The sequence below is a fragment of the Chelonoidis abingdonii genome, chromosome 17 (assembly GCF_003597395.2).
Source record: "Chelonoidis abingdonii isolate Lonesome George chromosome 17, CheloAbing_2.0, whole genome shotgun sequence".
Taxonomy (NCBI): Eukaryota; Metazoa; Chordata; order Testudines; family Testudinidae; genus Chelonoidis; species Chelonoidis abingdonii.
The window spans coordinates 7,665,130-7,801,660 of NC_133785.1; the positions used below are offsets into that span (position 1 = coordinate 7,665,130).

Below are 136,531 nucleotides of genomic sequence, written 5' to 3' on the forward strand. Positions count from 1 at the left end.
ATCCCTCGGCTCCAGGGACCAGCAGAGCACCAGCTGGGAGAGCAACCCCCCGTGGGACACCCCGGGAGGCAGGTAAGTCAACAGTGTGTGCAAGGGCCCTGGGCTGGGCAGCAGGACTCCTGGGTTCTGTCTGGGAGGGGCACAGGGTCTATTGGTTAGAACAGGGGCGGGTTGGGAGTCAGGATGCCTCGGTTCTAGCCCAGCCCTGGGAAGGGAGTGAAGTCTAGTGAACTGAGGAGAGGGGGAGTCTAAGAGCTTCCCACCAACTCCCTCAGGGCAGGGATATGGGGAAGTTCTGTCTAGTTGTCACCCACTTCCATTGCCCCCCGTCTCTGACTCCTGGGATCCTCTCTCCTCTTCTGCAGGCTCTGCCAAGGAGGAAACCGTCCGAGTGGCCGACACCCCAGATGCCCCCCTGAGGGACACCCCCCACCCAGCCCTGGAGCTGGTCCTACAGGGAGCACCACCCTCCCCTCCTCCAGAGTTGATGGGCCCCCCCCCAGTAAGTGGTGCAGGCCAGGCCGGGAGGGCTGGGCAGAACATGGCAGCCAGTGGGAACCCAATGGGAGCTGCAGGGGCTGTGGAACCAGGCGCTAAGGGGGAGATGGGGGCCCAAGTCCCGGATCAGGCCCACAAGCCAGGCACAGACCCTTCCCAGGAGACGGGACGACATGATGGCAACCCCAGGGGTGAAGAGGAGGAGAAAGCAGCAGCCTTGATGAAGCAGCCGGCATCAGGGAGTGACACCAAGGGCAGGTGAGTCTAGAGCCCTGGCTTCTATCCTGGCTGTGGGAAGGATGTGGAGATCTAGTGGTTAGAGCAGGGGGCTGGGAGCCAGGATGCCTGCGTTCTGTCCCGGCTCTGGGAGGAAGCGGTGTCCGGTGACTGGAAGTAGCAGGCATGGGCGGTGTGGGTGATGGCGTTGTGGTGGGAAAAGGTTAGTGCCCAGCTGCTTATGGATAAACCCAGCCACCCAGTGCTGGTTTTGCTTCTGCCTTCAGGAGGTTTGCCAGTCCCCTCCCCTCCCCTGCTCAGGGAAGAGAGCATGTTCCCACCCAAGGAGGAAGCCGCATTTCCCCTGCCCAGGAAGGGAGCTGCAGGCTGGGCTGCCAGCTCTGCCCCTTCTACAGGGGTGGGGGAAGGGACGCAGCTGGCACTGCAGGAAACTGCTGTCCCTACTGAGCCGAGCAGATTAACAAAGGAGGAAGTTTGGGTGGTGAGGCAAGGAATGGAACATGGGGCCTGTCCCTCTAGGGGGCGCTGGCTGTGATCCAGCACCAGGATGGGGGACTGGCAGGCTCAGAGGGGTGTGAGATAAGGCATGTCCCGTCTAGGGGCGCTGGCTGTGATCTGCCCCATGGTGGGGTAGCCTGGCTCGGAATATCCCAAAGCTGCTCATCTGTGCTGAGGAACTCCTGTGTTTAGCGGACATTTTCAATATTCCAAGTGGAGTGTAGAGAGAGTGGGGTCTAGTTGGTTGGGGGTGGGGGCGCTGGACGCCAGGACTCCTGGGTTCCATCCCTGGATCTGGGGTGGGGGGTGGTTAGAGCAGAAGGGTTCAGGGAGCCAGGATGCCTGGTGTCTGTTCCTGGGCCTTTCAGTCCCCATGCTGAGAAGTTTGGGCTCATTGTCAAGTTTGGAGGATGAGAAATCCCCCCAGGAGGCAGCTCTGCCCTCACGATGAGACCAACTCCCCTTCTGTCCCCTTTGTCCCTCCCTCCAGGCCCAGTGACATCTGGATGCCCCGGGCGGAGAGCCCTGTCCCTGCCCCACGGCGTAAGAAACCCCTCCTGCCAGAACCCACTGCGCCCACAGCTTCACCCCCCGAGGTACCCTCTATCCAGAGACGCCGATGGGAAGGTGCCAAACTGCCTCCCTCCCAGCTCAAATTGGGAGCAGCGAAGTCAGAGCAGGGCCCTCGACCTGCAGCCTCTCTGCCTGTGCCAGTGGTGCCTGCCAGGGTCCGTCTAGCCCGGCCTAGGTCAGCAGAACTGCCAGTCCGGCCAAAGCCGCTGCCCCGGCCCCGGAGGGACAGGCGGGCCCGTTCAGCGTCTCCAAGCGTCTCTGTAGTGATGTACCTCCATGAGGATGCACCAGAACCTGCTGTTGTTGCTGGGGAGGGCATCGGCCTGGCCAGGAGTGGCTTTGGGGCGGGTGTGCCCTCGGCTGCTGCGCTGCTGGCCGTGTCGTCTGTGGTGGGGCTGCCCCCGGTGCCGTGGGGCAGGCAGGGAGAGAAAGCAGCAGCAGATGCTAATGGTTGGCCAAGCATCGGGGGTGCTGTTGCTCCCGTGGTGGTGCCCCTCAAAGAGGAACGAGGCAGGGCGACAGAAGAGGGTCTCAGGGGGGCGTCCCATCTGGAGAGGCTGACAGCAGATGCGGCAGCTGGGAAGGATGCTGGGGGAGCTGCTGGGTGTGTGGGGGGAGGAGATGCAGCCTCTCTGGTGGGCCCCCCCAAGCCATGGAGGTATCGGTCAGAAAATGTGGTTGGAGAGGGTGCCAGGGGGGCATCCAGAGTGGTGATGAAGGCGATCCCAGGCCAGTTGGAGAAGGGCAGGCCGGAGGAGCCAGTGGAACAGGAGAACTGCAGGGCAAACAGGAAGGCGTGTGGGGGCACTGCTCAGAGCGTAGCAGAAGTTGTGCCGTCGCTGGAGGGGCACAGAACAGAGCTGGTGGCACAGGAGGATTCTGGGCGAGGATTCTGGCCAAGCCCAGCACCAGACCTGGCTCCTGCAGCGACGCCTCCCAAGCTGGAGCAGCGCAGGGCAGCAGGAGAGAGACCTAGAGCAGCATCCCAGCCAGAGAGGCCAGGAGCAGAAAGGGCAGCTTGGAAGGACGCTGCGGGGGCTGCTGTGCAGGGGGGGGCAGGTGATGCACCGTCTCTGATGGCACCTCCCAAGCCATGGAGGTGTCGGTCGGAGGACGTGGTGGGACAGGGGACTGGGGAGGTGGCCAGTAGTGTGATGAAGGCAGGAGCAGGAGACGGACTGTGGAGGGTAATCCTGGCCGAGCCAGGGTGGGACAGGCTGGAAGGGGCAGGGGGAGAGGCGGCTGGCAAGCCAGGTGGCGGTGCGGTACACTCAGTAACAGACACCCTGCCTGTGGAGGCCCCAGCGCAGCTGGAGAGGGGCAGGCTGGAGGAGGCAGGGGGAGAGGCAGCTGGCAGGCCGTGCAGAGGTGAGGTGCAGTCAGTAGTAGTGGACGCCCCATCTCTGGAGGCTTCTGCCCAGCTGGAGGGCACCATGGAGAGCCCGGGAGCCGACAGTACAGTGCCCGGGGGTGCCACCCCCAGCACATGTGAGCCCCTGCTGGAGAGGGCTGGGCCGAAGGAGGCAGCAGGTTCCAGAGAGTGTGGTGGGGCTGTGGGCTCCCTGCCCAGCAAGGAGGATGCCAGTGGGGCAGGGCGCCCTCTGGAGAAGCAGTCAGGGCTCTGCACAGACCGGCTGACCACCTACATCGGCCCAGGAAGGACCAGCAGACAGGCTGCAGCCCTTGCACTGATGCCTCCCCAGGATGCGCCCATCCTGGGCCCCCCGTCCCCCTTCGCTGAGCCTTACATCTCACAGTGCCTCTTCACTTTGAGCCTCCCGCCCACCCACCCTTCCCGGGAGAGGAGTGCCAGCCCATCATCCAACGAGGGGACCCAGGCGTCCGGGCGGGAGCCATCTCCCCCGCCCTGCGGCGCTGCCCAGGATAGCATAGGGCAGGAGGCGGCCCAGGTAGGGACAGCGAATGCTTGTGCCCCCCAGCCCTGCCAGCTGCCATGGCTGCCTGCCCGCCCTTGCTTCCAACTAATCCTAGGGGCTGTGTGTTTGGAGGGGGGGGGCTGTGGAAGGACAGACAGACCCACAGCATTGCTACAAGTATAAAGCTTTTAATTGGGATGTGTGAAGGAGATAAAACTCATTGTGGGCTAACTGCCTCCTCCCCTTTAATTGGGGCTGAGGATAACACCTGGAGATGGATCTTCAGGGCCCACAGACCCCTGACTAACCCCCTCCACCTCACTCTGTGACCCACAGACCCCTGCCTGCATCCAGCTTGCTCACTGTGCTGCATGGGGGTGGCTGGATCCCAGCTGCCAGTGAGCCCTGAGCCAAGCCCCGCCAAGAGAACACCCTTGCCTAGCAGGGGGAAGGGGAGGGTGCAGCAGCCGGGACTTGCCTGGGTCTTTGTCCCATATAGCCCCAGCCCTTCACTCCTGGCTGCCATGGGGTAAGGGGGTGGCTTGGTGCCTGTCGGTGTGGGGGATCCCTAATCATGTGGGAGGTCCTGGTGACAGGTGGTGGTGTTGGGGTTATGCAGGCAGGAGAATGGGGGAGCCAGGAGGGCAGTATGGCTGGCCAGTGCTGGTGTGGGCGTGCTTTGCCTGGCATGGGGTGATCCAGTGCATCCCTGACCCATATCCCACCCCATCCCCTATTTATCTCCTAGGAGGAGCCTCCAGCAACCAGCCCAGGTCTGGTCAGCTGCAGCCAGTCACTGCTGGAATGGTGCCAGAACGTCACGGCCGGCTACCGGGGTGTCCGGGTCACTAACTTCACCACCTCCTGGCGCAATGGGCTGGCGTTCTGCGCCATCCTGCACCACTTCCACCCAGAGAAAATGTGAGTCCTGCAGCTGAGGGGCAGTGCTGGGAGCCGGGGCTGGGATAGCAGGGGGTTGCAGGTCAGGATTGAGGGGCACCAGGAGACGTGTGTGTTGTGGGGGAGGCCATGTCTTGGTATGGAGGGGGGGGCGTGTCTCTGAGAGGCAAGTGGGAGTGGGGTGGGGACTCAAGAGACCCCATTCACTAAACAGGATCTATCTTTGTCATGTCTGTCTGCCCCCTCTCCAGCAATTATGAGACCCTGGACCCTCTCGCTATCAAAGAGAATAACAAGCTGGTAAGTTGGGGACCCTGGCAGATGCTGGGGAAGGAAACTGTAAGAACATGATACTGACTCAGCCTCATGGTCCATCTAGCCCCGTAGCCTGTCTTCCGACAGTGACTGGTGCCAGATGCTTCAGAGGGAATGAACAGAACAGGGCAATTTACCAAGTAGTCCCTCCTGTGTTCAGTCCCAGCTTCTGGCTGTCAGAGGCTTAGGAACACCCGGAGCATGGGGTAGCCTCCCTGACCATCTTGGCTAATAGCTATTGAGGGACCTATCCTCCATCAGCTTATCAAATTCTTTTTGAGTCCAGTTATACTTTTGGCTTTCACAGCACCCCCTGGCAATGTGTTTCACAGGATGACTGTGTGTTGCATGAAGAAGTTCTTTCTTGTGTTTCTTTTAAACGTGCAGTCTATTGATTGAATTGGGCGACCCAACCCCCTCCCAGCCGTTATGCGAAGGGGTAAATAACACTTCCTTTTTCACTTTGTCCACACCAGTCATGATTTTGTAGTCCTCTATCACATCCCGCAGAGCCATCTCTTTTCAAAGCTGAACAGTCCCAATCTTTTTAATCTCTGCTCATACGGAAGCACCCCCATCATTTTTGTTGCCTTTCTTTTTACCTCTTCCATTTCTATTTTTTTTGTTTTGAGATGGGGTGAAGAGAACTGCATGCAGTATTCAAGGTGTGGGCATACTATGGAATTATACAGAGGCATCGTGCTATTTTCTCTCATTATTTATCCTTTTCGTAATGATTCCCAACATTCGTTAGCTTTTTTGACTGCTGCAGATATCAGAGATGTTTTCAGAGAACTCTCCACAATGACTCCAAGATCTCTCTCTTAAATGGTAACAGCTTACCATCATTTTGTATGCAGAGTGGGGATTATGTTTTCCAGTGTGTGTTATTTTGTGTTTATCAACATTGAATTTCATCTGCCATTTTGTTGCCCAGACACCCAGTTTTGTGAGATCCCTTAGTAGCTCTTCGCAGTCTGCTTTAGGCTTAACTATCTTGAGTAATTTTGTATTGTCTACAAACTTTGCCACTCTCACTGCTTAGCCCCTTTTCCAGATTATTTATGACTATGTTGAATAGATCCTTGGGGGACCCTACTGTGATGGGATCCCAGGGGTGCAGGCTGGGACTGTGGGACTGCTGTGCCCCCTGAACTCTCTCCAACCTGGGCTGTCTCTCACAATGCCTTGCTAGTGACCAGCAGAAAACCCCTCCAAGCACTGTTATCACTCAGCACAATCGCATGTGGAGCCCCACACCCAGCTAGATTGCATGAATGCTCCCAGAGCCACTCATGAATCACACAGAGAAAGGCACCAGCCAAATCCCCCCAGCTTAGGATGACCAGATGTCCTGATTTAATACGGATAGTCCCGATATTTGGGGCTTTTTCTTATATAGGCTCCTATTACCCCCACCCCTGTCCTGATTTTTCACTCTTGCTGTCTGGTCACCCTACCCCAGCTCCCAGCATTGTACCCCAGGAATATACCATCTTGCACTGCTCAAGATGAGCAATGCAGATTTATGAACTGGTTCACCACTTCATCAATGGAAAGCGGATACACACCACCTTTGCAAACCTGAGCAGATTTACCAAACTCTTCATACAAAGTCACTGCTAAAGAGAAACAGTAAAACAAATTTATTGATTACAAAAGATAGATTTTAAGTGATATTAAGTAATAGGCAAAAAGTCAGAGTTAGTTACCAAAAGAAATAAAATATAAGCATGCAGTCTAAACTCTCAACCCTATTAGACTGAGCAACATCTAGATTAAGCAGTTTTTTTCACCCCACTGGATATTGGAGTTCATAGTACACAGATTTCACACTTGAAATCTGGGCCAGTCCCCTCAGTTGGAGTCTTCAGTGTCCTTATTGATTGCAGTGTAGGTGGGTGAAGGAGAAAGGCCCAGCATGGGCCTCCTGTGTTCGGTTTTATACCCTCAGTCCATGTGCTTGGAAAACACAAGTCCAGGCATGTCTGGGGTCATTGCAGAGTCTCCAGGCAAGGCTGAGCAATTCCCTGGTGTGGCCTCATGCAGGAGAGTCATTAAATTGTAGCTCCCTTGCTGGACAATGGTTGTTGATGGGTTGTTTGTCATGCCACCCTGGTGTTGGTTACTTTCCTTGCTGTTGCCTCTTGGGAGCTAATATCTGAATGAGTCCCCAACTTACAGCATGTTTTAGTGACAACCATACAACACAATTTTCATGACTTCATATACATTAATTATACACATATATGGATAGAGAAATGACTTTCAGCAGATCATAACCTTTCCCCTGAGACCCTACAAGGCATGCTTTATATGTAAGATCATGATTATGTAAAACTGAGAAATATGGGGATTCCAGGATGCTCCCCCAAGGTATAAAATGTCACACCCACTGTTTACCTCTCTCCACTGTGAAAACTGACCATCTATTCATACCTTTTGTTTTTAACCAGTTACCAAGCCATGAGAGGACCTTCCCTCTTATCCCGTGGCAGTTTATTTTGTTTAAGAGCCTTTGGTGAGGGACCTTGCCAAAAGCTTTTTGAAAGTCCAAGTACACTATATCCACTGGATCACCCTTGACAACATTTGCTGACCCGCCTCAAAGAATTCTAGTAGATTGGTGAGGCATGATTTCCCTTTACAAAAGTCGTGTTGACTCTTCTGCATCATATGTTCGTCTATGTGTCTGATAATTCTTTTCTTTACTATAGTTTCAAACAATTTGCCTGGTACTGATGTTAGGCTTACTGGCCTGTAATTGCTGGGATTACCTCTGAAACCTTTTTTAAAAATCAGTGTTACATTAGCTATCCTCCAGTCATCTGGTACAGAGGTTGATTTAAGTGATGGGTTACATACCACAGTTAGTAGTTCTGCAATTTCATATTAGAATTCCTTCAGACTTATTACTGTTTAATTTATCAGTTTGTTCCATAAACCTCCTCTATTGACACTTCAATCTGGGACAGTTCCTCAGATTTGTCACCTAAAAAGAATGGCTCAGCTGTGATGATCTTCCTCACCATGGGCAGCATGTATGTTCCTCCCCAAACAGCCCAGTGTGACCCTGCCCATGCTCCACCCGGAAGGCCCCCTCCTGTTTGCCTGTTTCCCTTGGCCCCAGCCCAGGCAGGCTGCTCATCTTCAGGGAAGCATGCTGGGTTTGGAACTAGGGTGGCTGCAGCCAGCCTGTGGCCAGGACTTGGGGTGGCTGGGGCTGCGCTGGAGGAGAGGGGTGCATGCCAGCACTGGGGTTGCGCGCCTTGTGCTCAGGGTGGCTGCAGGTGCTGGGGCCTGTGCGCCCCCCACTCAGTGCTCGGGGGCTGGGGGACCATTCATCAGCCACTCGGCGTTTGGGGGCTGGGGAGGGCCGTGTGCTGCCCGTGGCTGGGGAGGGGGGATGTTCCACTGGCCTCCCCACCTAGAGCTTGAGAGCTGAGGGGGGGTTGCACACTTCCCAGCATTCGGGGGTGGGGGGATGCCACCCGCTGCACGCTCAGAGGGGTGAGGGGGACTGTGTGCCGCCTGCCTAGAATGCTGGGGGTGTAGGGGGCTAGCCCATGTTCCTCACATCCTCTGCTGTGAAGACTGATAGAAAGCATTCATTTAGCTTCTCTGCATTGGCCTTGTCTGCCTCGCATGCCCCTTTAGCACTCAATTGTCCAATGGCCCCACTGATTGTTTGCCAGGCTTCCTGCTTCTGATGTACTTAAAAAAAAGTTATTGGTTCCTTTCTATTTTCCTCAGTAGGATTTGACTTCCATTTTTTAAAAGACGTATTTTGTCTCTAACCACCTCTTTTACTCTGTTGTTTAGCTATGGTGGCATTTTTTGGTCCTCTTGTTGTTGTTTTTTGTTTTGTTTTTTTTTAATTTGGGATATACATTTTGTTTGAGCCCCTATTATGGTGTTTTGAAAAAATCTCCATGCAGCTTGGAGGCATTTCACTCTTGTGACTGTTCCTTTTCATTTCCATTTAACTAGCCAAATTTTTGTATCAGTCCCCTTTTGAAATTAAATGCTACTTTTGGTGGGTTTCTTTTGTATTCCACCTCCCCTCCAAGGATGTTAAATTTAAATATATTATAGTCACTATTACCAAGTGGTCCAGCTATATTCACCTCTTGGACTAGATCGTGTGCACCACTTAGGACTAAATCAAGGAATTGCCTCTCCCCATGTGGGTTCCAGGACTAGCTGCTCCAAGAAGCAGTCATTAATGGTCTCTAGAAATTTTATCTCTGCATCCTGTCCTGAGGTGACATGTTCCCAGTCAATATGGGGATAGTTGAAATCCCCCATTATTATTGGGGTTTCTGTTTTTGTAGCCTCTCTAATCTCCCTGAGCATTTCACAGTCACCATCACCTTCCTGGGGAGGTGGTCAGTATATTCCGAGTGCTATCCTCTTATTATTCAAGCATGGAATTTGCCACAGAATCTCTATGGATAGACTGTTTGGTGCATTTAAGATTTTCCCTATATTTGATTCTATGCTTTCTTTCACATATAGTGCTACTCCCACACCAGCACGACCTACTCTGTCGTTCCTATATATTTTGTACTCTGGTATTACCGTGTCCCATTGATTATCGTCATTCCACCAAGTTTCTGTGATTCCTGTTGTATCAGTATCCTCATTTAGTTCCAGGCACTCCAGTTCACTCATCTTAATGTTTAGACTTCTAGCATTGGTGTACAAGCACTTACACAATTTGTCAATATTCAGTTGTCTGCCTTCATGTGATGTAACCGAATGGGACCCTCTTTCCTTTGACTGACTCTCTTCAGTTCCTGCCTTTATCAACTTCTAGTCTCTCCTCCTTACTAGGACATAGAGAATCTCCATTAATAGATCCTGCCCTAAGGGATGTGTCTGTCCGAACCCTGTGATCCTCCACACTGGTCGGCTTTCCCCCAGCCCTTAGTTTAAAAACTCCTCTTCCACCTTTTTAATTTTACATGCCTGCAGCCTGGTTCCATTTTGGTGTAGGTGGAGCCCATCCTTCCTGTATAGGCTCCTCCTTTCCCAAAAGGTTCCCCAGTTCCATATAAACCTAAACCCCTCCTCCCTACACCATTGTTTCATCCATGCATTGAGACCCTGCAGTTCTGCCTGTCTAACTGGCCTGTGTGTGGTACTGGAAGCATTTCAGAGAATGCTACCTTGGAGGTCCTGGACTTTAATCTCTTATCTAGACGCCTAAATTAGGCCTTCCAGACTTCTCTCCTATCCTTCCCTATGTCATTGGTACCTACATGTACCACGACCACCGGCTCCTCCCCAGCACTGCATGAGTCTGTCTGGATGTCTCAGGAGGTCCGCAACCTTCACACCTAGCAGCCAATTCACCAGAGAATATTAGGGAACTGCCAGGGTCATCTAGTCTAACCCCTTGCCAAGATGCAGGACTCGTGTCTAAACCATCCACAACAGACGGCTATCCAGCCTCCTTTTGAAAACCTCCAGTGAAGGAGTTTCCACACGCTACTGAGGCATCTGTTCCATTGTCCTACTGTTCTTACAGTTAGGAAATTTTTCCTGAGGTTTAATTGAAATCTGCTATGCTGTAGTTTGAACCCTTTGCCTCTTGTCCTGCCCTCTATAGGAAGAGAGAACAACTTGTCTCCATCTTTTTATGGCAGCCTTTCAAGTATTTGAAGACTGCCATCATATCCTACTTCAGTCTCCTCTTTTCTAAACGAAACATATCCAGTTCCTTCAGCCTTCACTTGCATGGCTTGCATTCCATCCCTTTGATTATCTTTGTTGCTCACCTCTGGATCCTTTCTCCACATCCTTTCTATACATTGGTGACCAAAACGGGACACAGTACTCCAGCTGAGGCCTAACCAGTGCTGAGTAGAGAGGTACTATCACCTCTTATGACTTGCATGCTATGCCTCTGTTAATGCAACCTAAAATTGCATTTGCTTTTTTTGCAGCAGCATCGCATTGCTGACTTGCATTGAGGTTGTGATCCACCACAACTTCCAGATCCTTCTCAGCAGTGCTTTTCCAAGCCAGTTATCTCCCATTCTGTATTTGTGCATTTGGTTTTTCTTCCCTAAATGAAGCATCTTTCATTTGTCTTTATTGAATTTCATTTTGTTCTCTATACCCCGGTTGTCCAATTTATTGAGATCCCTCTGAACCTTAACTCTATCCTCCAAAGTATTGGCAATCCCCCCACCCCCTTTTGTCATCTGGAACTCTGATCTGTATGCTCTCTATTCCTACATCCCTGGTCATTAATAAAGATGGTCAAACTATACCGGGCCCAGAAGAGCAACTGTGGAACCCCACTTGAGACCACTCTCTAGTCCGACATCATTCCATTCATAGTTACTCTTTGTTAGCAGTTGTTTACCCAATTATGTATCCACTTAATGGTAGTTCTGCCGAGACCACATTTCACCAGCTTATCTATCAGAATGTCCTGTGGGACTGTGTCAAAAGCCTTGTTGAAGTCCAGGTATATTATGTCTACCGCATCCCCCATGTCCACCAAATCAGTTACCCTGTCAAAGAAGGAAATGAAGCTGGTTTGGCATGATTGGTAAATCCTTGCTGGTTGCTAGTGATCACCCCTTCATCGTCCAGGTACTCGCAAATTGAATGTTTTATACATTGCTCTAGTAGCTCTCAGGTATCAATGAATGGTCTGTAGTTCCCCAGCTCCTTCATTTTCCCTTTTCTACGTTTGCCCTTCTCCTGCCTTCCAGGATCTCTTCTGTCATCCATGAGCTCTGCAAATATTATTGCCAGTGGCGCCGAGATTTCTTCAGCTAATTTCTTCTGTACCCTGGGGTGAACAGCATCCGGCCCCGCTGATTTGAATTCAGCCAAATGTGGTTCTCCTGGTCATCACAGAGCGAGCCATCTATATTTCTAATAATCAAATCTGGCTCTTCCTATGAACAGGAGTCCACTCCCCTGAAGAGGACGGAGGAGCTGTTCTGGGTTGGGGAGACTCCCTCCCCCGGGGTTAGGAACTCCCCGCCATGGGATGGAATGCAAGCCATACGAGTGAAGGCTGAAGGAGTTGTGTATGTTTACTTTAGAAAAGAGGCACTTGAGGGGGGACATGATGGGAGTATAGGCTGTGGTATATGTGGCCTGGTGATCAGAGCACATAGGGGCTGGAGGGATGACCATGGGGCGTCAGGACTCCTGGGTCCTATCCCTAACTCAGTGAGGGGGCTGGATATTGGGGTTAGTCACATACCCCGGTTTGTCCCCTCCCCCCAGGCCTATGACGGCTTTGCCTCCCTGGGCATCTCGCGGGTGCTGGAGCTGGCCGACATGGTGTTCCTGACGGTGCCCGACAAACTCATCGTCATGACCTACCTGTGCCAGATCCGGGCCTTCTTCACGGGCCAGGAGCTGAACGTGGTGCAGATCGCCAACAACAGCAGCCAGAGCACCTACAAGGTTGGCAAGTTCGACTCGGACCCCGCCTTCTCCATTGACCCTGCCCGCTTCTATGCTGAGCGTTTCCAAAGTGCCGCCAGGGGGCCCGAGGAGCCTGGGAGCACTGCCCATGCTGCAAAGGACGATGGGAAGGCAGCAGCCAATAAAACTGTGACAGGAGGAACTGAATTGGCCAAGAAACTGGAAGCAGAACTCACTGCCCCAAAAGATGCTGGGACTGATGCCAAGACAGGTGATGTAAAGGATGCTGGGAAAGTGACTGTAAATGGCACCATATCCCAAACAGCTGTGCAATCAGAGGTGGAGCCCTCAGTCACAAAGGATGCTGGGAAGGTGCCAATCAATGATGTGACAACCAAGCCAACTATAAGTCCAGAGGCAGAGCCACCCACCCCAAAGGATGGAGGGAGCAAAGCCGCAAAGGATGCTGGGAAAGCATTGGTCAATGGTGCAATGTCCCAATCAGCCAAGAAACCAGAGGCAGAGGCTCTTCCCCCAGAGGATGCTGGGAAGGTGCCGGCCAATGGTGATGAGAAGCTGGTGCCCCCTCCACGGCTGAAGCGTCAGTCTGTACGGAACGGGGAGGCGCCAGACCAGGCCGAGCGATCCCTGCAGCGCTCGCTGTCCACGGGCAGCCAGGGCCCTGTGGCCCCACCACGCTCCCATGGCAGCAAGTCGGGCTTCTCCCACGTGCGTGATGCAGACCTGCTCAAGAAGCGGCGCTCGCGGCTCAAGAGCGAGTCACTGTCGATGGATGAGGGGGAGGCGGGCGGCCCCCCAGGGGAGACATCACGGAGGAGGTCTGATTGGCTAGGAACGGTGAGTGGGGAACGGGAAGGGATTCGGTTATTGCAGAGTTTCTCCAGGGCACTCCTTTGTTGTTGTAGGGTCTGCATGCACTCGTTTGTTATGGTAGAGTCTCCCAGGAGCACTGGTTTGTTATTATAGAGTAGCTCATAAACAGCATACATCAGGGGTAGGCAGTCTATGGCATGCGTGCCAAAGGCGGCACGCAAGCTGATTTTCAGTGCACTCACACTGCCCGGGTCCTTGCCACCGTTCTGGGGGGGGCTCTGTATTTTAAATTAATTTTAAATGAAGCTTCTTAAACATTTTTAAAACCTTATTTACTTTACATACAATAGTTTAGTTATATATTATAGACTTATAGAAAGACCTTCTAAAAACGTTAAAATGTATTACTGGCACGCGAAATCTTAACTCTGAGTGAATAAATGAAGACTCGGCAGAGCACTTCTGAAAGGTTGCTGACCCTTGGCATACATAGTCCTAGTATTTATGAAAGACCCTCCCTCCTGGGATACTCTAATAGCAACCTGGCACATGCAGCCCCATGAGTCCTTACAGTAACCAATTAGCACGTACAACCCTAGCAATTTATGATTATAGGGTCTCTTGGGGCTGCATGCACAAGTTTGTTATTATAGGTTCTCCTGGGAGCATTGGTTTGTTTTTGTAGGGTGTCTCGTAAATACTAGGCTGTGCATACTAGTTTGTTATTGTAGGGTCTCTTGGGGACACTGGGGTTGTGCTGTGCAATTTGTTATTGTAGAATCTCTTGCGGCTGCACAGACTCGTTTGTTATGGTAGGGTCTCATGGGAGCTGGTTTATTATTGTAATGTCCCCTATCCCTTTTCTCCACCAGGATGACCGTGAAGGCATGATGACCCCCAAGGCGGGACCCCCTGCTTCCGCCAGGACTCAGCAGCCCCCAGGTGAGCCTGGGTTTTCTGTAGAGTCTGCCTTATTTAGCAGCAACAGGTTTTGGGTGGGCGGGGAGATGGATCCTTAAGGGGGAGCAGCATGGTTGTGTTAATTTTGACACACTGCAGGCCCAGAGTGTCCAAGGTGTTAGCAGATCCCTGTCACTGCACAACACTAAAGTGCTAACCCAGGCTCAGGGTGTGGAATTCGGAGACCTCAGCCTGCTTATTTCCAGGGCAAATACTCCATTAAAAATCCCTTTAACCTTGTATTGAAAAGACAGAAAAGGAAGGGATAGGAGTTACCGGGGCAGGGTCCCACAAAATGGGGTGAGTTGGTGACAAAATGGCAGATGAAATTCAGCATTGATAAGTGCAAGGTAATGCACAAGCAAAAATAACCCCAAGTACGCATGTCTAACGGTGGGGGTCTAAATCAGCCGTTACCCACAAGAAAGAGATCTTGCAGTCACTGTCAAGAGTTCCCTGAAAACTTTAGCTCAGTACACAGCAACGGCCGAAAAGGCTAACGGGCTGTTTGGAATCATTAGGAAAGGGATAGAAAATATCATAATGCCACTATACAAATCCATGGTACATCCACACCTTGAATAGTGTGTCGGGTTCTGGTGTCAAAAACGATTGAGTGCCACTGGAGGGCTGGAAAGATGATCAAAGGGACAGAACAGCTTCCATATGAGGAGAGGCTACAAAGATAAGGGCAGTTCAGCTAGGAGAAGAGACAACTAAGGGAGGATAGGATAGAGGTCTAGACAATCATGCATGGTGAGGGAAAAGTGACTTGAGAAGTTTTATTTACTCTTCCTTAAATACAGAAATGGGGTCACCTGATGAAATTGATAGGCAACAGGTTTAATCCAGCCAAGAGGAAATACTTTTTTACATAATTAGCCTGTGGAACTCATTGCCGTGGGATATTGTGATGGTCAAAAATAGATCCATATTAAAAACCGAACAAGGTAGTTCATGGAGAACGAGTCCATCAATGGCTACTAGCCAGGGTGGTCGGGACTCGACCCCCTGTTTGAGGCAACCCTAAACCTCTGCTGGTAGCAGCTGGGATTCAGCTGGAGCCGGCAGAGATGGTGACATCAGCTGAGTCCTTCTCTCTGGCCCCAGGCACCCCTCAGGAGTAGGATGAAGGAGGCACCATGGTGTTGTGCTGCCTCCTCCAGTCCCAGGAGTCCACGGGGGTGGCAACCATGGTGGGGAAACTTGCTTCTCCTTCCTGGCCACTGTCATCCAACCAGCTGGCCTCCAGTCCCCTCTGTTTTGGCCACTGCTTAGGCCTGATTTCCAGCACCCCAATGTTGGCCCATTGCTTTCCGGGCTCACACTCATTTGCCAGACACAATTACCATACAGTAGCTGCCCTCTGCTTGGAGTAATTGTGTCTGTTTCCCTGCTGCACCTTTGCCCCTCAGCAGCTATTGTTCACACCCCAATAATTACAACAGGGCCTCCACCACCAGGGGGGGAGTTGGGGAATGGGGTTTAACTGCCTCTTGTGACCCCAATCTAATTGCCTCTCTCTGTCTTCTCCCCATAGAGACAGCCCCCTCCTCCAGTTCTACCCCCCAGGAGCCGTCCCGGGATCCCAGCAAGGAAACGAGCACCACAGAGGAGGAGGTTCCGGTAAGGATGGGTAACTGGGGGAGATGGTGGAAGGGACTGGGACACAGGGCCTTTCTCCTTGAGGGGGCGCTGGGTCTGACCTCCTGCCTCCCTGGCAGCGGTTCCAAGACACCAGCCAGTATGTGGTGGCCGAGCTGCAGGCGCTGGAGAATGAGCAGAAGCAGATTGATGCCAGGGCAGCTGTGGTGGAGAAGGAGCTGCGCTTCCTCATGGAGTCAGGTGCTGTGCCAGGACACCCAACAGCCCTGCGGCTGCTGGGACTAGTGATCATCAGGCGCTGTCCTGTGCCATCACCCCCTCCAGCATTGTGGCCTCTTAGTACCACCTGCTGGCAGCTTCTGGAACTGCTCAGGACCCCTGGGTGATGAGCCCCTTATGGGGTGGGAGGAGGGGAACGTGCTCTATATGGATGTCCTATTATCTGTGTCGCTGCCCTGCCACCCCCAGCTGGGCTTGAAGGGAGCAGGCAATTAACAGGGGCGGAGAGAAGTTGGGGAATGCACCAAAGGATGACCCCATCCCATTACTGGGCCATGCTCACCCTCCCACCATCAACACTCACTGCTGCACTGCCGCACAGGTGGAAATGGCACTTGCTGGTTCCTGCCATGTACTCACACCTCACTCCGTCCCCACCCGCCATTGCAGGCACAAACCAGGCCCAGGAGGAGGAGCTGATCCAGGAGTGGTTCACACTGGTCAATAAGAAGAATGCACTGATCCGGCGCCAGGACCAGCTGCAGCTGCTGTGAGTGACCCTGGGGGGGAGGGTGGTGGCTGGGCTTTTGATGATCATCCAAACCATGCGGGGGAGAGGAGAGAATATGTAACCTTGGTAATGACACCCCCCCCCCATCTTCTCCTCCTCCTCCCCCCAGGATGGAAGAGCAGGACCTGGAAAGACGATTTGAGCTACTGAGCCGGGAGTTGAGAGCCATGTTAGCTACTGAAGGTGAGGGCTGGGCCCCTGAGAGCAAAGGGGCTGGGAGTCTGTGGAAGGGGCAGGGGGCTCTTGCTCTGGGCTCTCACCTGAGATGTCTCTCTAACCCCTGCAGACTGTCTCAAGACAGAAGCCCAGCAGAGGCGGGAGCAGCTCCTATTGGAGGAACTGGTGTCGCTGGTGAACCAGCGGGATGAGCTGGTGCGAGACCTGGACATCAAGGAGAGAATGTGAGTCTGGGCATGACTTTCAGGTCAGGCGTTTGAGGTCAGGCATGGTACCCTAAGTTTTAACTTGCATTCCCCCTTCCACCCTTCTCCTCACAGAGCCTTGGAGGAAGATGCCAGGCTGCAGCGGGGCCTGGAACTGCGACGGCGCAAATACAGCCGCAAAGATAAGTGCCGCATCAGCTAAGAGGCAAATGGCCACTCCACAGTCCTTGTCAGTGTCCTGTGGCTGGGATACTTCCCAGGATGCCTGCCTGCCTCCCTCTTAAAGGGCTCAAAGGTTTGCCTGCTGCTGCAGTTACCTCAGTGCCTCACTGTGTTGCCCCTTGTACATCTTGCTGGTTTCCCTTCCAGTCTGGCCCCCCTCTAGGACAGATGCAGTTTCCCAGCCTTCTCCAATGAATGCCAAGGGTAGCACAGGGAGCCTGGCTGTCCCCAATGGCAGAGGGAAACAGTTTACTGGGGGCAGGGTGGGACTATTTATTTTTGTGTGTGTGAGAGACTTTGTTCAGCTGGGTGTCCCTTCCCCATCCTGTCAGCTGCCATTTCACAGCCAAGTTGTTGGGGTTTTATCATGGTACAAAAAGTTGATGTGGGTTTAGGGAGGGCAGAAAACAGAAGTGCCTTGACAGTGCCATCCAGCCATGTATTGTAATGGCAAGTTTCAATTCCTTGTTCCCTGGGTATTTGCACTAATTTGTAACTGTTTGAAATATGAAATAAAGAGATATGAAAGAAAGCCAACTCATACACTGGTGCAACTGAGTTGTGTATAACAACTGCACTCAAAAGGAGTCAAAATTTCCAGAGACCTGCTACACAGATATCGATGTAGCAAATCCTCTGATCTATACACAGTATTGTCCAGTGGCTCTTAAACTTTTTTACTGGTGACGCCTTCCACACAGCAAGTCTGAGTGCGACCCACCCTTATGAATTAAAAACACTTTTTATATATTTAACACCATTATAAATGCTGAAGGCAAAGCAGGGTTTGGGGTGGAGGTTGACAGCTCACGACCCCCCATATAATAACCTCGCAACCCCCTGAGGGATCCAGACCCCCACTCTGAGAACTCCTGGTATAGTCACGCTTCTTACTACATTCTGTTGGCCACCAAGTCAACTTTGCTGTGATGCCTCTATGGATTTTTTGGAGGGCAGGGGCAGGAGGGGGACTAAGACCAGCCCAATTGCCTCAAGGAGGTGGGTGTGTGTATAAAAATTTTTTGGTGGCTTTAAAGAGGAGTTGGTAGCTCTGACAATTTAACTTCTGGAATAGCAAGAAAATATGCCCATGCACAAATCATTGTAATTTATTTATGTAGTTTTATACCTATGAAAAGTGATGTTAACATACAGGTGAACCTAGGGACAAATTTATAGTCGCCCCCCTCCCCAACCTTTTTCTTTTCCAGGCAGCAAGAACATGCTATAAGGGCAATTGCCTGCCCCCTCTCCCCTCATGCCACAAGGTCTCTGTTCAGGCTTTGCCTTCAGCAATGTAGCTTCTGCTTCATCCCCATGCAGTGGGGCTTTGGCTTTCACCCTGGGCCCCAGTACGTCTAATGCTGGCCCTGCTTGGAGGCCCTGCACTAAGTCATCTAACAAGACTGTGTTCTTGACACCTTTTCTCCCCAGGAGCAGCAACTGACCACTGGGAACCTCATGTGCGTGCCCACTGCTTGATGCCCGATACCCCCACTGTGGGTGCAGAAACGCCCCGGCTAACAACCACCTCCCCCTTGGGGACTCGTTGAGCCCCAGAAACCTTCTCAGTGAGTCTCACGCGGGAAAGGCCAGAGTAACCCCCGCCCCCACGACGGACGTGGGCGGGGGCTGCCCTGCTGCTGCTCCAGCGTCCGGTCCCAGAATCCAGTCTGCGCTGCATCGCCGCCCCCGCTCACAAGCGCTGTTCCGCTCCCCGCGCGGGGCGCTGGTGGTGCGCGCTACTCACGCCTGGTCTTTGGCTCCAGATGCAGCACCAACCTCTGCTCGCTCGCGCCTAGGCCGCTTCCGGGCTTATACCCCGCCCCCCCCCGATTGGCCGCCGCCCCGCCCAATACGAGCTGAGTCCCCGTCTGGCTCTACGGATGGGCGGGGGTCTGTTTCTCAGAGCGCACGCGCTGGGCCTCGGATGTTTCAGGGCGCATGCGCCGTTTCGCCAGTCTGGTGTCCGCCATAGGGGAGTGAACGCTCGGGGGTGGAGCCTGGTGCCCATAAGCGCGTGGCGCCAGCAGGGCTGGCATGATCCACTCCCCCAGGAGAGGGCGGGCACTGGGGCGGCGAGGACCCCTCCCCATTTTGGTCCAGCCTCTTCCCCCTTCGGCCCGGGGCTCAGAGCTGCCTGGCTTCGTTCCCCCCTTGTGCCCAGAGGAGCTGTGCCCCCCGCGGCGCAAGGTTAATGGAGCCAGTCCGCAGGGCAGAGCCCAGCCTCGAGGGGTCACCCTGGGGAAGAGATTTCCGACGCACATGGGCTCAGGCATCTCATGCAGCGGGGGGGGGGGGGCGCATAGAGGGAGGGAAACACCCTGGGGTGGGGGGCAGAATGGCTGCAGCGATCCTCCCGCCTCTGCGCACGGGGTGCGCTGGGGCTCAGAATGGGCACCCCAGCCCTCCAGTCCCTGCTTGCATTAGAGACAAACAGCTCCGCCGTCTGACCTTGGAAATAGACGAGCAGGAGCCTTGAGCCTAAACAATTTTACACACTTACGCTGGAATATCAAATTGAGTTTACCAGCATTCATTGAGCAGTACACCTTCCCCTCCCCCACCTGCAGTAATGAAACAAACATATTGTCCCCATTTTACAGGTAGGGAAACTGAGGCACAGAGGTGGTTTATTCAAAGGCACACAGGGATGAGGGACAGGACCCATGAGTCCTGACTCCCAGTCCTCTCTTCATATTGAGAGACAGAGGTGAAAGCTCCCTACCCCCACCGTAGATTGGGATGGGAAGGAATACACCCTCACTCTCCCCAGAAGACACCTGCAGCCTCTACAATAAAAAATACTAAATCCATCAAAAAACTTATTTAGCAAAAACAATCTGAGAGACCCACCAGCCCACAACAGCCTTACCACATCAGCCCCAGAGAGCGTCACTGGCAGATGGCTTCCTATTGCTGTCACAAAAGGCTTTTAGACAGAGATCATGCTCAGAGGCACAGCTAAGCCCGCCTCAAACACTCCTGAAGGGCAGGGACCCAAGCAAATTGCAGCAGCCCAGGCATTTCTCCCTTTGTGTCAGAACCCAGTAAGGGTGGGGCTAGAAAGGCTGGGCTAAGGGAAAGGCTGAGATGGAAGATTTTCTGACCCTACCCCACCCCCATAAGCTGAAGAATGCCTTTTACAGGGGGGAAGGCATGCAAAGCAGGGAAACTAGGAGTAGAAGCAACGTCAGCTGATGGTATCAGCAAAAAACAAAACTGAGGAAGGAAATAAACCAAAAACGTTCTTATGACAAGATCCCTAGCCTGGCCAAAGCAATATGATTAGGTGACATTAACCCAGTAAAAGTAGCTGAAGAAAGCACAGGAGATATAGTAGGAGCCAGGTTACAAGATGGGGATCTTTTAGCGGAATGTAAAACCAAAGAGCAGGCTGGTTAAAAAACACTTGGGACAGTTACAGTAAGTTGCCAGGTACCAGGGTGTTTGACTGAGGGCTAGTCTACACTGGCAATGCTTTAACGTGCCTTATGTGGTCATGCTCTCCCAGCGCTCTAAAAAACCCACCTCAATGTGTGAGGCATAGCTCCCCAGCGCTGGGGCATGGTTTACCCTGGTCCTTTACAGCGCTGCAACTTGCTGCGCTCGGGGGGGGGGGGGCAGTGTTTTTTACACCCCTGAGCGAGAAAGTTGCAGCACTGTTAATTGCCAGTGTAAACAAGCCCTGAGACAAATGATGTGCCATTAGGACTGACCAATGAGGCAATACAAGTAAATTAGCAGAAGAGACAGCAAGGTTTTAATAGTAGTGGTGATTATATTTAAGGACAGGCGTCTACCTGAGAAAATAACATTAGGGTTTCAGATCTCCAGAACCAAGCCATATATTCTCCCCGCCCCTAAGATGTTACATATGCCAATAGGGTGAGCATGTGGCAAATGTTTGGCAAGGGAAAATGCGGGATGGTCAGCGTAGGGGCCAGCATGACTGTGACAATTGCACAGAAATGGCAGAGGCTGCGTGTACTGCTGTGGTAATCCCAGTCTGGCAGCTAGAAGGTGTAGTGCAGCAAAACAAGCTAAGGAGACACAAAAGCCAAAAGTTAACATGTGGAAGCTGTAAGGTGGCTCTGAAAACATCAGGTGGAGCAGGGAGAGAGAATCAGCAAGGCCATGGGTACTGCGACATAGCCGCCCTCTATGCCAATAGTGCAAACACTGCACAAGGAACAGGTGATGATCTACTAGTAGTGAAAAAAGGGGTTGCTGCATTTACAATCAAAGTGAGAAACTGCACATCATAAAGGGGGGGGGGGTTAGAAAAAAATCAGATTACAGCAAGGACCATGGAAACCTACTGGTGTGTTAGCAATTTGTCAATGGACCATATTCCTGCAATTTTGAATGAGGTTCATGGTGAAATAGGACTCATCTGGGGATTACAATCTTCGGCTGGAGTGCGCACAGTTTGATAGCACGGGGTCAAGAATTAAAAGAAAATAGCCAGGAAATGAAACCAACCTCGATGTCCAGTGTATCCAGGTGGTTGGTTAAATAGCTTGGTTTTAAAATCCCAAGGTATATTGCCTTTAGACGAGACCAAAAACTAGGGAAAGGAAGAGGTGTTTGTACTTTCATAAGGGAAAGATTTCACTGCATAGCAGCAGAGAAAGAAGTAAGTCTTAAATACAATGAAGTTGAGATCCCAGTGCAGAAGAGAAATTTTTCTTTTAAGGATTTATAATATCTTTAACCCATGTAGGAAATCAGAACGCTTGGAATGACAAGGAATAGTGAAGAATACTAAAAGACCATGTATTATATGCAGTGACCTAAATAGTCATAACTTGTGGGGAAGACAGACAGCTGATACCAGGGGCACATGCTTGGAAAAGTTTATTGTTGAAAATGATCTAGTGGTTTTGACCAATGGTGGCCCAGCTAGGTTTAAGGCAACAGATGACAGTTTTTCCTGCTTAGCCCTGGGAATTATAACAGCAGATATTGCAGGTAGATGCAACTGGAAAAGGTGTAAGGAAGAAGGAATGGGAGTGATCATTTGCCTACACTTACCATTTTTCAGGGACAAGATGAGTGGAAGGTAATGAAAAATGATCCACCTGGTATTTTCAGAAAGCTACCTGGGAACTATTTACAAGCAAGTTACTGATTTTGTGAACGTTCATTGTGTGAGTGATGATGACAGAGAATTTCAATGACAATGTAATAAAGGAATTATGGCTATTGTAGCTGTTGCTATTAAATAAGATATTGAAGTAAGTATCCCAGAACTAAACCCTCCCCCTCCCTTCCAGAATGAGGTGTGCAAAATGATGGTTAAAGAATGGAACAAAGCTTATAAAAAAGCAAAAAAGGCAATTCATAGTAGAGATCTACCAAAGTATAAAAGTAATAAGGAAATTCCACAAAGCATTATTAAAAACGAACAACTAAAGAACAAAGAAAAAGTTGGAATCCGTGCTGTGGGCAGATAAACATACCAAGACATCAGAAACATTCAAGCAATTTAGAAGAATGACTGGAATTCAGACTAAGCCCTGGGCAGTCTACACTATAAACTTCGCTACAACTACATTGCTCAGGAGCATGAGAAACCCACACCCTGGAGTGACACATTTATACTGCCCTAACGCCCAGTGTGGACAGTGCAATGTCAGCAGAAGAGCTTCTCCCATCCACATAGCTACTGCCTCTCGGGGAGGTGGATTAACTTCACTGATGAGAGACTTTCTCCTGTCAGTGTAGTAGCTGAAGCACTGCATTCACTGAAGCACTGCAGCATTTTCAGTGTAGACCTGCCTAAAAGTAGCCACGTTCCAGGTCTAATTGGGACAGACAGAATAGAAGTTCTGATCATGAGAAAGCAGCTAAAATCGTGGTATGAAATGGACGGCTTGCCATAGAAATGCCCTTGGGTGAACAGGAATTCAAAAGTCTAGTACAGAAGAATGTAAAAGAGGAATGGCAAAAAAATTGGGAATAATGAGCGAAGAGGAAGAAGATTCTTTGATTTGTGCCCTACAGTTGAGGATAAGGACTTTCTTCAGGGCCTGACCTAGGACAATTAAGTGATTTGTTTAGCATGTTAACTGGCCACTGTGGCTTAAACAAAAATCTTTTTTGAATAAATAGACACAAGGAGGGACTATGTACGCACTATAGGGCAGAAGAAACTAATCACCACCTGTGATGAGTATGGAAGAGCTTTGATAACCGCATTCTAATGTCTTAAGGTAACAAAAGTTACATTGTTATTTAGTAAAAATAGTGGGGAAATGGGGTAGTGTCAGCAAGGCCTCCTTACATTATCTGAAGGGCACAGGACAAAGCAAGAGAGTATAAACTGCTGAGTACTGAGGCATCATAATTGCTGATGGTGATGGACTATTCAGTCAAGTCTGCTTCACCATTAAAAACAAAGAAAGAAAGAAACCCAGTGACATCTAATAGAGCAAGGAGAGATGGGCTGGGAGCCAGGATTCCTGGGCTCTATCCCAGCTCTGTGGGGGAAGTGGGGCTTGAAAGGGCGGAAGGGACTCTGGCCTCTGACAAATGGGATGATGAGTTGACATTAAATCCCCCCATCACCTCCCTGAGGGCAATGAACAGGCCCAGATACCATGGAGCTGGATGAAGGGCTGATGCTCACCTGAGACAGAACAGAGGCCATGGCTCATAGGCTAAGGCCAGAAGGGACCAGCATGATTACCTAGTCTGATCTGCACATTGCAGGGCACAGAATCCCCCCCTTCCCCCCCCAATCATTTGCCCCTAACCTCTGGCTAAGTTACTGACTTCAAGTTACAGAGGATCCACCATTTACTCTAGTTCAAACCAGCAAGTGACCCATACTGCAGAGGAAGGCAATAAATAAACAAAAAACAAACCCAGGGACTCTGACCATGGGAAAATTCCTTCCTGACCCAAATCTGGAGATCAGTTAGATCCTGAGCATGCAGGCGAGACTCGCCAGACACCTGGGAAAGAATTCTCTGCAGTAACTCAGAGCCCTCCCCAACTAGTGGCCCGTCACCGTCCCTTGGAGAGATTTGCTAGTATTAGTCATGGACAGTCACATACCATTGTAGGCAGCCCCATCATACCATCCCCTCCATAAACTTAGCAAGCTCACTCTGGAAGCCAGTTAGGTTTTTTGTCTCCAATGCTCCCCTTGGAACTTAAGGTGTGACAATGCTGCCCTTGGGGGCCAGCTGAGGTCACTCAATTAGGGTGAACTGTAAGCAAAATGGGTCAGACAAACCCCAAAGGCTGGTGGATATTCCAATACTTAGATTTACCACACCAGCGCAAAACAACTTCTGTAGTACTTCACTAGTCACTCAGAAGTCCAAATAATGCAGTTCCTTTAAAGTTCCCAGCCTCAGGCCTCCATCCAGGCACACACGTAGATATGATAATGATTCCTGAACATCTTATCTCATCATATAAAAGAAAAGGTTCTTCCAATCCCAAAGGATCAGCCACACACCCAAGTCCAATTATAACTTAGATCTTACCCAAAATACACACTTATAGTAAAATCTCATTAACTAAGCTAAAATTTATTACAAAAGAAAAGAGAGGGGGTGTTGGTTAAAAGATCAATATAATCCAGATTTTAATTCAATTCTTGAGGTTCAGATACATAGCAGAGATGAACTTGTAGTTGCCTAAAGTCCTTTTAGAAATAGTCCATAGGTTATAGTCCAATGTCCATATTCAGGGTGACTCCAGTCAGTGACTTGGGATCTCAATCCTTGCGGCTCAGGGTTTTCCCTTGTTGAAACCCAAAGCAGATCTGAGATGAAGGAGGATCGTGTCTCAGGGCTTTTATACATTTCCAACATCCTTTTGTCATGAGAAAACAATAAGCTTAACTTTCCTTCTCCCAAACATCATGGCAATTAGCACAGGGTAATTTATCCATTAAACAGTTCAGATACAAGTTACCGCAACCTTCAAAGAGACATATAGACAATAATACTATTTAACTCAAGTGTCTTCCTAAATACTGATATTCGTTTTTTGATCTTTGAATCAAAGCTATATCAATAGACAAGACTTGTTTGCTTACATCACAAGACCTGAGCAAACATCTACCCTTCTATCTCTAACAATGCAGGCTTGCATTTCAAAGCTCTGTAAGTTTACATATCTTCCTAACAAGTCTTTAAAGTTCAGCCATGGGTCATGTCAGTCTGTGAGTTAAACAACTCTTTCTGGCCCTGTGTCACCTTTCAATGAGATATATTACACTCATAACATCACAGAAGGCTGTTCCAGAACTTCAGTCCTCTGGTGGTTAGAAACCTTCAACTAATTAGTAATCAAACTTGTTGATGGCCAGTTTATAGCCATTTGTTCTTGGGTCCACATTGGCACTTAACTTAAATTATTCCTCTCCCTCCTCTGATGTGTTTATAGTGAGCAATCAGATCCCCCCTTAGCCTTCACCTGGTTAGACCAGGGGTCTCAAACACATGTCCCAGGGGGTTATTTCCTGCAGTCCACCAAGCTCTCTGCACACCCCCGCCCCCCCCATCAGAGTTATTTCCTGTGTCCACCAAGCTTCCCGAAGTGCCCCACCCCCAGAGTTATTTCCTGCGACCACCAAGCTCCCCTCACCCACTGTGCCGCATCCCCACTCCTCTGTCTACTTCCAGGGGCTTCCCACCACCAAACAGCTGTTTGGCAGCTCTTAGCGCTTTCCAGGAGGTTGGGGGAGGAGTGAGGAGCCATGTGCTCAAGGGAGGAGGCGGGAAAGAGGCTGTGCCAGGGATTTGGGGAAGGGGTTGCAATAGGGGCAGGACAGGGTGGAGCTGAGGTGGGGACTTTGGGGAAGGGGTTGGAATGGGGGAAGAGGTGGGGCAGGGCAGGGCATTATGGAAGGGGTGGAGTGGGGGCAGGGCTGAGGGGGTTGTATGTTTATATGAAAAGGTGTCAGTGATGCACCCCTGGGGCCAATGTACCCTCGTGGTGATTTGAGTTTGAGATCCCTAGGTTAGACTAAACAAGCCAAGCTCCTTGAGTCTCTTTTCTATTCCTCAGACCATCCTAGTAGCCCTTCCCTGCACATCTTCCCATTTGAATTCACCTCTTACACATGGGAGACCAGAACTGCACACAATATTCCAGATGTGGTCTCACCAGGGCCTTGTACAATGGTCCTAACACTTCCCTGTCTCTACTCTAAATACTTTGCCTCAGGCATCCTAGGACTGCACTAGCATTTTCCATGGCCCCATCACCCTGGCAGCTCATAGTCAGGTCTTTCTCTTCCTCTCTTGCTTCCAACTGAGAGGTCCCCAGCTTATAGGAAAAGCTCTTGTTGCTAGTACCTATGTGGACGGCCTTGCACTTTGCAGTATCACATTTCACCTCATTTCTATTATTCCAGTTTTCAAGGCTAGTCAGTGACACCCCACAACCAGAGCCCTGGGCGTAACCCAGTGCCCTGGACCGACAGGACGATGCCTACAGAGAACCTGATTCCTGGGTTCTCTCTCAATGGGAATGGGCAGTGGTTAGTGGTGGGGTGTCTCACTCAGATGCCAGCAATAGGCTCCTCCAGGCTGATCCAGGACAGAAGGAAGGTGGCAGCAGGGTTGGTGCCCAGCAGGGTAGTGGGCTTGCTGGGTCTCAGCTGGGGCAATGCCTGCAGATGCAGGTACCCAGAGCACACAGCAGTCAGCTCCCCTGCCTGCACCAGCACCTGGAGGGACAGGGCTCCAGGGAGTCCACAAGACTGCTGGGGGTAGACCAGCTGGAATGCCACAGCTTCCTGCACCCTCATCCACTAGTGCTTCCCCTCCTGTGTCCCCCCATTCTGAACTCCTCACTGCTTTCTACCCTCAGCCCTCACCTACCACAGCCTCTTGCCTCCCCACCCCCCACCTACTCACTCTCCTCCCATCTGCCTCCCTCCACCTCACCTGATGCCCTCTCCTCCTCCCCATCCCCTGCACTGACTGTCCCTCCCCCTGGACCCTCAGCTTCTCCCTCTCATTCCCACCCCCCATGTCCCTTCCAAGGGATTGTCAGGGATTTGGTTAAGTTAACTCTCCCCCCCCACCCCCATTAGTGTGTTAGTGAAATTACAGTGAGCATTTAGACCAGTTTAATTCCCCCCACCCCCCATACACACCCCTCCCAGAGCTAGAGACAGAACCCAGTCACCCTGGTCTAACCCACTAGACTCCACTCCCCTTCCAGAGCTGGGAAGAACCCAGGAGTCCTGGCTGCCAGCCCTCCCTCCCGACTCTCTAGTCTCGGCTGGTGGGGGAGCACAACTGTGCGCAGCAGGATAGAGAAGGAAGAAGCAGTTCCAGAGGGTATTGATCCGTGTGTTGAAGAGGTGAGTCTGTCCAAGGCAGACAGGGCAAGCCGGGCACGGTGGTTTTCCCATACCCAGGACAAGGGGATGCCAGCCACCATCAGGGCACCACTCTGCACCCTCCCTGTGGCCCAGGCCCAGCAGTACTGTCTGGCGAGGGGATCCGCATGTGGGGGTGCTTACCTGAGAAAAGAAAAGGTGAATGCAGCACTGCAATCTTCCCCCACAGCAATGCCCCCAGCCAGGGACTTGGGCGCTCTGAGCTTCCCCCACAGCAGTGCCCTCAGCCGGGGACTCGGGCGCTGTGAGCTTCCCCCACAGCAGTGCAACAGTTATTAAAACAACAAACCACCACAACATTGTAACTGGCATTAGGAACTTTTTACTTATTTGGATTGTTCAGACCCTGGATTAGAACCCAGGAGTCCTGGCTTCCAGCACCCCCTGCTCTAACCCACGAGATCCCCTCCCTTCCAGAGCTGTACCCCTCTGGGAAGGGGATTCTCACCTTGCAGTGGCCAGGTGGTAGGAGTGACCATAGGGCCCAGATGCCTGGTGGCCTTTGCTGCTCCCCTCTGCTGTGAGGCTGGCATTGGCCTGGCTCAGGGACAGGCACAGGGTCCAAGACTTACCCCCTCCTGGGTAATTCCTGGGGGTGGAGGGGGGAATAGGACGCAGGAGGGTGGCTTGTTTACTCTGAGGCTACCAAGTGTCTTCCCATCCCCACCCAGCTCAGTCTCTCCCCTGCCAACTCAGGGTCACACCGTGGGCTCTTCCATGCCAGTGTTTTCCCTCTCTGCTGTCCCAGATCCAACCCATGGGATCAGCAACCCCCTGCCCCAGTGAGACCAATGGAAATGGGCTCATCCAGCCCATATTCTCCCTGTCCCAGGACAAAACAATGGTATTGGTACCAGCTTGGCACCCCCACTCCACATCCCCACGAGCAGTGTTTATTCTGTACAGCTTCATTTATTGATGCATGAAAGGAGGTGGGGGGGCACACACATTGTCCATGGAGGGTTACCCAGAGGGGCCATCATGGGGTGCCGCTCTCCCATCTGCCTCACTGTCTGCTTGGCTCCCAGAGGGGGTGGCCCCGCAGACAGTGGCCAGGCCCAGCTGGTCATGGCTCAGGATCTCCAGCTGGTCATCATCCTCATTGGAGGGGGAGGCAGGGGCCTTTGGGGGGGCAAAGAATCGGACAAGGCTGTGGACCTCACGCAGCTCATAGATGGTCTCCAGGGCCAGCAACATGGCCAGGAGCCCCAGGAGAAGGTAACCTGTGGGGGAGAGATGAAGATCAAGGGACTGAGATGGAATTTCTCCCCTTTCCTCTGCAGCACAGCATCCCCATAGAGCCACCACCCTGCTCCCTGCAGCACAGCGCCCCCTACAGAGGCCACCCACCTCCATCCCTGCAACACAGGCCCTCTGCTGAGCCAGTCCCCTGACTCCCAGCAGCACAAGTGTCCCCTAATGACTGCCTGGAGAATGGCTCACAGGTGATGCTGATTTTGTAGAGATGGCGCAGCGAGGGGGGGCTGCCGCGACCTGGCACGTAGTCCCCAAGCCCAATGGTGCTGAGCGAGATGAAGCAGAAGTAGACGGACTCCAGGAAGGTCCAGCCGTTCTCCAGGGCCCAGAAGCAGAGGGCTGGCAGTAGGATAAAAAGCCCCAGTACACTCAGTCCCATGGCAGCTGCATGTCCCAGCGCTGCATGGCCCGGAGAGATGCCCCAGTGGGTGTGAAGATACCGAACAGGCCGGTGGCTCAACAGCCCCATGAGTTGCTGCAGGAGACAGGTGGCCAGGAGCAGGGTGACTGGGAGCCCCAGTAGGGTGTAGAAGATGCAGAAAACCTTCCCCCCATCCGACAGGGGCACCGTATGGCCATAGCCTGGGGGGAGAGAGTCAGTCGGGATGGGGGGCAGAGGCGGTGCCCCTCACTCCCAATCCATAGCTCACTGCTATCCCAGCTCTGCCCCCCATACCCCACCCTAACTCTGCTAGTGCCACTCACTCCTGACCTGCAGCCTCCTTCCCCGCCCTCCCAGCCCTGGGCTTCCTTCACCCCCCACCTCTGCTAGTGCTGCTCACTCCCAGCCCGCAGCCCCCTGCTCCCCCGGGCTCCCAGCGCCCCCCGCCCCTACCCGTGGTGGTGAGGACGCTGGCGGCGAAGAACAGCGCCGAGCTGAAGTCCCAGTTCTCGTCGTCCGAGACGTTGCCCAGCGCGGAGACCCCGTAGCTGTCGGCGTCCAGCACCCGCTGCAGCAGCTGCTCCAGGCCGGGCTCCGCCAGGCAGCCCTGGTGCTCGCGCACGAAGCCGGCCCTGGCGCCCCGCAGCGCCTCGCGGAGCCCGGCCTCCTGCGGCGCCTCGACCCCCACGAAGACGGCGGCGCCCAGCAGCAGGAAGAGCCCGTAGGCGCCCAGCAGCAGCCAGTAGCGCCAGGGCTGGGGCACCGCGGGCAGCTCCATGGGGCCAGCCGGGCTGCAGCTCCTTCCTGGCTGGGCCACACCTGCCGCGGGCGGAGCCGGCTGGGCCCCGGGCCAGGCAGGTGCAGCCGGTTCCTGGTGCTGCTGAGCTGGGCGTGTTAACCCTTCCGGCGCCGGCCTGGCCCGGGAGTCCAGCTCGGCTCCCCCAGGGGCGGGTCCGTAGGCCTCTGCGGAAGCCCCCAGAATGGAGCCTGCCGCAGAATCGACTCCCTCCGCCGTGGGCAGGAAGAGCCCTGAACCCGGAGAAACACCCCGGGGGGGAGGTTGCGGGGCTGGGAGCCAGGACTGGGTTCTACCCCCGGGGGGGTCTAGTGGTTAGAGCAGGCGGTTGAGAGCCAGAATCCCTGAGGTCTACTCCTAGCTCTGCTGCTGACCTTGGACAAGTCTCTTCCAGTGCCTCAGTTTCTCCTCCCATCCTGTGTCTAGTCAGACTGGGAGCTGTACAGGGCAGAGCCTGTTTCTCCCTGTGGGTCTCCGCAGCAGTGGGGGCCCCAATCTCTGCCAGCTGCTCCACAGACCCACAGGGAGAGGCAGACCCTGACCTGAACAGCTCCAGTCCCAGTCAGATTAGATAAAGACAGGATCATTCCCTATTGTACTGATGGGTAAGGTTGCCAGCCCTACCGGAATTGGCATCACTGTCCCGGTAACTATTGAAAGCAATCGGGAAATTTTAATAGTTATGGTACAATTAATGACATCATGGAGGTGAGGCGGGGAAAGTCTCCCGGAATAGCTTCAGTCAGAGTTGGCAACCCTGCAGATGGAGGAAACTGTGGTGCAGGGGAGAGGCAGGGACACATCCATGATCCTGCCTGGCACCTGCAGCAGAGATGGGATGTGAACTCAGGTGTGCTGATGCAGCACCCCAACCACAAAACCCTTCTCCCCTCCCCCATTACGGGCAAGGTTCTTCTGCACAAAATATGCAGCAAATCTCAGAGACCCCAGCATACAAAGGGTTAACCCCTGAGCGCTCCAAAGGGAGTGGGAAGGACTGACTGAGGGGAGGAGGGGAAGGGTCTGCTCCCAGCAGCTGCACGAGGCGGGGGTGACAGGAGGTCAGGGAAGGCATGTGTCTGGCTAGGCTATTGAAAGTGGCTGGCACTGGGGAGCGGGGTCAGTGGGGCATGAAGCTGTCCTCACCCCCAGGGACTGGAAGTGTGTGTGTGTTGTGAACTGAAATCAACAGTGACCCCCTACACACACACACACACCAGCTGGGATCTTTTGCAATAATCATTGGCAAAGCAGCTGGTCTCTGGGCAGCCGTTCAACACGGGAAGACCAGCACTGCAGGGGTAAAATGAATGGGTGCAGGGATCTCATTGTGTCTCCTAGAGCAGCGATGCCCCTCCCCTGCCCCCAGGGCCTTTGCCCAACACCGGGGACCTCTGGTCACATGCAGAGGTCACTGGTGCAGACAGAAAGAGTGTGGCCTAGCTGGTGGCATTCACACATGCTTCACACCAGGCCTGGGGTGTATCAGACCAATGGGCCCATCTAGCCTGGTATTGTGGCTGCTGGATTCAGAAACCTGGCAGCTCTGGGATAATTTAGCCCCAGGTAAAGGTTCCACTAGACTCCAGGAAACTGAGGCATGGCTCAATGTTGTTGAAGCTTAGACCCCAACTAAAACTGTGGAAACTGAGGTATAGTTCACTATTGCTGTAGCTAACATCTCAGCCAAACCCCAGGACTGGAGGAACCTTTTCCTAGGGACAAATTATCCCATAGCTGAGGGGGGTTTAAGCCTGCCACAGGACCAGGCTAGATGGAACCACTGATTATATTTTACCTCATCTAACTCTGAATATGGTGGCTATATTCACTCCCCTCTGGGTTTTGTTTTGTTTTGTTTTTGGTAATAAGGCTGAATGGAAATCTAGTTGCAATGAGTCCCCCAGGCAAAAGGTGTATGGGATAGCTCATTGGTTTGAACGTGGGCCTGCTAAACCCAGGGTTGTGAGCTCAATTGTTGAGGGAGGAATTTGGGGATTGGTCCTGCTTTGAGCAGCGGGTTGGACTAGATGCCTTCCTGAAGTCCCTTCCAACCCTGATATTCTATGTTTTTTTGAGGGACGGGGAAGGATTTCTCACAGGGCAGTGCAGAAACAAGAGGTGAAGATTAATAGGATAATTGAGAACCAATAATGAACTAAGAATGAGGAAATGATCCCGCCCTGGAATGTTGTGCTGGAGAATCCAGATATGAAGTAACAAGGAACTGAAAGTATCAGGGGGGTAGCCGGGTTAGTCTGGATCTGTAAAAGCAGCAAAGAATCCTGTGGCACCTGACGAAGTGGGTATTCAGCCACGAAAGCTCATGCTCCAAAACGTCTGTTAGTCTATAAGGTGCCACAGGATTCTTTGCTGCTTTTAAGGAACTGAAATAATATTGTAATGAAGTAAATAAAATAACCACACAATATTGTTAATGAATAGAATTAAATAATTAATCAAGATGTTAATAAAATAATGATTAAATTATTAACCCATGGCAAATCATACATAAAAATATTTAAACATAGATATAATTAAACAAAGAATGACTATAACAGTAAAATAATACATAAAACACTATTAACAAAATAAAATAAACAATTATAGCCTCAATTACTAGTTATAAAATTAATGAAATACATTAATACTATTTTGCAATCAAGTTAAGCATAAAATAAAGCTATTTTATTAATTATAATGAATAATTACATTATATTCACAAAATTATATTAAAATCTAATAAACACAAATAAAATAGAACAGTAAAACATAATAAAATACAACATTAAATGACAAGCCAACAATAAAACTATTTTGATAATAATTATAAAATGTATAACATAAAAGTATAATTATTGCTATAAAATGAATACAATAAAATAATTATATCAATTAAATAGATCAATAAATATAATCAATGAAAGAAAAACACTGCTAATAAAATATAATTAATTAATTATAAAACCATATAATCATAAATCAGATAAATGATAAAGTTTAATGAAATATAATGCACAATATAATCAATAAAAATAACAAAAATAATCTAATGATCACGCTAGTTAATAAAATGTGATCTATACAAGAATAAAATCAATAAGATAGATTTTAAAATCAGTTAATGAAATAAATAAGAAACATTAACTACAACAGGGAAAGCAGTAGAAAATATGTGAAAAAATAAACATGAAATTAACCCAACAAAAAGGAAGTGCATAATAAGAAGAGACAAACTACAGGAGGACACACGTATTAAAGTGGAGAAAGAATGCATTTTAAAAAAGTCAGTAAAGACAAATTTCATGTTAAGAAACTATAAACGATTCTGAAGTCTAACAAAGAGCTCATACAGTGTACGTTTAAAAATAAATTATGAATGTAAAACATGATGACAAATAGTACTAATATGACTGACTGTATGGATGAATAAATTACAACATATAGATACTAGACTGCAGGGGAGAAGCCTACACCCCATTTGGGGTTGTGTGGGGGAGACTGTAGGGGGATGATTCTGCACTCAGAGTGCGCAGAGGAAATAAATCTTAAGGGGCGATCCTGCCCTGCAGGCTGTGGGGGCTAGGTGGAATCTGGGTTTGATACAACCCTGATATATATCCCCCCACACACCTGCCTGCCTGCCTGATCCCCTTTAGAAACGGAACCAGAGCTCCTTCCTTCCCCTGTGCATCTCAGGGGTGCAATGAAGGGTTAATTCCTCCCTTCCACACCCCCGCCCTACTCCTGCCCCACAGGCCAGCTCCACTGTGAATTCTCTCTCTGGGGGGATTATTCATTGGACCCCCCTCCAGCACGTGCTGTGCCTATAATAGGGGATCCTTTTGTGTCTGGCACAGGCAGGAATCACGTGTGGGGGCACCTGCTGTCTGCCACTGCCCCCCACTCCCTGGGGACCCTCTAATCTTGCTGCCAGCCCCATGGCCATTGGCTTCCCCAGCCCGACCATCTGGAGCTGTGGGGCTGCACAATAGGGGCAGGGGCTTTATATACAGGGCTGGGACATATGGGGCACAGAGGACACACAGACTGAAGGGAGTGGGGACAGTGCTGAGGTCCAGTCAGTCCGAGGGAGACCCCAGAACTGGCACAAAGGCTGGACAGGCCAAAGGAGCCCCACAACCAGCACTGAGGTGTGGACAGACCGAGGGAGCCACTAGAATCAGCACTGAGGTGCAGACGGGCCAACAGAGCCCTCAGAACTAGCACCAAGGTGCGGAAGAGCCGACAGAGCCCCCAGAACCGGCACCAAGCTGCGGACGGGCTGAAAGAGACCCCAGAACCGGCACCGAGGTGCGGACGGGTGAAGGGAGCCCCCAGAACCGGCACCAAGCTGCGGATGGGGTGAAAGACACCCCAGAACCGGCACTGAGGTGCAGACAGGCGGAGGAACCCCCAGAACCAGCACCGAGGTGCAGATGGGTGGAGGGAGCCCCCAGAACCGGCACCGAGGTGCGGACGGGTGGAGGGAGCCCCCAGAACCGGCACCGAGCTGCGGACGGGCTGAAAGAGACCCCAGAACCGGCATTGAGGTGCAGACAGGCGGAGGAACCCCCAGAACCAGCACCGAGGTGCAGACAGGTGGAGGGAGCCCCCAGAACCGGCACCGAGGTACAGACGGGCTGAGAGAACCCCCAGAACTGGCACTGAGGTGCGGACGGGCTGAGAGAGCCACCAGAACCAGCACTGAGGTGCGGACAGGCAGAGGGAGCCCCCAGAACCGGCACTGAGGTGCAGATGGTCTGAGGGAGCCACCAGAACCAGCACTGAGGTGTGGACAGGCAGAGGGAGCCCCCAGAACCGGCACTGAGGTGTGGACGGGCCGAGGGAGCTCCCAGAACTGGGACTGAGGTGCTGACAGGCCGAGGGAGCCACCAGAACCAGCACTGAGGTGTGGATGGGCTGGGGGAGCCTCCAGAACTGGCACTGAGGTGCGGACGGGCGGAGGGAGTCCCCAGAACTGGCACCGAGGTGCAGATGGGCCAAAGGAGCCACCAGAAGCAGCACTGAGGTGTGGACAGGCTGGGGGAGCCCCCAGAACCGGCATCAAGGTGCGGACGGGCAAAGGGAGCACACAGAACTGGCACTGAGGTGCAGACAGGTGGAGGGAATCACCAGAACCGGCACCGAGGTGCGGACGGGCCGAGGGAGCCCCCAGAACTGGCACCGAGGTGCGGACGGGCTGAGGGAGCCCCCAGAACCGGCAGTGAGGTGTGGATGGGCTGAGGGAGCCCCCAGAACCAAGGGCGAGTCCGGCCTTGAGAGCCCCCAGGGCTGACAACAGTGAAGTTTTTATAGACTGAGGGAGCCCCCAGACCTGGCACCAAGATCCAGACAGGTCAAGAGAGCCCCCAGCGCCCACAATGCCCCGTGGTTTCCTGGTGAAGAGAACCCATAAGGCAGGCCCAGCCTCCTACCGGATCCGAGCCCCCTCAGCTGAGCCTCTTGGTGCCAAACCCTGGCCTCCCGGCTGCCCCATACCACTGCCCCCCACCCAGGGGAGCCCCCCTGGTGCAAGCTGGACTCCAGCATCCTGCCCCCTGCCCCAGAATCCCCTGCTGCCGGCAGCCTCCCCCTCCTCGAGACAGGGAGCCATTGTGTGCCAGCTGTGCCGCCAGGCCTACAGCGACCCGCCCTCGCTGGCCCGGCATGGCTGCTCCGGCCTGGCCCGCGTGGAGTACCGCTGCCCTCACTGTCCCAAGGCCTTCGGCTGCCCAGCCAATCTGGCCTCCCACCAGTGCTGGCACAAACCCCGTGGGCAGGGGGCAGCCAAGGAGAACCAGAGCCCTGAGCCAGGCACTGGGCCCGACTCCCACCGGGCTGACTTCGGCTGCGTCCACTGCTCCAGGCAGTTCAGGCGCCGCAGCGACCTGCACAGACACCTGCAGCTTCACCAGGCCGGGCCAGGGCTGAGCCAGAGTCAACATCTCCATGGCAACCGCCCCCCCATCCGCCTCTGCTTGCCAAAGGAGGGGGCTCTGGGCCTAGCTGTTGGCTCCCAGCCCTGTCCATTGGGGGCAGTTGTCTCCACCAGCCTTTCCCAGGGCAAGGGAGGTCTGATCAGCCCCCCCAGTGAAGCTCTGGGCTCCCCGCCAGCAGCTCTGTCGGTGCCACTCAATCTCGACCCCCAGCTCTACCAATGCCCTCAATCCTGACCAACAGCCCCCTGCTATCCCAGCCCTGGGCTCCGTGTCTCCTATCCCCAGCCCCAGCTCTGTCAGGGCCCCTCAATCCCAACCCACAGCTCCCTGCTATCCCAGCCCTCATTCCCCCACACAACACACACACTCTAGGAGTGCCCCTCAATCCTATTTATTGTGTAACAGAGATTTTATCATGAAGATCTAAGAGCAACAAAGAACTGCTTTCAAAGAAGACAACTGCTCAGGTCAGGCCGGCCCAGGCCCCACCTTCCCCGGATCCTGAGCACTGGTGTCAGATGTGCACTGGACAGGCTCACGGACTGGGCGGATCTGGAGCAGACAGACCCCCTGTGGCTTTGCTTTTCTGAAAAACTGAGACATTTGCCTTGAAGATCCAGCACTGAGGGGAAGGTTTTTGATTTGCAACAACTGCCCTGTTCTGCATGGATCCCTGGCCCTCCACAGGCAGAGGCGCACGCCAGCACTACCCAGGCCCAAGGCTCAGTGTGGCACAGGAGCAGAGCTACATGCTGCCATGGTATGACTGGGCACTGCTTAGCAAGGCAGCTCTGTCTGTGCTTGGGGGAGGGCATGTCTATTAACAGAAGAGTTTGGGGTGAGGTTACTATGGGGGCAAGGCAGTGGGTATGTCCGCATGGGAGGAGTTTGTCTGAACTGTGTATCTGGGTGGGGGTCATGTTTTGTGTCACTTTGTGGGAGGGTCGTCTAGTGTCTGTGGGTATCTGTGGACACATATCGCAATGCTGTTGTGGTTCTGATCTGATGGGCCCAATAATGGCATGTTTCTGTATGCAACCACCCCCCGCTTCCAGTCTCCTCAGCTGGCCTAGCATTAACCACCCACACCCTGTGCTGGCTGCTCCTGACATTGTGACATGTCATAAATGCAATAAAGATAAATAAACTCTGCTCCCCAATTCCCAGGTGTCCCCTGCCCCAACCCAGCACGGGCACCACACAATGGGGAACATGCCCCAGAGGAGTCTCCACAGATTGGGGCCCAATCATGCCAGGTGCTGCCCTGAGATCAAGGGCACCGTTTTGTGAGGGGCACTGCACAGACCCCCAACCATGATCAAAGGCCCCTGTTGAGCCAGTGCTGCAGACCCCAACCAAGATCAGGGCCCCCCTCAGGGTGGATACTGCACAGACCCCAATCAATATCAGGCTCCTGTCATGCCGGGTGCTGCACAGACACACAATGAGAAACAATCCAGCCTCACAGAGCTCACAGGCTAAATTAATGAAATCCAGGAGTCTGGACTCCCATCACTCTCCAACCTCAGGACTCTTCAGAGATGGGTTCGTGTGCTCTGAAAAATTCATGTTCCCCCATAGTAGGGGTCTACTATAGACCTCTAATAAAAAAGGAGAAGGAGTTCCATGAGGCATTTCTAGAACGAACACCAGCAATATCCAAGACATGAGACCTGGGTAGGAATAGGAGACTTCAGCTGCCCAGCCAGCTGGTGAAAAAATAATGCAGCAAAGCACAAAATGGGCCAATAAATTCTTGGAACTGTTGGGGACAATGTCTGTTTCAGAAGGTGGAGGAAGTAACTCGCTCCTGGAAACAGGATTGTGACCAGTGAGAGGGATCACTTGCAAATCTGGGTGAAAGCGATCTTGAAATACCATTTCATGACTCTAAGGACAGGAAGGCGTCAGAACAGCAGAATCAGGACAACAGGCTTAAAAAAAGCCAACTTCACCAAACTCAGAACTGGGAGCTAAGGTCCCAGGGGAAGAAAATTGAAGGGAAACAAGAGTTCAGGAGAGCTGGGAGTTTCTCAAAGAGACAAAGGTAAAGGCACAACAGCAAACTAGTCTGATGCGAAGGAATGGCCAACGTGGCTCCATTAGGAGCTCTTTAATGACCTGCAAATCAAAAGGGAATCCGACAAAAAGTGGAAACGTGGGTGAATTGCTAAGAACGAGTACAAAAGACTGGCACCCGCAGGCAGGGACAAAAACAGAAAGGCTAAGGCACAGAATGAGTTACTCCTAGCAAGGGACACAAATAAGGCCTTGTGTAAATCAGGCATTCACAAAAATGGTGAAGTTAGTCCAAGATAGTGGTGTTTCCAGAAGTGGGGAGGCAGAAGCAGAGCTGTTGAAAAAAGTCATGGTATTGGGCTAATTTGGCTGCTCGCGGGGAAGTAAGGGCAGGGACTGGGGCTCGGATCGCTCCATCCTCAGCTCTGGCACAAGCTGTCACTGTTGTTTCCTGTCTGGTCAGCCGGCAGGGAGAGTAGGGGTAGCGCTGCCAATGTGGAGCCCTGGCTGGTCTGACCTATAGTGGCCACTGACAGACTCTGGGGGAGACACTGCAGCACCAGCTGGTGAGGAGGAGAGATTGGGATCTACCACTTGGAGCAGGAGCAGGGGTGTGAGGGGGTCCTCCCCTGGCAGGGGGATCTTGGTGTGAGGGAGCCCTGCCCTGGCACAGGGATCAGTGCTAGGGGATGGAATAGACACCTCCCCCTTCACACAACTGATCATGCTCCAAGCAGCAGAACCTGGTCTCACCCTGATCCCTCACAACAGGACAAGGCACCTCACACATCCCCGATTCTCCCAGCAGGGCAGGGCCTTCTCCCCCATCCCTGCCCCAGGCCAGATTGCCAGCATCATGAGGTGAGACATCGCCACTACTCCCAGGGTTGGACTGACCTGCCACTTCCATGTCCCTCTCTGGAATGGGACCAGCTTGCGAACCCTGCATGAGCACCTGAGGCTTCAGTGGGGAGGTGGAAGTGGATACGACTGTTTCCGCCGCCCAGCTGTTGGAAGAAATACAGCAGTGCGGGGATGTAGGGACTTGGCAGCTGTGGATATTGCATGAAATTCACACTCATCCATAACCCTGTTGTGATTTAAAAAAACAACCCCCAAGTAATGCAATTTTTCCAGGGCCTTAGACATAAAAGGTAATAAGAAGAGGTTCTAGAAACACACTGGGAGCAAGAGAAAGATGGAGAGTGTAGGCCTACTACTTAGTGGGGAAGGAGAGCTAATAACAGATGACATCAAAAAGGCTGAGGTCTTTACTCCCTGTTTTGCTTCAGCCTTCACTAAAAAGGTTAATGGCGACCAGATACTCAGTACAATTAACGTTAACAAAAAGGGGAAAGGAATGCAGGCCAAAATAAGGAAGAGCAGGTTAAATATTTAGCTAGAGTACATCTATTCAAGTTGGCAGCACCTATGGAATTCACTCTCAGATACTTAAGGCACTAGCTGAAGCAATCTTGGAATCACTAATTTATCTTTGAGAGCTCATGGAGGATGGGTGAGGTCCCAAAGGACTGGCGAAGGGCAGACATAGTATCTATCTCTACAAAGGGGAACAAAGAGGACCCAGGGATTATAGACCAGGCAGCCTAACTTCAATACTTGGAAAGATACTGGAACAAATTATTAAATAATTGGTTTGTAAGTACTAGAGGATAACAGGGTTATAAGGAATAGCCAGCATGGGTTTGTCAAGAATAAATCATGCCAAAGCAACCAATTTCCTTCTTTGACAGAGTTACTGGCCTAGAGTGTATAGTGAGGAAGTTGTAGATGTGATATATCTTCATTTTATTGAGGCTTTTGACACAGTCCCACGTGAGATTCTCATAAGAAGACTAGGGAAATGTGGTCTAGATGAAATTGCTATAAGGTGAATACCATGGTTCTCTTTCAGACTGGGAGGATGAATCTAGTGGGGTCCCGCATGGGGTCAGTTCTGTGTCTGGTACTACTCAATGTTTTCATTAATGACCTGGATAATGGAGTGGAGAGTATGGCTGTAAAATGTGTGGATGACACCAAGCTGGGAAGGGTTGCAAGCCCTTTGGAAGACAAAATTAGAATTCAAAATGAGCTTGACAAATTGGAGAATTGGTCTGAAATCAACAAGATGAAATTCAATAAAGACAAGTGTAAAGGACTGCACTGAGGAAGGAAAAAATCAAATGTGCAACTACAGAATGGTGAATAACTGGCTAGGTGGCAGTACTGTTGAACAGGATCTGGGGGTCATAGTGGATCACAACTTGAAAATAAGCCAACAATGTGATACAGTGATGAAAATGGCTAATATTCTTGGGTATATTAAGAAGAGTGTCATAAGTAAAACACAGGAGATAAGTGTCCTGCTCAGCTCAGCACTGGTGAGGCCTCAGCAGGAGTAGTGTGTCCAACTCTGTGTTGAACACTTGTTGAGAGTCCAGGACAGGGCAAGAAAAATGACAAACAGGTTAGAGAACTTGCCTTTGAGGAAAAGTTAAAAAAACCTGGGCGTGTTTCATCTTGAGAAAAGAAGACTGCGGGAGAGCTGCTTACAGTCTTCAAATATGTTAAGGTCTGTTCTAAAGAGGACACTGATTGGTTGTTCTCTGTGTCCACCAAAGACACAACAAGAAGTCATCGACTTTGATTGCAGCAAGGGAAATTTAGGTTGGAAAAACTTTCTAACTCAAAGGACAGCTCAGCTCTGGAGCAGGTTAGGAGTCTGCGGACTCCACGCCACTGGAAATTATAAGGATTGGTTAGTTAGACAAACAGCTGTCAGGGCTGGTCTCTGTATACCTGGTCCTGCCTCAGTGCAGGGCGCTGGACTAGATGGCCTCTTGAGGTCCCTTCCAGTCCCACATGTCTTTGTTTCTATGGAAGTGCCCCCCCACCCCCTCTGTCCCATTCCCAGCCCCCGGAACCAGCATTCATACGTGTCCAGGGCTGAGTGAGCTCACACAATAGGCAGGATGGTGTCGGACCCTGGGAGCTGCATATCGGCTCTTTATTGCACAGAGGGACTGGGGGACAGACACGCTGCGATTTGTACATTCACGTCAGACACAGATTATCTGGATCTAAGATGGGCCATTTTCAGTGTAAAAAACTAACATACAAACAAATAAACCTGAAACAAACACTTGTGTTCTGCTTGGTACTAAAATATTTACAACCCAAAAGGAGAGATGACAACCCCCTATGTCACAGGGGATGCTCTCCAGAAATATCCCCAAGCACCAAATGCGGAACTGGGCCCTGTACCCATGGCTATGCCTCCAAGGAGTGTGGGGGGGAGGTAGTGGAGGATAGGCTTGTGCAGAGGGAGGGGCACTGCTGGGTAGGAGCAGGTGACCAGAAACAATGTCCCCATATCTCTTTCCTGCTATGTGGGAGGCTGGGCTGGTTTGGGTTGGGGTGCGGAGGGGGGTGGGGGGCATTAACTCACAGCTTGCAGTATCTTCACAGTTACCAGGCGGGGCAGCGCCCTCTTCAGGCCAAGACATTCCCACACTGGCTGGGTCAGTGCTGGATGAGGGAGGGGCTCTGGGAGATCTGGGGACCCAGGTGAAGGTGTTAGAGTGTATGTTTGCATGGGAGCATGTGTCAGTACATGGGAGCTCAAGTGAGAGCATGTGAGTGTGAGCATGCACCAGTGTGAGCATGGTCTGACCAAGCACAAGTCTGCACGGGCATGGATCAGTGTGAGGGCATGTGGGATTGGGAACACTCTGAGCTGGTGTGAGTGCACCTGGGCGAGCACATGTGAGTGTGTGTGCAAGTGTGAGTGTGTGCAGTCGTGTGTGTGTAAATGTACATGAATGTGTGCAGTCACATGTGTGAGCATGTGTGTGTGAGCATTTGTATGAGTGTGTGCATGAGTGTGAGAGTAGAATCATCTCTCTCTCATGCCAGGATTTTCCTGAGGCCTGGATTGATGCAGCAGGGTGGGGTTGGAGGGTATTGCAAATTGATTTTTCTGAAGGGGAGGAGGTCAAACATGTCATTAAGTCCCTCCTTCTCACTCCTGCTCAGCAACACCAGCCCTCTCTCCTGTGCCCATCCCCAAATGACAAGGCTACAACCTCCACCCCATTACAGTCAGATTTACCAAAGAGTTGAGATCTGTGTGTGAGCTGAGTCAGCTGGAACTGGGAGTGTCGCCTGTACCCCGATATCCGGGCCTGCTCCTGGCAGTGGCCTTTTGGCTGGTGAGTCTGTGCTGGGCTCTATGGAAGTAACAGTCTTGAGAGATGAGAAGCCATATTCTGGGGAGGTTAGTAGTCAGAATCCGCTGTGCATGGCCAGTCGGAAAGTGGGCCCCCCAGAGTGCAGTTCAGATTGTGGTCCCTCCTGGGGGTAACAACAGTGCCTCCTGTGGACCAGAGAGGGGAAGAGTGGAAGTGGGGTCAATGAGGAGACAGAGGTGGTGGGGGGATGACTGGGCAGGGGAGCCTTGAGGGGGCCCCAGGCCCCTAGAGGGACTGGCTGGGGGAACCACACAGCAGGCGGGTGACCTGGCTGAGCCGGGCAGCCGCACTCTCCTGCTCCTGCTGCAGCCGCTGGTTGTTCTGCCGCAGACTCTGCACCTCAGCCTGTAGTGCTGCCTTGGCTGCCTGCTCCTGGGAGAACATGGGTGGGGTCAGTGGGGAGAGGCAGTACACCCCACTCCCAACCCAGTCCCTCCCACTCCCTCGCCCTTGACCCTCCGACACCACAGCCCCTGCCCCAATCTGGTCTGGCCCTCTCACGGCAACTCCTTCTAATGCCTGCACCACACCTGCCCCGTAACTCCCCTGCAGTGCCTTACCCCCGTCCTCCTTCCTGCAGCCTCCACTGTCCTCCGCTCCCCTGCCTCTTTTCCTCACCTTCGCCCCCATTCCCTCCGCACTCCTCCCCAACCCCTTTTCTTCTTCCCTTGTGCGCCCCCCAACACACCTGCTGCAAGTCCTCCTGCAGTTTCTTTAGCATGGACTCCAAGTGAGAGACCTTCTCCGATAGCGACCGGGACCGATGGCCTCTGGGCGAGTGAAGGAAAGAGCGAGAGACGGAGAAGTGTGGGGATGAAGGAATGGAGAGATTCATAGGATGATGATATACATCAGTCAGGCTAAAGTCAGATGGGGCAGGGGGAGCAAATATCCCTTATCCCCCCACAGCCCAGCCCTCTCGGTATCCTCTCCTCCCCAGGGTTGTCAGAGAGCACCCCAAAGGTGCAGAGCCAGTGAATGTGTCAGCCTCCCACTGGGGGAGTGTTGTGGCACAGCCACTTGAGTTCACTATTCAGCCACCAGATGACCCTGGTGGCTTCATGGTAAACGAGCCCCACAAAGCTGGGATGTGAGCTGAGCAAGAGATGCGAGCTGAGCAAGAAATGGTTTGTTGCGGTTTTCGCCTTCTATGACTGGATTATCATCATGGAATATGCGAAGGGAGGATGAGAGCAGGGGGAATACGGTAAAATGGAGGCTGGTGGAGGAGAACCCCCCCATCATTCCTCCCACCCCTCTGTTTAGCTTCTTACTCATCCTCGGAGGGCTGCTGGCCTGGGTTCCTCTGGCCACTCGCACCAGGGGGCTCTCTGCTTTCCAGCACGTGTTGTCCTGCTGCAGAAAAGAGGGGAGACAGAGTAAGATTCTCCTCCTCAGACTGGGGGTTTGCAGCTACTCCTGGCCCCAGGCAACTTTAACCAGGTTCTTTGCCTAGGGATTTCCCAGCTTTAGCCCCCGATGAACAAAGCTCTTTGACTAGGGATTTGCTCTGGACCACAGCCAGGTCCTCCACCTGGAACTCTCAGACTCCAGCCCCTGTCTGCTTGTACGCAAGCTGGGCACTCCCACTCATGATGCAGCCTGGGAATCTGTTGCTCACCTTCCTTCGAGAGCGCCTCTAGGATGCTGTTGCAGGTGGTAGCCAGGTTGGAGATGGAGTCCCACTCCTCCTCCAGAGACTCACCGGCTTCTGACAGAACTGCAGAGGGCAGGGGCAGGCAGGGCAGGAGAAAGAATGGCATGAATGAGGGCAAGGAGCCCAGCAGTTGTCTAAAGCAAGGCCCTTTAGACCCAGAGCCCAGGCCCCGCAGCTTGGGCTAAAGTACGAGAACAGGGGTTCTCAAACTGGGGGTTGGGACCCCTCAGGGGGTCATGAGGTTATTACAGGGGGGTTCATGAGCAGTCAGCCTCCACCCCAAACCCCACGTTGCCTCCAGCATTTATAATGGTGCTAAATATAAAAAAAGTATTTTTAATTCATAAGGGGGGGTCGCACTCAGAGGCTTGCTGTGTGAAAGGGGTCACCAGGACAAAAGTTTGAGACCCGCTGTACTAGAAGGTTGTTATCCTCCAGCGGGTTCTGGCCCCACAGCTCAGCCACAGCTATTCATTGATGTCCATCCTTAGAGTTAATTAGAGTTGGGGAAAATCTGTTGACCTGAGATTCCCCCTCGCCGCAAGCCCCCTTTGATCTGAGATTTTGTTACAAGTGTGAGTTCTCGACAAAGGAATCTCGAAGGAAACAAACGGGGGTTAATGTGTGAAAACCCGCTTTGGGTCCCTCCCCCACACTTTATTCCATTTTTCCTTCCCATCCCCCTGCTTTTTTTTTTTCTAATTGGAGAAAAATCCCAGCACAAAGCACCCAGCTGGCACTTGGAGCTGGACCCTGCGCTTGGAAAAGGGAAAGCTCCCCTGATGCTAATGGGACAGGATCAAACCGGGGGCGCATGTGTGTGCTTGTCTTACTCTTGGTGATGGAGTTTCGCAACGAGAGCGTCCGGGGTAGGAATTTCTCGGTGTCACTCATGTCTGAGGTGGGCGGGGCCGTCTCGCTAGGGGGCGGAGCCTGGCTATCCATGACCCCATGATCGGAGGGAGCCTGCTCCAATGATGTGGGGTCTCCTGGATGGTCCTGGGACAAGACAACACAGTGATTGATGCCTGGAGTTCCAGCCACCTCTGGGGTGGGATGTGAAGGCTGTTTATACAGGGAACCCTCACCCAGTACTGAGATGCAGCCACCTCTCGGGTGGGGCACAGGGGCTGTTAAACAGGTTCACAGATTTATTTCACAAATAAATAGCTGCACATAACAGTGCACATCACAGAACGCCAAGAATGACATTAGTGCACCAGAAACCTCCAGAGCTCCAGCACACATGTAACTGAGCGGCCTGATTGCATCCTGTAGGGGGCAGCCAGGACACACACACACTCACCATTTCCTGCTCAGGGGGCGCCTTGGGCGTGGCTGCCAGGATGAGGTCAGGTGTGGGGTCAGGTAACATGGGGATCTCCCTGCTCTGGGACCTGCAGAGGCAGAGGCACATTAGCCTGTGGTAAACACAGCTGAGAAAAAGGGGAGAATGCAGAGAGGGATAACAGCTGATGTGGGGAGCCTAGGAGGGGGGTGGCAAACAGTCCGTTGGGTGGCATTTGGATCCAGGCGGGAGGAAGGAGTCCTAGGAGGCTGCAGGAGTACTCCCAGCAGGTTGGGGGCTAATGGGGGTTGGGTGAAGGTGGGGATCTGAGGATGAAAGGGGCACTCATGGTGGGTCAGGAGACTGGGGGGTGGGATGGAGGAGGGGGTCCCAGGAGGTACTCATGGCAGGTTGGGGAGCTGGGGAGGTAGCGTGGGAGGGTTCAGGGGTGAGATGGAGGGGGCACTTATGGTGGGGCAGGACGTCAGGTGGGATGGAGGTGGGGGTCCCAGGAGGTGGGGGTCACTCATGGCAGGGCAGAGAGGCTGGGGGTGGTATGGAGGCGGAGTTGCAGGAAGTTGGAGCATTCATGGTGGAGTGGGGGGCTGAGGTGGAATGAAGACGGGGATCCCAGGTGGTGGGGGGCACTCATGGTGGGTTGGGGGGGCAGGATGGGATGGAGATGAGGTCGCAGGAGGTGGGGGCACTCAAGGTGGGTTGGGGGGCACCAGGATAGGATGGAGATGGGGTCGCAGGAGGTGGGGGCACTCACAGCGGAGTGGGGGGCCGGAGTGGGATGGAGACAGGGTCGCAGGATGTAGCAGCACTCACAGTGGAGTGGGGGGTGAGGATAGGATGGAGACGGGATCCCAGGAGGTTGGGGGACTCACGGTGTGTTGGGGGGGCAGGGGTGGGATAGAAATGGAGTCGCAGGAGGTGGGGGCACTCACAGCAGAGTGGGGGGCCACGGTGAGATGGAGTCGCAGGAGGTGGGGACACTCACAGCAGACTGGGGGGGCCAGGGTGGGATGGAGACGGGGTCTCAGGAGGTGGGGGCACTCACAGCAGAGTGGGGGGCCTGGGTGTGATGAAGACGGGGTCACAGGAGGTGGGAGTACTCACAGCGGAGTTGGGGGCCGGGGTGGGACGGAGATGGGGTCGCAGGAGGTGGGGGCACTCACAGCAGAATTGGGGGCCGGGGTGGGACGGAGATGGGGTCGTAGGAGGTGAGGGCACTCACAGCAGAGTGGGGGCCCGAGGTGGGACGGAGATGGGGTCGCAGGAGGTGGGGGCACTCACAGCAGACTGGGGAGGCTGGGGGGGGATGGAGACGGGGTCGCAGGAGGTGGGGGCACTCACAGCAGAGTGGGGGGCCGGGGCGGGATGGAGATGGGGTCGCAGGAGGTGAGGGCACTCACAGCAGAGTGGGTGGCCGGGGTGGGATGAAGATGGGGTCACAGGAGGTGGGAGTACTCACGGCAGGTTGGGGGGGGCAGTGCCCTCGCTGTGGCTGCGCAGGAACTCAGTGCGCTCCTCAGCCAGGCTATGGGGGGGCCCGTCCTGCAGGGAAAGTGAGCGCAGCAGCTGCAGGGTGGCTGGTCTCAACTCCCCCTCAGGCCCCGGACCCCCAGCCATCTGGAGGGGCTCCCTTGCTGGGGAATCACTGCGCCGCTTCTCCTGCAGGGACTTCACGTAGAGCTCAGAGAAACTCCTGTCAGAGAGATATGATGGGGCAGGTCCCAGAATCCACTGTCCCCCATCCCACTGAGCCCCCCACATCCTGCTCCACAGCAGCCCCCACAGTGATTCCACCCCATTCAGTCCCCGCTGACCCCTCCATCCTGCCACATAGCACCCCCAACGGAGTCCTACTCTCTGTCCCACAGTGCTCAGCACTGTCCCCAATTCGACCCCATCGCACCTTCTACTCTGCCCCACACAGTTCCCTGCCACTGCCACCTACCCCAACTGTACCCCCACAGTGCCCCTCCCCAAGGATTCCTGCCCCATACCACTCACACCCCACCATGCCCCCTGCTGGGGACTCTTGCAGCCAATGCTCCTGCATCCTTCAGCAGAGCTCCCCATCAACACTCCCACCCTGTGCCCCACAGCAGCTTCTCCTGGAAACTCCTGCCCCCTCCTGCTAGTGTCCCCTGCTGGGGACCCCCAGCCCATATGCCTGAGCATCCCTGCCTGTAACTCATACCCCTGAGTGACCCTGCTGGGAGCTCCTGCCCCATGGTGCCCCTTGCTGGGGACCCTCCCCTCTCAACACCCCAGGAACCCATGCCACCCACAGCACCCCCAGCTGGCACTGTGCTCACCTGCGTGGCTTGCCATTCTCGTCAGGAGGCACCATGGTGATGGTGACTTTCTTGGCAGTGCGCAGAAGCTCAGTAGTCTGGGCATGGCTGAGGCCGGGCAGTGCCCGCTCACACACACGCACCAGCCGGGCACCAGGCTGTAGGCCGGCCTTCTCCGCAAAGGTGAAGCGCTCGACATCGGTGACGAAGCCCTCGCTGTCCACCTGGAAACCCAGCTGGCCCAGCCCGTTCCGCAGCAGGGTGAGCTCCCGTGTCTCACAGCCTCGCGTCACCAGCTGTGGGGAGAGAGAGCATTGGGGGAACTGGCTGTGCCCCCTGTAGAGCACCCATCCCAGAGCCCCACTTCCTGCAGCGCCCCCTGTGGCAGAGGCCAGGGCTGGAATAGCCGGGAGCTCCCCTGCAGTACCCCACACCTGCCAGTGGCCCAGGCCCTACCTGCAGCCGGTTCACAATGTCCTTGACCTCATCCCCTTGGCCGTCAGGAAGGCGCACGGAGATGTAGTCCCCGGAGCCGTAGTAGAGGTCCAGGCCGCAGTCGGAGTAGGTCCAGGCCAGCATGTCACGGCAGGAGCAGTTGAAAATGACTCGCTTGCCCTTGGCCTCGATGAGCACCAGGAACTCGGCGGAGATACCCAGCAGGCAGGGCAGCTCGGGGGCAGCCCGGTCTCCATCCCGTGCCCGCACGCTCCACACCAGGGCCCCTGCACTCTGCAGCTCCCAGGCCTTGGCCCCCTTGGCCCGCTCCTTTCTCTTGGCACCCAGGGAGAGCAGGGGTAGGCGGGAAGAGGAGGCCTCCAGGCTGGTGGTGGTTGCATGACTGCGTGCCAGATCCTGCAGGTACTCCTGGCGCGTGCGGGTAGCCATGGCGTGGAATTTGCCTGACCGCTCAGCCGCATTCTCTGCATTGATGGCCTTGGCCAGCAAGAAGTCCCGGAAGACAGGTGTCCGGGGGAAGCGGTGCCCAGCTGGGATGGGTGGCCCAAAGAGTGGGATGTCCTTGGTGCGGCTCACTGCCACACTGGGGAGAAAGATGGGAGTCAGGGTCTGGGGAAGCCGGGGGCAGCCTTGCGCTCAGCCAGCGACAGGGATGATGGCATGGAAGGAGGCAGGTACGAAGGGAAAGACCTTGGCACATGCACCACCCCGTAGTTAGCGCACTCAGCACACGCTTTCCCTCTCCACTGTAGGTGGCACACTCAGCACTTGCTCCCCCCATCTCCTGTAGGCGGCACGCTCAGTGCATGCTCCCCTCTTCCCTGATAGCAGCATGCTCATCTCTCTCCTGTATGTATGGTGTCCTCAGTGCACACTCTCCTCTGATCTGAAGGGGCACACTCAGTGCACGCTCCCCCACCTGTAGGCAGTGCTCTTGGTACACGCTCCCCCATCTCCTGTAAGTGGTGCTCTTGGCACATGCTCCCCTCCTCCCCTGTAGGTGGCACACTGAGTGTGCGGTCCCCTCTTCCCTGTTGGCAGTGTGCTCATCCCTCACCTGTAGGTAGTGCGCTCGGTGCAGGGCTCATGCGCGCGCACTATGATGAAGACATGCTGGAAGTGTGAGCGGATGGTGCGGGGTGTGAAGGGCTGTGCGCCCGGCTCCTGGAAGATGATCGTGACAATGTCGTTGCCAATGTGACGCTTCCGTAGCAACTACAACCAGAGAGATGGTGTTACTGTGGGAAGGGTAGGATCTGAGCTGGGCATCGGTGTGGGGATGGAAAGCAGGATGGGACACCCCCCCCCATTTCCAGGTCACCCTGCCCCCCTTTCCTGAGCTGCCTGGACTCTTGACCACTCCCAAATTCTCTTCCTGCACCCTCTGGATTCCTCCTTCCCAGAAATCCTTCCCTCTGGACCCCTGGTGAACACCAGCACCCCCTCCCCTGCACCAGCCCCATCCCAGTGCCCTAACCCCACCTCTCACCTGCTGGCGGTTGTTGGGTGTGTAGGGAAGCATAGTGGAGACGTGGAACATGATCTCATAGTCCTGGTACGTGGTGTACAGCGAGTGGGTGCCTGTGGAATCAGCTGGGGGAGACACAGAATGAGAGATGTCAGTGGGATGGGGAGCGGGGGCGTTATTGAGGCCGGGAGAGACAGCGACTCAGCAGGAGGTAGCAGGGAAAGCCGTTGACTGGGTCGAGTGGAGAATGCAGCCTCTTCCTTCAGAGCCTCTCCACCCCCTGCTGCCAATGTGTCCCCTGCCCTGGAGCGAGGGAGGGACTCTTTAAGACCAGGCTCCCCACGTGGTGGGCTGGGGTGGGCTGGGGGCAGGCAGAGGGCAGCCTGCTATGACAGCTCCCCAATATGTCTACTGGTACCAAAGGGCGGGGGCAGCTGCCAGTGCAGTCCAGTCCCCTTTCAGCCCTCAGCCCTCCTGGCCCCTTTCCCAGTAGCCCAACCCCACCCCATTTCCCCTCCCCCAAGGTCTAGCCTTGCCACCCAATATTGCCTCACTCCTCCCCCTCGATTGCCCCGTTTCCTGGGTCTCACCCTCCCTTCCACAGAGTTTAAAGTCAGAGGGGACAATTGTGCTCTTCTAGTCTGGCCTCCGGCATAACACTGGACTGCCCCCCCAAAATTCCTGCTTGAACTAGCGTGGATCAGCCGTTGAGACTGGAAAATGAACTAAAAAACCAGCCATCGAGACTGGAAAATGTCCAAGGGTGGAGAATCCGCCACAGCCCTGGGGAAGCTGTAACAGCAGTTACTGACTCCACTGTTAACAGACTGTGCCTTAGTTCCAGTCCAAATGGGTCTAACTTCAACTTCCAGGGACAGGGTTGTGTTTGACCTTTGTCAGCTGGACTCAAGAGCATCCTTTACCCCAACTCTGTTCCCTGTGTAGGTGTCTAGAGACAGTGACCAGGTCACCTGTTCAACTTCTCTTTGATAAGCTGAGGAAATTGAGGTCCTGGAGTCTCTCACTGTAAGGCAGGTTTTCCAACCCCTCAATCATTCTTGGGGCTCTTCTCTGACCCTTCTCCAATTTATCCGCATCCTTTGTGACACTGATGTGCTGGCCCCTGCCCTGGCCACAGACCTCCAGCGGTGGGCGCAGCAGTGTCAGATACAGGGGTAACAGAACCTCCCCACTCCTAGAGATTCCCCTGTTTATCCATCCAAGGATCGTGTTAGCCCTTTGGCCGCAGCATGGCACTGGGAGCTCCTGTTCAGCAGGTTATCCCCTCCACACACCCCCGCCCCAGTCCTCTTCAGAGTCGTTCCTTCCTCAGACAGAGTCCCCCATGCTGCGAGCATGGTCAGCCTTCTTTGGGGCCCTACATGTATCTGTTTACAGTTACCACCCCCAGTGCCCCCTCCCCACACTCACTCTTGGTGTCAAGCTGGGCCCGGTACTTGGTGAAGCCGCGCAACTGGATGTGCTGGCCCAGCAGCTCCAGGAACTCCTGGAAAGGGGGGCCAGCCCCCTCATTGTTGTACATCTCCTCCTCGGAGCCCTGCCCCGCCCGGCAGTACAGAACTCCCACCTTGCGCTGGAAACTCACCTGCAGAGCGGCACGGGGAGGGGAACATGGGACCAGTTGATACAACATCCCCAAACTCCCCTGATTCAAACCCCCAACACAGCAACCCCCAATGGAACCCGACTCAGCCCTCCAAAATACCTCGCCCCCTAACACAGCAACCCCTGATAGGACCCCTATCTCAGCCCCTCAAACTGCCCCAATTCAATCCTCCAACACAGAAACCCTCAATGGGGCCCCTAACTCAACTCCCCAAAATACCCTGACCCCACAACACAGCAACCCCAGTGGGACCCCTACACCCCCCCCCACAGCAACCCCTATGGGATTCCTAATTCAACCTCCCAACATACCCTGAGCCCCCGACTCAGCAACCCCTGATGGGATCCCTAACTCAACCCCTTAAACTGCCCCAATCTCATCCTCCATGTAGCATCAATGATGGGATCATTGAGCCTACCGCACAAACTGCTGAGACCTCTGAACACAGTGATCCCTGATGGGCCCCCCTGAGCTGATCCCCTCAAAGTGCTCAAGCTCCCCGCCTCAAGCCCCCGACAGAAGACCTTGATCCAACTCCCTCAGAACAACCCTTCAGGGTCTCCCATTCCCCAACCACCCTGATCTAACTCTTCCTGAACTTCCCCTCCCACAGAGCCTGGCTTCCCTTCTTGCCCCCAGCTCCCTCACCACCCCTACCGTGGTACCCCCCATAGTAGGCAGGCCCATGGCAGAATCCCTGTGGCACTCCGTCACTCACACACTCACCCCCTGCTCGTCCAGCTTGAGCAGCGTCTCGGGCACCTTGGGTGAGTTGGATGCCAGGCGCAGCCCCTGCAAGTTCAGATCGGGCAGCACATGCTCCAGCAGCTTCTTAGGGGACAGCCCACGGGCAGCGGGGGAACGGGCGGTGGGGGGCAGCGCCTCCTCCAGCACTGAGCCACGCAGGGTCCGCAGCTGTGGGGAGGAGAAGCCGTGGGGGGTGGGGAGAAAGTCAGGGAATTTTTGTGACCCTGCATAGCCCCCTGATCACGACTACCCCCACATCACCACCTCTCCAGGGCAGAAGGGCTGGCTTTATGAACGGCGGGGCCTGATTCGAATATCCAGCTGCGGTCCAGGTCTTCAGCGGCACTTCAGCAGTGGGGGGTCCGCTCCGGGTCTTCTGCGGCACCTAAGGACCCCCCGCCGTCAAAATGCCGCCGAAGCCCCGGAGCAAACCCCCCTGCCGCCGGGTGAGTAAAAAAAAATTAAAAAATTAAAAAGATGCCTAAGGCGCAGGGCCCTCTTAGGCATGTGCGTGGGGCCCTCTTAGGCGCAGGGCCTGACTCTGGGGAATCAGGGGAATCGGCTTAAAGCTGGCCCTGCAGGGCAGTGCCCTACCCACAGCTTCCTACTCCTCCTGGCAGTGGCCCTGTGCTGTAAGCTCCCCCCAGGCTGTGAGTTCCCTCTGGTGGTGCCCACCTCGCTGGTGCGCAGGATGAGGCGGTAGTTGTACTGCAGGCTGGCACCCTCCTTCTCCTTCTCTTCGCGCCGCAGCGACACGGCCACCGCTCCCAGGCGCTCATCCACCCCAAAGAAGTTCTGGTGCTCTGTGCCAGGGGATGGGTGTTTGTTAGAGATGGGCATCACCATGACTGCCCCCAACCCTCCCCATACATTCCCTGACCCCCCCGAATGCCAGACCCATGGACCCCCACTTTCACCTCCTCCCCTCCCTGAGTACCAGGCTCCTGCCTCCCCAGCCTTTGCTCCCCCAGGACCATTTTACTGCCAGCTCACCCTTGCGTAGCAGCACTCATAGCAGCTGGCCCTTGCCCCCAGCTCCATGCTCCCTATGTCTTGTGCCCCTTGTTCCTTCCTCCCCACACCCTGTACCCCCCATACACTCTGCCCCCTGTGTCCTACCCCCCTGCCCCGGCTCACCCTTGCCATAGAAGTATTTGCGGTAGTAGCTGGCGCCCAGGTCGGCATATTCAATGCAGTGGGTGGTCCGGCTGCCCCTGGTGGGGTAACTCTCCCGTGGCTCCTCCAGCACCGACACGGCTGCATTGGGCAGCTGTCCAGCACCCCCTCCTGCTTCCTGGCGCTGACCCAGTCCCCCCTCCTCCTCACCCCCAATCTCATTGCGGAAGTGGGGGCAACTGAGCACTAGAGGCCCATCCTTGCCATCACCTGGGTCAGGTTCCTCAGGGACAGGGGTCGGGGCAGGCCCTGCTGAGGCAGCTGAGGCCCCTGTGGTGATGTTACGCACCCGGCGCCCGGCACTGCCCTGGCACCAGGCCGCCTCACCTGGATCAAAGAGGATGCTTTGCACATCATAGTGGGCCAGCTGGCGCACCCAGATCTGTGGGGGAAACTTGGGGGGCTCTTCTCCCCTGTCCTGCTCTGGCATGGTGGTCCCACACCCCTGGCCATCCCCCTCCCACACCTCATCTCCCGTGAGCCCCAGCAGCACCAGGGGGTCCCAGAAGCGCCGGGCAGCTGGGCTGCCCGCCCGTGGCTCCTCGTGGCTGTGGGCGCGGGTGCGGGGGGGGCCTGGGCCTTTCTCGATGGAGCTCAGGCTGCCATAGTCCCGGTGCAGCTCGCAATCCCCACTCCCCACCAGTGACGAGGAGGGGGGTGTTCCATCCCCCGGCACTCCCTCCCCAAGGGTCACGTCACTGTTGCTGCGGTGCATGATGTGGCTGGCAGGCCTTAGGGCCAGGCCAGGGGGGGTGCCATGCCCCCTGGAGAGCCCCTGGGTCACCTCACTCCGGGGGGGTCGCAGGAGGGGGGCCGGGAGTCCCTTGGCGTCGAAGGAGATGGAGGCCAGAGGGGGCCGCGCAGAGTGGCGCCGGATTTTGCGGACGAAGAGGTCATCTGACTGCATGGCCCTCCCCCCCCCCAGCACGGCCCCCCGGAAAACGGGAATGAGACGGCCTGGCGGATGGAGAGCTGCGGCCGCTGATCACATGCACACAGGCTTGGGAGAGCGAGAGTCAAAGAAACAATCCAGTTGGCTGGGAAGGACAACTATGTGCTCCACCCTTTGCCAGTCAGCTTTCTCCTTTATGGCCACTGGCCGTCAGTGGGCGTGTCCCGTCATCTCATTGGATGAGAGCATCGTGGGGAGCCGCTGCTGTGCTGGAAGCCGTCAAATCCAGCCATGGGGTGTGGCCGGTTGGCGTGCCATGCTGGGGGGTTAAGGGCGGGCCTTGGTGCAGCCTGGGTTCTGGGCAGGGTGCTCTGCTTTCAGCTCCTGGTGAAGCAGCCTGCTCAATTCCAGATCCTGGTATGGGGTGGGGAGCCACCTTCCTGCGAAAGGAGTTGAGGGAAGGTCTAAGATGGGGAGAGGCCCAGCCTGCAATGCTGGACCCTGTCCCCCCAGAACTGAGGCAGCTTGTGCTAGGTCCCATCTTCCCAGCTGCCCCAAAACACCAGGAGCATTTCTGGCGACTGGTTGGACACCCTTCCCCTGGTGCAATGGGGGCAGCCCTGAAACACACCAGGTGCCAACCTGGGCTGCTCGCCAGGGAGATGATGGGGACAGAGGCTTGAGGAGAGGAGATTTCTACAGCAATTTTATCTGTCAAACACTGAGCCATTCCCTCTCTGATACCTGGGTACTTTCCTTCTAATACTGGGGTACTTTTCTGGGCTGTTTATTTACCTGGTACCCAGAGTACATTTCCTCTGAAACCCTTGTGCTTTCCTCTCTAACACTTAGGGACTTTCTTGGGCAAGTTCAATAATGTCTGGGTCACGTTTTCTCTCTACTTCCTGGGTTCTGTTCTGGAACACGGATCTGTCATCCTCGCTCAGTGGGAATCTCTTCTGTGCCCTCTCCCCTCTGACCCCTGGGGATGCCCCTGACTGCAGACTGGGCCCGATGGAGCCCTGATGTCAGGCAGCTTTGCCCCATCACAGGGCGTGGCGGGGGTTGGGGGGGACACAGGGCTATTGCTGCATACCCAGGGCAGTCTGGGGAGGAGAAGGCAGGTGCATTCTGGGAGGTTGATGTGACTGTTGAGTGGGCAAGTGCATTCTGAGACATTGATGTGATCATTGTGTGGGGCAGGTGCATTGTGGGAGGTTGACGTGAACAATGGGGAGGCAGGTGCATTCTGGGATGCTGATGTGTCTGGTGGGTGGGGGCATACTGCATTAGCAGCAGCTGCAGACGGGACAGGGCTCCGTGGTCAGGGCTGCAGGAAATCTCCCCATACGCTCCCCTCTAGCCGCAACTTCCTGCCCTTGCTCAGATGGGGCAGCTGTGTGTGTGGAGGGAACGTCTCAGTGCTGAATGAGGGGGTCAGGGACAAGCAGCTGCCTGACACAGGTACACTCTGTGACATATGATAGCTGAGGCAAAACCACCCAGATACCGGCCTGATAGCAAGGGGCACTGGCCCCAATTTGTGCCCAGAACTGGGGCTTGGCTGGCTCGGTTGAGAGACAGACAGGGCCAACAGGGCCCTCACACTGGGAGTGGGATACGGGGCCCAGCTACCAACAGAAAGAGCCAAAAAAACAGGAACTTGCACAAGTACCTGTTTCTGTAGCAGCTTCCTCCTGCAGGGGGTGGGGGAATGCTGGGGACAAAAGGCTGAGGCTCGCAGTGTGGAGGCATGGCCCCCAGGGGCAGAAACAGAGTTGCTGCCCTGACCCCTGAAGTGACACCCCTCTACACACACACACCCTTCACCATACCCCGACTCCCTGCACCCACCCAGTGCCCCCCCATTCACAGCTCTGCTTTCTCTGCAGTTGCTGACCCCAGCAGAGTGGAATTGGTGGGGGAGAGGTCAGACCCCACAGAGATAGTGGGGGGAAGGGGAAAGGAGAGCAGCTGGCAGACAAATAATCACCCTGCACTCCAGAACTGAACTTGCCCCCCAGCTAATTGTGATCCCGCCTACCTGGAACTGACTCCCCCAAACCTGTCCCTACCACACTGACTCCCCCCAACTACTGGGGTTCCAAACATCTGCAGAACAGCTCCTGTCCTGGCTCCCCCATTCCCAGCCCCTCCTTGGTCCCTGGTTCCCCAGGACTCTGGGGGCGGGGAGCTGGCTGCTTCGCCACTGACATACCAGGATGGGGAGGGGTTCAGGGAGCGGCAAGAACAGAAGAGAGAGACAAGGAAGGGGGCCAGCAGATCAGCTTCTGCCACAGTTCTGTTGGTGTCCCTCATTCGCGACCCACAGAACTCTGCTATCTCCCCTCCCAAGCTCTGTTGGTGCCCCTCACTCCCAACCTGCAGCCCAGACAATGCCAAGGCTAAGACCCGTCAAGCTCATTTTGCTGGTGACCTGATCTATATTGCAACTGAAGCAACCAGACGTTCGGGGGGGGGCGGGGAGTGCATGGGTGGCCCCCACTTCCTCATTTGTGGTTGGCTCTGTAAGCGTCAGATGAGCCACTGAGCTCCCCCTCCCCCTCTCAATACGCTTGAGCCACATCTGTGAGATGAGGACGCATGGGGGAAGTGGGTGTCTGCAGTGATGCTCATGGTTGGGAGAGGTGCTGGCTCAGAGGTCCCAGCTCCCATCCCCCCCTTGTGAGGTCCCCAGATCAGGGTAGACAGGAGGGAGAGGTCCCCTCCCCCCCCCACATCCTTCTCCCCTTCCCCAAGCCCCCTATACCCTCTTCCTCTTCACGCTCCCACCTGCAGGCTCCCTTCCAAACACACAGCCCCCCACCACGTGCGCTCCCTGTGTCATGGGAGTGGAGAGGAAAGCATGGTCCCCAGAGCCTGTTCAGCCCCACCACCACCCCCGGGCCTTTCTCACAGACAGGGAATGATGTTCACTATGAACCTGGGGCCAGATCAGAGCTGGCATCCCCTAGAGGGGAAGGGCCTCGTGTCCCCATTCCTTGCCCCCTGAGCTAGCCCATCCCCTGCCCTGGGGCTGGATCAGAGCTAGTGCCCCCTAGAGGGAAAGGTCCCACCTCCTAGTCTCTGGTGCAGACGAATTTTTTTAACCTAAAAAACAATGAGGAGTCTGGTGGCACCTTAAAGATTAACAGGTTTATTTAGGCATCAGCTTTCATGGGGGAAAACTCCCTTCTTCAAATGCATGGAGTATTTTCACTCCATGCATCTGATGAAGTGGTTTTTTCACCCACAAAAGCTTATGCCCAAATAAACCTGTTAGTCTTGAAGGTGCCGCGGATTTCTCGTGTTTTTGTGGATACAGACTAACATGGCTACCCCTCTGATACTTGTTAACCTAGTTGCTTGCTGGAGCGTTAACAAAGGACCTGCCTGGCGTAGACCCTCCTCCCCGCACCCAGCAGCTCCATTGTGCCCCATCACTGTGCTGGGGCGACCACCAAGCCCCACCCTACCCTGGACACACACACCCCATTTACCCTGCCCACCAGCTTGGAGGTCGGACTTGCGACAAACCAGTGTTCTTTTTTCCAGAGAGTGGGGTGGAATTCCTGGGTCTCTATTGGGAAGGCTTGGCAGGGAAAGGGTTAATGGCGGCTGAATGCCTGGGGGGGCGTTGTTTGGGGTCCATTGGGGACCAAATGTGGGGCTGGTGACAGCAATGCCTGGTGGCTGAACCAGCCCCCTTTGAGCTCCCATATTACCCCAATGGAACAGTGCCCTCTGCCCCCCTACCCCCACACACACTGGTGAGGTGTCTCCATCCCCCTCCTCATACACGGGAAAGAGCAACTCACCCAGCTCCCTGGGCCGGGGGGACGGATATCTGAGCCCAGGGGTGTCACAGGGACCTGGAGAAACAGAGAGCAAGATTCAATATTTCCTTGGGAGGAAGGGAGATCCCTCACCCATTGTTGAGATGCAGCCACCTCTGGGGTGAGGCACAGGGGCTCTTTGTACAGAGCTCCCTTGCCTGGTGCTGAGAGTCATTTGTATCTAGGGCCTTGTTTAACAGCGGCACATTGACAGTTCCCAAGGATTTAGGACAGGAAGTGAAACAGAATCCTGCATCCTATTGTATCAGCAGAGGGGGAATCAGGAAGGTGTGTAGCTTCAGCTTGCTGGGACCCTTTCCTGGACACCGGGGTTCACGCTCTGTCTGGGGGGAGGGGGCGGATCAGGGACAGTGATGGGCTTGGGGCTGGGGTTTCTGTGCAGGTGAGAGATGCTCCCATCACCTCCCCTCTGTTTTGGATGTGGGGGGAAGGGACCCGGGGGGAAGGGGACCCCATGCTCAGGCAGGGGGCTGAGGGTGCTTAGTTTCAGGGTGTGATTTCAGGTCTCAGGAAGCTACAATGGCAGGAAGTACAGCAATTCATCCGGTTAAACTGAGGAGATGGGAAGGGGGGAGGGAGAGACACATGGCCGCAGCCGCATGGCCATGGACACAGAGCTCTGCTGGGACCTGTTGCTTGAGCTGCCCGTTGCACTTATTTTGCCCTGGGAAAACACTCTCTCCGCAGGAGAGCCCCCCAGGAAGGATGGTTGGATACGCCGCCCCATCCCCATGCTGCCCTTGTCTGTTTCCTCCTACCGGCTGGGCCCCAGGCCACCCCAAGATTCCACGGTCAGCCTAAGCTGGAACCCCCTCACCTGCCCCCAGACCTGCTTCATTGCTCCAGGGACTCCCCGACAACCTGTACCTCTGAACCCACATCAGCCTGGGAGCCACCCGCATCAGCCTCCTGGCACTCCCACCCCCCTATGACTCTCCAGCCCCCTCCAAGCCAGGCGAAGGGCTTGGTACCTGGGGGGTCAGTACCTCGGGGTCCAGGCAGGCTGGGTGGCGCGGACGCTCTGACTCGCTTCCTGCTGTGCGGGAAGTGATGGCGCAACCAGGAGCCTGAGCCACGTCCCCCCCACCCCCCCAACATCCTCAGGAAAGAGCCAGGCCCCGAGTGTGACCTGCCAACTCCCCACCCCCAAACCGGTGAGCAGCTTCCTGGCCACACAGCTAGGCCTAATAATGCCACCCACCCCCACGGCCAGTGCCCCGCAATCCCGACCCACAGCCCCCCGCTAGCCCAGCCCTGGGCTCCCCCACAGCCCTGCCAGTGCCCCTCTCTCCCAGCCCACATCCTCATGCTAGCCCAGCCCTGGGCCCCTCACCTCTGCCAGGGCCCCTCACTCCCAGCCCTGGGCTTCCTGCTTCACACAGCCCGGCCCAGAACCCAATCAACTGGTCTTTTGCTCTTTCCCCTGCCGGTTCAAAGTGGAAACCACAAATCGGTGCCTCATGCCCACAGGGAGATAAGCGGGGGCTGTGGATCAGGAGTACCGGCACTGCGGGGGAGAGGCAAGGGAGCCCAGTGCTGGGACAGCAGGGGTTGTGGGTTAGGATTGAGGGGCACCAGCACAGCTCTATGAATATTGGGAGGATCCCTCTTACTGGTACCAGGACGTGCTAAGCCAACCCCCAACGCTGCCCTGGTTACTTCCCCTAGTCCCAAGTGAACTTACGCAAGCAGACGTCCTCGCCTGGCCATGAATGGGTTCCCCACCCCCACCGGGTGGTGGGGGTGGATGCTATTTGGGCTGCGTCACCTCGAGGCTGCTGTCCTCAAAGGGGCCTTTCAGGGACATGCGGGGTGGGGTGGAGGGTGGGACAAGGGGACATTGGCAGCCATTGAACTGAATGGTAACCTGTGTGTGAGGGATGCTGGGCATTCACCAGGGTTCTCCCCTGCCCCAGAACCCCAAGCTCCAGGGCCTGGAGGGCTCCACTGCGGTGGGGGGGCTCCAGCATGGCTGCAGTGCCAGGGGAACCCTGCCTACCCCAACCATCCCCCGTCCCAAGCCTTCACTCTCCCCTGCAGCTGGCATCTGGACCATCTTCTAGCTAGAGGGGGTGGAATTTGACCCGCTTTGGAGCCCCAGGACAATGAAGCCTCTTTAGATATGCACCCCCCACTTCCCCTCCTCCCTTCACTGCCCAGATCCTCAGTGCCTTGGTCCCACATCTCCCTTCTTCCCATCAGGCTTCCCGTCACCCACCACTGGACTCCAGGCCCAACCCAGAGCTGGGATAGAACCCAGGAGTCCTGCTCCCAGCCTGCCCTAGACCCAACTCTCCTCCCCTCCCCTCTCAGAGCTGGTACTGAACCCATGAGCTGGCAGTGGAGGGGGGCAGGCTGGAATGGCAGGGCACTGTAGGTCAGGACTGAGGGGCACTGGCAGAGCTGGCAGTGGAGGGAGGCAGGGCTGACATGACAAGGAGCTACGGGTCAAGACTGAGGGGCACAAGCAGAGCTGGGGGTGGAGGGGGCCAGGTCTGGGGTGGCGGGGGGCTGCGAGTCCAGACTGAGGAGCACTGGCAGAACAAGGGGGCTGTGTATATTTCTATTCAGATTTGCCTAATGGCAGGATATTGAGTGTCCAATTGCATCTAAAATTCCCACTGCTGCCCTGCCCCTATCTCTCCAGTGCCCACTCCCCCTCCAAGCTCTTCCCTGCTCAGGGCTCCAGCATCCCCAAGGGATTTCCCGGTCACTCAGAACAAAGGGGGAAGGGTGTTGGTAGGTGGATCAGAGCTGGACAGGTGTCCCAGCGCTTGGATCCCTGGGGGGTGAGGGAGTGTGAATCCCAGGGGTAGTGCCCGCCCCCAGCTTCTTCTGTTCCCCTCAACCTCCTCTGGTTCTGCAAAGCTGGCCTGGTGTTACTCAGAACAATCCACTCCCACCCACCCCCCATTAATACTCCCTCATCAGTTCCCATTTTTCTTACAAGTTTATCTTCTTCATCCTTTTATAAGCTCCCTTGTGCCCCACCCGTCCCCGCTGACCCAGTTCCCTACTCCACCCTATAGTTATCCCATCAGCTCCCTCCCATCTCCTGATCTGGGCAATTCAGATTGGCAGGGGAAAGCCACTGGGGCTCCCTGTTTAAAAGACCATCCCCCAGGGATTCCACCCCCAGCTCTGCCCTGCCAGTGCCCATCTAGCCTGCCTTCTGCCTGACAGGGAGTAGGCTCGAGGGGGCTACGTGAGTGTGGGCCATACAGGAGTGATGGGGGGTTGGGGGGCTGCAGCACTAGGGGTGTTGGGTTGTGATGCTGTGCCATGGGCCAATGGTGTTGTGCTGAGATAGTGGGGTGCATGGGGAGTGTGCTGGGAGGGGTGGGACTGGGCTGGGTCTGAGTTATGCTGCATTTTGTGGGTGTGCTATGGTGGGAAGTGTCCACTGTGTGGTGTGCAAGTGGGGCTGTGGTGTGTATATCAGGCCATAGGAGGCACTGGGTGAGGGGGTTGTGTTGCGCTGTGTTGTGTGTGTATTGGGTCACACCGGGCACTGAGCGAAGGGGTTGTGTTGCATTGTGTATGTATATTGGGTTTCACTGAGCATCAAGTGAGGGAGTTGTGTTGTGCATATGGAGTCACGCCGGGCCTGGAGTGAGGGGGTTGTGTTGTGCTGTGTTGTGTGTATTGTGTTATGTGTTGTGCTTGGAATTTTTGGCTGGAGTTCTGCACTAACAGCCGTTCTTTGAATGTGAAATGTTTTGCGGGAACTTGCCAATTCCAATAAAATTTTACATGGGAAAAAAACTAAATGTTTTGACATCCCCATTTCAATGAAGGAAAAATGGTCGGTGTTGACTTTTATTGTTTTGGTTAGTTCCCTTTGGACTTTTATGTTTTATGAAAATACTAAATCTACGAACTATAAATATCAAGATATTAGCACTGCTGGGACATTTGTCATATTAAAATAGCTGTAGATATTTAATATTGTAATATATGTATGGTGATATACAATTCTGGAGAAATACTATCTTACAATCTTAATTCCAATATTATTATTATATATATAAATAGCTCATCCCCTGTAGAACGTATTGTATTTACTATTTTAATATGCTGGACAAGTTAAGATGAAATGGACCAAAATGAGAAAATCAAAATGGGGTGACTTTTTAACCAAATCCAAGCAGGGCTGAGGCCCTAAATCACCATTTCAGGACATTTGTTTTGCCCAAGATTCTGGTTTTTTGGTTTTGATTTGGAAAGAAAAACAAAATCCAAAATGTCAGAACTGGCTGTGTCTGGGTGCTGGGCAAGGGATTGTGGATTGTGCACAGGGTTGTGTGTGTGCTGAGCATGGTGCCAGATGGTGTGCGGGTGCTGTGTGAAGAGAGGGCGGCTGCATTGCATTGGGGCAGAGGGGTTATTGTTTTGGGGAGTGGAGTTGTGTGGGCATTCGGTGAAGGGGGGCTGCGTTGTGATGGGGGTTGTGTTGTGTGGGCATAGGCGGAGAGGGGCTGTGTTGTGTTGGGGCAGGGGTCTGTGTTGTGTAGGCACTGGAGCATGGGCAGCGTTGGATCAGGGGCTGTATTGTGTGGGCATTGGGGGACAGGGCAGCATGTTGGGGACTGTGTTGTGTGCACACGGGGGGAGGGGATGGTGTTGAGTTGGGGGAGGGGCGGTGTGTGGGTACTAGGGGAGGGGGGGTGTTGCGGGGGTGTTGTGTGGGCATTTGGGATGGGGTGGTGTTGTGTTGTGGGGTTGTGTTATATGGACATTGGGGGAGGAGTGGCATTGTGTTGGGGGCTGTGTTGTGTGGGTGTCAGAGAAGTTTTTAAATATTAATAAAAGATTTTTTTAAAGGATGAGAAATGAGCCTCACTGTTCCCTTCCAGCCCGCCAAGCTCCAGCCCCACAACCCTCAGTCTCTTCTGCCCCATGGCTCTCTCGAACTCCCGCCCTCTAGTTATCCCATTCTTTTATAAATAGCCCCAGATGATGCCCAGCTGGGTACTCCCTCCCCTCAGTGGAAACAAACCCGGGATAAATGGGGGGCAGCCCCACATAAATCCTTCCATTACCCCTGTGGGAGCAAATCTCCCCAGACCAGAGACACCAATACGCCCCCCCACACACACACTGGGATCTGCCCTTCACCTGCAAAGTGGAAACCTAGTGCCTTTGGGGGGGGTGCATTGAGGGGTGCTGGGAAGGACAGCTGCGGAGAGGGGCACTGCGTTGGGTAGGGCTACAGAATAGATAGATGGGTGGGGAAGCAGGGGTGCAAGGTGCTTGGAAGGGGATGGGTGGGGGAGCAGAGGGATGAATGGGATGGGTGAGGATGCTATATGAGGTGAGGAAGATGGATGGGATGGGCAGGGGGTGGTGTGTAGGGTGAGGGGGATGGGGAATGGTGGGCGCTGGGTGCAAGGAGATGTCTGGGATGGATGTGGACGCTGTATTAAGTAAGAGGGATGGTGGTGGGGAGTGGGAGTGTAGTGTGGGATTAGGGGGATGGATGGATGAAGGATGCTGTGTGGGGTGAGGGGGATGGGGTGGGGTGAGGGGGGATGGGAAGGATGTGCTGTGTGGGGTGAGAGGGGTGGGGAGCGGGATCACTGGCTGGGATGGGCTGGGGCACTGTGGGTATGGGTGGGATGGGAGGGGTGCTGGTGGGTATGGGGAGTGGGGGCATTTGGCGGTATGGTGGGGGCGCGTGTGGGAGTGGTGTTTGGGAGTGGCGCGCACTGGTTGGGGTGGGGATGGGGACTGGCTGGTTGATGGGTGGGGTGCTGTGTGCGGTTCTGGGGAGCACGGGGCACTGGCGTGGTGAGGAGGATAGGGCAGTTGGGAGGTCAGGGGCATGTGTGGGAGATGAGCATGGGGTGCTAGGTGGTGAAGATGAGAAGTCTGGGTCTATGAGTGGCACAGTGTGGGAGTTTAGTGGGATAGGGAGCACTTGTTGGATGGGTGGGGCACTGTATAGGGGATGGGATGGGGATGGTGTGGGTGGTGCGGTTGGATTGAAGGTATGGGAGAGACTGGTGATATGGTGGGGGACTGTTGGGGTGAAGAGATGGGAGTGGGTGGGGGTACTGATGTGTGATGAAGGAGTGGGGGAGCGCTGGCAGGTACAGGGGATGGGGGACTTGGATGCGTGGCGACTGTTGAGGTAAGGGGGGTGGGAGCGAGTAGGGCATTGTCTGGAACATGGGGGTGACACTTGATAAGGTGAGGGGGATGAGGAGTGCTTGGTGTATGGATAGCGGGGTGTATTTTGTGCAGTGAGAGGGTAGGGAGCGTGTGGAGGGTGAAGAGATAGGGAAGCTGGGATGGGTAGGGGAGTGAGGGGGTGGGCGCTGTGGTGGAGGTGATGGGAAGCTGAGGAAGTGATGGGATGGAGAGTGAGGAGTGGGGGCGCTGTGCTGGGTGAAGAGGATGGGGGCGCTGGGATGGGGGGGAGAGGTGAGGGGTGGGAGCGTGGTGGTGAATGGGGGAGCTGGGATGGGTGAGGAGGAGGTGAGGGAGGTGGGTCCTGCTGTTGGGGTGAAGAAGTGGATGTGGTGGGATGGGTGGGGAGAGTGAGTGGGGGGGGCGCTGTGTGGGGTGTAGTAGGATGGGGGAGCTGGATGGGTGGGGAGAGTGAGGGGTTGGGTCGGCGCTGTTGGGGTGTAAGAGGTAGGTGATCTGGATGGGTGGGGCGAGGTGAGGTGGGGGGTCGCTGTTGTCGTGAGAGAATGGGGACTGGATGGGCTGGGAGACGCGTGAGGGTGGTGCGTCTGTGTGGTGTGAAGAGATGGGGCGAGGGGATGGCATGGGGAAGCGTGAGGGGTGGGCGCTTGTTTGTGGGGAGAGGATGGGGGAACTGGGATGGGGGTGACGAGGTAGGGCGAAGGGTGCGTTGTGGGGGTTGCAAGAGAGATGGGGACTGGGATATCGGCGGGGAGCGGTTGAGGCGGGTGGACAAGCAGGGGTCGCTGAGAGATGGCATGCGGGGCTGCTGTTTGGGGGGTGCAGCAGGCTGGCTGTGGACAGTGCGAGGGACGCTGTGGAGGTGTAGGCGGGGGTGTCTAATGGTGGTGTGCTGTGCAGGGAAGGGGGCGGTTGTTGCTGGATGGGGTGGGGGCGCGTGAGGTGCAGTGGATGGGGGAGCTGGGATGGGGGAGAGGGTGAGCGGTGGGGAGCGGGGCGCTGAGGTGGGGGAGCTGCGATAGGCGGGGCGCTGTATCGGGTGAGGTGTGGGGAGGGGGGCGCGGGGGCTCCTACTCTGGTTCGCGTCCGCGTTCCCCCCAGCTCCGCACCGGCCGCTCCCCCCCTCCAGCTGACAGGACCCCCCTTCCCGTGTGTCTAGCGCCGCCTCCCTGCTGCGGACGGAGACGGAGACTGAAAGACAGCCGGGGGATGGGGTGAACACCTACACGCGCCGGGTGTGTGGGGACAGGAAGAGGCGCGGGGGAGGGGAAGTGACGGACAGAGAGATGTGGGGAAAGACGCAAGAGGGGGGGGGGGGGAACGCGGACAGACGCTGGGAGTAGCGAGGCGGGGGGGGGCGGACGGATAGACAGAGCCATGCGGTGCACTACCAGGAGTCTGAGCACAGAGGAAAGAGATTGGACAGGCAAGGCGCAGACAGACTGACCCATCAACCTGCAAGTAGGGCTGGATGGACAGAGCACCTGGAAGGCCAGACTCTCCCACTTGAGGGTGAGGGAAGGGATGGGGGACAGCAGACACAGGACAGGGACCCTGCTGTGCTATCACAGGATAGGGCCAGGGTCCCTGCTGCCAGGACCCATGACCAGGCATGCAGACCCCTCGTGGAGAGATCCCCATGTACAAAGAGGATGGGGGAAAGCAGTTGGCTTAGTGAATATTTAGGGTGGGGGCAGCATAACCCAGTCACTGGATGCAGCCAGGCAAGCTGCACCCCATTCGTTCCTTGACACATGCCTGCCCCCTCACAATTCACATTCCTGCCACTAACTGCCCTCTGCTAGGCAGCACAACAGGTTTTGGGGAGGCCCAGATCGGCACAGGATTCTCACCTGCAAGGGTCTCCTTTGACCCACACAGGAACCAGCCTTGGGGCATACCCCTGGCACTAGGGGAGAACCCCTCCTTCATGAGGCCTGTGGTGCTTGTGCTTTCCCCCTTGGGCCCACCCCACAACCAACATTGCAGCATCCCCCTGCTAAGAACTATGTGCTTCCTGGCTGCCTGGGCCCAGAGATTCACCAATTATGGGGGAGGGCACGAAGCCCAAGCCCCCTGGGGAGGCAGGTTGGATGTGGAAGGGGAAGGGGAGGGGGCTGCCCCATTTCTCCAGAGAAATGCAGCTGGACAGTGGGGGCACCTCCAACTCCCCCAGGAGGGGCCAGTCCTGGGAGGATGTAACTCCATGGTAAGAGCCTGTGGGAGGGCAGGGGCTGGACCTTTCCCCTCATCATTGAGCACCTAGAAGGAAAGGGACCCCAGGCAGGATAAAGGGTTTTCTCCTCCTTTGGGCAGAGGGGGAATCTGAGCGGAGGTGTGGAAGGTGAGATTAGAACCTATGCATCCTAATGCAGCCCCTCCTGCTGTAACCCATGAGAACCCCGTCCCCAGCCCAGGATAGAACCCAGGAGCCCTCTAAGCCTGCTCTACCCTCCCCACACCCAGCACTAGGCTATAACCAGGAGTCCGGTCCCTCCTCTGCCCAACACAGACTTGGTGGGAGGTTGCATGTCTGGGGCGTGGGGGGTTTTCCATTTTCTTTTTTTGTATTTTTTAATTTTTTGTATCAACCAAAAATCCAGGATCAGAGAAAAAAAAACCATAAAAAAAAAAATCAAAAATAGTGTTATTCGCTTGAGTCCCAACCCCCCTTAAATACAGCACTGGAGGAGCAGTACTGAGACCGAGGAGCAGCTGAGTCTGGTGGAGGGGACCCCTGTCTGCCCCACTACAGCGGAGACAAGTACAGTTGTCCATAGGGTCCCCTCTGGAGTCCGGTGGGGAGAGGCAGGGGCAGGTGGAGGAGCCATTAGCCCCCTTATTGCTGGCCAGGGTCCTGAAGGCGAGAGGGGGGCACTGTGTGGTGGGACCAGCCCATTGGTATCAATGCAGGGGATGGGGAAGACAATGGCTGCTCCCACTGCCCCCCCTCAGTACTGGTGCTCCAGGAGCGGCTGGGCGGCGGGGCTTTCCTTCTCCCGCTGCCGGCCCCACTCTGGTGGTGGGGCACCGGGGCCAGGTGGCTGCTGCTCTGGCTCTGCCAGTGGGGAGCACTGCTGGGAGGAGTTGGCCTCCATGGTGTCAGCAAGAGGGCCAGGGTCCGGGGGCACAGAGGGCTGTGGGCAAAGAAACAGATGGGTTACAGGATAGATGGAGCAGATAGGGGACAGGCCAGGATGGGGCCCCCATGCAGGACAGAACGGGTTGGCAGAGGTGGGGAACATCCAAGCTGCAACTAATCCCAGGTGCCCTTCAAACGGCTTCTCGCAGGGGTGGAGGCGGCACACGGGAGCCCCAAGCCAGCTTAAGGGCTTTCCATTAGCACTAAGCTGATCTGCCAGAGCTGGCCTGAGCCACCTGCTTGGCAGCGGGGGTGGGCGGCCCACGGTGTGTCCAGGACTGATCCGTCCCACACACAATGAAACGGCCGAGTCTGATATGAAGGGGAGCTCTGTGCAGCAGGCACAGCCTCTAAGGGAGGGGGCAGCCAGCCGTGGTGCCCTGGGTGTGGGAGTGAGGGGAATGAAAGGTAGCCCCCCCAGGCCACATGGTGTGGAGGAGGGAGCCAGGGTCTCCCCTTGGAGGCAGGCATGGGCTGGGGTTTCCCTGAGGTTCAGGGTGGGGGGGCCATTCTCACCTGTGCTCTGGCACTCGTCCCATGGGGGGGTGTGCCCTGGGTGGTGCCGGTGCTGGCTGGGGTCCCTGGGGAGGCATCTCCCTCGCTTCCCCCCAGCCCATTGAGCCCCTTGCGGCCAGGCAGGCTCCACTTTCCGCACAGCCCTTCGTAGGCAAAGGTGGCTGAGGTGCCCAGCGCAGGCCGTAGGGGCAGCGGGAGCGGCAGGGGGGCCCGGCCTGGCCCTGCGCCCTCGACTTGAGAGGCCATGGAGGCCAGCGAGCTGGTGCAGGAGAGCTGGCTGCCAGAGAGGCGATGGGCGGGCACCCAGGGAGCAGCAGGGGGGGCTTCGTGCCGGCTCTCCACCTGGCTCCCTGGCACCGGCCGCACTAGCCAGTTCTGGCCCAGTGGAAGGCTCTGCTCTGACCCTGTGGGGAGATGGGAAGGTTAGAGCTAGTATGGCCCAGATACAGCACCCTGAGCCCACCCATGGCACTGGCACCCACCCTATCCCCCTGCTACAGCTCCCAGTCCTCAGTGAGATAGCCCCACCCCCATCATTGAGACACAGCCTGGCACCACCCAGCTCATCCCACCAGGCCTCCCAAAACATCCCCAAGCACTGCACAGATGGACCCTACCTGTGCCTGCAACCAGATGGCTCTTATCCAGGGAGAGGACACTTAGGCAAGGGGTCAGGGCAGAGAGAGGAACAGAACCCAGGAGTCCCAGCTCCTAGGACTCCCCCAAACCTGCTCTAACCCACTAAACTCCCCTCATCTCCCGGCTGAGCTAGGGAGGGAACCCAGGACTCCCAGACCCCGTACACCCCACCCCTTCCAGAGCAGGGAAGTTTGCTGCTGGTGGTCTCCATACCTGGCTGAGGCTGGGCAGTGGTGACGGGTGGCTCCTGGGGGTTTGAAGCCCTCGGGGTGGCCATGCCCATGCTTGGCCCACCTGGGGCACTGCTCCCCTGCTGCCCATGCCCGGCAGGGTTGTTGCTGATGGATGAGGAACCTCCGCCACAGTCCGAGTCCTCAGTGTTCCCACCGCTGTTGCAGCCGGCACCACAGCCCTTCTGTAGCCTGTAAGATGAAGCACAGGAGCATCAGTTCATGGAGAGCACTGCATCCTGGCTAGCCAGCAGGGGACACTGTAGGGAATGGGGCAGGAGCGCTGCTGTGGGGGGAGCTCCAGGTTACCCCAGACCTGGCCTTTCCCAGCAGGGGGTGCTGTAGGGAGCAGGGCGGGAGCACTAGTGGGAGGTGCTCATGACTACTCCAGCCCTGGCCTCTCCCAGAAGGGAGCGCTGTGGAAAGCGAGGCAGGAGCTCTGGAGTGCTCACCTTTCCCAGCTGCTGATGAGCCAGGTGGAGATGTTGTGTAGGCTGATGGGTCCACCCCAGAGGGAGCGTAGCTGGGGGTGGCTGCCAGCGTAGGAGGTGGTGAGGGGCGACACGTAGATGGGGTAGCCGATGGGCTGGTCACAGGACGAGTTGATCATGTTGCGCAAAGCCTGCTTGGCGTTCTGGATGCTGCCTCGCTCTGGGTTGCGGTTCCGCAGGAACACCAGCTCCTGCTGCTGCCCAGCCCAGAGCCCTCGCACGCACTCCCGGTTCACCTGGCCAAGGAGAGAAAACGGGGTGAAGGGTGGTCAGGTTCTAGCCCCAGCTCTGTGAGGGGAGTGGGGTCCAGTGGTTAGAGCAGGAGGCTGGGAGCCAGGACTCCTGGGTGCCATCCCAGTTCTGGGAGGGGAATGGGGGTTTGTGGGGGGCGGGTCTCACCTTGATGACGCGGAAGCTCAGGTAGCGCTTGTTGAGCATGATGATCTTGTACTCGTCGCTGGCGTCATCCATGACATGGCGCAGCGCCAGCAGGGCAGGTGTGTTGGCGAGAATGGCACTGCGCCAGGCTGGGTCACCCTCGTGCGAGATCACCATCTTCTCCTCATTGGTGGTGATGGCATCATACAGCACAGCCGGGTCCTCGTACTCATCTGGTGACGTGAAATGATCCTGGGTGGGGGGGGGGCGCGGTGGTCATGACCCTCTGACGTCCAGATCCTTCCTCTCCAGCACAGGGCAGGATCATCTCCCCTCTCTCAACAAGCTAATAAGGTTACCCCTCCCTTCCTTCCCAGTGGTCCAACCCTCTCCCTGCCAGCAGGCCAGCCCACTTCTCACCCTCCCTTCTCCTGCAGCCACTCACCCCCGCTCCCAGGCCATTCCCTCTCCCCCTATTCCCTAGCATGCAGGCAGGTGACAGGACAAGCCCTCTCCCCTCCCTCAGGCACAGCCCTTAAGGCACGGAGGAGGGGAACCCAGTGCCCTTCTGCCCTAGGGGAGGGGCCTGCAGGCAGGGGTGGTACCTGGTGCAGTTTGAGCGACATGCGGATGCCAGGTGCCACCACGCGGTGCAGCAGGTCCATGTCGGCAAAGACCCACTCGTCACGGGGAGAGGTGATGCGGAAGTCGCCCTTGAAGAGGGCGTGCAGGCCATACAGGAAGGGCTCCAGGCTGTGGGGATAGCATGGCTCAATGGGGGGTCAGGGATCTGATCGCCAGGCTGCGGGCGGGTCCTGCTAGTGGGGCAGGGTGTCTCACAAATTCATGGCATGCCAGGCCAGAAGAAACCACTGGATCGCCTAGTCTGCCCTGCCATATAGCCCAGGCAAGACACCCCTGTGCTACCTGCACTGGAAATGGAGACTCCACCCCTGCCCTGAGGTGTTTGTTCCAATGATCAGTCGCCCACCCTGGCAAACACGGGTCTTGTTTCTCATTGGAGAGCATCTGGTCGGCTTCCAGCCACTGGTTCTTGTCCTGCTTTTCCTCCACTAGCTTAAAAGCCCTCTGGCACCTGCGGGTTCACCCAGGGGGATATTTATACAGTGATCAAGTCAACTCTCCATCAGCTTTCTGATCAACTAAACAGCCAGCGCTCGTCCACTCTCTCCCTGCAGGGGTTTTCTCCAGTCCTCCAACCACTGCTGTGGCTCTTCTCTGCGCTGGCCCCAGCTTCTCACTTAAGATGCAGCCCCCTAGACCTGCTCTCACTAATGCTGCAGCCAAAAGTAAAACCCCTCCCTGCTCCTACTCACTACTCCTCTGTTCATCCACAAAAGGGCTGCATTGGCACTTTTGGCCACGGTGTTGAGCTGTTGGTCCCTCACGGCTCTGCCAGGATGCTGTCCCCCGTTCTGCAGGGTTTGACCTACATTCCTCTTCCCTGGGTGTAAACCTCTACACTGGGCTGTATTAAAACCGTTTGTTTGAATAGGCCCGGTTTAGCAAGTGATCCTGATAGTTCTGCAGGGCTGCCCTGTCCTTATCACTTCACCCATCTTTGTGCTACCCACAGATTTTATGAGCAGTGACTTTGTATTTATTTCCTGATCCAAGAGGAGGGCGACTTGATCACAGTCTATAGGTAACTACAGGGAGACCAAGTACTGATCACAGGCTCTTCAGTCTAGCGGAGAAATGTCTGACCCAATCCAGTGGCCAGACATTGAAGCTAGACACAGTCAGAGTGGAAAGGAGGCATACATTTTCAACAGTGAGGGTCACTGGAACAATTTACCCAGCGTCATGGTGGATTCTTCATCACTGGCCTTTTTTTAAAATCAAACAGGATGTTTCCTCCAAAAACGCTGTTCTAGCAAGTATTTTGGGGAAGTCCTCTGACCTGTGCGATACAGATGGTCAGACCAAATCATCACAATGGTTCCGGCTGCCGGGGAAGCTATGAATCAGTGACGAACAACGTTGACTCGTGTGTGGCCTCAAATTGATCCCCATGGAACCACTAGCACTGGGTGCGCAGTCCCCGCGATGACTTTCTGAGAACTGCCAGTCAGCCAGAGATTCAGCCATTGAATGTGGGCTTTACTGATACTATACAGCGCTCGTGTGTTATCAGAAGACTGTACAATAGTCTATTACATCTGCACAGCATCAACCCATCTCATCACCGCACAAAACTACGTTTCTTTGACAAGACCTATTTGACTAGCATTAATTATGCTCCCAGCCTTCCGTTTGTTATTAAAAGAACCCTGTATCTGCTTTCCCATTATTCTGCCTGGCAGACAGGCTGGGGGCGGGCCTTGCTGGCATGGAAGGGGCTCTCTTGCCTGGTAGACATGCTGTGGGCGGGGGCAATGAGGGAGGGTGTCTCACCTGGCAGATAGACTATGCGAGGCCGTGCCCAGTGCCCGGCGCCCCAGGATGCACAGCCCAAAGCAGAGGGTGACCAATGGGGAGTCCCACTCCTTGTCCATGGGCTGCAGGGAGAGAGAGGCAGCTGTGAGGGGGAGGGAGGAGAGGACAGAAGCCCCACCCACTATGGAATGCAACACCCCCTGCTTCTAACAGACCTGCAACTTCCTATGTAGGACTTGCCCCATGGGGACAGAACTGAGGAGTCCTGGCTCCCAGACCCCCCCTCCCCCCCGCCCGTCCCCAGCTGGGATAGAACCCAGAAGTCCTCGCTCCCAGCTCCCCTGCTCTAACCCACTAGACCCCACTCCCAGCCCAGAGCTGAGCCAGATCCCAGGTGTCCTGGTTCTCAGGCTCCCCTTGCTCTTGGGTGCAGGCCCTGGCATCCAGGTGCCCACCTTGTCCCTGCGGCCGGCACAGTACTGGATCCAGTCCAGGTAGACATTGCAGAAGGAGGACAGGGTAACGCCAGCCATGCGGGGGTCATAGTCCTCATCGATGTTCAGGTTGAAGGTGGGATCACTGTCAGCGTAGCTGGGGGTCATGCAGGGGCGCAGTGCCTCCTGGATCACTGTATTCCCCAGCCACTCCTCCAGCTTGGATGAGCATGTCACATAGTAGATGATGCTCTGCCGGGACACACAGAGTTAGACATCCAGAGCATAGGGACACAGTGAGCGCCACCCCGGGCACAGACTTCGGCACTGACCTCCATGAGCCAGCCAGTCCCCTGCCCTGAAGACGGATCAGGGCCAGCACCCACTAGAGAGGGAAGGCCCCAGGTCCCATTTCCTGGCCTCTCCCACCCCGCACTGCAGCTTTCCCTGCCTCCCACCCCACCTCCTCTAGCCCTTCTTGCTGAGCCCTCAACCCATCTTCTCTTACCTGTTCCTGCCCCTAACTCCCATGGGTTTTCCCACCCCCGCCTACCCTTCAGCTGCACCCTCCCAGCCCCATCCCCCACCCCATCTGCCCTTGGCCTTGGGCCCCCTGGCCTCATCCTCAAGGCCCTGCTCCCATTCCCTGCCCCAGGCGCCACCTCCAGCGCTGGCCCGCCTCACCTTGACATAGTATGTGATGAGGATCTTGCGCAGGTCGAAGACCTGTAGCATAGAGGCGGCGTTGTTGTCGCTGATGCTGTACCCTTCCAGCACATACTTGGTGGCTGCCACCTCCCAGGCCAGCCAGCGCTGCCCAAAGGTCGCATTGAATGACAGCATATGGGGCAGATGGCCCGGCTCACAGCAGCAGCAACCCTCGTCCTCCTCCACACCCTCTGTGATGGCCTCCACCTCACGCTGCTGGCAGTATGTACCTGTGGGGGTGGGGCATGAGCAGAGCTGCCAGGGACTCCCTCAGGTCAACCCACCACCTCGGGACGGGATGAGAACAGGCAGACAGGACACTGGGCTGGCTGGGCCTGCTGGACTGACACAGAGGCAGGGAGTGGGCAGGATACCATGCTGGGTGGGCCCATGGGTCTGATCTGGGGGAATTGGGGGGTACCAGGCTGGGTGGGCTGATGGCGGCCCGGCACATTCTATGAATGTATGAGTGAGGTTACTAGATGGCTAGGGGCCGGGGGGTCTACGAGAAGGGCCCTATCCAGGCCAGAACTGCAAGGCTCCCCACTCCGCTCAGCCAGGGCCCGGCCCTCACCCCGGAACTCAAGGCCGCGCAGCTGGAAGGTGACGAGGCCGTTGCCGAGCTCAATGAGGTGCACAAGCGCGTTCAGGTAGTCCGAGGCCAGGATAAAGCAGTCACCAGTGGCATAGTTGCCCCAGCGGCCCAGCAGCAGGTCCCCACACAGCGTGTGCTGTAGGGAGCGCGTCAGGTGCTCGTAGAAGATCGAGTTCAGGTTGTTGTCGTCAGCACCTGAAACAGAAAAGGGATCGGAGGCTGTGTGGGCTCAGCAGGGGGTGCTCTCCCCTCGCAGTCTGCCCTGAGCCAACATAGCACTAGGGAGCGCTGTGCTGCAGGGAGTGGGGGGCTCAGTAGCCAGAGCTCTCCCCTCACTGTCAGTGCTGGCCCCAAAGCCCCAGTATTTCACTACGGGGAGCTGCACTGCACAGAGCAGAGGGCTCAGCAGGGCGTGCTCTCCCCCTGCACTCACTGCTGGTCCTAAGTCTCCGGTGTGGTGCCAGGTGTCGTGCTGCAGAGAGCAGGATGCAGCAGAGCGTTCAGTGGGGCGTGCTCTCCCTTTCCAGTCACCACTTTCTGGGCTGGGGATCCCAGTCCCCTTGGCCCCAGGGACACGGCAGACATGGGGGCTCCGCGGGCACACTGGGTACGCACCTGGGTTGCGGTCGAGCTGGGTGGCCAAGCGGGTGTTGGAATGGTCGACCCTCTTTGTGCTGGGGAAGGAGGAGAGCCAGTTAGCAGTGCGCCACTGGACCCCTGCACAGGTTTCCCACCCACGGTGGCCCCCTGCACTCTTGGTTAAGCCAGGAGGGGGCTAGCCTGGACAGGGAAGACTGGGCTAGCATGTGTGTGAGTGGAGAGGGGCCGGCTGACCCAATGGGGGGGCATGAAGGGGAGGGAAGAAGGCTAGGTGGGGTGGGGATGTGAGGGGCCCTGCAGTGAGGGTGTGTGGTGGGGATGCAGGGGGCCCTGCTGGCAGGGAGAGGGTGTCTCTCACTCACTTGTAGTCACGCTCCCAGAACTTGACGGGCCGGGCGTACGACATGATGAACACAGCGCTGCCCAGCAATGGGTTGAGTGGAGTGGAGAGCAAGGCCGACAGCACGGCCTGCATGAACAGCATGGCTGAGTCTGCGGGCATCAAGGCAACAACCCCTGTGGAGCTGCAGTGCCCCATCTCACTGTCGCCCAACCGCCACAGAGCCATGGCACCCCAGGCTGCTGCTGCCACCGCCCAACCACCCCAGGGCCTCACTCCACTGCTGCCCAACCACCACAGTGCCCCACCAACTGCTCCACCACTGCACTGCCATGCTGACTTCCCAACTGCCCTACTGCCACCCAACCTCCCAAGTGCCTCATCCCACCACCCCCCAACCGCCACAAAGCCATGGCACCCTATCCTGCCACCACCCAATCGCCCCAGGGCCCTGCCAAACAACTACTGCTGCCCAACCGCAGCAGGGACCTGCCCAACTGCCCGGCCACGCCGACCTCCCAACTGCCCTACTGCCACTCAGCCTCTCAAGTGCCCCATCTCACCACTGTCCAACCCCCTGGTGCCCTGCCCAACCTCCCCCCATCCCACCTCTGCCCAACCTCCCCAATGCCCCGTCCCACCGCTGCCCAACCACCATAAAGCCATGGTACCCTGTCCTGCCACCATTCAACTGCCCTGGTGCCACATCCCATCACTGCCCAACCACTGCCCACTATTATCCCACTAGCACGCCATCATCCCATAGCCCCCTCCCCAGACTCCCTCACTAGCCCATAAGCTCCCTGAGTAATTCCCCTCCACCCAACACTCCTTAGCTCACACCTGCCCCCAGTAGTTTCCCCCATGCACATTCCCAGCAACTCTCATGCAGCCCTGCCCTGCCCCCAGCTTGGGGGACCCATAGGCAGCTCCCCAAGGATACGGGGCACGGCGAAGGGCTGGGCAAAGGCATGGAAGGCCGAGCCCCACGTGATCTGCCAGGGGGCGATATAGGTGAGCACGAAGCGCAGCTTGTAGAGCAGGTCCCATAGCTGGGGTGGAGTGGGGGGGGGGCGGGAGAGAGAGAGAGAGAGAAATATGTCACACAACACAGAGCCCAGCTCAGCCACAGGGAGCCAGGACCACTGGATTCTATCCCAGTTAGGGAGGAAAGGGTCTGGAGTGTAGTGGATTAGAGTGGGGGGACTGGGAGCCAGAACCCCAGGGTTCTATCCTCAGGCTCCCTGAGACACTCAAATGCTGAGGGATCCTCAGAGAGCAGGATCTGCTGGGCGGGGCAGTTCTGGTATCTACTGCACAGCATCAGCAGAAGCCTCAGTAGGAGTGAGTGCCAGGGACTGTGGGAGGCAGAATATTGCTGAGTCAGGGAAGCAGGGGATTGTGGGTCCATGACACAGAGCAGGGGGCAAAGTCATTCTGGGTATGTGGGGCCTGGGGCGGCGGCGAAGCCGAGGGGCACATGGGCACCTTGCTGAAGAGGATGGACATGACGAAGTAGTCGATGAGGAAGCCCTCTGAGTAGCGCTGATAATCGAAGTGGAAGAAGAGGACGGTGAAACCTAGGGCCACGTACTGCTGGGGCGGGCAGCAGAAGGAGCAGCGCAGCAGCTTCATGCCAGCCATGGTGATGAGGAGTGCGCGGCAGCTGGGGGCAAGAGAGAGAATGTGAGGGGGCACTGGAGCATGCAACCCCCAGCCCAGTCAGGTGTAGGGCAGGTAGCCCTGCCCCCCTTCCTAGACTGGTTAGTTAGACCGGAGCAGAATGTTAAAAACTAACCAAGAAGCAGTTTCCAGACCCCCGCCTTTTCTATTGTGAGTTTCTACTTCCCAACCTATCTGTGCAAAGGGAGAGATTAGAAACTCTCCCTCTGTGAGGGCCTGTCCAACTCACTGCTTATTACTCCTGTCCCAGACCCCCCCTTCCTGTGCTGTATCCAGTTCTCGCTCCCAATTGCTTTTCATGCTGCATCTGAACAGCACCCCCACTAGCAAGGGGAGCTAGGTGGGGCTGGGATGTGTGCTGCCGACTCAGCCCCAGGGAGTGTGGGAGGCAGAGGGACCCTGTAGGGATCTGCTCCTTGGGAAAGAAAGAATCTCCTGAGAAGAAGCATTGGGGGAGCTGTAGCCAGGGAGGCTTGGCCAGTGCCGCAGGGGGTGGAGCCCCGAGGGGGGGCTGCAGGTACCTACTAGATGCAGATCTTTTCCTGGTGGGGGGCACTGACTGAGTGGGCATCCACTGTCAGGGCGTTGAGCACCACGGCCGGGTAGATGAAGTACTTCTCCACACACTGCAGCCAGGCATACAGCTTCTCAAACCACATTAACTGGGCTGCGCCTGTGGGGCACATGCGGTTACTCCTCATACCCACCAGAAGGCAGCAGCACAGGGACAGCACGTGGTTCTAATACACAGATAGTCCAAATGAACCCCACTCCCAACAGGAGGGATCCCTTGCCCATGCTGAGATGCAGCTACCTCTGGGGTGCGGCATAGGGATCAGCACTGAGGTGGAGTGCGGCGCTGTTTGTACAGGGATCCCTCGCCTGCACTGAGATGCAGCTGCCTCTGGGGTGGGGCACAGGGCAGTTTATAGAGGGATCCCTTGCCTGCGCGGAGATGCAGCTGCCTCTGGGGTGGGGCGCGGGGCGGTTTGTACAGGGATTCCTTGCCTGCGCTGAGATCCAGCTGCCTCTGGAGTGGGGCGCGGGGCGGTTTATAGAGGGATCCCTCGCTTGCGCTGAGATGTTTTCTGTCATGTGAAAGAACAGGTCGCCCTACTAGCACTGCACTAGGACACTGGGGCCAGGAGCCCCTCTACCCTGCTGCCTGCAGCACAGCACCCACTAGGATCATCCTGGGGCACTGAGGCCAGCACTGATGGGGAGGGGAAAGTGCCTCCTGCTGGGCACACCCAGGAGCACTTACTGCGCACTTCGAACTGGCTGTACTCGCGTGGCTTCAGCACAGGTAGCGAGAAGCAGAACCAAGGTAGCTGCTTGCGGAGCTGGGGCAGCAGGTAATGGGTGAGCAGCCCAACCAGCCCAGCCAGGGCATACAGCACATAGCCTAGAACAGACTGAGCGCCCAGCGGGATTAGGGCATCTGATGGGACCCCCGTGTGCTCCCAAACTGCCCACTCCACACAGAAGTCCCCAGAGCCTCCCTCTCCCAAACACACACCCCCTACCGCTCCACCTACCCAGCTTCCACCCACCACACTCACGGCAACCCCCCTCCCTCCCCAACTTGCTGTAACTCCCTCTTTGGTCCCCTCAGAGAAGCAGGCTGGCGTGGTGGTCAGGACTCCTGGGTTCTACCCTCACGCTGCCAGGGCACTAGGGTTTGGTGGGTCAGGGCAGGAGATGCTGGAAGTCAGGACACCTGGGTTCTATCCCACCTCTGCCAGGGGAATGGGGTATAGTGAGTTAGACCAGTGGGAGACTGGGCACCAGGACTCCTGGGTTCCTCGTTCTGCCTACTCAGCTGTTAACATCACCATAGACTACCAACAAGGGGCCCCGACACTGCATAATCTCTGACTCCACGAAGCTACCGTGCCCTCTACCTGTCCCTCCTGCACCCACTGCCGCCATGAGCTGGGATGGCCCCAGGCTGCCCGAGGAGCCCCATCGCTGGCGGAGCCCCTCCCTCTCAACCCAGGCAGTACCTTGAGGGCGATGAAGACAGTGCTGGCACTGATGGCGAAGGTGAGCACTGCGATGACCACGCACATCACCAGGTCCGAGTGCAGGATCTCCCGCTGGGGGGGGTGGGGGGGTGTGTGACAGAGGGAGCGGCTGGAGCCACCAGCCATATGCACCCCTCCACACAGAGCCATGCATGGGCCTACCCCTGCTCAGCCATGGGCCTCCACCACCCACCTCCAGCCATGCCTAGTCTTAACTCCCTCCCCCTATGCAACCCCTCAGCCATCCATGCCCCCCACTGACCACATTAATCCAGGTACCAGCTGCTTCCATTCTCCCCAATCCTGCCCGGGCAGGCTGCAATCCCCTACCCCTGCTCCAATCTTCCCAGCCATGTGCCCTGCCCCCACATATCCATATCCACCCAGCCAGCCCCTATCCTGCCCCGTAATCCTGGCCCCTTCCCCCCGTAACCCCAGCCATGTGCCCCCTCCCCTCAGCCACACGCCCCCTCGCCCTTGCACCTGGCCCCTCCCCCTCGTAACCCCAGTCACTTGCCCTCCCCCGCACCTGGTCCCTATCCTTCTCCATCACCCCACCCCGTGCCTGGCCCCTCCCTCCTCGTAACCCCAGCCATCCACCCTGCCCCTCCTCACCAGGGAGTTGCGCAGTTTCTCAGGCAACGGGTCCTGGATCTCAGCTGGTGCATTCTCCACATTTCGGTTCTCAAACTCGGAGAAGAGCTTGGTCCGGATCAGGGACCTAGGAGGCAGGGCAGTTATAGGAGTTCGTTCCCTCCTCACAGAAGCAGCATTGAGAGTGGGCCCCTGACACCTCAGCCCCTCTCCAAGGGGCCCAGCCTGGCATCCCTGTGACAGAGCGTCCCCCTGCTGCACTCCCCAGGACAGATTTGCCATCCATAGGCAGAGGACAAACCTCTGTCCTCCCGGAACTAGGACTTGAACCCCGGAGTCTTGACTCCCAGCCCCGCCCCTACTCTACCCCAGCAGAGCTGGATTAGCAGCCAGGGGCTCTGGCTCCCAGTCCCTGCAGTGGAAGATGGCCCGGCCTGGCCCTCCCCCAACCCTGGGATACACACCACAGCACAGTGGGGTCGCTGCTCTGGCGACTCAGGTGGTAGGACAGGGCAACCAGGAGGCCGCAGAACACGGAGAAGAGGACTGGGACGTGCTGGTCACCCCACGGGGCCTGGAGAGGCGAGAGGAGAGAGCATGAGTCCCAGTGCAGGGAGGCCCCCCCAGCATCAGAACCCCCAGCACTCACACAACGCACTGTGCCTTAAACCACAGCCCAGCCCACACAGAATCAGAGTCTGGGACTTCCACCAGTCCTCCATCCTGGGGTTGGACTGAAACCAGGGCTGCCTAGAGGGGAAAGATCTCATATCCCATTCGCTACCCCTATCCCACCACCACAGGACCAGATGGGAGTTGGTGCCCCCTAGAGGGCAAAGGCGCCATACCCCATCTCTGAGGCAGCCCGTCCCCCATCCTAGGGTTGGATTGGAGCCGGTGCCCCCTAGAGTCCCCCTCCTCCACACACCCAGGTACCTTAATGGCTCCAAGGCAGAAGCCATAGAGGAGGACAGCGACCAGGAGACTGCGCAGGAGACTGAAGAGAGCAGTGAGAGGGCTGGTGGCGGCTGGAAAACAGAAAGGGGGCACGGTCAGTGTCGAACAGGAATATCCCCCAATTGCCCCTTCCAGGCCCTGTGCACACCAAGGTTGCAGCACCACCTACTGCCCAGCAATAGCACTCACACGGGGCAGCAACAGCAACACATCAGCCAAGCTAGAGAACCCAGGAGTCCTGGTTCCCAGCCCCCCGATTTAATCCACCAGATCCTTCTCCCTTCCTAGAGCTGGGACAGAACCCAGGAGTCCTGACTCCCAGCCCCACTCTGCTCTCACTACTAGATCCCATTCCCCCTGCAGAGCTGGGACAGAACCCTGGCATCTGGGCAGTACCTGTGCCGCCAAAGATGTGCATATCCACCTGCTCCAGCAGGTACATGAGGCAGGTGTTGACCTGGGGCAGGAGCCCAAAGAGGAAGATGGCAGGGAAGCAAAGGGTGAAGACTGTGAAGGACAACACAAATAGGGGGCATTAAATCAGTGACCTCCCACCCCCCAATTCCCACTGCAGAGCAGGACTGCCCCCACTCCTACCTAGAGAGAGAGAGCCCCCCTCCTACTGGTGAATGAGGTCCACAGAGAAACCTGCATAGCACCCCCTAACTCGTCACTGGGGGACTGCAGAATCACAGAGCCCCTTACTCCCAGCGGGAGGGGGATGAGGGGGCTGCAGCAGGGCACGGGGAGGAGGCACCCCCTATCCTCAGCTGGGGAGGGCTGCAGCAGGGCACGGGGAGGAGGCACACCCTATCCCCGGCTGGGGAGGGCTGCAGCAGGGCACGGGGAGGCGGCACACCCTACCCCCAGCTGGGGAGGGCTACAGCAGGGCATGGGGAGGCGGCACCCCCTACAGCCGTCTGAGGAGGCGGGGGGAAGGAGGGCTGCAGCAGGGTCCAGGGAGGTGGTGCCCCCTACCCTCGGCTACGGAGGGCTGCGGCAGGGCACAGGGGGATGGTGCCCCACACTCACCGGTGGTGACATCCCGGGCACCATAGAAGAAGTCTGTTGAGAAGAGGGTAAGCCCATAGAAGGTGATGGGTGGGACAGGCACAGCCCGGGCACATAAGTCCAGCACCCAAATCAGCACGCAGGCCACGCAGAAGTAGACAGGCCGGCTGTAGGCAATGATCCAGTTGTGCCCCTGCAAGACAGCATGAGGTGAGGGGCATGGGGGCAGCCAAGGGGCTGGCCCTCCCCACATCTCAGGGGTGGGGGGCAGCCTAGCTCCCAGCTGGCACTAGCGGACCCCAATGCCGCCAGCCAGAGCCAACAGACCGGGCACTGCACAGGCCAAGGGGCCCGCACCCAACTCCCAGAAACCCCCAGCTCCCAGGAGCCTCAGAGGCTGCAGCGCTGGGCACCAACCTACACTGAGGACTCCATGACCCATTTATACAGAGATCCAGTGCTCAGTGCTGAGATGCAGCTGCCTCTGGGGTGGGGTGCACAGCTGGTTAGAGAGGAACGGTTCACCCGGAGTTGTAATATCCCGCTCCCTGTAGCACAGCACTGGGGCACGGGGGCCAGCACTGACTGCAAGGGGAGAAAGTCCTCTCCTGGCCCTTCAACCCCCCAGGAAGGTCACTTACGTGCATGGGGGAAGCAGCATCAGGCTGGACGCTCTGAAAAACAGAATCAAGGTGATCTTAGTGATGCCTGTTTTCCCAGTAAGCACTCACCGGAGTGGGGCTAGGAAGTAAAACGGGCCCTGCACCCCACTGGAGGCAAGGAGCTGGGATTTCTGTGATTAGCTGGATCTCACAGGGGAGCAATTCAAAAGGGCTGGGGTGCCTCTATTGTTAGCCTGCCAGGGTGAGGACTGCAGGACATGGCCACACAGGCGGGCTCTCACCTTGAGCAGCGAGTACTGGCAGCTGGCGATGACCAGGCAGAACTGGAAGACCCAGATGTCGCGGAAGAAGCCCTGCAGCAGAAGCAGGTAGCCCAGAAAGGCCACTAAGGACCCCAGAGACACCACGAAGATGTTCTCCATCACCCGACGATTCCTGGGGGGTCCAGAGCACAAGGCAGCGTCAGCCACTGGGCAGTTGCCAGCAGGTTCCCCAGGCACCCAGTGCTGCCAGGGTCGCAGTCTCTACAGCCGTAACCCGGGCAGCCTGCTGGATGGGCTCACGGGGCTGGTTCCGGTGAGGGAATAAACCAAGCTGCATGGGCCTATGGGGCTGATCGGTGTGTGTGGTGGGGAAATCAGCTGATTGGTGTGTAGGTGTGCGTGGACGGACCCATGGGGCTGATTGTGGAGGTGGGGGGGTAGTAATCAGGCTGGACGGGCCCATGGGGGTGAGGGGGGCAACTGACCGGTCGAGAAGTGCCAGCAGCGCCAGCCGGTCGTAGCGCACCCGCATCCAGCGCCCAGGCAGCACCCAATATTTGTAGTACTGCCGCGGTTTGGACTTGTCCTCGATCATCAGCGTGTTCTCCTGGGACTCGTGCAGGGACTCCTGATCCAGCAGGTCAAACTGTGGGGAGATCAGGCTCAGTGAGGTGCAGGCAGCCTGCCCATAGATCAACAGCCAAGCCAAGCTACGATGAGGGAGTGCCCCCTCCAGACAGCACAGAACACCCCAAGCAAACCACACCCCATGCAGCAACCCCCCCCAAAGAGTCCCCCTCCAACAGAGATCCCACCGCTCTCATGGATAACCCACTCACACTGAATGGAGTTCCCCCCACCGCAGAGCCCCTGCTCCATCATAGAGACCAGGGCCAAAGTTAGCCCCCGGCATCAGATCTCCCCCCCAAAACCTCCCCTCACCTGCCAATAGAGCCCCCTTCATAGCACAACTCCCAGGGCACTGACTCCCACTTACCTCAGGGATTTCCAGGGGTACCCTGCGCACCTGCATGCCCTGCAGCACCACGGGGCGTGGCTGCAGCAGCGACAGGGCAGGCGTCCCCTCGGGCACATCGGTGGAGTTGAAGCTGGAGGAGTGCGAATGCCGGTCCCTGAAAGGGCAGCAGGGGGCAGGGACGTGAGGGGAGAGAGAGTGAAGGAAGCAGTCCCCTCCCCACCACAGCTCCAGATCCTGGACTCACGGCTCCCCCACTGCATAATGAGCAGCACAGCGCCTCCTAGGGTGACACTGGGGCCAGTACTGCCCGTGAAGGGGCAGTGCCCTCTGCTGGCCTCTCACCCCACAGCACGGCGCCCCCTAGGGCCAGCACTGCCTGTGAAGGGAGAGTATCAGAGGGGTAGCCGTGTTAGTCTGGATCTGTAAAAGCAGCAAAGAGTCCTGTGACACCTTATAGACTAACAGACGCATTGGAACATGAGCTTTCGTAGGTGAATACCCACTTTGTCGGATGCATGTCAGGGGAGAGCGTCCCTGCTGGCTCCCCCAACCCTGCAGCACAGCACCCCTTCGGGCCAAGCTGGGGCCAGAACTGCCTGTAAGAATGCCGCCTACAGGGCCGCTGCCCCACTCCCTGCAGCTCCCAGAGTTTCCTGGCTGCTGACCTGCCTCTCCCAGCTTAGCAGAGGGCAACACAGACCCTGCCAGTGATTTCCCCCAAACCCCACCCCTCCCCGGGCACTCCCTAGTGCTGGGGACAGGGAGCAGTGTGCCATGACAAGTGGAAGGGAGGGGGGTGTCACTCACCAGGCGCTGTTGGTCACATGATCCACACTGACCTGCTGCCCCACCGGGTTCTCGTAGCCCCCTCCTGCCAGGCCAAAGGTGTAGGAGCGCCGCACACCTGCAGGGGGAGGTAGGGAGTCAGCTAGACTGGGGGACGTGTAGCAGGCGAGGAGGGGAGACCCCACAGTCATGGGGCTGGAAGAAACAGCCCCGCGATGGGACCTGCCCCTGGCTACAGTCACATCAGCCACGGGAGCCCTGGGAAATTACAGGCCCCCCTCTGCAAGGGAACGCCCCCCGACTCTACCTCAGGCGGAGGGTGCCCAAGGGAATGGGCAGTTCCCCCCGGCTGCAGAATATTTATAAAAGCAGCAGCCCAGGGGTGGGATAGCAGGGGGCTTGGATAGGGATTGGGGGCACGGACAGAACTGGGCAGGAACCCAGAGGTGAGATAGCAGGGGGCTGCAGGTCAGGATTGAGAGGCACTGCAGAGCTGTGTGTGGGGAGCCCAGGGCTGCAATTGCAGGGGGCTGTGGACAGGGACTGGGGGCACAGGAAGGGCAGGGGGAATCAGTGGCACTCTTAGATTGCCATACTTTGTAACCTCCCCGCAAGCCCCAAGGCCCATGAAGAGGCGGAGCAAGCCATGGGCAGGCCAGTGGCAATCCCCCTGCCCACCTGCACTCACCACTCTCGTCATAGAAGTAGTGCACGGCACCCTCAGAAGTGTCATCGAAGTTGCAGGCCTCATGGATGGCGCCACGCGGGAGCAGCAGGGAGCTGGCGAACTGCAGGGCCGAGGGCAGTGTGAGCGCCCGCGAGTGGGAGGAGGCACGGCCCCGCTGCAAGTCTTGCAGGCTGCAGAGAGAGGGGGACGGGGCGTCAGGCTGTGCCAGCCAAGGCTCAGCCATGAGCACAGTGTGGGAGGTAGTGTTAGCAAGACGGAGGGGCAGGGCTGGGATAGCCAGGGGTTGTGGGTCAGGATAGAGTGGCAGCAGCAGGGTTGGGGGCAGCCCAGGGCTGGGACAGCAGTGATGGGCTCCCAAAATCCTAAGAATCGGTTCCCTACCAGGTCCTCAGCGGCACTTGAGCGGCAGGTGGGTGGGTGCGTGTGTGTGTTTGTTTACTTGCTCCGGGTTTTCGGTGGCATTTCAGCGGCAGGTCCTTCACCCAGAGTGAGTGAAGACCCCACCGCCGAAGACCCAGTAGGGAACTGCGCAGTGAGTACAGTACAAGCCCCACGTGCCTGTCTCCCCCTACACACACACACACCCGACCCCAACTCATGTCCTGCCCCCAACTGCCCCCCTCAGAACCTGCAAGTTCTCCTCCCCTACTCCCCCACCTGGGTAGCAGCAGCAGCCAGGGCTCCGGGGGCTATTTAAAGGGCCCAGGGCTCCCCTGCTTCTACCACCCCAGCCCTTTAAATAGCTGCCAGACCCCTGGGGAAGCGGCAGGGCTGTGGCAGCTATTTAAAGGACCAGGGCTGCAGAGGCAGCTGGATCCCCGGCCCTTTAACCTCCAGAGCCCTGGGATAGCGGGGGGGGGGGGGGGCTCCAGGGGCTATTTAAAGGGCTGGGGTTCCCTTGCTTCTACCGCCCCGGTGCTTTAAATAGCTGCCAGAGCCCCACAGCCCTACCCCAAGGCTCCAGCCCTTTTGAATTGCTCTTCTGTCAGATCCAGCCCCTGACACCGGCTAATCACAGAAATCCCAGCTCCTCGCCTCTAGTGGGGTGCAGGGCCCTTTAAATTGCCCCCTGGGGAAGCCAGGCCACATCTTTAGCAAGGGGTTCTACACTGGCTTCTAAATCTAACAACCAGTTCTTGTGAATCACTGCGAACTGGCTCCAGCTCACCACTGGCTGTGGGTCGAGATCAGGGTGCCCAGACCAGGCTGGGACACGGGGCCAGGCTATGCTGTTAGCAGACTCTGGGCTGTCTGGCGTGGGACTGAGCGAATGTCTGCGTGGACTGGTGTGTTAGTGTCTCACGCGGGGAGAAGTGTCACCTGGGCGGGGACCCCATCACCGAGGACGGGGGTGTGGGGTTGCTGCCCGCGTTGTGCCGCCGCCTCATGGCCTGGGTGCGTTTGACGCCACTCGCCTGATCCCGCTTGCTCCCCTCCTCACCTGTGGTGGCTGCAATGGAGAGAGAGAGCTGTCAGGAACCCTGGACTGAGAGCACCACACCCAATGAGGACCCCTTCCAGGGGGCACTGGCTCCGATCCAGCTCTAGGTCAATAACGATTACAAGTCAGCCCCATCTGTGAAACGAGCATGCCGGGTCTCAGCCTGGTTCCTAATGGGCTGGGGGTCCCCATCACACCAACCCCAGCCCTTCAGCAGGATGGCTAGAGGCTGAACAGGCCACAAAGGCTAAATCCCACTCTGTCCCTGGGCTGGGGGGGTCTTCATGCCAGCAGTAGGCTCACACACAGGACCCTGGGGCTGAAGGCTGGGTGGGGGCAGGTGTTTGGTGGGGGGGGGGGGGGAAGGAACACATCACTCCCCACCCTGGCTCCCAGGGCTGCCAGACCCATGGCCCCGTGTGACTGCTCACCTCCCCCGACGGCCCCCTCCTCCAGCAGCTCCCCCCTCCAACCAGGCTGGTTCGCTGACTGGCTGCGGGTGCTGCCCCCCAACTCCAGCTGGCGCGGGGGAAAGTGCTCCGGCTGCCCCATTCGGGCCTCTAGGTCTGACTTGGAGACGGTGAGCACCGCAGTGGCCTTGCTGTCCCCGCTGCCTCCATCCATGCTGAGCACACGGGCGTGGGTCTTGGCGCTGGCCGTGCTAGCGCTGCGCTGGGCGTAGTGCGGGTGCTTGGGAGGCTCGGAGACCTCGGGGGCTGGCTCGGCCTTGGGAGTGCGGCGTGGGCGCTGGGGCGCGGCCTCCGGGGAGTAGCAGGAGGTGCTGGAGGAGGTGTCGGAGCTGTAGTTGTGCTGGGAGGGCAGGCTGGAAGCACGGCTCAGGTCACTCCCATCGCTCGAGTCCTCATCCTCGAAGAAGGTCTCGCTGTAGGCCTTGCTGTCCAGGATGGCGCGCACGGGGGCATAGTCCCGCGGGTACCCACTGTCAAAGCTGCTGCTGCCCCCGCCGTGCTTGCGGGAGGGGCGCCGGCGCCCTGGCTTGTGCCCCGGGCGCAGCAGGGCCAGGTCTTTGGGCCGCACCACCTGCGCAGCTGGACCCTCCCAGGGCTCCCCGTCGCCCCGCACCGTCTCCAGCGAGGCCAGTGTGTTCTGGGTATCGTCCGTGTGGCTGGCAAAGCTCAGCTCCCCCAGCAGGCCCTGCTCGGGCGAGCGCAGCAGCTCGCTGTCTGACAGTGCGTCTGTGTCGCTGCCGTCCGGCAGGACCCCAGCATCCAGGGCTGGCGCTGTGTCCTCTGCTGGCCCCAGAGAGGGGCTGTCCAGGTGAGTAGAGTTGGTCTTCTCACTGCGGTAGCTGCTGAGAGTGCTGGGCGTCTCCTTGTCGGTGCCACTGAAGCAGCTGTCGGAGGAACCAGCCTTGCGGGGGCGCTCCTCTGTGGGCTCACCCCGCCCCTCCAGGGGCCTGTAGTCAGTGCCTGAGCGGCGCTTCTCCTTGCGGCTGCTGGTGCGCAGAATGGTGCGCTCGGGCAGCGCCAGGCTCAGGAAGCTCTGGCTCAGCTCCTCGCTCAAGCTGCTCTTGATCAGGGGGCTGAAGGGGGTGTCGCCTGCACTCTCTGATTCGCTGGCATGCCAGCTGCCAGGCAGCTGATGTGGGGCCCCACACCCCTGAACCGCTGGCCCCACCCCTGACAATGATCCCATGCCCAGGGGGGACTGATCGGACGAGTCTGTGCTCTGGATGGATGTCTGAGCTGGCAGTGAGGGGGGTGGCTTCTTCCCAGCTGCAGGGGGCTCTGCTTTGGGCGGGGGCATTAGGGCCTCACCACAGGACCCTGGGGCGAGAGAAGTCAGCTGCAAGTCACCAACTGCAAGGGAGCGAGACATCTGTTACACAAACACCAGGGAAACTGAGGCACGGGTAGGGCACCATGCTTACCCAATGAGCAAGGAGATGGGGATAGACCCCAGGAGTCCTGACACCCAGCCCCCCTACTTTAACCCACTAGACCCAGTCCCCTCCCAGAGCTGGGACAGATCGCAGGAATCCTGACACTGCACTCCAAGCAATAGACTTTTCCAGCCCCTGTCCCAGGTCCCTCCTGGATGCAGCTCACAAGCTGTTTACTGCACTGGAGGCTGAGATGCCTGGTTCCATTTTGTCCCCTGGAATCCTGGGAGCCAATCTCCCCTCAGGCTGTACAGCCCCACTCCCACCTAGGGCACCTACTGACTTTCTCCTGGGAGCCGGGCTCCCCCCATGGTGTACAACCCCACCTCACCCCCCACGCAGGGCACCTACTGATGTTCTTCTGGGAACCAGGCTCCCCCCATGGTGTACAGCCCCACCTCACCCCCCGCCCCATGCAGGGCACCTACTGATGTTCTCCTGGGAGCCACGCTTGAGCAGCTCGCGGTCCGCCGAGGTGACAATGACATTATTGCTGCCCTGCTCCCGCACTAGCTCCTTGATGTCTGAAGGGCGAATGGAAAAGGAAGGAGGCATTACTGGAGTACAGGGGCTGCTGATCCCAAGGGGAAACCTGCCTTCCCCACTCCCTTTGCACCCCACACCACCCCGAATCACCTACACTGCTGCCTTCCCCCTACCTTACACCACCGGCTAGAGACACCTATGGCACCGCCAGGCTCTCCTCGCAGGCAGTGGGGTCAGGGGTGGGGCTTCAATATTCACAATGGATCCAGCAACTAGTGGGGCTCAAGTCACCTTAAAGGGGCTCTGATATATAGATGTTGCAACTGTGCCCCCCAGGTACCTGCAAGTCTGAGTTTCTTTGGGAAACTTGGTCTAGGTAGCTCAAGGAATGTGACATGAGGCCTTTCCCCTCTAGGGGGCGGTGCCTCTGATCTAGCCCCAGGGTGCGGGGGCAGCCTGGGTGTGGGGAAGAGGATACAAGGCCTTTCCCCTCTAGGGGACCCCAGCTGCAGTCTGGCCCCATGGCAGGGGAGTCAATGGAATATCCACCCCCAGCTCTGTGGTTCTGGTTGCCAGAGGAGGGACAAGGCAGGATATTAAGCAGCAAGAGGCAATCAGGGAACACCCTGGAGAGAGGCAATTCTCACAGCTGCAGCACGAGGCAGGCGCCCCAAAGGGTCAGGGACCGGGGGGGGGGGGGCATTTGCACTGGGCCAGCTGGGCTACTGAGGGCGGGGAGCCTGCCACCCACTCACCTCTCGCTGCTCCTGCGTCCTCCAAGTGGGGCAGCAGCTCCTATGAGGGGGAATCAGTCGGGGGTTACATGCCAATGTCCGCAGCCAGGCAGGCCCAGGAGAGCCCTTCGCTGCAGAGAGCCCAACACCCAGCCCTCCTGATGCACCGACGGGGCCTGCGGGCCACGGACAGGGTTTTCTAGCCTCCCTGCTGCAGGGCAGCCACCGCAAACCGTGATGCAAGCGTAACTGACCCAAACACCAGGCTCAGGCTGCAAAGAGCATGTGGCAGTGGCTGTGGGAGGGCCAGGCGCTTCACTGATTGCACCGGGGTGAGGAAAGACAACTCTCCCACCCCCACCCAAGGAGCCGAAGTGCTTTATAAATCAGAGGGGCCTCCCCACCCCCAACACCCACCACTCACATGCAGCCACCTCTGGGATGAAGTAGAGGGGCTGGTTGTACATGCCCTTGCCCAGCACTCACATACACACACACCTCAACTCCCTGGGCTGGGGAAGGTTGTAGAAACCCAGCTCTCCCAGGACGAGGGATCGCCAGTGAGCACCTCCCAGCCAGGAAGGCAACAGGAAGCCCAGAGGATCATCCCAGTACTCACCATGACTTGGTTGAAACCAAATACTGAGTGCTGGGAGCTGCATCTCACCGGGGGCGTGGAGCTGACTTTCCGGAACACTGTCATCTCGACTCCCCCGCCCGGGTCTCTGCAGAGAGAGGGAGAGAGCATTGCATGGACATGCATTGACGGTTGAGCAGTTAACGCAAGTACAGAGGAGAGCAGTGCGAACAGACCTGCTGCCCCAGATCAGACCAACAGGCCCCCAATGCCTGATATCCCCCCTCATAGGCAAGACCAATGAGCCAACCTGAGAAGCTGCTGAATCTCCATGTCAGGTAAAAGATCCCTGTATAAACAGCCCTCACGCTCCACCCTAGAGACAGCTGTATCTTAGCATGAGGTGAAGAATCCCTGTACAAACAGCCCTGGGCCTCACTGCTCTCCCCTCCATGCACCCCAGATGCTGGTGACCCACCTCGCCAGGTTGCTGTCATCCCCTGCAGTGCCCTCCTCAGCCTTGGTCCCATCAGTCAGCACCGGGCCACCCTTCTCCACAATCTCGCCCTGGTCGAACATGGTGTGTAGCCGAAAATTGATGGTCTTGATGGTGGTAAAGAAGACAGCTATAACTGCACAATATATGCCGGCTACCAGCATGCTGGGCGGCAGCACCTGGCAGAGAAAGACAGGACAGCATGGGGTTAGCACCAATCAGGGCATTAGGGGTGCACTGTGCTCTCCACCAGGGACCTCAGCCTACTTCGCCTGCTACACAGAAATTCAGGCACAAACCATGACTTGTCAGGTTAAACCCAAGAATCCTCCCAGACCCTCCTGCTTCTCCCCTCTAACCATTAGACCCCACTCCCTTCTCAGAGTCAGGGAAAGAACCCGGTCTCCCAGCCATCACCAGCCCTACTTTAATCACTAAACCCCACTCCACTCCCAGAGGCAGAAATAGAACCCAGGAATACTGCCTCCCAACCCCTCCCAATCATTGGGAAACACTTCTGGTTGTAATACATGGGCCCTATACGCCCAGTCTCTTGGCCCCTTGGGGAAGCTGGTAACAGAGCTCCCGGGCAGCAGTGTTTTGGGTCACTTTATCTCCCATCGCCTCTGTTAAAGCTGCTTGTTGAGATAGTGTTTAAGTGTTTTCAGCTGCCAAGAGACATTCATGCCCAGGACTCCTGGGTTTTATCACCAGTGCTGGGAGGGCACTGCAGCCTAGTGGGTGACAGCAGGGTTCTATCCCCAGCACTGCCCACAGACTTGTTATGCAACACTGTGCATCCTGGCTCAAGTGAAGCTGATTTTTATTTACCACCCATACCACCACAGTGCCAGGAGCACCAGCCATGGCCCGGCATCTTGTCCCCAACACAAACTGTGCAAGTTTCACAAAATATCCCCGTTCTCTTTGGTTACAAACATTCCCCTGCAGCATCTGCCACATGCAAGGCTGGGGTCGGGCAGCGTGGAGGGTGTCAGAGGCTGTCAATGCCCTTTTCGCAGCTAGGCTATTTCAATCAGTGCAGATAGAGGGCAGGGAATGGCACTGGGAGGGCTGGTATCAGGCCTGCTCTGGTTCCCTCAGTTTTCACTGCCTTGGGCATCACTTGTAACAGCAGCTCAAGCAAGGCCCTGTCATCATTTGTTTGTGTTATGGTTGCGCTTACAAACTGCTTCCAAGCTCAAGCCTTCTCTTCCTCACCAGGTATGATCAGAGCACCCCAGCCTCCAACTGAAATTGGGCACCTTGGTCACACCAGGAGCTGTCTGGACCCCTCTACTGCTCTTTGCCAAGATTGAGGCACCCTCATGCCACACAGACCACTCAAGTGCCCTAGGCAGAGATTGGGCAAGGACCCCCTGACCAACCTGTGCCCCCCGCATAGCTCCAGGCACTGTATAGACTCCTTTCCCCACTGAGACTGAGGCCCCCCATTGTGCTGGGTGCTGCTTGGACCCCTCCCCACAATCATGACCAGAGCCCCCCACCACTGCACAGAACCCCCTCCTCCAGCTGAAGGATGCAGCTCTGTTGTGCTAGGAGCTGCACAGATGCAGTGACCAACGGTCCCTGCCCCAGAGAGCTCACAACAACAGGCAAAGGTAAGATCGTCTCTCCATTTTACAGATGAAGAAAGTGAGACACCGAGGCACGGCAGGACTGAACACAGTCACCTTGCACTCCACTCCAATCCCTCACACACAAACCCATCACCCCTCTCTGAACCCCAACATGCTGATCATCTCCTCCACCAAAGGCTCAGCCAGTGACAATGGACTGAGAGTCCCCGCTCACCTAGAGTCCCCCACGCTGCTGCTAATTTCTGTGCCAAGTTCAGTGGTGAGGGGAGCTCATCTCCAGGGGAGAGTTAGCTCTGGGGATCAGTCCCTACATTATAGAGCAACAGCTCAGTGCAAGTTCGGGCCAGCGAGGCAGGGTGAGAAAGAAAGAAGTTCTACTCCCAGCTCTGCCACTGACCTGTGGGATGACCTTGGGCCACATCCTTCACTGCTAAGTGCCTCAATTTCCCCTCCCATTCTTTGCCTACTTAGACCAGGAGCTCTTCAGTGCAGAGATTCTCTCTCACAGCCTGTCTGTGCACAAATGGGGCAGGAGGCAACATCAGTGAGGGGTGTCTTTACAGCACTCAGAACAACAGTGGCCCCGGTCAATGTGCTAAGCCCTACTGAAATACATATGCTAAATCATGCCAGTGCATGAATGCAAGATCAGGTGTTGCAAGACCCCAAATTCGGACATCAATGCCAGGATCCCACACCCCAGGTTATCAAGAGTGATGTGCACAACTGACACTAGTGTCAGGTGCCTAACTCCAAGTCTGCAGTGAGGGGCCTGAGGTGGACTCACCATGTAGAGCAGGAAAGGGAACGTGAGCAGGAAGATCCAGATATAGAGGTGGAAGCAGTTGGAGAAGGTGCTCTGGTGGGGATCGAAGAACCAGCCACCTGTAAGCGAGGCCCAGACACCCTGGCGCAGGATCTGCAGCACCTGCGAGCCCATGGCCACGGCGGTGCCTCTTCCTCCTCCCCCTCCGCCCGTTCCTCCTGCTCAGGGAACGTGACTGCCAAGCTTGCACCTGTAATATCCTTCATCAAGGCAACTTGGAGGCCATGATCCGCAGGCTGGGACCCCAAACACAGACCCCACCCCTCTCTCCCTGTTAAACCAGGTGGCACTCCTCCAGCGGGGATGGGCACCTCACACACCCACACGTGAGAACCTCAGCTACCGCTGCTGTGAAGTCTCACTAGCCATCCGGGCTGCCCTTCTCTCTCCCCCGCAACAAGCCTCTTCCCTCCCTCCACATTCACCACCCCCAACTTTGTTCATGCCATTATGATTGCTGGAGAGGGGTGGTCTCCACTGTCACAAGGAAACTACAGTTAAACAGTGGAGGGGCTGAGGAAGAAGGTAGGGTGGCAGGGAGCTAACTCTCCAGTGGAGGGGACTGCAGGCTTAAGTAGAGATGGGACCAACTGGCGACATAGGAGAGGGCACCCTGGTAAACAGGCTGGCACCTGCCTTGTTGCCACTGAACAGCAGCCCAGCAGATGGGGACCCCAGGAGAGGGGAGGCTCAGTGAGGTGAATGGCCTATGGAGGGGAGTGGTCAGCACGGTGCTGAGGGGGGACCGCGGGTGGGAAAGCGCAACCCTGTGGAGAGCATAGCTGGTGTAGTGGGGGCAGGGGAGCAGGGCTAGGGGGCAAGTGGGGACCCAGGCAAGAGGGTTGGGGGGCAGGGGAGCCCAAGCAAGCGGGAGCCTAGATAAGCAGCAGGAGTGGGGAACCCCACATGTGAAGTGCCCAGGCAGCTGGGGGAACCCGAGGGTCGGGGGGCCCAGGGATGGGGAGGTACGGGCAGCGGACCCCACTAGTGAAGGGCCCAGGCAGCCGGGAGAACCCGAGGGTAGGAGCCAGCCCGAGCGGCGCCCACCAGGCACCCAAGAATGCTAAGGGGGGGGGTCCAAGATCTTGTTCACTTCCGGGGTCAGAGGTCAGTTCGGTAGCCCCGAGCGGAGGGGTCACCCGGCCGCGGCACCTCAACCCAACTAGAAACTGGAGAGGCCGGAAGAGGAGTCCGGGGAGCAGCAGGAACAGCAAGAGAAGCACGCATGCGCCAACCACCTTCTCCACCCCCCATACACACACACAGAGCCAGGAAGCGGAAGTTAAGGTGCTTGGGTCAACTGAGAAACTGCTGACGGCTGAAGCACCATTGCGCATGCACTGAATTGTGTCCTCTATACGCATGCGCAGTACTACCACCACCACCCCGAACCCAATGAGAAATTTTCTCTGTGTGTGAGCAGATTTCGCGGAACTTTGTTCACGCATGCGCATCATGTTTTATCTCCGCCATTCTTCCCTCTCAGTCGGGTTCTTCGAGCCCTGAGGAGCTCGGAGGTGCGCATGCGCACACAAGTTGAGGGCCCTAACTGGGCAACTGATCCCCAAGGCAGATACAGGATGGTGAACTCCGCATGCGCATAGTCCGGGCGTTCGCTCGCGCTCTCTCTAGGCCTTAATTTCTATTGGACTGAGTTTTTTAATCGACATTTTATTCCCCCAATAAGAATTGAAGAAGGGTTAAAGGGGTGTGTTGGGGGCGCGAATACTCCCTAACCAAATAATAGGCTAGAGAAGAAGAGGGTGGGGGTAGTGAGTAGGAGAGCTGAGCTGAGCTTTACCACTCTGGGCTTCCGGGTGTCTGCCCGCCCATGGGGCCTGGTTAATGGGCACTGGCAGGCCCCATGGGGCTGGATTTGGAAGGCTAGCCCAGGCTGTGGTAATGTCCAGCCTGTCTCCCTAATAGGTTTCCAGGGGGCGGTTCACACGGGATGATGTTCTTTGTGTTTCATCAGGATCCCAGGCTCCTGGATAGGACCTGGGGTTCTGATGGGCACTGGCTGCCCCAGATGTATGGGGCCCTCAGCCAATAATCTGTGACATTGAGTTGGATGCTTGAGTTCTTTTCCCCATCACAGGCCGTCAGTGGAGCTTGAACAACTCCATCCAGGCCTCCAGGCACCATCCTCAAAGCTACACATGTCACTCTGTTAGCCAGCTGCAGTAGGCTAGTACTCCATACAGGGCTTCTCTTGTGTATTGGAGGTAGAAAACTGGGTCAGAGTGACTGGGGTTAGGAATAAGCAGGATGCATACCCCTCATCCTCTCCCCCTTGCTGAGGGGAAGTAAATGGAGTGATGCCCAAGGATCAGGCTCCAATAGGAAGCAATGAGGATTGACAGTTAATTATTATTTATTATATTAATTGCAAAATCTTTCTGCACAGACACAATGTGAGTGACAGTCCCTGATCCAAAGAGCTCACAGTCTAAATAGTGTCAAGTATCAGAGGGGTAGCTGTGTTAGTCTGGATCTGTAAAAGCAACAGAGTCCTGTGGCACCTTATAGACTAACAGACGTTTTGGAGCATGAGCGCTTTCGTGGGTGAATACCCACTTTGTCGGAAGCACGAAGTGGGTATTCACCCACGAAAGCTCATGCTCCAAAATGTCTGTTAGTCTATAAGGTGGCACAGGACTCTTTGTTGCTTTTATAGTCTAAATAGTGTGAGGGAAAGGACTCAGCTAGGGTCCCACAGCAGACCAATGTCAGAATAAAAAATAGAAACCAGGAGTCCCAGTCAAGTGCTGTCACCATGGGGTCAAGGTCAATACAGTGCCCAGTGTAATGGGGGCTCCGATCTTGGTTAAGGTTTATACAGTGCCTGGCACAACATGGCCCTGACTTCAGTCAGGGTCTGTGCAGCATCCAGTTGGAGAGGGGCTGTGATATCTGTCAGAGTCTGCCCAGCACTATCATAATACACACTAACAATCTGAGGCAGTTCTTGCCCCAGAAAGCTTACTATGGCCCAGCAGTCAGGAAACCAAGAATATTTCCCCAAATCCTTTAGAAAATGGTCATGGGACTAAGCCATTCCGGAGGGAACTGCTGACTTTAGTGGGGATGAGTATATGCATCTGGTAGTGAGTACCCACACAACAGTTCCTGGCTGGGAACTGCCTCTGGGGAAGCTTACTGCATTGAAGCCCCTTTTGGCTACTGCTATGAGAAAGCTCACAGCTCGGGAGTTCCAGGCTGGGCAGTGGGCACTACCGGTGGGGAGCTTGCAGTGCTAGAGCCTCCACCTGGGCACTGCTATGGGGGAGTTCCTGACTGGGCAGCTCCGCAGGGGAGCTCACTTTTGCTACAACCCAGAAAAGCAAATTTGGAACAACTCATGAATGAGCAAAGGGTCAGGAGAGGAATGACTGAGGAGCCCAGGCATTGTCTCCCAGCCCCCACTGTTTTAACCACTAGACCCTACTTCCTCCCAGAGCTGGAGCTAGAACCCAGGTGTCTTGGCTCACAGCTCCCCCCGCCTAACTCACTCCGATGCCACTCCCAGAGCTAGGAAGAGAACCCAGGCGTCCTGGCTTCGAGCCCCTCCCCCCACTCTAGTCGGACTCCTGAACTATGTCTCCGCTCTTGTTCCTTTTCCTTTGTCCCGGTAACAATGTGACCCGCTCCGCCTTCCTGGTCCCAGACTCCACCCCAGAGCCTGTGTGGGGCGGGGGGACGGGCCAGGCCAGCGGGCGCTGTATTGGGGGAGCCAGAGCACACCCCGGGAGAGGCGGATAGACCGGGCCGTCGCCGCGGACGATCGATCTTTGCGCCCGGAGCCCGCTGGCTTCCTGTGGGTGCCTGGGGTGGCCAGCGACCGAGGGGCAGAGGCATTTCCCACGCCTGGACCGGCCGGGACCCTGCCCGAGAGACGCCCCCAGGCGTCTTCCAGCCGGGGAACTTCTCCAGCCGAGGCATTTCCTCCTCGCTCTACCGTGGCTTGGGACAGAGCTCGGGCCGGGCCAGCTGGAGGGAGCGGGGTCTGGGCAGGGCAGGGCGCGGGAAGCCGGGGCCTCTGGGTGCTTGGAGATCGCCGGGGCCGTAGCTAGATCGGAGTGGAGGACCCTGCAGGCAGAGGGGCACTTCTGTGGCCCTGGGGGGATAGGCTGTAGGGGTTGATCCTGGTCCCTGTGGGAGGGCAGAGTGTAAGGGGTTATCCTAGCCCCTGTGAAGGGGTGCAGACTGTAGGGGTTATCCTGGTCCCTGGTGGGGGGGAACAGGCGGTAAGGGGGTGATCCTAGCCCCTGGGGGTGGGGGGCAGGGTGTAGACGATGTTCCTGGTCCCTGTGGAAGCGGCAGGGTGTAGGGGGCTATCCTAGCCCCTGTGGAGAGGGGCAGACTGTAGGGGTAATCCTGGTCCCTGTGGTGGGAACAGGTGGTAGAGGGTGATCCTAGCCCCTGGCGGGGGCGGGCTGTAGAGGATGATCCTGGTCCCTGTGGAAGGGGCAGGGTGTAGGGGGCTATCCTAGCCCCTGTGGAGGGGGGCAGTCTGTAGGGGATTATCCTGGTCCCTGTGGGGAGGTGGGCTGTAGAGGGTGAACCTGGTCCCTGTTGGGGAGAGCAGGCTGTAGGGGGTGATCCCACCCCTTGTGAGGGGGAATAGATCGGAGAGAACAAGTCTGTGCCCCCCCAGAGAGGGAGGGGGAGAATAGACTGACAGGGATGATCATGCCCCCTGACAGGCGGAATAGATTGTAACTGGGATGATCCTGCCCCAGCAAGGGGGGGATTAAACTGTAAGGGTCAATCCTGGTTCCCAAATGGAAGGGGACTCCTGTAAGTGTGCGGGTTTCCCAGCCCTATAACTATCCTGCTCCTGTGAGACCCCTATGAGCTGGACCCCCAGGCTGGCCTTGCAGCACTTCTCTGGGAAGATGCCCGTGCCGTGAAGGGCCACATTTGGGCAGGGTCTCACTAGAGGCTGCCCCCAGCCTCTGTCCCAGGATGGAGCCACTGAAGAACCTGCTGCGGAAGGGCGCATGGGCGCCGGAGCGGAGTGGCGGGGCGGCCTACACCAACCCAATGTGGACAGCGCTCTTCGACTACGAGGCGGCAAGCAGCGATGAGCTCAGCCTGCGCCAGGGGGACCGTGTGGAGGTGCTGTCATGGGATGCCACCGTGTCTGGTGATGAGGGCTGGTGGGCAGGCCGAGTGCGGAGCCAGGTGGGCATCTTCCCCTCTAGCTACGTCTCCTTGCAGCCAGTTGGCTATGGCGAGGCTCCAGTTCACGCTGACTTCCGGGAGCTGCGGCTGGAGGAGGTGATTGGAGTGGGGGGCTTTGGCAAGGTGTACCGTGGCAGCTGGAAGGGCGAGCTGGTGGCGGTGAAGGCAGCGCGCCAGGACCCGGATGAGGACATCAGTGCCACAGCAGAGAGCGTGCGCCAGGAGGCCCGGCTCTTCGCTATGCTGCGCCACCCCAACATCATTACCCTCAAGGCCGTCTGCCTGCAGGAGCCCAACCTGTGCCTGGTGATGGAGTACGCTGCTGGGGGCCCACTCAGCCGTGCCCTGGCTGGGCGCAGGATCCCTCCCCATGTGCTGGTGGACTGGGCGGTGCAGATTGCCAGGGGTATGCAGTACCTGCACTGCGGGGCCATCGTACCTGTCATCCACCGCGACCTCAAGTCCAACAACAGTGAGTGTCACTCTGCCCCATGGGATCCCTCCAGCTCCATTGGTGTCCCTCAAATCCAACCTGCAGGCCGTGGCAGAATAGCCATTTGGCCAACGGGGCCTGTGCCCAGGGGCCCTGGTCAATTGGGTGGCCCCTAGAAAAATGGGCACCCTGTGCCCTGACTAACTCTGCCTGCCTGGTGCTCCTGCCAGGGAAAGCCCCTGCATTCCAACCCCGCTCCCCAGCAAGAGCACTGGAAGGGGGGCAGGGCAACCCCTGCACCCCAACCCCATTTCCTGGCAGGAGCACCGGGAACAGGTGGGGAGACTGCAGGCATAAGGGGGGTGGAGGGGCCCCCACTTGCTTTGGCCCAGGGCCCCACAAACCCCTAATCTGCCTCAACCTGCAGCCCGCACAGGATCCCACCAGGTCCACTGGTGTATCTCAGTCCGGACCTGCAGCCTCCTACTATCCCAGCCCTGCCCCGCTCCCTGCACCTCTCACACAGCTCAGCTGGTGCATCTGAGTTCTGACCTCAGTGACCCTGGGCAGCAGGAAGTGATGACAGTTGTGGGACCTTAGATTTTAACATGTACATAAAATGCAGGGGGCGGGGAATGGGATTTAGGCTTTGGCACTCCCAGGGGCACTGGCTCCAATCTAGCTCCAGGGTTGGGGGGCTTGCTGGCTCAGGGGGTTCCACTGGATTGAATGAGATACCAGGAGTGTTAGGGCATGTTCACACTGTGATAAAAGACCACTGCATAGCCACAGCTGGTCCGGCTCAGCTGACTCGGGCTTGCCAGGATCTCAGAGCCTGGGCTCCAGCCCAAGCCCGAACGACTACTCTGCAATTGTACAGCCCCGCAGCCTGAGCCAGGTCAGCAGACCCAGGCTCAGACTCGGTGCTGCGCAGTGTAGACGTCCCTTTAGAGGCTTGAACAGTGAGGGAGCCTGGGGCCAGACTGGGCTTGATTAGGAAGAGTAGAGGTGAATGGTTAGAGCAGGGGAGGCTGAGAGTCTATCCCCAGCTATGGGAGGAGAGTGGGGCCTAGTGGTAAGAACAGGGGTGGGGTTAGAAGCCAGGACTCCTGGGTTCTATCCCTGTTCCTACCTAATAAATAATGAACTGGTTAAGTGGAAGGTTAGGGTCATGACTTTCACCCTGGTTGACCCCGTCGCTGTTAGGATCCCACTGGCTCCTAAGGAGCTGATTGGCTGGTACTGCCTTGGCCTAGGCCACCATTGAGTTCCCAGCATGCCCTGCTGCAGGGGGTGGGCAGGCGGGGGCTGTGGCTTTTGTGGTGCCTGGATCAGTGCTTCTGCAGCACTGGGAGGAGCTGGGGCAGGCATCTGGGGTTAGAAAGGGTCACGGGGTGGCGAGACTGAGAGGGACTAGACACGCTGGTGGGAGGGTACAGGGACACATACCAGCTGTCCCTTGTGCTTGTGCCTGGTGGGAGGCACAGGCTCACAGCTGGCTCTGTACAAATGGCCCCTCCCAGGCTGACTCCTCAGGTTCCCTCCCCTTTCCAGGGCTGCAGCCAACCCCCAAGGCAGGGGTGGCCTTCCTCAGGGACTGGGAGAGGGCAGCACTGGGGTACAGGCTGAGATTGGGACCCTCGGGCGCTGGTTGCTATACAGATCACAAGCCCCCCACTGAGATCAGGGCCCTATGAGGCTGGACTCCACACAGACCCTGACTCCCACCCCAATTGAGATCAGGGCCCTGTGGGGCCAGACGCTGCACAGACCCCAACCAAGATCAAGGTCCTGTTGGGCCGGGCACTGCACACACCCAGAGTGAGAGAATCTCTGCCCCTAAGAGTGCGCAATTTGAATTGACTAAAGGGTGGGAGAGGAAACTGAGGCACTGGGGAAGGAAAGGGACTTACTCAAGGTCAGAGGCCCGTTTCCTGTCTTTCTAAATTAGACTGGTTCCTGTCTGCCCAACTAGCTCTGGAACCGGCTCCACTGGAGGTGCCTGTAGGTGGGGCAGTGTTTGGAGGATGGCAGTGCTGCCTATCCTGCCTCCACACAGTGAGGAACTCCCTTTAACGGGGGCCTGTCCTGTCCAAGGGGCAGTATGGGGCTTGAGGGACACTGGGGGAGGGAGGACACTGCTTGGGCAAGGGTCTGGTATTGGGGTGGCTGAGAGGGACTGGGAAGGGAAGGCCACAGTATGGGGAAGAGAGACTAGGTGGGGGAGAAGAGTATTGGGGGGCTGTGGTGGGGACATAGAGCACCGCAGCATGGCAGGATCCAATGTGGGGAGGTCACAGCATGGGGAAGAGGGATAAAATTGGAGGCTGTGGGGGAGGGGAGGAGTTATTGGGGTGGCTGTGAGGTGGGGGCTATTGGTGGACTGTGGTGAGGGACTGGTTACTGGGGGATCCAGGCTGGGGGAGGGGCATTGAATGGGGGGCCGTGGTGGGCATTGGGGGCTGTGGTCTGGAAAGCAGACGGGGTGTGGGATGGGACAGTGGGGTCTGTGATCTGGGGGTTCCTAGGGTGGGGGAGGGAGTATGGGGGGCTGCTGACAGGGGGCGGTTGGAGCTGTTGTCCAGCCGTTCCCCCGGCCCCCAGCTGTGGGAGCGCCTGGCCTGGCCCAGGGCCTCCCTTCTCAGCTTCCTTCCGGCAGCTTCCTGCCCTGATTTCCTGCCCCCCTCAGCTGGCAATGGTTGGGGGAGAATAGAGAAAACAGCAGACAAGGAGGGAGTGTAAGTGCAGAGGACCCAGGAGAGGGGATGGCAGAGGTGAAAAGGGGAGGGACCCAGGGCTGGGGGATTCCAGCTCTGCTCTGGTGCCTGGGAAAGGGACCCCTATCTTGCTCTTCCCCCTCCCTCCTGGAGGGTCCCCATGGTGGATGGCTGTACTGGGGAGAAGGGAGGGAGAGAGGCAGTGGCTGCAGCACTGGGGGGTGGAGCTGGTGAGGGCAGCGCTAGGGGTGTGGCTGGGGGGAGCTGGCAGGGGCAGTGGTGGGAGTGTGGCTGCAGCATTGGGGAGGCTGGCAGGGGCAGTGGTGGGGGTGTGGCTGCAGCTCTGGGAGGGACTGGCAGGGGCTGTGCTGAGGGTGTGGCTGCAGCGCTGGGGGGACTGGTGGGAGCAGCACTGGGGGTGTGGCTGCAGTGCTGTGGGGGAGCTGGCAGGGGCAGTGCTGGGGGTGTGACTAGCGCTGGGGGTGTGGCTGGGGGGAGCTGGCAGGGGCAGTGCTGGGGGAATGACTGTAGTGCTGGGGGAAGGCTGGCAGAGGCAGTGCTGGGGTGGTGGCTGTACCTGTGGGGGACTGGCAGGCAGTGCTGAGGTGTGGCTGTACCTGTGGGGGGACTGGTGGAAGAGCACTGGGTTGGGCTGCAGTGCTGAGGGGACCTGGCAGGGGCAGGTGAATGGGGGTGTGGCTGCAGTGCGGGGGGGGCTGACGGGGCAGCGCTGGTGGGGGGGCTGTAGCACAGGGGGACTGGCGGGGGCAGTCTGGGGGGGTGGCTGCAGCACCGGGAAGGAAGTCGGCGGAGCAGGCTGGGGGTGGCTGCAAGAGCTGGGGGGGGGAGCTTGAAGGGCAGTGCTGTGGTGTGGCTGCAGTGCTGGGGGGACTGTGGGGCCAGCAACTGGGAATTGGCTGCAGCGCTGAGGAGAGCTGGCCGGGAGACGCTGGGGTGGTGGCTATAGTGTTGGGGGCTGGCAGAGGGCAGTGCTGGGGGTGTGGCTGCAGTGCTGGGGGGAGCTGGTGGGAGCAGCGCTGGGGGTGCGGCTGTAGTGTTGGGGGGCTGGCAGGGGCAGTGCTGGGGGTGTGGCTATAGCACTAGGGGGGTGCTGGTGGGGACAGCGCTGGGGGTGTGGCTGCAGTGCTGGGGGAGAGCTGGCGGGGGCAGTGCTGGGGATGTGGCTGCAGCACTGGGGGTGTGGCTGTAGCACTAGGGGGGAGCTGGCTGGGCCCTCGGGAGAGAGCTGGCAGGGGGCAGTGATGGGGGCAAATGGCGGAGGGCAGCGCTAGGGGTGTGGCTGCAGCTTTGGGGGGAGCTGATGGGGGCAGCACTGGGGGTGTGGCTGCAGCATTGTGGGGGGGGACTGGCGGAGGCAGAAGACAAAGCACTAATTCTCCAGCCAGCCGTGCACAATGGGCCGCTTAGTGCAGCACAGTCTCAGGGAATGTTTCTCTTTCGCCTACGAGTCATGGGGCTACAGAGCCCAGCTGGACAGAGCTGGATGCCAGGACTCCTGGGTTCTCTGTCCAATTCTGGGAGGCGAGTGCGGGCTAGTGGTTAGAGCAGGGGGGGCTGGGAGTTGGGGCTCGTGAGTTCTGTCCCTGGCTTTGCTACTGAGACTCTGTGCAGAGCTTCCCCAAGTCCCTCCTTCCTGCCTCAGTTTCCCCAGCTATGAAATGCTCTTGATCCAGCTTTGCCAAGGAGCAGCTGCCAGTGATTCGTCCCCACTGGCACCTGCCTCAGCATGAACTAGTCCATGAGCCCTGGGAAAGGGGAAGTGATACTAGGCTTCTAATATAAGAGCTTGTGTGTCAGGCTGGCTTCCTACAACAACAGGATCCCCAGAAAAAAGTCACAGGAAATGTGCTGCAAACAGCCCATCAGCCATGGCTGGGAAGCCTTGGGGCCTGTCCCCTTTAGGGAGTGTGGGCTCCGATATGTGGGACTTGGCACCTTTTCCCTGCAGGGGCACTGACCCCTGTCTCCCTCACCCCCCAAGTCCTGCTGTCCCAGCGCATTGAAGAGGAGGACATGAACGGGAAGACGCTGAAGATCACAGACTTCGGGCTGGCGCGAGAGTGGCACCGCACCACCAAGATGAGTGCAGCTGGCACCTACGCCTGGATGGCACCTGAGGTCATCAAGGCCTCCACCTTCTCCAAGGGCAGCGACGTCTGGAGGTGAGCACTCACAGGCCAGCCAGGATGCTTGGGTTCCATCCTAGCACTGTGCGGGGAGGGGGTCTAATGTCCATTTTCCTCTTTCCTGCCCCCCCTTGGGTTACCATGGGGATGAGGGATGCTGGGGATGTTCTCCCCTCCCCACCACTAACGCTCTCTGCCCTCCCAGCTATGGTGTGCTGCTGTGGGAACTGCTGACTGGGGAGGTCCCGTACCGCGGCATCGACGGGCTGGCTGTGGCCTATGGCGTTGCTGTCAACAAGCTGACACTGCCTATCCCCTCCACCTGCCCCCAGCCCTTCGCCCAGCTCATGGCAGGTAAGGCAGGGAGGGAGTCAGGACCCCTGTTCTATCCCAGCTCTGGGAGGGGTGTGGGGCCTAGTGGGTAGAGAGACAGCAGGACCTGTGTCTCACCAGGGCCAGATCCTGGGTGACTGGGCAGTCTGAGTGAGGCAGAGTTTGCCCCACCCCTGCTGGATGAGACAGACCCTGACTTGTTCTGTTCCCCTCCCCCCCACCCCCAGAGTGTTGGGACCAGGACCCCCATGGGCGGCCCAGCTTCGACTCCATCCTGGCCCAGCTGACGGCACTGGAGGCCCAGGTGCTGGAGGAGATGCCCCAGGACTCCTTCCACTCCATGCAGGATGACTGGAAGCTGGAGATCCAGGGCATGTTTGATGAGCTCCGAGCCAAGGAAAAGGTACAGCTCCCCCATGCCCCCTTCAGCCCAGCCTCCTGCTCCCTACTGAGCCCCCATGGCCTGGCGTCCCCTCAGCCCCCACAGCCCAGTCCCCCACTCCCTACTCAGGCCCCGCGCTCCCCACTGAACCTCTGCAGCCCAGCCGCCTCCCCAGCCCCTGCAGCTCAGTCTGCTCCTCAACCCCTTTTTCCACTCAGCACCTACAGCCCAGCTCCCCCACTCCCTACTGAGCCCCCAAAACCGAGCACCCCCACTCAGCCCCTGCAGTCCTGTCCCCCACCCCCTACTGAGTCCCCAAAGTCCACCCCTCCGCTCAGCCCCTACAGCCTGGGCCCCACTCCTCACTGTGCCCCTGCAGCCAGCCCCCCCCCATTCCCCAAAGGCCAGCCCCCTCTCAGTTCCCCCCCCTTCCCACTCAGTCTCCACAGCCTTGGCTCCTACTCCTTACTGAGCCTCCCCACTGAGCCCCCTGACTGTTCCCCACAGCCTGGCATTCCCACAGCCTCCCTCCCTGCTCCCTCACGCCCCCTAATGGTGCCCAGGAGCACTGCAGTCAGTGCTGCCAGCGAAGCATGAGCCCCCTGCCCTCCCCCCAGCGGCTCGGTGACCACATCCTCACTCCGTGGCAGGAGCTGCTGAGCCGGGAGGAGGAGCTGCAGCGGGCGGCGCTGGAGCAGAAGTCCCATGAGGAGTTCCTGCGGCAGCGGGAGCACCAGCTGGCCCAGTGGGAGCTGGAGGTGTTTGAGCGGGAGCTCACACTGCTCATCCAGCAGATGAACAAGGAGCCCCCCAATGTGAAGCGCAGGAAGGGCACTTTCAAGAGGAACAAACTCAAGGGACGGGACAGCGAGAGGATCAGCATGCCCCTTGGTACAGGCCTGGGCGCTGTGGGTTGGGACGCACAGGGAGAGCTGGAGGGACCCCAGGGCTGGGATGGCAGGGGGCTATGGGTTGGGATTGGGGGCACTAGCAGGCTGAGGGCTAGGGCAATCCAGGGCTTATAGCAGGAGGGCTGCTCCCCCATCCCTTGCTCTGAGGCCCCATTTCTCCCTGTGCCACCCTGCTCCCCTCCATGGCCATGTGCCCAGGCCATGCCCCACTCTGGGCTTTGGCTGGGAGTATGGAGGGCTCCAGGCTGTGGTTACTCAAAGCTAATTACCTTAGTTACTCTCCTTTCCCAGCAGGGGCGGGGGCAGGTAATGCTGCTAACGGAGACACCTGGTGTAAATCAGGAGTGTCCAGGCAGACACCAGGGTGGAAACCTTCTGGGGAGCTGAGATCAGAATCTGACCCTAAACCCAGTGCAGTCGAGGGGACTCCAGATTGACCCTGGGGAGCTGAGATCAGAGTCCAGCCCTGACCCCAGTACAGTGGGGGACAGTGGTAACTTCAGGGGAGGGCAGAGGGCTATTCTCACCCATCTCGTTCTCCCTGCCTAGATTTCAAACACCGCATCACAGTGCAGGCCTCCCCCGGGCTGGACAAGAGGAAGAACGTCTTCGAGGTGGGGGCTGGAGGCTCCCCGACCTTCCCACGCTTAAGAGCCATCCAGCGTGAGTGAGACACTGCAGCTGTAAGGGGCCAGGAGCTGGATTAAGGCTCTGTGCTTGCACCATGCCCCCTACCCTAGGGAATAGTGGCTTGGTGCTCCGCTGAACTTACACCCCAAATGATGGAGTATCTGGTTGGGGAGGGAGAGCTGTGCAGTCATCACCTTCTGGCCAATCAGAGAGGCACAGGTGATGACATCATAAGTATTCACCCATGATGTCTTTTCCTTCTGGTCAGTCAGAGAAGCACAAACTATGATTAAGGCTATGATTATGTCCCGGAATCTGTGACTTCCAGAGACCTTCGTGACATTTTCTGCTTCAGCTCCAGAGTCATGGGACTGGAGCTGTCAGCCAGCGGGGGTGCCAGAGCTCTCAGCCGCCAGGGCCCTGAAGCTCCAAGCTGTGGCAGGGGACCCCCCACCACAGTTCCTAGCCTCCATGGGCGGTGGGGGGCCTTGCAGCTCCCAGGTGCGTGCCCAGAGCTCCAGACTGCAGAGCTCTGAGCTACAGCAGGGGTCTCCACAGATCTGAGTCACTATGGGCGGCCCCGGAGCTCCCAGCCACCACAGGTGGCCTCTGGAGCTCCCACCCACCAGTCCTGGAGCTCCCAGCCACTGTGAGTTGCAGCAGCGGTGGGTGCTGGACCTCCCCCACTCCCTGTTTTGTCAGGGTTATTTTTAGTAAAAATCATGAATTTTTGTGTATTGCCCGTGACCTGTCTGTGACTTTTACTAAAAATTTCTGTGACAAAATCTTAGCCTTAACTGTGATGTGATAACTATTTGGCCACAATATAATTTTGTACGATAGGAGCCACCCCCAAGGGTCAGTTGCACAGGGTATAATGATCCATGGGTTGCTTTATATTCCCCCCTCTCCCCCATATACACATACCCCTCCCCTCAGCACTGATTGGCCAGAATTAAATTACATCTCTGCTGTGTCTTTAGCATGTCCATCTTTATGCTAATTGGATGGAGTGAAGTGACATCACCTGTTGTTGGGTTTGATAACTCAACATGGTGTTGACTGGATGAAGGAAAAACATCACAGGAAGTTGCTTGTGTTATCACTTCCTGTGACTAGCTCTGATTGGACCTGAGTAAATGACACTGGGGGAAGAAGTTGGTGGGGGAGGATGCAGGGATTTGCTTTTCCATTGTGGTCTGTGCTTTGTGCTGATTAGCTGACAAAATGACATCACAGTTTATGACATCATTACACAACTTGATCAGAGAGAATTAAATTTTATCAGAGTATGTGACATCCAGGGCTGGCTTTAGGCTGTTTCCCCCGATTCCTGTGAATCGGGCCCTGTGCCTCAGAGAACCCCGCAGTGTCTGGAAGAGGGGCCCCACAGGTAAGCCCCGGAAGACAACTGCTGCCGAGGAAGGACTCTCCGCCAGAGTGCCACCGGAAACAGCAGCAACTGATTGAGCTGCTGCCGAATTGCTGCCACTATCTTTGGCAGCAGCTCAATCACTGCTGCTGTCTTGGGAGGCTTTTCGGTGGCAGCTCTTTCGAATTGGGCCCCACACGTCCTAAAGCCGGCCCCCGTGACATCATCTCTTGGGCCTCCCTGGTCAACAGGAAATGCCATCACAGGTGATTATATGTGATATTACTTGTGCTTCTCTGATTGATCAGAAAGAAATGATATCACAGGGGACATGCTGACATCATAAAATATTCACCCACGATGTCCTTTCTGACCAGTGCTCTCCGTCCTGAGTAGGGGGGCCCGGCATGACATCATCCCCCACTGAACCAGGTGTTTTTTGCCATGCAGTGGAGCCTGCCGAGAGCAGCCAGAGCTGGGGCAGACAGGCACCACGCCGCACAGATGAGGCCTGGAATGGGGACCGCCGCCCTGGCAAGAACTGGGGTCCCGGATCTCCCAAGCCCTGGGAGGGCAGCACCCAAAATGGCAGGTAGGGGATGCTGCTTCCCCTCCCCCATACACCCTTCCTTTTCCCTCCCTAAGCCCCTCACTCTGGTGTTTGGGGTTGGGGGAGAGATCCTGGCTGCCCCCCATGATGACTAACTATGATATTAATAATGTTGAGACAGGTACTGAGATGGGAGCCAGGGCTCCTTGGTTCTTTCCCAGCTTGGGGAGGCGAGTGGGGTCTAGCGGGTTAGAGCAGGGGGGTTGTGAGTCAGAATTCCTGGGTCTCCGTTGTCCCTCCTCTAGCTTCTCCTCCTGGCTGTCCCCCTTCCCTGTCCCTCTTAGGATTCTAATCCCCACCCCCCATCCCCTGCAGAAGGAGGTCCCGGCCGGAGGAGACAACTTGGTACGTTGGGCCGGAGGAGCCCAATCCTATGGAGCCGGCCCCACCCCAGCCTGCCCTGAACGGTGAGTCCCCATGGAGGAGGGGACATGAGCTGGCTCTGGTGTCAGGCCCAGACTCCCCAGCGTAAGGACTGGGGAATTCAGCACCCAGAGAGCGTCACTGCATGCACAAGAGAAGCTCCTGCTGACGTGCTGAGCACCACACGCTGCCCTCAACTGAGGAGGTCAGGGCTGGGCAGCACATGCTTCCCATGCTGCAATCATGGCCCCCCTCGGGCCTGGCACTGCACAGACCCCTCCCGGCTGCGATCATGGCCCCCCTCGGGCCCGGCACCGCACAGACTCCCCTTGTCTGCAATCAGGGGCCCCCTTCGGCCCGGCACCTCACAGACCCCCCTTGGCTGCGATCAAGGGCCCCCTTGGGCCCAGCACTGCACAGACCCCCCTGGCTGCGATCAGGGGCCCCGTTGGGCCCAGCACCGCACAGACCCCTCCCCCCCCCCTGATCAGGGGCCCCATTGGGCCCGGCACCGCACAGACCCCCCGACTGTGATCAGGGGCCCCCTCAGGTCTGACACCGCACAGACCCCGCAGCTATGATCAGGGGCCTCCATTGGGCCCAGCACCACACAGATCCCCCCGCGGCTGTGATGAGGGGCCCCCTCGGGTTCAGCACCACACAGAACTACCCCCCAGGCTGTGATCAGGGACTCCCTCGGGCCTGGCACCGCACAGACCGCCCCCCCCCCGGCTGTGATCAGGGCGCCCCTTGGGCCTGGCACTGCACAGACCCCCCTGGCTGCGATCAGGGGCCCCCTTCAGGTCTGGCACCGCACAGACCCCCTGGCTCTGATCAGGGGCCCCCTCGGGCCCGGCACCGCACAGACCCCCTGGCTGTGATCAGGGGCCGCTCTTGGGCCTGGCACCACACAGACCCCCTTGGCTGTGATCGGGAGCCCCCCTTGGGCCCGGCACTGCACCAACACAGAGAGAGACAGTCCCTGGCCCTAAGAGCTCACAGTCTGAAAAGCTGTGTGTGTGTGTGAAGATGGTTGGGGGCGGAGGAGGAGGAGGGAGGAATGGATGTGAGGGATCTGTGGAAGGGTGAATGGATGGAGGGGAATTTGCTAGGGGAAACGGGACATACTGGCTGTGTGTCCTGTTCCCTGCACTACCTTGGGCAGGGGATTCCCAGCATGGGCGTTGTTGCTTATTGCTCTGTCCCTTCCTTGCAGGTGATGTCCCCTCTCTAGGCCCCAACGGGAGCCAGGAGTCCGAGGAGCAGCGGGCACCGGCTCCGGAGCGTATCAGCACCCCCAAACTCATCCAGAGAGCACTGCTGAGGGGCACAGCGCTGCTGGCCTCCCTTGGGCTGGGCCGGGACCTGTCACAGGCCCGACGGGAGGAGAAGGGGGAGCCCCCACCCGTGCCCACCCCGCCACCTTCTCCTGAGCTCATCTGCTTCTCCCCCAAGGACACACACTGCCCTGCCCTGCTGGTGGAGCTGGACCAGGGTGGGCCGGCCCGGATGCCAGGGTCCACGGAGCAGGGCCAGGAGGGGCCGGCCCGGACGCCAGGGTCCACGGAGCAGGGCCAGGAGGGGCCGGCCCGGACGCCAGGGTCCATGGAGCAGGGCCAGGAGGGGCCGGCCCAGACACCGGGGTCCACGGAGCTGCTCATCCATCTGCTCCCAGGTGGCGATAGAGGGTCCCTGACCCCCTTGTGGGGTCAGAGGTCACCAAAGAGCCCACAATGTGAGGAGGAGTGGAGTCCTGGCAGCAGGGCGGAGAATTGGGGTAAGTGGGGAGTGACAAAGATGCAGAGACTTTTCCCACTCAGGGGTATTGGCTCCAACCCAGCTCCAGATGGGGGGATGAGTTGAGTCAGGGGGATGGGGAATGGGGTCTTTCCCCTCTAGAGGGTGCCAGCTCTGACCCAGCCCCAGGGCAGGAGACGGGCTGGTTCAGCTTGGGGGATGGGGTTTGGGTTTGGTCAGTAGGTGCCCACTCACGTGTTGTTCTAATATTCCCTGTTCTCTCTCACCATAGGTGGGGCCCTCCCATCACCCTCGTCCCCCTGCAGCCCCCACTCACCACGCCCCTCCCCACACACCAGCCTCATCTCCCGGCCCCGCCCCTCCCCTGTGCGCAGCCGCATCGACCCCTGGAGTTTTGTGTCAGCTGGGCCCCGTGCCTCCCCAGCCCAGTCCCCCCAGCCAGAGCCGCGCCGGTGTCGGGCGGGGACCCCCGACTCCAGCAACCCCTTCATGACCTCCGACCCCTTCTTCCACCCCTCACTGGGACCTTTTGACTCGGAGACCTTCGACCCTTTTGCCTCAGCGCCCAGATTGACCGGTCTCTCCTGCTGCCTGGACCATGGCCAGCTCAGTCCTTACCCCTCGCCCCCTCCATGCCATTCCTCTGGCTTTCCTGCCCCTCTGGAGCAGACCAAAGAGACCCACCCGCTGCCATGGTGGGTGGTTAGATCCCCACAGGAGGACAGCAGAGTCCCAAAGTGAAATGGGCGATACAGGAAGTCCTGGCCTCTTTGGACAGTTGCACACAGGAAGTCGTAAAATGAAAGTGGGCGATACTGGAAGTCCCACCCTCCTCAGACTTTGCATGGAGGAAGTCCCGCCCTCTTCGGACAATTGCACACTGGAAGTCCTGCCCTCCTCAAGTTCTGGGCACAGGAAATCCCATCTTGCATGGATAATTGTACCAGATACAAGGCTCAGGTTGGGGTGGTCTCTGTGTTGGATGTTTGGGGAGTGAGGGGAGCAGGGGGGAGTTTTCACTATACACTGGAAAGGTGGGTGAGTTCTGGGGAGCTCCTGTGGGGTAACTGTGGCACCTCCCCCTGCCTTAAAGAAGAGACTAAAAGTGACTTGAACAGCCTCTGAGCCTGGTGCCATGTTACACGTGGCATGAGGTTGTCAGGTCTCTGCCAAACTCTCACCCTGGTCCTCAGAACCACTGCATAGGTAGTGATCACTGTTTGGGAGTGAGGGGCACTGGCAGATCTGGGGGAGCCCAGGGCTGGGATAGAAGGAGTGAGGGGCACTGGCTCAGCCCATCTGTTTCATGAACACTAATAGTGGGCCCTCTCTGTTCCCAGCGTGGGGTTCTGGTGTCTGGGTTGGGGACCAGACACCCCTCCCACAAGGTAGCAGCCCCTTTTGCTGATAGCAGGGGGTGTCTTGGGGATATCTCTGGGGGAGGGACACTGGGAGGGGTCGATACGGCATCACCCCCCCCTTGCTACATTCCCAAGCACGGACTGGCTGCAGGTGAGTGTGCGCCTTTGTGTGTAAGTGTTGGTATGCGTGCAAGGCTGGGAGTTCTGTGTACTCAGGCAAGTGTGCAAAGCATCCTGGGGTGCATGTGTATGCAGCTGCCCCAGTGCCTTTGTGCTGGTATCTGTGGGCGCGTGCGAAGCCGGAGGTGTGGGAGCACGTGTGAGGGCTGGCCTGGGCGGGGCTGTACCCATACGTGAAGCTGGGCACGCTCACCCATGCATGGGCTGGAAACAGGTGTGCTTGGGAGCAGCTGTACCTTCACCTGTACGTCCAGCATGGGAGTCTGTTGCTTCCCTCCCCCATCTGTGGGGTCCTCGTTCACTCTGTCCCTTCCTCCTGCTGTGAGTTCCTGCCCTGGGGGTCGGGGGGCAGGCCATGTCAATGCCCCCTGTAACTGCACCAAAACCCCAGGCTGGGGAGCAGCTGAATCTAGGGCTGCCTGTGGATTGAGACCAAATAAACTCCCAGCTGCCTCCAGCTGCTGCCTGTTGCTTCCATTCTTGCCCCTGCTTTGGTTCCATCTCCCTCCCACCCCACTCCCGCAGCTCGTTGCACCCTCCCTCCCTGGGTTATGGTCTCAGAGCACCAGTAAGAGAATGGCCCCGCAGGGTGCACTGGGCCCAGGGCAGGCCCTTGAGAGGCTTGGCCACCTTTGCACACCTGCCCAGTATGGGCGTGAGCCTAGCATGGGAGGGAGCAAACGTGAGTGTGCGAAGACCTCTGGGTGCAGAAAGGACTCGGCTGTGTGCATGCCCCTCGCATGCCTGCCTGCTGCAGTGCCAATCATTGCTGCTTTACACTGACTGCCTTGCTCTTACGGAGGCCCTGGGCGCATGGTGCTATCCAGGGCACGTGGCTCTGGTGCCCATGCATGGGCATGCATGACTCTTGCAGGTGCCACTTTTTGCTCCTGGCTCTATTCAGGCTGACCCCGACTCTAGCCCCAGGGAAGCTCAGGACACCAAAGCGGTTTGGCCCCATTTGCACGCCCGTGCATGTGAATGCCCCTGGCCCATGGAGGTGCCACGTGTGGCTTTGAACATCACTGGGGGCTCAGCACTGACCCAGGTACTCTGTGTGCCCACGCTTGTGCGTGTACACACCTCACATTTACACATGCAGGTCGCTGGCAGTGCTGTGGGTGCTGCACTCCGGCACATGGGGGGAAGAGGGGCACAAGTGACTGCTGCACATGTGCCAGCGTGACCCTTTTACACAGTGATCTTCCCTGGGTGAGGGGATTCCGCCCACCCATCCCGAGCATCAGTGGGGCTGGAACTTCCCAGAGCATCAGCAGCCGCAGCCTCCAGCCAGAGTGGGAATCTCTCAGAGCTGCTAGCCACTTGCGGGGGAGCAGCTGGGACTGTGTCCAGCAGGGGGCAAGAGAGACACACACGGAGCAGGGATCATTCTCCCCAGCGAGGGGATGGACACACACTCAGCTCACCCCTGACACATGCAGGTGTAGGGGGTACCTCCCTCTCCCCACATACACACACTTTTGATGGGAGAAGCCCCCCCCATGACCTGTGCAGGGGCCCAGCCCTGGCCTAAAGAGTTTCTGCCCCAGGGTGCATTTGGAGGATTGGAGCATGGGTAGAGAGGGGGAACCACTTCTGATTGCAAGAGGTTGGTTGTGCTGCTATTATGCGTACTACTGTAGAACCAATACATGCCCCCCCCCACTGGGACGGGAGCCAGGGGCTGCACAGACCCGCACTGAGAGCAGGGCCCCCATTGACCTGGGTGCCACACAGACGCCCCCTCAGATCAAGCCCCTGTCGAGCCGGGAACTACACAGAGCCCCCCCAATGTATTTAGACTGTGGGGGACCACTGTGCTCAACTAGTCTGACCTCCTTCATAGCATAGGCCATAGGATGTCCCTGCATGGATTCCTTCTTCTACCAGGACAGCTCTGTTAGAGAAACATCCCTGTGAAATTTTAAAATGAGCAGTGATGGAGAATCCAGCACCATGGGTATGGTGTCCCACTGGCTATTGACCCTCCCTGGGATCAATGGGGACCTTATTTCCAATATGATTTTGTCTATCTTCAACTTCTGGCCACCGGATCTTGTTAGCCATAGCCCTCCCTGGGCAGGCTGGCTGGCTATCATCTATCTATCTGTCTGTCTGAACAGAGGCTAAAATAGGGAAAGAACAAGTTAAAAATTACTTAGACAAGTCAGATGTCTTCAAGTCACCAGGGCCTGATGAAATACATCCTAGAATACTCAAGGAGCTGGCTATGGAGATATATGAACCGTTAGTGATTATCTTTGAAAAGTCATGGAAGACGGGAGAGATTCTAGAAGACTGGAAAAGGGCAAATATAGTCCCCATCTATAGAAATAAGGACAACCCAGGGAGTTACAGACCAGTCATCTTAACTTCTGTACCCAGAATGATAATGGAACAAATAATTAAGCAATCAATTTGCAAACATCTAGAAAAGTGTTTTTCCATCCATGGGTCACGACACCGTACTGGGTCGCGCCATGTAAGGTGCTGGGTTGCCTTGCTCTGGTCAGCATCGCCAGCTGGGATGTTAAAAGTCCCATCAGCAGTGCTGCCCAGCTAAGGCAGGCAAGTTGCCTTTTCCAACACAATGCTGTGCCTGGGAAGCAGCCAGCAGTGGTCCGGCTTGTAGGCAGGGGAGCCACGGGGCTCCACGTGCTGCCCCCACCCCAAGCACTGACTTCCCAGTCTATGGGAACTGGGGTGTGGGGGGGAGGCGGAGCTGCTTGCGTGTCTCCACCTAGGAGCCAGACCTGCTGCTGGCTGCTTCCAGGGCGCACCACGGTCTGCGGTGCACCATGGCTGTGCTGCTGACTGGGAGCCACCAGAGGTAAGTCTGTGCTCGTACCTCAATCCCCTGCCCCAGCCCTAAGCCCCCCCCCAAACCTGGAACCCTTTCCTGCACCCCAAACCCCTCATCCCTGGCCCTAGCCCAGACCCCTGACTCCTCCTGCACCCCAGCCCTGAGCCCCCCAAACCTGGAGCCCCTCCTGCACCCCAACACCCTGCACCAGCCCTGATCCCCCCAAACTCAGAGCCCCTCCTGCACCCCAAACCCCTCATCCTCAGCCCAGACCCACTTCCACACCCCAACCCCCGCCCCAGCCCACAACCCCCTCTCACACCCCAAACCCCTCATCCTCAGCTCCATTGGGTTGCGTGCATCAACAATTTTCTTCAGCTGGGTCCCCAGAAAAAAAGTGTGAAAACCACTGATCTAGAAGATAATAAGGTGATAAGTAACAGCATGGATTTGTCAAGAACAAAATCATGTCAAACCAACCTGACAGCTTTCTTTGACAGGGTAACAAGCCTTGTGGATGAGGGGAAGCAATAGATGTGGTATATCTTGACTTTAGTAAAGCTTTTAATAGTCTCGCATGACCTCATAAACAAACTAAGGAAATGTAACCTAGATGGAGCTACTATAAGGTGGGTGCATAACTGATTGGAAAACCATTCCCAGAGAGTAGTATCAGTCGTTCACAGTCAAGTTGGGAGGGCATAACGAGTGGGGTCCTACAGGGAACAGTTCTGGGCCTAGTTCTGTTCAATATCTTCATCGATGATTTAGATAATGGCATAGAGAGTACACTTATAAAATGTGTGGATGATACCAATCTGGGAGGGGTTGCAAATGCTTTAGAGGATAGGATTATAATTCAAAATGATCTGGACAAACTGGAGAAATAGTCTGAAGTAAATAGGATGAAATTCAATAAAAACAAATGCAAAGTACTCCACTTAGGAAGGAACAGTAAGTTGCACACATGGAAATGACTGCCTAGGAAGGAGTACTGCGGAAAGAGATCTGGGGGTAATAGTGGACCACAAGCTAAATATGAGTCAATAGTGTGACACCATTGCAAAAAAAGCAAACATCATTCTGGGATCTATCAGCAGGAGTGTTGTAAGCAAGACACAAGATGTAATTCTGCTCTACTCTGCGCTGATTAGGCCTCAGCTAGAGTATTGTGTCCAGTTCTGGGCACCACATTTCAGGAAAGATGAGGACAAGTGGGAGAAAGTCCTGAGAAGAGCAATAAAAATGATTAAAGATCTAGAAAACATGACCTATGAGGGAAGATGGAAAAAACTGGGTTTGTTTAGTCTGGAAAAGAGAAGATGGAGAGGGGACATGATAACAATTTTAAAGTATCTAAAAGGTTGTTACAAGGAGGAGGGAGAAAAATTGTTGTTAACCTCTGGAGGATAGGACAAGAAGCAATGAGTTTACATTGCAGCAAGAGAGGTTTAGATTGGACATTAGGAAAATCATCCTAACTGTCAGGGTGGTTAAGCACTGGAATAAATTGCCTAGGGAGGTTGTGGACACACCTGTCAGGAATGGTCTAGATAATACTTAGTCCTACCATGAGTGCAAGGGACTGGACTAGATGACCTCTTGAGGTCCCTTCCAGTCCGTCCTATCTATCTATCTACCTACAAACACCCCCTCTATCTATCTATCTCAGGGGTGGGCAAACTATGTCCTGTGAGCTGTTTTAAGCCAACCTGCGAGCTCCTGCTGGGGAATGGGGTTTGGGGCTTGTTCCGCTCTGGCGCTCCAGTGGGGGCACTGGGTCGGGGCCCCCACCATGTAGCATGGCCCTGCTCCGGCTCTCCAGACGAGGCGCAGGGTTGGGGGCCACACCACTGCTTCTGGGAGCCTCTTGAGGTAAGTGCCACTCAGAGCCTGCATCCCTGAGCTTCTGCCCATGCCCCAATCCCCTGCCCGAGCCCTGATCCTCCTCCTGCTCACCAAACCCCTCGATTCCAGCCTGGAGCACCCTTCTGCACCCCAAATCTCTCATCCCCAGCCCCACCCTGGAGTCTGCACCCCTTCCTACACCCCAACCCCCTGCCCTAGCTCTGTTTCCCCTCCCACCCTCTGAACCCAGCCCAGAGCACCCTCCTACACCCCAAACTACTCATCCTCATCCCCACCCCAGAGCCTGATCCCCCAGCCAGAGCCTGCCCCCCTACCCCAACCCCAATTTTATGAGCATTCATGGCCCACCATACAATTTCTATTCCCCAATGTGGCCCTCAGGCCAAAAAGTTTGCCCACCCGGATCTATCCTGATACACTCCCTCTATCTATTTATCCCCATATACCCCCTCAGTACTAGGTTTACCATGGTGCCGGGCCCAGAGTCAGAAGGGGCCCCAGCCAGCCCACTATCCCGGCCAGCTGCCACACCCCTGCTCCGCCTCTTCCCACTCCTGCTCTGCCCCAGCCCCACCCCCACTCCTCCTAAACTCCACCCCTTTCCCCCTCAAATCCTGTCCCCTGAACTACGTGTCCTGGGGAACTGCAGCAGGGGTTGGGCCGCCCTGCACTCACCGGGTGGAGGGAAGTGGAGCAACCCGGCCCCAGCCTGCTTTGCTCCGCCAGCTCCCAACCGTCCTGCCGGTGACTGCTGTGGGCGGTACCCCCTGCCCCCCAAGTCCCAAGGCTGGGAGCCAGGGGAGCAAAGCGAGGTGGTCTGAGGCCGGGTCGCTCCACTTCCCGCCACCCCATGAGTGCAGGGTCAGGCCTGCCCTGGAATCACTGGTGGCAGGAACTGGAGCGACCTGGACCCAGCCTGCTCCACCAGCTTGTTCTGGGGGGTGGTTCCCCCTGGCCCCCACAAGCCTGGGGAGGAGATGAAGCGGTGGGGAAGGGGCATGGGATAGGGAAGAGAAGGGGGCAGGGGACGCGGGGACTGGGGGAAAGAGGCAGTAGGGATTAAGGGAATGGGGTGGGGAGGAAATGGGGCAGTGGGAAAGGGGCATGGGATGGGGAAGAAAGAGATAGGGGAAGCAGGGGCAGGGGGAAGAGGCAGGGGAGAAGGAAAGGGGTGGGATGAGGAGGAGATGGAGTGGGGGGGAAGGGGCATGGGATGGGGAAGAGAAGGGGATTGTGGAAGTGAGGGAAGCTGGAGCCCAGCATATGGCATCCCCTTGGCGGAAGCTGGGGGTCCACTGTTAAGCAGGCCCATCGAACCCTCACCCTGACAAGACCCACCTCCCCTGCATCTATACCACCCCACTGAGCCCCCCAGACACCCTCCCCACTGAGCCCCAACCACCTGCACCTGGACCCCCACCGAAATGAATCCCACACATCCCCTGCACCTAGACACCCCCGACACTGAGCCCCAAACACCTTTATCTGGATCCCCGCAGAGTCCCATTGCCCCTGCGCTTGGAACCCTCCAATGAGCTTCTGTGCATCCAGATCTCCCACTGAGCTGCCCGCACCCAGACTGCCCCACAGAGAACTCTTACCCCCACCTGGATCTCCCCACACTAGGTCCTTCTGCACTTGGATCCTGCTGCCGGGCCGAGCCTATTCACCCACACCTGGTGTGCCTGGCACAGGGGGGCAGGGCCCCAGGGTGTTTCTGGGGCAGGCCTGGCCCCTTGCACTGTGAGGGTTGGGTGCAGCCTCACTGCCAAGTCCCTGTCCCAGGGTGGGGTTGGGGGAGGCTGCAGGGGAACCTCCCACCTCCACGCAACCAGTGGCTTGTGCTCCCCACTGGCATGTTGGAGCCTCCATATTTATTTAATGACAAATAAAATTTGCAGAATTTTAAAATATTGTGCACAGAATTTTTAAATGTTTGGTGCAGAATCCCCTCAGAAACATGGGGTGCTGTGCAGCTGTGAGGGTGGGACTGTGAGGAAGGTGCTGGGCAGTGGGGAGGTCTATGGGCAGAGGGTGCTGGGTGAGCGACATGGTGTGCAGGGTGCTGTGCAGTTCTGGTGGGAGGCCAGCAGGGGAGGTCTCTGGGAGGGGTGGGGGCTGAGCATAGAGATCTGTGGTGGAGGTCTCTAGAGGAGGGGGCACTGGGCAGCGGGGTGGTGTGGTGCAGGCCCACCCTCAAGGGGAAGGGCCAAGCTGAGCAAGCCAGTGTGCGCCTGGCAGCTGCAGGTTTGTAATCAGAGCCCTCCTGCTGTGCTGCCCCCACCCTGCTGTGCCTCATTGCCCCCAGCCCACCCTTCACTCTGGAGACTGCCCAGCCCACTCCCGCACCTTACCCCAGGAGGGCCCACAACTATGTTGAGTGCTGGGCCCACAAAAAATTAATCTGGCCCTGCACCCTATCTATCTAGCTATCCCCATGCACCGTATTTATCCCCCCCCCCAGCCCATGACCCCCCGATTGGAGTGCTGCCCCCCTCCGTCCATCCCGCCCCCTTGTGGCCGTGTCCTGGACAGGACTCCGAGACGGGGAAGGTGGGGGGAGGCAGCCCCTCGGAGCCGCCCTGCTGCCCGGAGCCAGCCCTGGCTCTTGGCCCCCGGCCCAGATTCCTGCCCCCGGCCGGGGATTGGCTGAGCGCGGCACAAACAGCCGGCCGGCCAGCCGCCCCGTCTCGCTCCGCCATCCCGGCCCTGCGCCTCTCCCCTTCTCCCTTCTTCGCTTCGTCCGCAGCGGCGCGGGGAGCCCAGGCGCCGGCCGGAGGCGGGGGGGTGGCGCCGGGGGGCCTCCGGAGCCGGGCAGAGCGTGTCTTTCCTGCCCTCGCTGCCTGTCCGGAGGCGGGAGGGGGGGCGAAGGAAAGAGAAAAGGCGCTGGAGAGAGGGCGGGGTGGCCAAGGGGGCTCGGGGAGGGGAGCGAGGGTTTCATTCCTTCCTTCCTCGCAGATCCTTTCCCCATTCCCTCCATCCTCGCCCTTTTTGTTTCCCTGTGCCCGGGCCAGCGGCAAGGAGAGGAAGGAGCTGCGGGAAGGAGTGTGGAGGCGGTCCCTGGGCGGCTGAGCTGTCTCCTGCTGGCTCTTGGCTGCAGGGGCTCCCTCGCCCCTCTGACCGCCTGCCAGGCGGCTGGTGCTAGGGCGGGACTGGAGGACGATGTAAAGATGCCCTGGGGGCTGGCAGTCTGGGTGCTCCTCTTGCCCTGGCTCTGTGCCCCCGGGGCACGGCCTGCAGCGCCCGCAGCCTCGGAGCGGGCCGTAGCACGGGAGCGCTTCAAGGTGGTCTTCGCCCCGCTGGTCTGCAAGCGGACCTGCCTCAAGGGCCAGTGCCGGGACACCTGCAAGCAGGGCAGCAACATGACCCTGATCGGCGAGAACGGGCACTCTGCTGACACCCTGACCGGCTCAGGCTTCCGCGTGGGTGAGCACTGCACTGGGCACAGGTCGGGGCATGGAGGAGGGACAGCAGGGGTTGGCAGTTATGTGAAAAGGAGCACTGGGGGCTTTGGTTGTCCAGGGAGGGGATTGAGCTGCACTGGGGATGGGGGAGCTGTCTGGGGGAGGAGGTGCACTGAAGAGCCCCTCTAGGGCAGAGGGAGGTGCTGTGGGGCAGATCAGGGGCACAGGGGATGAGGGGCTATCGGATCTCCCTGATTTCCGCTCTGCGTCAGCATGCAGGCTCTGCTTGTATGACTGCACTCACCTGTGTGGCTCACACCTGTCTCACCAGCATCAGTTGCACGCAGGCTTTTGCACACTCACCCTGGGGCACTTTGGACATGGAGCTGCTCACACGGCTCTGTTCCACCTGTCACATGCTTCTTTTCACATGCGTGTGCCCCAGACATGCCGACACCATTAGAGGCCCCCAGTCCCTCACCCACACACGGTGCATGGCCGGGCCCCTTGTCTGCGCACACATTTGCGCACTCACAGATCTCGCATGTTGTGCCACCATCATGCTCAAGTAGGCGCATTTCCTCCCGTGGGCACTTGCCAGTGCACTAACTGTCACTCAGAGGCTTGCACGCTTGGCATTCACTTAGCCGTGCGTGCACTCTCCCCTCTCCCCTGGCAGTTCTTCCAGCAGCAGTTCAGAGCTGGAGGAAAATCTCGCCTCAGCGAATGGCCCCGTCCCAGCTCTGTCCCCTGGGGCCCGTCCGACGCCTGCACCTCCGGCAACTGGCCTCCAGTCTAACACACACATGCATCACACGCACACACATGGAATCCAACGCACACACAGGCAAGGAATCTAACACACAGACATCCAATCTAACACTTGCACACATGCAATCTCATGCACACACCACACAATCTACTATATGCACAAGCTAACACACCCAATCTAACGCACGTATGTGCACATACAAACACAAATGCACATGCATACACCCACTCACACAATCTAACACGCATGTGTGTGCAATCTCTCTTGCCCATGCACACTCATGCAGGTTCCCCCACACACTCTCACACACACCCCCACTGGCACACGCTCGGACATGTGCTCTCACATACACACTCCTTTGCACTCACAGCAGCCTGGTCCAGCTCTGGCTTCGAATTCTCTGGTTTGTAACATTCCTCAGCTGATGCTGGTACCCCTCCTGCTAGGCACCATGCCAGGTCACCACCACCCCAGCTGGAGGAAAGATCCCTGGTGCCCCTTCATCCTCCTGCTGGGGAACAGCTAGTGTTGGGAGTGGAATGACCTCTGAGGCTAACTGAATCCAGAGCTGGTCTGGATTCAGCCCAGAAAATCCCCTCCTGGCCCAGTGCTTGCCCAGCACCTGCACCCAGCCTTGGGTCGGGGAGTGGGAGGGATGGAGGGTTTGGGGGACAAGAGGATTTTTTGGCGGGGGGGAACTCTTTGATCCTTGCTGAATCAATTCTACCTCCCCACTGTGGGTCTGACCCAGACCTCAGCCCCTCCAGTCACAGACCCTTGGGGAGACCCTCCCCCTGCCTCCCAGCTGGCCCACCCCACATGTCCCACGTGCTCCATCCTTCCCCCAACACCCCTCCCTTCCCTGCCTGCTCTCATTCACCCCCCATGCACCCTGCACTCCTTCCATGCACCTCACCCCATCCTCCATCCAGCCCCCCTCCCACCGTGTGCTCCAGCCACACACACCCTGCTCCCTCCAGCTTCCCCTGCCCCACTCACTCAATCGCATCCCAGCATGTGCCCTCTGCCCTCCCCCCCGCCGTTTTGTCTCAGTGACACAAAAAGACTAAAAATGCCTCAGGCTCCAGAAAGCACAGCCTTTATTGACTTTGCACTTAGGAGGGAATGAAATTGAGTCACTGCTGGAAGTGAGGGGGCTGAAGCAGGCGCCAGGTGACCCCCCCCCCTTCACCCACCAGTGCCAACTCGCAGCCCCCTGTCATCCTAGCCCTGAGCTCTGCCACACAGTCCCTCAGTCCCGACCCACAACTTTCTCTGTCCCTGAATCCCTCTCCCACCCCAGTGCACTTTTTCAACTGGACACCATGATTCTCCTTCACTTCCTGTCCTACCATGATGTGCGGCTGATCAACAGCCCTTCACGCCCCACCTCAGAGGTGGCCACATCTCAAGCCCTCAATGCGCTGTGTGTCAGCCTTTCCGATGATGGGGCTGCCGCAGGAGCCGTTCGCTGTCCTTTTGTTATTGTCCTGAGTGTTTGGATAATCCCTGCTCCAACACTGAGTCACCCCCGCTTGAGCCAGGGCAGCTGGCTGGGCCTGGGAACCGGGTATATAAGCACCACTTCCTCCCCTGAGCCACGGCTGTTCAGCTGCCCCGGCAAACTCCCCACCCAGGGAAATAAACCAAAACAGCTGGAAACCCAGCCTCAGCCTGGGAATCAGAGCAGGGATGGTGGTATTTGCTGGGACTGACTGCTGGCTCTGGGAGGGGAGTGGGGTCTAGTGGCTAGAGCAGGGGGCTGGGTGTAAGGGCACCGGAGCTCTGTCCCCAGCTCTGATTCACTCTGTGACCTGAGGGATGTCACTTCCCTCCTGGATAGCCTCAGCTGGGTATTTCACCCTGTGTGGGTTTGTGGGGAAGGATGTGGGGAAGGAAGGGCTTATGGTTAAGGCCCTGGGGCCAGGAGACCTGGCTTGTTTTCCTGCCTCTGCCACAGACACCCTGTGTGACCTTGGGTGAGCCCCTCCCCTCTCCAGGTCTGCGTCCCCCCACCCCCCCTCCTGTGTCTATTTTGACTGTAAGGCCTGTCTCTCACCATGGGTCTGTGCAGTGTCTGGCACAATGGTTCCTGATCTTTTTGGTGTGTGTATGTGTATACAGCGCCCAGCACACCGGGCCCTGATGTCAGGTGTGTGTGTGTGTGTTTGTATATAGCACCCAGCACATGGGGCCCTGATCTCTCGTGTGTGTGTGTGTGTGTGTGTGTGTGTGTGTGTGTGTGTGTGTGTGTGTGTGTGTGTGTGTGTGTGTGTGTGTGTGTGTGTGTGTACGTACAGCGCACTGGGCCCCGATCTCGTGTGTGTGTACGCACAGTGCACTGGGCCCTGATCTTGGTCGAGGGCCTCCAGGTGCTGCCCCAATACTAACAGGGATGTTAACACATTGGTGTTACATTAGTCCCTGGAGGCCCAGGTGAGATCACAGACTCACACAAGGAAGAGTTCCTGCCTCTTGTACTCTGGCCAGCTTCCCCCCCACCTTGTGTGTACCCTGGCTTTCCTGCTGGCTCCCCCCACACCATGTGTGCCCTGTCTTGCCTGCCGGCTGCCCCCACCATGTGTGCCCTGGCTTGCCTGCCAGCTCAACCCCATGTGTGCCCTGGCGTGCCTGCCAGCTCATCCACTGCGTCTGCCCTGGATTGCCCACAGGCTCCGCCCCTGCATGTGCCCTGGCTTGCCCGTCGGTTCTCCCCATGTGTGCCCTGGAGCAGAGGTTGGATGGGGCAGGGAGCAGGGAGTGGGTGGGTAGGGAGCAGGAGGTGGATAGGGTTGGGGTAGGGAGCAAGGGATGGGTGGGAGCAGGGGATGGATGGGGTGTGGGCAAGGAGCAGGGAGTGGCTGCGGGTGGGTGGGGCCAGGCAGCTGCAGGGTGGACACAGGCGGTGCGGCAGTGGGGGCAGCGTGGGGGTCCCTGGTCTAATCTCCCTCTCTCTCCCCCCAGTGGTGTGCCCGCTGCCTTGTATGAATGGCGGGCAGTGCACATCCCGTAACCACTGCCTCTGCCCCCCTGAGTTTACGGGGCGCTTCTGCCAGGTGCCGGCGAGCCGTCAGGCCCAGGCCCAGGGGGGGCAGCAGCTGCTGCAGCCGGCAGCGCTGGGGCCCCTTGAGGGCCCGGCTGGTGAGACGGGATCCAGCAAACACGCCATCTACGCCGTGCAGGTGATCTCCGATGCGCATGGTGCCGGGGAGCCACCCGCCGGCCACAGCCCCAAAGCCACTGTCAGCCACTCCACCTTCATGGTGCCCCTGGGGCCTGGGCACCACTCATCCGAAGGTAACTGCTGCTGGGAGCGGATATGGGGGTGTGGTTGGGGAGTGTGCTGGGGATGGAGGGCAAGGGAGGGAGTGATAGGGCAAATGGGGTGACAGGGTAACTTGGAGTGAGGGGGTGATGGGGCAGGGGAGGGGTGACTGGGTGAGGGTGATGGGGGACAGGAGTTATTGGGGCTGATTGGGCAGGGGAGTGATGGGATGATGGGGGCAAGAGACGGGTGAGTGGGTGGGGGTGATGGCGGACAGGGGTTGTTGGGGGTGAATGATTGGGCAGAGGGGTGATGGGGCAGAGGGTTAATGGTGGAGGGGCATCTCTCATTTAGGAGAAGTGCCAGGTGTTGTTGCCCGGGGAGGTGGAGGTCAGTGTCGGGGAGGGTCCATGTGCTGACACCCACTCGGGCCCCACTCCAGTACAGGTCCACCCCCCTCTGCTGAATGTGCGCGTCCACCACCCGCCCGATGCCTCCGTGCAGGTCCACCGCATCGACAGCATCAGCACTGAGGGCACCGGGCCGGGGGCCCAACACCACCTCATCCAGCACCCGGCCCAGAGCTCCATGGGCCAGAAACCCCCCACACCCCATGCCCGGTCCCACACGCACAAACCCCTGGGACGCTGCTTCCAGGAGACCCTGCCCAAGCAATCTGTGAGTTGCCCGCTCCCCAGGAGGCGCTGTGCTGAAGGGAAGGGGGGGCAGGAGTCAGCAGGGGGTGCTGTGGTAACAGGGAGCGGGGAGGGGTCAGTACGGTTGTTGTGCTGCAGGGAGCTGTCAGCAGGGGGCGCTGTGCTGCAGGGAGAGGTCAACGGGGTGCTGTGCTGCAGGGGGAGGTGGCGGTCGTGGTCTCACTTGCCTGTCGTTTCTCTCTCCGGCGATGGGGGGCACCGTTTCTCAGTGTGGGAGCAACCCCCTGCCAGGCCTGACCAAGCAGGAGGATTGCTGCGGGAGCATTGGCACCTCCTGGGGGCAGAACAAGTGCCACAAATGCCCCCACCTGCAGTGTAAGTAATGCCTGCGGCCCCCTTCCCCATACAGCCTCACAAGGCCCCTGGCCTGCCCCCTGCTAGTGCTCCTGTCCCCGCCCCACAGCGCCCCCTGCTGGGAGAGGCCAGGCTGGAGTAGCCAGGAGCTCCCCCAGCCAGTGACCGACCCTGCGGCCTGTTAGCCAAGAGGGGCTGCCCATTGCGGGGGAGCCAGGATGGACCCACTGAGGGTCTGTGAGGGCTGGTGTTTGGCTGGAGCTCCTACTTCTCCCCCTGGCCTGGCGCCGACCTCTCCCAGCCTGGCACAGGGTTTACGGGAAGCCTGGATGGGGCCTTACGTAGCCAGGCTGTGGCCAGCTGGGCTGCCACATTCCAGCATCTCGCTTTGGGAGCTGGCTAGGCAGTGCCCACCAGTTCCTCTCAGAGCTTCCAGGGCACCATGGCAGGGGATGCGGGGCACAGTGCCCTGTGCCCAGCTGGCTAAGATAGGGAGGGGATGGATCAGGTGACAGGTTCCACCCCTCCATTCTCCCCGCTCTCTCCGTACCTACCCCCCTTCCTGGCACTCCCACTCAATGGCTTTTCCAGCTCCCAGGGATCTGTGAGCTGCAGGGTGTTTGTGTTAGAGGTAGCCAAGAATGTGCTTCATGGCCTGGCTGCCTGTTCTTAGGCTGGGCAGGCCCCCCCGCCCCCTTCATTACGCTTCGGCTCTTCCCGTCTGCAGCCGCCACCCACCCATCCCTGTGGGAAGTGCTGCCTGCCCCCTGGGGGTGAGAGGAGCATGTGGGGTAGGAGAATGGAACCGTTTGTTACCTGGGGGAGTGCATGGGTGCTGCCACCCCGGCCTCTGCCAGCAGGGAGTGACGCAGGAGTTGGCTGCGGGGGAGCTCCTGGCTACTCCAGCCCTGGCCTCTCCCAGCAGGGGCAGTGTAGGGAGTGAGGCAGGAGCACAGGGGGAGTCCTCAGCCAGCCATTCTGAGCTAACTTTCCCCTGGGGGCCGTTTCTCCTTACCTGTCAGTCAGTAGCCAGCTGTAACTGGGGGTGGGGTGGGGGGTTGTCCCTGTTCCCCCTGTCTCTGCTGCCTGCTGTGAGTTGTGATAATGCTTCACCCTTTTCCCAGCCCTGCCCTCTGCACAGGCCAGTGGTGGTGAGTCCCTCAGGTTAATAAATTCCCATGATCCCTTGGAATTCTGTTGCCATTTGAATCTCACTGGGACAACCCCCCTCATCCCCAGCGTCCCCCAGCACCTCTTTCTCTTTCTTCTCAGTCTTTCTTTCCATCGTTCCCCCTCCAATGTTCCCCAGCTTGGACAGATCAGGAGCAGCCTGGCTGCACACACGCCTGCTGGAATGAACATCATCCCATGTCCCCGCCCCCTGCGCCTGCTGGCCTGGCTGTGGTAGTGCGACCGGTGCAGCGCTGGCTAGCTGATCACTGCTTCCCCCAGCACCAACCCCAGCGAGGCCGCTGCTGCGGGGGGCAAGGAGCCAGAGACCCTGGGCCAAGAGGCAGCGTGTCCAAACCGCCGTCTGTGCAAGCGTCTGGCACCCATGCTGGGCGGTGTCTGTGTCTCTGCTATTGCAATGGTGATGCAGACCCCCATAACCCCTCTAGCTGGCGACTGGGCCATGTCTGGCCAGGTGCCGTGCAGTCTCTAGCCCCCTCCCCCCTGCCTGAGTTCAGGGCCCTGCCCCAGGCTCTGCACAGAAACAAGAGACAGTGTTTGCCCTGTCAGGCTCAATGTCTAGACAAATGAATAAGAGGGGAAGGAATGGCACTGAGTGGGAATGGGACTTGCCTGAGGTCAGTGGCAGAGCTGGCATAGAACCCAGGAGTCCTGAGTGCCAGTCTCTCCCTGGTCTAGCTCACTAGGCCGCTCTCCCTTCCCAGAGCCGGGGCTAGACCCAGAGAGTCCTGCCCTCACCTGTACACCATGCTGTGTCCTCGATCCCACTGATTCACCCTTGGGGGTTTGTTGTGTGTTGCAGACTCAGGGGTGCAGAAGACGGGCCCGATCCGAGGGGAGCATGGGGGTGATTGCCCACAGGGATACAAGAGACTGAACAGCACCCACTGCCAGGGTACCCGGCGGGCGCTCTCTGGGTGTGGGGACTGAAGACCTGCTTCTGTGTGTGTGTTGTGTCTGTGGGAATGTGTCGTGTGTGGGGCTGTGCTGTGCTGTTGACCCATCTCTCCCCAAACACAGTTCAATGAGTGTGCTCTGTGGGGAGCGTGTGTTGTGTTGTTATGCTGCATGCTCTTGTGTTACTGACCGCTTTCTCTCCCTGTGCAGACATAGAATCATAGACTTTAAGGTCAGAAGGGACCATTATGATCACCTAGTCTGACCTCCTGTACAATGCAGGCCACAGAATCTCACCCACCCACTCCTGTATGAAATCTGTGTCTGAGCCATTGAAGTCCTCAAATCATGTTTTAAAGACTTCAAGGTGCAGAGAATCCTCCAGCAAGTGACCCGTGCCCCACACTGCAGAGGAAGGTGAAAAACACCCAGGGCTTCTGCTAGTCTGCCCTTGGAGGAAAATTCCTTCCCGACCCCAGATATTGCAATCAGCTAAACCCTGAGCATGTGAGCAAGACTCACCAGCCAGACACCCAGGAAAGAATTCTCTGTAGTAACTCAGATCCCAACCTGTCTAACATCCCATCACAGGCCATTGGGCATATTTACCACTAGTATCACTCTTGTATCTGAAAGTAGAAATATGAAATATAATTCTGAGGTTCGACATTAATGAGTGTGCCCTGTGGGGTGTGTGTGTTGTGTTGTGTGTCCTAGTGTTGCTGACCCTCTCTCTCCCTGTGAAGACATTAACAAGTGTGCCCTGTGGGATGTATACGTGTTTTGTGTGTGTGCATTGTGTTGTTGTGTTGTGTGTCATTGTGTTGCTGACCCCTCTCTCTCTCCCCATGCAGACATTAACGAGTGTGCCATGCAGGGCGTGTGCCAGAATGGCGAGTGTCTCAACACCCAGGGCAGCTTTCGCTGCGCATGCAAACCTGGCCACATGCTGGGCCCATCCCGCAGCCAGTGTGTTCGTATGTAAGGGGACTGGGGGTAGGCTGGGGGGTCAGGGGGACTGAGAGGGTTGGGCAGGGGGCTTGGAGCTGCATTGACCCTATCTCCTGGGGGGGTGATGGGGGCTCAGTGTCTCTCTGGGGTGCCCAGCTGGGGGTGGGGGCTGAGGGGAGGGGCTTGGAGCAGCACTGACCCCATCTCTCCTGGGGTTGCAGCAGAGAAGTCAGGGGAGAAGAGCCTGTGTTTTCGGCTGGTGAGCTCAGAGCTCCAGTGTCAGCACCCACTGCCCACTAAGCTGACCCGCCAGATGTGCTGTTGCAGCGTTGGCAAGGCTTGGGGGTCCCGCTGCGAGCGCTGCCCGGCTGATGGTGCAGGTAAGGAACCAACTGGGCGGGAATGGAGTATCTGCCACAGCACTGCCAGCGGGGAGCTTGCAGCGCTGAAGTCCCTGGCTGGGGGCACTGCCCACAGGGAAGCTCACAGCGCTGCAGTCCCTGGTTGGGGGCACTGCCGCAGGGAAGCTCACAGCGCTGGAGTCCCTGGTTGGGGGCACTGCCGCAGGGAAGCTCACAGCGCTGGAGTCCCTGGCTGGGGCACTGCCACAGGGAAGTTCGCAGTGCTGGAGTCACCGCCGGGGGGCACTGCCACAGGGAAGCTTGCAGCACCAGTGTTAACCTCTTTCCTCTTCCATCTGGCAGCTGCCTTCAAGGAGATTTGCCCAGCGGGGAAGGGCTACCACATCCTGACATCCCACCAGACCCTGACCATCCAGGGGGAGAGTGACTTCACCCTGCACATCCACCCTGACGGCACCACGGACCTGCAGCAACAGCACGAGCTGCCCAGCCTGCCGCCCCTCGAGGGGGACTCTCAAGAGTCCGAAGGTCAGAGACTCCAGGGAGGAGGCTGGACTGGGCAGGGAGGTGCCATTGGCACTCTGCTCACCACAACATGGGGGTTCCCTAAATTTTCCCCTAGTGAACCCCGGTAATAGCAGGGGTTGTACCCCACATTGCCCTGTGGTAAACCTCAGTATTCTCACAGGCTGTACCCCACATTGACCCATGATGAGCCCCAGTATTCCCAGGGGCTGTACCCCAAATTCTCCCATTGTGAACCCTCTCTGAGAATGTGGGGTTCACAGACAAATAATTTGGAGGTCCCTACATTCTCTGAGGGACAAGCCCACATTACCCAACAGTGAACCCCATGTTCTCACAGAGGTGTCCCCCACATTCTCCCATGGTGAACTCCATGTTCTCTGGAGCACCCCAAATTCACTAAGGGTGAACCCCACTTTCTCAGAGCTGTTACTCCCTTCTTTGTTGGCAAACCCCCAAATGTTGGGGCAAAGACTATGTTGTCAGAGTTGTTACCCCAAATTCTCTAAGGGCAAACCCCATTTTTCAGGGGTACACCCTGTTATCTAAGACCCCTAGAATCCCAGAGCTGGGAGACCCTGCTCTCAGAGCAAACCCCCCCGCTCTCAGGAGGTGAACCCCACATTCTCAGCCTGGCATGGCAGGATCTGACCTCCGGCCCTGTGTTTGTCTCTTGCAGCTGTCACCACGGCCATGGTGAGTAGGGCCTCCAGAACAGCAGAGGAGCAGCGGATGAGCAGAGGGGTGATGCGAGTGTGAGGGGAGGATGGAGGGAGTGGGAAAGGAGGTGCTGGAGGGTGGTGGGCGAGAAGGCGGGAGGAGAGGAATGAATGAAAGAACGAGAGAGGGGGAGGAATGAAGCGAAGCAGAGGGAGGAATAGGGCACCCAACTGGGTAGTGGAAAGGAGCAGGTGCCCCCACCGTTTAACCACTCCCCCTCCAGCTGCCGGCATATCGGACCAACTCAGAGGAGCAGTCAGTGGACCAGTTCTATGCCAGTGCAGCCACCCTGGGCGCCCGGTACCCTGGTGAGTGATGGAAGAAAGGGCGCTGCTGTGGGGAAGCTTGCAGCGCTGGAGCCCCTGGCTGGCCACTGCTGTGGGGAAGCTCACAGCACTGCAGCCCCCGGCTGGCTACTGCTGCAGGGAAGCTCACAGCACTGCTAACCCTGTTCTGTCTCCATTGGGTCCCAGAGGTGGTAGCCCGTCCCACGACTGCCATGGTGCAGAAGGTGCTGCCGGATCAATACACGCGTAGCGCCGTGGAGATCGCACCCACGCAGGTGACAGGTGAGAGCCTCATGGCAGGGGTGGGGGGCTGCATGTCAGCAACCTCCCCCCCCCCCCCTTTGGGAGAAATTTCACATTCATGGACCAAACTTCTCTGCTGGGCCTCCCCTTAATTATCGGGGGGTGAACCCCAAATGTTCCCCAGTGATGTGCAAGTTCTCAGGGGGTCCCCCAAGTCCTTTCCAGGCTGACGATGTCTTCTGAGCGCCCCGGTCCGATGCAGTGTGGTCCCTGCAAGCTGCTATTGCAGCCGCCCTAGGGGTGGGAACTTCTGGCTCTTCTGGGGATCTATGAGAAAAAGATCTCCTGGCTCCTATGTCTGAGCCATTCGTCTTGATCCCCCCCTGGGCTGCGTCTGTCTGTCCCTGCAGAGACGGATGAGTGCAAGCTGAACCACAATATCTGTGGCCATGGAGAATGTGTCATGAATTTGTCCGGCTACACCTGCATCTGCTACCCGGGCTACCGCTGGCATGCCCAGCGCAGGTTCTGCACAGGTAACATGCTGCCTTGCCCTTGTTTGTGGATGTGTGACACATGCACAGGGACAGGCATGTGCATGGCTGGAGGTGTGGGGGGCACGTCACGGCCACCCCACTGCATTCATGGAGGTGTCAGCGCCCTGGAGGATCACAAGCATCGATATGATGGAGTGACCCCCGGGTATGTCTACATATGTAGATCTGTGATGCCCCCCACTAGCCTGTATGCAAGGGTGCGACACACGTGTGTCTGCACAACAGGCGTGCAACATGCCCGCACAGCTGCACAACAGGTGTGTGACATGACCACACAGCTGTACAGTAGGTGTGTGACACACCCGCAAGTCGGCCTGTGGAAGTCAGAGACACCCACTCTGCTTGTGCACGCTGGGCCTGGTGGTTAGGCCTGCAACACATGCACAACTACACATGCAAGCCTGTGACCCGGCCCCTGAAATACACATGTGGCAGGGCTGACAGGCCGGTGTCCCGGCATGGTAGGGGTCAGTCATTCTTTCTTCCTCCCGCCCCCCTCCTGCCACAGACGTGAACGAGTGTGAGGCGGAGCCGTGTGGCATCGGCAAGGGCGTCTGCATGAACACGGGCGGCTCCTACAACTGCCACTGCAACCGGGGGTACCAGCTGAAGGTGCACAAGGGCGTGCGCTCCTGTGTGGGTGAGCACCCCAGAGGCGGGGCTGGGGGGTGGGCTGCTGGGGGAAACGGGGCATGGAGAAAGGGGGGCTCTGGGGGATTGGAAAGGGGTGGAGGGATGGGCTGGGGGAAAGGGGACCTGGAGGATGGGAAGGGGGGCTGGGGGAAGGAGGGCTGGGTGATGGGAAGGAAGCATGGGGGATGGGAAGGAGGCATGAGGGATGGATAGGGAGTTGTGGGGGGGGGAGGGGTGATCGGTAAAGTCCTATCCCCCTTCCTCTACCCTGTTCACACCCACCTCTCCGACAGACATTGATGAATGCTCCAAGCCCCACATCTGTGGGGACGGGGGAGCCTGTGTCAACTACCCTGGGCACTACAAGTGTGAATGCCACCCCGGCTACCGTCTCAAACCTTCCCGCCAGCCCCTCTGTGAAGGTAAGGGCTGGCTGGGCTGGAGAGGGAGGAGAGAGCCCCAATAGCCTGGGCGGCAGAGACCCTACAATAACAAACCAGCAGCCCTGAGAGATTCTATAACAAGTGGATGTGTGCAGCCTGAGCAGTAGTGAAAGCTAGAAATTTCCAAAGACCCAACAAGAACAAACAGGTGCACACAGCCCCAGAGTTACTGAGAGAGACCCTACGATAACAAACCAGTGCCCCGAGAAACCCTACAATAGCAAACTAATGTCTAGGCCCAGAGCTTGCACGAGACCTCAGAACAAGAAGACAGCGCCCCGGAGCAACCCTCCTCAGAACAACCTGTCAAGTAGAGTTGTCAGAGACTCTACAATAACAAACCAACTCCCTGCTTGCCAGAGGCCTCGCTGAGTCCTCAAGGGCCCTGCCCTGTGCTCTGCCCCTTGTGGGGCTCCCCCAAAGGCCCCTCACCCTTCATCTTTTCTCTCCCTGCAGACATTGATGAATGCCTGGACACAGGCACCTGCCCTGACGGGAAGTGTGAGAACCGGCCAGGCACCTACAAATGCAGCCCCTGCCCTCCGGGCTTCCGGGGCCAGCATGGGATTTGCTATGGTAAGCGCTGGCTACAGAACCCAGGAGTCCTGGCCCCTAGCCCCTGCTCTAACCCAGTAGGTTCCACCCTACTCCCAGAGCTGGGGACAGAACTAAGAGTCCTGGCTCCCAGCCCCCAACTCCAACTCAGTAAACCGTCCTCCTCCTTGTGCTGGGGTTGGTGCAGTATCTGGGGTGTGACTGTCATGCTGGGGTTGGTGCAGTATCTGGGGTGTGACTGTCATGCCTCCGTGGTGAGAGGTGCCCTGTGCAACCCCCAGTGGGCTGGGGGACATTCAGCCCAGACCAAACTTGGCTGCAGGGGACTGGGTTGCAGGTCAAAAGATGCGTGGGGGGCAAGGTTGGGGTTCAGCATCTGTGTCTTCCCAGATGTGGATGAGTGCTCCGAGGAGACCCCGTGCAAACACGGCTGGTGTGAGAACCTGCCTGGCTCCTTCCGCTGCACCTGTGGGGAGGGATTTGCACCTGCGCCCAATGCCCGGAGCTGCTTGGGTAACTAGATCCCCTACCCTCCAAGAGCCCCCTGCTCTAACCACTGCACCCCCTCCCTTCCCAGGGGTCCCCTGGTCTAACCACTGCACCCTCTGCCCTCCCAGATCAGAGGACAGAAGCCAGGATTCTGACTCCCAGCCCTGCACTCTCTCTCCCTACAGATGTGAATGAGTGTGAGGATGGTGGGCTTTGCCCCAATGGGGTCTGTGTCAACACCCTGGGCTCCTTTAAGTGCCAGTGTCCAGCCGGCTTCCACTCAGTGAAGGACAGGCCACGCTGCGAAGGTGAGGGGCTGGGCCATGGGGTGGAAGGGTGAAGGGGGCTGAGCTGATGTTTGGGGGGCATATAGGGCTCAGGGTGAGGGATCTGGGCCAGGGAGCTGCTTGTGGGCAGTGCAGCTCAGTGGGGGGTCAGTGGGTCGGTGGGGCTGCCTGTGGGAGTAGAGCAGCTGTGTGAAGGGGCTGGGTGGAGGGGTTTGTGGACATAGAAGCTGTGAGAGGGTCAGGCTGGTGGCCATGTTGTGGGAGAGGGGCCTGGGCTGGGTGGCCATGTCAGGGGAGCTAGGTGAGGGGGCCAGGCTGGGTAGCCATGTCAGGGGAGCTGGGTGAGGGAATCAGGCTGGGTGGCTATGTGTGGGGGCCTGGGCTGGGTAACCATGTTGGGGGTGGGGAGTTGGGAGGGGCTGGTGGCCATAGTCTGGGGGGATTGGAGGGGGTGAGTGCCATATCTGGAAGGGCTGTGGTAAGGGGCTGGGCTGTGTGGCCATGTCAGGGATCTGTGTTGGGGCCGGGCTGGGTGACCATGTGGGCAGGGGCTATGGGTGGGCCTCCGTTGAGGGGCTGAGTCAGGTAACTCTGGCTGGGGCCATGTAGGGGGGGCTGGTGAGGGGCTAAGCTGGGTGGCCATGTCCGGTGGGGCTGGATGAGGGGAAGGGTTGGGGTGGTTGAGGGAGGAGCTGGGCTGGGTGGCCTTGTTTGGGGAGGGGCTGGGTGAGGGGACTGGTGGCCACTATCTGGGTGGGGCAGGTAAGGGGCCAGGCAGGTAGCTATGTCCAAAGGGGTGGGATGGGTGAGGGAGCCGGTTGGATGGCCATGTCCTGAGGGACACTGGGTGAGGGGACAGGATGGACGGCCACGTGGGTGGGGCTGGGAGTGCCCCCTCACCCACAGCTCTCCCTGTGCAGACATTAATGAATGTGACTTTCCCGGCTGCCTGCATCGATGGTGAGTGTGTCAATTCCCGGTGGCTCCTACCGATGCCTGTCCGTGCCGAGGGTACACAGCTGGTGAACGGCAGAAGTGCCAAGGTGAGGTGGGGTGTGTGCACAGACAAGTGTGAGCATACAGGTGTGTGCAGGCATGGTATGCCAGGAGTCTGGTGTTCCACACACAGGAGTGTGACACAGTGAGGAAAGCGTGTTGCCACCAATTATGAGCACAGCTGTGTGTGCACACAAGGACATTGCACACAGGGGAGGTAGGAAAGTCTGGGCATGGCGTGGTATGAAGGCACGTGAAACACTAGGCCTCAGGCATGCCTGTGCCCAAGTGTGAGCCTGATATGCTGCCAGCTGGGCCTGCCCAAGTAAGAGCAAACACCAGAGGTGTGTGTAGGGACAGAATGTTGGTGGAGCGCACAAAGCAGTGCAAGGGCCGATGCATTTGTGTCCTTAGTGAGTGTGGGCACTTGGAAAAGGAATGAGTACAAGCCTTGTGTATACTGAGTGTGAGTGTCCGTGAGTGTGAGTTTTGTGTACTGTAGGGTGACACACGGGCACAGGTTGTGTGCATGGATGCTGTGTATCTGTGATGGTGCACAGGTGTGGTGTGTGGCAAGCAGCATGCCATTGCACACTCCTGCCTCTGTCTCCCACTGGTCTCCTGCTAGATGTCGACGAGTGTGCACTGGACCCCACGTTTTTTGCCTGCCCCACGGCACGTGTGAGAACAGTGGACGCTCCTACGTGGTGCCTGTGTGCGATGAGGGATTAACACCCCATCTGAGGATCAACTACTATGTGTGGGGTTGAGAGTGGGGACGGGGGGCCTTTCCTCTGGGGGGCACTGGCTCTGATCTTGGTGGAGGGTGGGGCCTGTGGGATTGATTTATCCCTCTGCCCCAGATTCTGGAGCCCCCCGACACAAGAGGAATTTACCTGAACTTCGAGTGACACCGTCTTCTGTGACGCGTGCCTGGCCACCAATATCACCCGCCAGGAGTGCTGCGTGCTCACTGGGGGCTGGTCTGTGGGTGACGCATGTGAGATCTACCCTGTGTCCTGTGCCCACTCAGGTGGGACACCACTTCTTACCCCTCCCCATGCACCCTCCGCCATTCCCCACTGCCACTAGTGAACGTGGACTACCTGCTACCTGGACAAATGGTGTGACTGTGACATCCAACCCCAGGCCAAGGCAGCTCTAAATCCAGCTGTCTGGTGGGGGGGGGTTCAGGAAACCTTACCCATGGAGAGTGGGGGATAGGGGTGAGGATGGGCTTGTGTCTATGTGGGGGGGAGGGGGATACCAGGCTGGATGGGCCAAAGGTCTGATCCATGGCAGGCAGAAGGAATACCTGTCTAGACATTAATCCCTCTTCCCAATGTGCATTCACCCCCCTCCCCTGCAGCTGAGTTCACTCCCTCTGCCCTGACGGGAAAGGATTCATCCTGGATGACAACATCCTGAACTTTATGGCTCCCCGCCCACCGGGGTGAGTGCCCAGGGCCCACGCCCTGAATCTGCTTGGTGCCTGCACTCGCAGTGGGGATCAGGAGCCAAGGGTACACCTTTCCCTCACCCTTCCCCACGAGTCACAGAGATTCCAACCCTGTTACCTGCCCATTACAGCCCCCACACTCCACCCAGAGCAGCTGCATTCAGTGCCAGCAAGGGATCCCTGTATAAACAACCCCCATTACCCCCCCAGAGACAGCTGCATCTCGCGCTGGGTGTTTCGAAGGATCCCTGTATAAAACGCCCCCTTCCCCACACCTGTTCGGCTCCTTGCAGACATTTGACAGAGTGCAGCCTGTTCGGGAGAGATCTGCAAGGAGGGGAAGTGTTGTCAAACACGCGGCCGGGTTACGAGTGTACTGCAAGCAAGGCTTCTCTACGATGGCAACCTGCTCGAGTGTGTGGGTGAGAGAGGCGATTGGCATCAGCTCGGATGTCGGCAGATACCCTGGTCTAGAGCTGTGGGATAGATGTGGGGGGGGAGCAGACAGGGATGCCCTTCTAGGGGGCGCTGCTGTGATCTGGCCTTGGTGGAGGGGTCTGGCTGGCTCAGGGGGGTGAGTGGGGAATGGGACATGGGACCGATCCCCCTCTAGGGGGCGCTGCTGTGATCTGGCCTTGGCAGAGGGACTGGCTGGCTTGGGGTGGGGGAATGGGACCCAGGCCTTCCCCTCTAGGGGGCACTGACTGTGATTGGGGTGCAGCCAGGTGGCCAGGAGGGGTTCCGACAGGAGGGGCTGAGCTCTGAGCCATGCCCTTTGCCCCCAGATGTGGATGAGTGCCTGGACGAGTCGAACTGCGTGAACGGGCTGTGTGAGAACACGCGGGGGGCCTATGTGTGCACCTGCCCTGCCCCTGCCGTCTATGACCCCACCCACAAGAAGTGCCTAGCACCCAGTGAGATCGGTGAGTCCCCTTCACACATGACATGAGCTCACTGGGTCTGAGCCTTGGCCCTGTCCAGGTGGGCATCCCCATCACAGCCCTACCTCCTCCTGGCCCCTTTGCAGGTGGGATGCTGGGGACAGAGCTTCCTTCCTCCCCAGGTGGGGGGCACATTGGTGGGGTGCAGATTTGTGAGCAAAGATGCCCCCTGCTGGCCTTTGGTGTCATGATGACCAATTTGGGGTCCTTGGTGCCATGACAACCCACTGAGCCTGTGATATTAGAGCAGGGGTGGGCAAACTTTTGGGCCTGAGGGGCGCATTGGGTTTCGTAAATTGTATGGAGGGATGGTTAGGGAGGGGGTTGTGAGCCGGCCCCCACCTCCTATTTGCCCTCGTTCCTGGACTCCTGCCCCATCCAACCCCCTCGTTCCTTGACGGCCCCCCAGGACTCCTGCCTCATCCACACATCCCCCTCCCTGTACCCTGACCACCCCAGGATTCCCACCGCCCTATTCAACCACCCCTTCTCTCTGGCCCCTGACTGCCCCTGACTGCCCCCTGCTGCCCCATCCAACTGCCTCCCTCCTTCCTGACTGCTCCCCTGGGACCCCTGCTCCCCTCTGACCACCCCAATCCCTATCCACACCCCCACCCCTGACCACCACCGCGAACTCCCCTGCCCTCTATCCAACCCCTCCTGCTCCGTGCCCCTGTATGGTGCTGCCTGGAGCACTGGTGGCTGGCAGCGCTACAGCCGGGCCATGCCGTCGCCACCGTGCAGCTCAGAGCACCGGGTCAGGCCAGGCTCTGCAGCTGTGCTGCCCCAGGAGCACTGCACCGATGGCAGAGTGAGCAAGCTGAGGCTGTGGGAGAGGGAAAACAGCGGGGGAGGGGCCGGGGGCTAGCCTCCCGAGGCAGGAGCTTGGGGACGAAGAGGGATGGTTCCACGGGCTGGATGTACCCCACGGGCTGTAGTTTTCCCACCTCTGCATTAGCGCCTATGGTGATTCCTCCTGGCCCCTGATGCCATGGCAACCCCATCAGGTGCAGAGTTTCCATGATGACAGTGGCTGGCCCTTGATGCCATAGCGACCTCATCAGGTGCAGTGTTACTTTGGTGACCCTGGCTGGCCCCTGATGCCATGGCGACCCTGGTCAGTCTGGTCATGCCATAGTGATCCCTGCTAGTCCCCAATGCCATGGCAACCTTGTCAAGCCCCTGATGCCCTGTGACTGTACCCTGGTCCTGCAGATGTGGATGAGTGCCGGGACCCTGGGGCCTGCCGGCATGGGCGTTGCATCAACACGCAGGGCTCATTCTACTGTGAGTGCAGCCTGCCCTGGATGCTGGATCCCAGTGGCAAGGAATGCCAGATCCCCGACATTCAGGCAGGTGAGGGGTACGCAGGGCTGAGTGCTACTGCACAGGCCCAAGGGGGGCGGGGCGGGGGGGGCGGCTGGGATTGTGAACCTGACTGTGAGCGAGCAGGGGGGCGAGTGTGAATGAGTGAGTGTGTCACTGAGTGTGAGCAGGGGTGACTGTCTGTCCCTGATTGTGAGGCAGGGTAAGTGTGAGCACCTCACTGATTGTGACCATGGTGATTACGAAGATTGTGAGTGTGTCCCTGTA

The 136,531-nt window shown here is 57.5% G+C and overlaps 6 protein-coding genes across 13 annotated transcripts in view; 3 read left to right on the forward strand and 3 right to left on the reverse strand.

The window, feature by feature from the left end:
- EHBP1L1 (EH domain binding protein 1 like 1) overlaps nt 1-17,634 on the forward strand; it is a 28,098-nt gene extending 10,464 nt beyond the window's left edge. For 4 of the 6 annotated variants that reach the window (XM_075073208.1, XM_032798431.2, XM_075073209.1 and 1 more), the window contains 13 exons: nt 1-72; nt 366-756; nt 1,724-3,716; nt 4,432-4,604; nt 4,835-4,883; nt 12,156-13,157; nt 14,006-14,075; nt 15,634-15,719; nt 15,818-15,938; nt 16,368-16,467; nt 16,598-16,671; nt 16,775-16,889; nt 16,986-17,634. The exon at nt 1-72 is cut by the window's left edge and continues 42 nt beyond it. In XM_075073208.1, the coding sequence (XP_074929309.1) occupies nt 1-72; nt 366-756; nt 1,724-3,716; nt 4,432-4,604; nt 4,835-4,883; nt 12,156-13,157; nt 14,006-14,075; nt 15,634-15,719; nt 15,818-15,938; nt 16,368-16,467; nt 16,598-16,671; nt 16,775-16,889; nt 16,986-17,073 (4,334 nt within the window). In that variant the 3' untranslated portion in view covers nt 17,074-17,634. The remainder of the gene's footprint in view (nt 73-365; nt 757-1,723; nt 3,717-4,431; nt 4,605-4,834; nt 4,884-12,155; nt 13,158-14,005; nt 14,076-15,633; nt 15,720-15,817; nt 15,939-16,367; nt 16,468-16,597; nt 16,672-16,774; nt 16,890-16,985) is intronic. The other 2 variants (XM_075073210.1, XM_075073211.1) reach the window with 1 other exon arrangement.
- Nucleotides 17,635-27,823: 10,189 nt separating this feature from the next.
- Nucleotides 27,824-29,912, reverse strand: KCNK7 (potassium two pore domain channel subfamily K member 7). The gene is made up of 3 exons (XM_032799809.2): nt 29,564-29,912; nt 28,915-29,310; nt 27,824-28,694 (listed from the first exon to the last, which is right to left on the reverse strand). The coding sequence occupies exons 1-3, from the start codon at nt 29,886-29,888 to the stop codon at nt 28,435-28,437; spliced, it is 981 nt and encodes a 326-aa protein (XP_032655700.1). The 5' UTR covers nt 29,889-29,912; the 3' UTR covers nt 27,824-28,434.
- A 10,931-nt stretch (nt 29,913-40,843) lies between these two features.
- SIPA1 (signal-induced proliferation-associated 1) lies at nt 40,844-58,650 on the reverse strand. Of its 2 annotated transcripts, XM_032798359.2 has the most exons (17): nt 58,581-58,650; nt 57,556-57,609; nt 52,807-54,177; nt 52,345-52,472; nt 51,649-51,837; nt 50,727-50,901; nt 49,317-49,420; nt 48,885-49,042; nt 47,828-48,410; nt 47,393-47,667; nt 46,543-46,776; nt 45,084-45,174; nt 44,611-44,776; nt 43,742-43,840; nt 43,395-43,476; nt 42,809-42,890; nt 40,844-42,492 (listed from the first exon to the last, which is right to left on the reverse strand). In XM_032798359.2, exons 3-17 carry the CDS (start codon nt 53,750-53,752, stop codon nt 42,346-42,348), a joined length of 3,459 nt encoding a protein of 1,152 aa, XP_032654250.1. In that variant the 5' UTR covers nt 53,753-54,177; nt 57,556-57,609; nt 58,581-58,650; the 3' UTR covers nt 40,844-42,345. The 2 variants fall into 2 exon arrangements, with proteins under 2 accessions (XP_032654250.1, XP_032654273.1); XM_032798382.2 differs by lacking the exons at nt 57,556-57,609; nt 58,581-58,650 and having other exon boundaries at nt 42,256-42,492; nt 43,395-43,473; nt 52,807-53,834.
- Nucleotides 58,651-66,377: 7,727 nt separating this feature from the next.
- PCNX3 (pecanex 3) lies at nt 66,378-93,131 on the reverse strand. Of its 2 annotated transcripts, XM_032798340.2 has the most exons (35): nt 91,857-93,131; nt 89,451-89,647; nt 89,015-89,120; nt 88,417-88,456; nt 87,604-87,699; nt 85,704-87,092; nt 85,152-85,281; nt 83,832-84,001; nt 83,165-83,261; nt 82,376-82,511; nt 81,864-82,024; nt 81,397-81,550; nt 81,134-81,166; nt 80,514-80,685; nt 79,878-79,988; nt 79,461-79,552; nt 78,989-79,098; nt 78,546-78,651; nt 77,910-78,002; nt 77,168-77,318; nt 76,429-76,576; nt 75,709-75,886; nt 75,164-75,272; nt 74,243-74,372; nt 73,896-73,954; nt 73,260-73,475; nt 72,662-72,915; nt 71,999-72,229; nt 71,562-71,665; nt 69,749-69,896; nt 69,165-69,395; nt 68,727-69,001; nt 68,258-68,466; nt 67,406-67,809; nt 66,378-66,884 (listed from the first exon to the last, which is right to left on the reverse strand). In XM_032798340.2, exons 1-35 carry the CDS (start codon nt 92,007-92,009, stop codon nt 66,699-66,701), a joined length of 6,579 nt encoding a protein of 2,192 aa, XP_032654231.1. In that variant the 5' UTR covers nt 92,010-93,131; the 3' UTR covers nt 66,378-66,698. The 2 variants fall into 2 exon arrangements, with proteins under 2 accessions (XP_032654231.1, XP_032654242.1); XM_032798351.2 differs by lacking the exon at nt 89,451-89,647 and having other exon boundaries at nt 91,857-91,947.
- Nucleotides 93,132-95,447: 2,316 nt separating this feature from the next.
- Nucleotides 95,448-110,736, forward strand: MAP3K11 (mitogen-activated protein kinase kinase kinase 11). The gene is made up of 10 exons (XM_032798402.2): nt 95,448-97,554; nt 102,235-102,415; nt 102,585-102,733; nt 102,940-103,115; nt 103,745-103,985; nt 104,555-104,668; nt 106,458-106,599; nt 106,933-107,024; nt 108,197-108,757; nt 109,010-110,736. Exons 1-10 carry the CDS (start codon nt 96,864-96,866, stop codon nt 109,477-109,479), a joined length of 2,817 nt encoding a protein of 938 aa, XP_032654293.1. The 5' UTR covers nt 95,448-96,863; the 3' UTR covers nt 109,480-110,736.
- Nucleotides 110,737-117,824: 7,088 nt separating this feature from the next.
- LTBP3 (latent transforming growth factor beta binding protein 3) overlaps nt 117,825-136,531 on the forward strand; it is a 20,708-nt gene continuing 2,001 nt past the window's right edge. Inside the window, 29 exon segments of the mRNA XM_032798327.2 lie at nt 117,825-118,377; nt 122,092-122,424; nt 122,835-123,070; nt 123,318-123,423; nt 125,396-125,488; nt 126,345-126,467; nt 126,663-126,821; nt 127,146-127,331; nt 128,008-128,024; nt 128,272-128,356; nt 128,522-128,617; nt 128,989-129,114; nt 129,644-129,775; nt 130,062-130,190; nt 130,668-130,787; nt 131,157-131,279; nt 131,441-131,563; nt 132,463-132,479; nt 132,481-132,595; nt 133,167-133,195; nt 133,198-133,269; nt 133,272-133,310; nt 133,411-133,446; nt 133,448-133,559; nt 133,913-133,971; nt 133,973-133,991; nt 134,291-134,419; nt 134,783-134,920; nt 136,154-136,294. Of these exon segments, the coding sequence (XP_032654218.1) occupies nt 118,122-118,377; nt 122,092-122,424; nt 122,835-123,070; nt 123,318-123,423; nt 125,396-125,488; nt 126,345-126,467; nt 126,663-126,821; nt 127,146-127,331; nt 128,008-128,024; nt 128,272-128,356; nt 128,522-128,617; nt 128,989-129,114; nt 129,644-129,775; nt 130,062-130,190; nt 130,668-130,787; nt 131,157-131,279; nt 131,441-131,563; nt 132,463-132,479; nt 132,481-132,595; nt 133,167-133,195; nt 133,198-133,269; nt 133,272-133,310; nt 133,411-133,446; nt 133,448-133,559; nt 133,913-133,971; nt 133,973-133,991; nt 134,291-134,419; nt 134,783-134,920; nt 136,154-136,294 (3,349 nt within the window). The 5' untranslated portion in view covers nt 117,825-118,121.

Excerpts from the sequence above, each read along its gene's own strand:
- KCNK7 (XM_032799809.2), bottom strand. The coding sequence starts at position 29,888 with ATGGAGCTGCCCGCGGTGCCCCAGCCCTGGCGCTACTGGCTGCTGCTG. Across the intron at positions 29,311-29,563 it reads CAGCGTCCTCACCACCACGG|GCTATGGCCATACGGTGCCC; the intron begins GTAGGGGCGGGG and ends CTCTCCCCCCAG. Across the intron at positions 28,695-28,914 it reads CTACAAAATCAGCATCACCT|GTTACCTTCTCCTGGGGCTC; the intron begins GTGAGCCATTCT and ends TCTCCCCCACAG.
- SIPA1 (XM_032798359.2), bottom strand. The coding sequence starts at position 53,752 with ATGCAGTCAGATGACCTCTTCGTCCGCAAAATCCGGCGCCACTCTGCG. Across the intron at positions 51,838-52,344 it reads TCATCCTGCGCACCAGCGAG|CTGCGGACCCTGCGTGGCTC; the intron begins GTGGGCACCACC and ends TCCTCCCCACAG. Across the intron at positions 42,891-43,394 it reads CAGCAGCCCTCCGAGGATGA|AGGCCATCGGTCCCGGTCGC; the intron begins GTAAGAAGCTAA and ends TCACTCGCCCAG.
- PCNX3 (XM_032798340.2), bottom strand. The coding sequence starts at position 92,009 with ATGGGCTCGCAGGTGCTGCAGATCCTGCGCCAGGGTGTCTGGGCCTCG. Across the intron at positions 87,700-88,416 it reads GGACGCAGGAGCAGCGAGAG|ACATCAAGGAGCTAGTGCGG; the intron begins GTGAGTGGGTGG and ends TTCGCCCTTCAG. Across the intron at positions 83,262-83,831 it reads CTACTTCTATGACGAGAGTG|GTGTGCGGCGCTCCTACACC; the intron begins GTGAGTGCAGGT and ends CTCCCCCTGCAG.
- MAP3K11 (XM_032798402.2), top strand. The coding sequence starts at position 96,864 with ATGGAGCCACTGAAGAACCTGCTGCGGAAGGGCGCATGGGCGCCGGAG. Across the intron at positions 103,986-104,554 it reads GAGGATCAGCATGCCCCTTG|ATTTCAAACACCGCATCACA; the intron begins GTACAGGCCTGG and ends CTCCCTGCCTAG. Across the intron at positions 106,600-106,932 it reads GGCAGCACCCAAAATGGCAG|AAGGAGGTCCCGGCCGGAGG; the intron begins GTAGGGGATGCT and ends CATCCCCTGCAG.